Genomic DNA, 144,179 nt, shown 5'->3' with positions numbered 1-144,179 from the left:
AGGAAATTCCAGGATCTTGACCCAGCAACAGTGAAGGAATGGCAATTTAGTTCCAAATCAGGGATGATGCATGGCTTGGAGGGGAACTTGCAGGTGGTGGTATTCCCATGCATCTGCAGCCCTTGTCCTGCTAGCTGGTGAGGTTGTGCGTCTGGAAGGTATTGTTGAAGGAGCTTTGATGGGTTGCTGTAGTGTATTTTGTAGATGATACACACTGATGCCTCTGTGCTTCGGTGGTGGAGGGAATGAACGTTTACATTGGTGGATGGGGTGCCAGTCAAGTGGGCTCTGTTGTCATGGATGGTGTCCAGGATCTAGAGTGTTACTGGAACTGCACACCAGGCAAGTGAAGAGTATTCCATCACATTCCTGCCTTGTGTCTTGTAGATGGTGGACAGCTTTTGGGGAGTAAGGAAGTGAGTTACTCACCTCAGAATTCCAAGCCTCCGACCTGCTCTTGTAGCCACAGTATTTATATGGCTAGTCCAGCTCAGTTTCTAGTCAGTGGTGACCTCCAGGATGTTGATAGTGGGGGGACTCAGCAATCCCTTTTGTTTCTTTAGCAGCCTTTTTAACTGGTTAAGGCACCTTCAAAGGTTTGCACATATGAAACCGCAGGTCATTCTATCCCTGAACTCTCTTTGAAATTTCATTTCTATTGTCTTTCATTATTCTTCTTTGCAAAAATTCAACGTTATTGAGGATTCTATATTAAATGAATAAGATATATACAGAACTTTTCATACTCATTTGTAAAACTTCTGAATGGTTAAAACAATAGTCTAATCAATGGAGAATTGCAAAGGGTCACCACCCTCTGAGTGAAGAAATTCCTCCTCATCTCAGTCTTAGATAGCTCACCCCTTATTCTGAGGTCATGCCCCCTAGTTTTAGACTCACAAGGCAGAAGAAACATCCTGTCCACATCCACCCTGTCACATCCTGTAAGAATTTTGTAACTTTCAATGAGGTCACGCCCCCGTTCTTTGAAACTCTTGAGAATACAGACCCAATCTCCCCAATCTCCTTACAAGACAATCCCACCATCCAAGGGATTAATCTGAGGGGTGAACCTTCATTGCACTACCTCTTTGGCAAGTAGATAAGGGGACCAAAACTGTATACAACACTCCAGGTGAGGTCTCACCAAGGCTCTATACAATTGCAGTAAGACATCTTTACTCCTATAATTAGCGAACAAACTTTGACACAGAGTCACATAAGGAGAGTTTGGATCAGGTAACACAAAAGTTTGGTCAAAGAGGCAGGTTTCAAAGAGCATCTAAAAGAAGGAAAGTGATGTAGAGGGGCAAAGAGGTTTCGGGGGGTCATTCCAAAGCTTCAGGCCTAGGCAATTGAAGGCATGGCTACCAATGGTGGAGGAATTAAAATCGGGGATATTTAAGAGGTCAGAATTGGAGAGGTGCAGAAATCTCAGAGGGCTGTAGGGCTGCAGGAGGTTACGCAGATAGGGAGGAGGATAAGGCTATGGAGAGATTTGAAGACAAGGGTGAGTGTTTTGAAATCGAGATATTGCCAGACCAGGAACCAACATAGGCCAACGAGCACGGGGTGATGGGTGAACAGGACTTGGTGTAATTTACGACATGGGCAGAAAAGTTTTCATTTAGTTCAAGTTTACAACGGGTGCAAGATGGGAAGGCCAGCCAAGACAGCATTGAAATATTTAAGTCCAGAGACAACAAAGTCACGAACGAGTGTTCGAGCAGCAGAGGAACTGAGGCAGGGGCGGAGCTAGATGATGTTACCGAGGTGGAAATAGGCAGTCAGTGAGGGCGAGATCTATCTGTCAGCCTATCCATCTGTCTATTTAACAGGAAATGACTCTTTCAAAGTTCATATATTTTTCCTCAGAATAAGTTATTTGTAGAGCTGACTAATTTCCAGCTTCACATCACTACAGACCTTCTTAACACAGTCATCCACTTCCTGAAATATGCAATAACGTCCATTCCTGTAGATTCCTGTAGCCAAGATTGTGTCAGCTTGGAAAATCCACTGCTGTGTAAAATCTACAGAGACATGACAGCTTTCAGAGAGGGCAATGTGAACAAGCTTGCTATTCACCCCGGAACACGTCAAGCTGCATCATTTGTGTTTCTTTCTCTCTTTCCAATTGTTTCAATCGCTGGCAAATTCCAAACTCACCTCAGACCGATCCTTGGTTCCAGATATAGAATCAACAACAAACACGGGAATCTCTAAATTGTTACAAATAAGTACATCTCAGGAAGAGGCCATTTGGCCCAACAGATCTAACAGATGCTATCTGAGAAAGTGAGAGAGTTCATTCTTGAGGGATTGTTAGGGAAGGTGGAAGATATGGGGAGGGATCACAAATACAGCGAATATGAGTGAAGGACAAAATGCTGGTAATGCAGAGGGTGTGGATCAGTAGATTTGAGGTATGACCCGAACAGTGGGAGCTGAAACTTCATGGAAGGAGGCGGGATAATGGCAGTATTTTCCTGCTCTTCAGCCTGGGTCACCTGATCGGGGCTTTCTCTCAGTTGAGCGCTTCTTCTCCACTTGATTTTCCTATAACCCTTGCACACGGGCGACCCGATGCTCCAGGAAAATCCATTCCAGGCAAGTTTCAAGACACTGATTGTACAGCTCCTGGAAAAAGAGCGTAACGGATGAAATTAAACTGGTAAGTGGCTTGGTTCAGATCGATCATAACTAGGAATGACCCACAACGGAAAGGGAAACAGAGGTGCCCAGTCTCTGTCTGATCCCATATGACTCCGTATGCACTATTGGCCAAATTTAAAATTATCCGCATTATACTTTGCAACATTAAATGTGAACTAGAAAAAAAGGGACTCCGGGGAATTGTGTAATCCAGAACTGTTGGAGGTTTGGTCCTGATGGGATTGGGTGAGCAGATGGTTCTGTCCTCATGGAAATGAAAGAAGTTACACCTGAAGACAAACCCAATCTTCCGTTGGTCCCGCACCGCCTTGCACTGTCTGTAAACCTGAGGTTAATCAGAACTCTGCTGCCTGTAACTCTTTCGAGTACAAACCCATTTCCATCTGTTTTTCAGATGAAGTTACATTGTTTCCTATTGGGAGATTTGAACTCTTGGTCTTGGGGTTATAAGCCCAGTACCATAACCACTTGGCTGTTTAGGCCAAGCACGTTTCCATCTGTTCCTATTCAGATGAAGTTACATTGTTTCATAGTTTGCCATTGTGAGATTTGAACTCTTGATCTTGGGGTTACAAACCCAGTACCATAACCACTTGGCTATTTAGGACAAGCCAAAACTCTGCTGCCTGTACCCTAACTCACACAAATCCTGCTCACTCATCATCGCCCTGCTCGCTGACCTATTGGCTCCTGGTCTGGCCATGTCTTGATTTTAAAACTCCCACCCTTTGTTTTCAAATCTCTGCGTACCTTATCCTCCTCCCCTATCTCTGTAACCTGCTCCAGCCCTACAACCCGCTGAGATCTCTGCACTCCTCCAGCCGTATTGTCTTGCCCATTGACAGTCTGGGGCCTGAGCTCTAGGTTCCCCTTTCTAAACCTCTCCGCCTCTCCACATCACTCCCCCCTTCAGACAGCCCTTCCTCTTTGAACAGGATTTTGGTCTCCTGTCATAACAGCTCCTCTTGTGACTCGGTTTCAAATCTTGTTCGATCGTCGCTCCCCTGAAACACCTTGAGATGTGTTACAGTGTTTATATAGTGTTTGTAAAGGAATAGTGTCGGAGGACTGGTTAACAGCTAATGTGATTCCTATATTTAAAAAGGAAGACAGAGCAAGTCCATAGGAATAGAAATCAATTAGCTTAACATTGGTGGTGGGAAAGATAATAGAATCCTTAATTAAAGATGTAATCGAAATATAGCTAGAACCCGAAAATATGATAAAGGATATTCAGTATGGATCCTAAAAGGGGAGGTCGGGCTTAACTGATCTTCTTGAATTCTTTAAAGAAATAACAGAATTTAACAGATACAGGTAATGTAGTAGATGTAATATATTTAGATTCCCAAATTGTCTTTGATAAGGTGACACAAAATAGATTCCTGGCCAAGGTTTTATTTGGTTAAAAGTGCCAGATAAATGAAAGTTGTTGTTGTTGGTTGCTCTGTTCCAATCCATCATATTCCTTCAACCAAAAAAAACATGCACACAAAAAAAACAAACTTGTTGCTCCTTCAGCACAGTGGCAGTAGGACATGGCTGTCTTTCTGCATTACCAGCATGAGATTGCCACTGTAGGTAGGTTGCCACATATTAACTTACGCTAAAGCATCAACCACTCTCTGAAAGGCAAGTCATTGTGGGAAGTGTTGCAACTGATCAGCTCAATGGGTGTTACCAACATTTTCCCATTTTTATTTCAGGGCTAAAGTGATGCCTATAATCGGCTGGAGTCACATAGCAACAAAGAAAACTAACAGCACAGAAAGAGATTATTTGGCCCATCATGACTGTGCCATCCTGTGACACAGATTGTGCAATTATTTAATTATGTGCAACTAAATTTATTGTTCATTCCCTGTTCTCGTTGGCCTACATTGGCTCCACCCAACACCTCAGTTAAAATTTCTCAACTTTCTTTTCTAATTCCTCCATGGCCTCGTACCTCTATATCTCTCTATACATTCTAGCCCTTCAACCATGTGATATCTGCCCTTTTCCAATTCTGGCCTCTTGCAGTTCCCCCTTTTTAATCATTCCACAATTGGTAGCCATCCTTTCAGCTACTCCAGGCCTAAGCTCTGGAATTCCCTGCCATAACTCTTCTGACTCTGTGCCTTTCTTTAAGGCACTCTTTAAAACCTACCCATCTGATCAAGCTTTTGGTTATTTAGTTTTAATTTGTTCATGGAATGTGACCATTACTGGCTAGGCCCATCCCTAATTGCTCTTGAGGAGGTGGTGGTAAGCCACCTTCCTGAACCGCTGCAGTCCATATGGTGTAGGTACACCTGCAGTGCTGTTATGGAAGGATTTCCAGGATTTTGACCCAGCAACAGTGAAGGAATGGTGATATAGTTCCAAGCCAGGATGGTGAGTGACTTGGAAGGGAACTTGCAGATGATGGTGTTTCCATGTGCCTGCTGCCCTTGTCCTTCTAGATACTAGAAGTCAGGGGACTGGAAGATGCTGTTGAAGGAGTCTTGGCATGTAGCAGCAGTGCATCTTGTAGAGGTCATACAATGCTGCCACTCTGTGCCGGTAGTAACGGGAGTGGATATTGGGAGTGAATTCTTAAGGTGGCGGATGCGATGCTGATCAAGCAGGCTGCTTTGTCCTGGATGGCGCTGAACGTCTTGAGTGTTGTTGGAGCTGCACTCATCCAGGCAAGTGGAGTATATTCCATCACAGTCCTGACTTGTGCCTTGTAGATGGTGAACAGGCTTTGGGAATCAGGAGGTAAATTAGTTGCTGCAAAATTCTCAGCCTCTGACCTGCTCTTATAGCCACAGTGTTTATATGGCTAATCCCTTTCAGTTTCAGATCAATGGTAACCCCCAAGATGTCAATGGGAGATTCAGCATAGGTAACACTTTTGAATAACAGGAAGAGATGGTTAGATTTTAGATATGCTTGTCCTTATGTAGCCCAGTGTCAAACTTTGGCAAATTTTTACGCTTTGAAGCACCCAAGACATTTTACAATGAAAAAGGCACAATGTAAATGTAAGTGGTTGTTGTTTAGGGACAGAATCTTGTAGTTCCATGGCCAGCATGATTGACACTTAATTATTGCCTTAATTGGCGATGTAGGTCAGTCTTGAGTCATGAGAGATGAACAAAAAATGTTGGCCTTTCCAGTGAGATTCACTTTGTGAGAATTAATATTTACTGTACATGGGAACTGGTGACACTTCCTGGTAAGGGTTCAAAAGAAGACTAGAGGGGATGAAAGAAAATTTTGTCCTAGGTTTACATGAAATAAGACTGAGGCTGTAGGTCACAAAGAGTACGAAATTACCCGCAAATGAAGATTCAGAAAAGCCACAGAATGACTGATATGAAAGCCGGAAAAAATGTTAGTTTGAGTTACATAATGTTCGCAACACAGAAGCAGGACAGTGAGTCCAATAGGCTTGTCCTCATAATTTAGCCTTCTACATCTTGTTGGATTGTACCTGTCCCGTGAGTGCATGATGCTACCACTGAAGCCAGAAATGTATGGAATTCCTTTGAGCACTCCTCAACCCAATGAGTCAAAAAAAAATTAGCAAGATTTTTTTTTCACATTTATTGAATGATGGTAAATGACATCAAATCTGTTAAATCGTTCTGGCTAATCGCCTTGATTGATCTCATACTCACAGTGGTTAAAAAGTTTTGGATTCCAAAGAACCAATTTATTGACGTCAGAATAATTTGCATTTTTGAAACTTTACAGCCAAAATGCCAATTCGCTGACAATCTATGGGCTCATGATTCCAAGAATAAACACATGGTACTGTGGCAATTGTGGCAAGATGAGAGAGCTCAATGAATTATTATTGCATATCAAACAGTAAGGCCAAATTGTAATTGCATAATATTATGTAGTCTTTTTACACACAACCAGGTCACTCGGCCCATTTGGTCCAGGCTGGTGTTTCTACTTTGCATGAACTTTCTTCCACCCCCACCCAACTTCTTCTATCATCAGGAACATGTCCTTCTATTCCCTTCTCTCCTATGTGCTTATCTAGCTTCCTCTTAAATTAATTTATGCTTTTTGCCTCTAAAATCCTTGTGATTTGCATTTGAGTATGGTGGCCTTTTGAAGCAAACTATGTCCTTTCCTATGTCTACCCTGTTGATGCCCTGGATAATTTTAAAGGGTCACCCTCAGCTTTCTCTTTTCCAGAGAAAAGAGCTCCAACCTGTTTAATCTTTCCTAATGGGGATAGCCTCTTAGTTCTGGTATCATTCTAGTAAATCATTTTGGACATTTTCCAGTGCCTCTGTACCATTAATTATAATATGGAGACCAGAGCTGTTCACAGCATGCTAAGTATGGTCTAATTAAGGTTCTCTGTAATTTTAACATCAGACCTCTGCTTTCAATTCTGTCCCCCTAGAAATGAAACCAAGCGGTGCTTTCTTTGCTTTTGCTTTTGCTTTTTATGTCTTATTAACCTGTCGCTACTTTTAGTAATTTGCGCATCTGTATCACCAGCTCCCATTGTTCCTCTACCCCATTTGGACACATATTTTCAAGATGGTTATGGCTTCCTCATTCTTCTTACCAGATTGTATCAACTCAGACTTACTTATACTTTGCAAATTACATGCTCATCCTCCAGTTTTATTAATGTCTTCCTATGTTTTGTTTGGTCCTCCTCTGATTTAACTGTACCTTCCAATTTAGTGTCATCCACAAAATATCAAATTGTACTTCCAACTCTCGAGTTCAAATTGTTTATATAAATGGCAAAAATCTGTGGTGATTCTTGTGGCACATCACTTACCTTCTTCTGCCAACCTGATTAACTACCTTTAACTCCAACTCTTTGTTTGCTGCTTTTTAGTCAGCTTGCTATGCATTCTGTTCTAGTCCCCTCACCCCATATATTCTGACCTTAATTATGGGTCTACAATGCAGTACCTTATCAGAGGCCTTTTTGTAAAGCCAAATATATTACATCAACTACATTACCCACATCTGCCCTTTCTGTTACTTTTTCAAATAATTCAAAAATGTTTATCAAGCATCATCCCATTTTGAGTCCATGCTAATTACTCCTTATTTTCTTTTCAAATTCTCAATGACCTTAACCTAATAAGCATTTAGTCAGGAGTCTAGTGTGTGGTACCTTATCAAAGGCCTTTTGGAAATCTAATTATATTACATCTACTACATTACACTTATCTGATTTCTGTGAGTTTTTTAAAAAGAATTCAATGAAGTTGGTGAAGCATGACCTTAGAATCCATGCTGGTTACTTTTTATTATACTTTAACTTCTAGATATTTTTCAATTACATCTTTGAGTGAGCATTCCATTGTCTTTCCTACAAACAACATTAAGTGAATGTATTAGTCTATATTTCTTGGGATTTGTTCTATCTCTCTTTTCAAATATAGGAATCACATAAGCTATCCACCAGTCCTCTGACACTATTTCCTTTTAGAGTGCCGTTGACACAGTAAAATACCACAAGGTGTTTCAGGATGCGATTTTCAAGCAAAATTTAAAACAGAGCCACAGGAGAAAGTATTAGGACAGGTGACCAAAGCTTGGTTACAGTGGCTAGTTTTAAGCAGTGTCTTAAAGGATGAGAGAGATGAATAGAGGTCTGAATTGGAGGAACCCAGATATCTCAGAGGGTTATTGGGGTGGAGGGGAGAGTGAGGCCATGAGGGGCTAGAAAACACAATAATTACAACTGAATCTTCACCCACCAAACTCTCAGGCAGTGCCTTCCGGATCCTAACCACTCGCTGGCTGCATGAGTATCTTCTGCTAAACACTATAAACCTGTGTCCTCTGATTCTTGACCCTTCCACAATGGGAAAGGTAGCCCATTTAATTGGCACTCCACTCACCACTTTCAACATTTACTCTCTCCACCACTGACATACAGTAACAGCAATGTGTACCATCTACTTGATGCACTGCAGCAACTCACCAAAGTTTCTTCGACATCTCCTTCCAAAGCCATGACCTTTGCCATGTAGAAGGACAAGAGCAGCAGACGTGTGGGAACACCACCACCTGAAAGTTCCCCTCAAGCCACTCACCAACCTGACTTGGAACTATATCCCCGTTCCTTCACTGTCGCTGTGTCAAAATCCTGGAACTCCCTTCCTAACAGCACTGTGGGTGTACCTACACCACATGGACTGCAACGGTTCAAGAAGGCAGCTCACCACCATCTTCTCAAGTGCAATTAGGGTTGGACAATAAATGCTGGCATAGCCAGCAACACCCAGATTCAAGGAAAAAAATTAATCTACTCCGCCTAGACCCCTCATAGTTTTAAGCACGTTTATCAAATCTCCCCCTGCCCTGAGAAATTCCTGCAGTGATATTCTGGGGCTGAAATGATTGGTCTGCAATAACAACACTATTTGCCTTTATGTTAGCTATGACTCTAATTGTTGGAGAATTTTCCCCCAATTCCCATTGACTTGAACCTGGCCAAAGTTCCTTGATGTCATACTCAGTCAAATGCTGCTTTGATGTCAAGGGCAGTCATCCTCACCTCACCTCTGCAATTTAATTATTTTGTCTACTTTGGGACCAATGCTATAATAATATCTGGAGCCAAGTGATCCTGGTGGAACCCAAACTGAGCATCAGCAGGTTATTGCCATGTAAGCGCCACTTGAAAGCACTGTCAATGCATCACGTTGCTGATGTTTGAGAGTGGACTGATGAAGCAGTAATCAGTTGGGTTGAATTTGTCCTGCTTTTTGTTAACATGACATACTTGGGCAATTTTCCAAATTGCTGGGTAAATTCCAATTTTGTAGCTGCACTGGAAAAGCTTGGGCCAGGGGCACAGGTAATTCTGAAGCACAAGTCTTTAGTACTGCAGCCAGAATATTGCCAGGACCCATGGTCTTTGCTCTATCCAGCATCTTCAGATGTATCTTGATATTAGTGGAGTGAAACAAACTGTTGAAGACTGCCATTTGTGATGTTCAGGACCTCAGTAGAGGCCAAGATGGATTATCCATCTGCACATTTGGCTGATGGAAGCAAATGCTTCAGCCTTGTCTTTTGCATTGATGTACTGGGCTTCTTCATCATTGAGGATGGATATGACAGGACTAATCCATTGATTGGAGGATTGCTTTGCTCTGTCTATTGCAAACTTTTTTTCGCTGCTTTGCATGCGTGTAGACCTGTGGATGCTCAGTTTTAAGCATCTAGATGTGTTCTGAATCAAACTCATTTAGCATGATAATAGTGTCATACAACATATTTGATGGTGTCCTCAGTGTGAAGATGGGACTTGTCCCCACAAGGACTGTCACTCTTACGTATACTATCAGGTGCATCTGCGCCAGGTAGGTTACAAGGTCAAGTAGGTTTTTCTCTCTTGTTTGTTCCCTCATCACCCTCATCAAGTGCCACAGACTCACTCTAGTTATTGTCCTTCAGGATTTGGCCAGCTCAGTCAGTGGTGGTGCTACGGAACCACTCTCGGCATTGGGCATTGAAGTCCCCAACTCAAGAGCACAATCTGTTTCCTTGTCACTCTTAAGTATTTCTTTTTAATCATGTTCAACTAGGAGGAGTACTGATTCATCAGCTGAGGGGGGAATGAGATTTGATACTCAGCGGGAGGTTTCCCTTGCCTGTGCATAGTCATGACGGAGGCTAGAGTCAATGTTGAGAATGTCCAAGGTCACTCCCTTCTGACTGTATATCACTGTGCCATCACCTCTGATGGGACAAGGACATACCTAGGGATGGTGGGGGTGATGCCTGGGACATTATCTGTAAGGTACTCTGGTGAGTATAACTATGTCAGGCTGTTGCTTGGTGAGTCTGTGCGACAGCTCTTTCAATTTTGGTACAATCCTCCAGGTGTTAGCAAGGAGGACTTTGCAGGGTTGGCTGGGCAATGTGTGCCTTTATCATATCCAGTGCGTAGGTGGATGCTGGATGTCCCATTCAGTTTTATTCTTATTTGGCGTTTTCATAGTGGCTTGATACAACTGAGCGGCAGAGGGAGTGGAGGGAGTGACAGAGAACGAGATGGAGTGAGGGTGCGAGGGACCAGTGAAGGGACCGGGAGAGCGTGGGGGGGAGTGGGAGGGAGCAGCACAAGGAGTTGGGGGGGTGTGTCAGTGGGAGCGGGAAGAATTGGGAGGGAGCAGGGGTGGGATGGAGATAGAGGGAATTGGGAGGTAGTAGAAGAGACTGAGAGGCAGAAGGCAATGATGGAGGGAGCCGATGGGGGGGCAGGGGGGGAATGGTGAAGGGAGTGGGAGAGAGTGGGGTGATGAGAGAGAGCAGTGAATGGGAGGGAGTGGGTGGTGGGAGGGAACGGTGGGTGACAGGGAATGGGAATAGGGTTGTGTGTTCTTTGATCAGTGCCACATTTAATACAGGCAGCTGCCTGGGATCTCGCTGTCAGTAATGTCATAGGCACTGACACTGCATGTGTGCAGGTACAGGGAATATGCTGCCTGGAATTGAGATGTCAGAAAATGCAGCCTTGAAAAAATCCAGGGCATAAGAAATTCCAGGCCATAAACAGATTATTTAAGAAAGGTTTAAAAAACATGAGGGAGGTAAATCAGGTCATTATGGAGCAGTTAGCGTAGTGCCCATCGTTGGGAAATTGTTAGAGTCTATAATTGTTTGAATTGAAATGCAATCATACACTAAAGGTCCTCTCAGACTTGCTGTAGTTAGGTGACCTCTGCCATGAGGCACTGACTGGTAGCAGCCATGTTCCATTCAATCCTAATAAAGATACAGTACAAGAAGCACTGTACTCATTGGGCTCATAACATGGTATCAGAAGTGAAGCTGAGATTGAGTTTGAAGAGCTGTATTAAAGCACGGCTACTAAAAGAGGAACACAGAAATGTTCAAAGTTGCTGAAAGCTGCTAAAAAGGCCACTGCAAAGCAACAGCAAACAAGAGAACCAAGCTGTGTTTGAATCAGAGTGAGTCACAATGGCTGTGAATTTTCCTCTCCTGGCTCCTGTCAACATATAAGGCAATATGTGGTAGAACTGACAGCTTTACCACTTGTAATAGCAAAACTACGAGATTGTGACAAATTTCATTAGCAAGCCAGAGCAAATAGAAGTAGCGCCACTTTTAACACTGTTGGGGAGAGACTGCTACAAATTGTATTCCACCCTAAATTTCTCCAAAGAACAGAAAAAAACAGTGGAAATTTGAAAGCCTTGAAGGCAGGCTTTGAACCCCAGGTGAACCTAACTTATGAATGTTTTGTGTTCAACATTAGGGCTCAAAGGGAAAAAGAGTTGATTGATCAGCATGTGATTGCAGTAACCTAGTTTGCAGATTCCTGTGATGACCTCATTAAAGATTGGATTGTCTTAGTCACAAGAGATCCAGCAGTGAGACCACATCTACTGAGAGAGCAAAAACTTAATCTCATGAAAGCAATCGACACGTAAAGTGCTGAGGTTGTAAATCATCAGCTAGAGCATATGTATGGTAGGACAGACCAGGCTTTGCATTATGCTAATAGACATTCCAGGACAAAAGAGCAGAAAGATCACAAACAAAGGGTAGGTTGCAAATACTGTGGAGGACATTATACATAGGAAATGAAGGCTTGTCCAGTATGGTGAAAGCAATATTGTAACTGCAAGAAGCTGAATAATTTTGCGCACAAGTATTTGGCTAGGAAGAAGCAAAACAAGCCTACATAGATGGTCACTGGAGAGATATCAGCCGATTCTGATGAATCACTATACACCATATAACAAGTTGGCTCCATCTGGTCTATAGGTAATAAATGATTTGTGACTGTTGCAATAAGAGAAAAGTGGAGAGTATCAAATGCACATGAAGTGCCAGAGAGACATTGGTGCATCATGCAACATCATGACCTTCACAGACCTGGGTGAAGTGACTAAACATGACCATCCAAAAATTAAGCCCTCAAAGGTAAGATTGAGGCTTTATGAGGGCACAATACTCATACAGACAGGACAAATTAATCTGAGAGCCCAATGCAATGGTAAGGATGAAGATCTGGAGCTCCAGGTCATAGACGGTAAGCAAACACCATCATCTCAGCCAGTGCGAGTACCAGCTTGGGCTGGTAACCCTGAATGTGCCAACACCGATTTATAGGGTGTCTCAGCAGACAAAACCATTGACCGCTGAACAGATCCCAGCGCAATACAAGGGTGTGTTTACAGGGTTTGGATGTCTACATAGAAAAAAATCATCTCAAAGTAAATGAGAGTGTAAGAACAATTCAGCATCCACTGAGAAGAGTTCCAGCTACCCTCAAGTCAAACTTAAGAAACAAGATAGAAGAGCTGGCAGAGAGAGAGTAATCAAAAAAGTGACAACTCCTACAAACATGATTAGCAGTATGACAGCTGTGAAACAACCTGGAAAGCTGAGACTATGCATAGATCCATAAGATCTAAGTAAAGCTTTGAACAGGTCTCACTACCACTAATGTCCTTTAGTGAAGGAAATCTGCTGTCCTTAACTGGTGCCTTCGTGTGACTCCAGACCCACAGCAATGTGGTTGGCTCTTAAAGGCCCTCTGAAATGGTCCAGCAAGCCACTCAGTTGTCTCAAACCACTACAAGGTCTCAAGAGGAATGAAACTGGATGGATTACCCGGCGTTGACCTAGGCACCAGAAATGACAATGGCAAACTCAGAACAAAAACAGAAATACCTGGAGAAACTCAGCAGGTCTGGCAGCATCAGCGGAGAAGAGCACAGTTGACGTGTCGAGTCCTCATGACCCTTCAACAGAACTAAGTAAAAATAGGAGAGGGTGAAATATAAGCTGGTTTAAGGTGGGGGGGTGGGTGGGAGGGGGAGGGGGCAGAGAAGTGGGTGGGGGGTGGTTGTAGGGACAAGCAAGCAGTGATAGGAGCAGATAACCAAAAGATGTCACAGACAAAAGAACAAAGAGGTGTTTAAGGTGGTGATATTATCTAAGGAATGTGTTAATTAAGAATGGATAGCAGGACAAGCAAGGTACAGATAACTCTAGGTGGGGTGGGGTGAAATAAGACTAAAAGGGCATAAAAGGTATAGATTTAAAAATAATGGAAATAGGTGGGAAAATAAAAATCTAGAAAATTATTGGAAAAAACAAAAGCGAGGGGGAAGAAATGGAAAAGGGTGGTGGGGATGGAGGAGGGAGTTCAAGATCCAAAGTTGTTGAATTCAATATTCAGTCTGGAAGGCTGAAAGTGCCTAGTCGGAAGATGAGGTGCTCTTCCTCCAGTTTGCGTTGAGCTTCACTGGAACAATGCAGCAAGCCAAGGACAGACATGTGGGCAAGAGAGCAGGGTGGAGTGTTAAAATGGCAAGCGACAGGGAGGTCTGGGTCATTCTTGCAGACAGACCGCAGGTGTTCTGCAAAGTGGGTGCCCAGTTTACGTTTGGTCTCTCCAATGTAGAGGAGACCGCATTGGGAGCAACGAATGCAGTAGACTAAGTTGGGGGAAATGCAAGTGAAATGCTGCTTCACTTGAAAGGAGTGTTTGGGCGCTTGGACGTGAGGAGAGAGGAAGTGAAGAGGCAGGTTTTGCATATTTTGTGTATGCATGGGGAAATAAAAATAAGGTGTGGCTATGGGTACCCACATGGGCCCCAGCTATGCCTGTCTCTTTATGGGGTATATGGAACATTCCTTGTTCCAGTCCTACTCCGGCCCCCTCCCACAACTCTTTCTCTGGTACATCGATGATTACTTCGGTGCTGCTTCATGCTCTTGTCGGGACCTGGGAAAATTTATTAATTTTGCTTCCAATCTCCACCCCTCCATCATTTTCACATTGTCCATCTCTGACACTTCCCTTCCCTTCCTTGACCTCTCTGTCTCAATCTCTGGTGATAGACTGTCGACCAATATCCATTACAAGCCTACCGACTCCCACAGCTACCTCGACTACAGCTCCTCACACCCCGCTTCCTGTAAGGACTCCATCCCATTCTCTCAGTTCCTTCACCTCCATCGCATCTGTTCTGATGATGCTACCTTCAAAAACAGTTCCTCTGACATGTCCTCCTTCTTCCTTAACCGAGGTTTTCCACCCACGGTAGTTGACAGGGCCCTCAACCGTGTCCAGCCCATCTCCCGCGCATCCGCCCTCACGCCGTCTCCTCCCTCCCAGAAACATGATAGGGTCCCCCTTGTCCTCACTTATCACCCCACCAGCCTCCGCATTCAAAGGATCATCCTCCACCATTTCAGCCAACTCCAGCATGATGCCACCACCAAACACATCTTCCCTTCACCCCCCCGGCGGCATTCCGTAGGGATCGTTCCCTCCATGACACCCTGGTCCACTCCTTCTACTCCTCAACCCCCATCTACAGCACCTCCCCATGCATACGCAAAATTTGCAACACCTGCCCCTTCACTTCCTCTCTCCTCACCGTCCAAGGGCCCAAATATTCCTTTCAAGTGAAGCAGCATTTCACCCAACTTAGTCTACTGCATTCGTTGCTCCCAGTGCGGTCTCCTCTACATTGGAGAGACCAAACACAGACTGGGCGACCACTTTGCAGAACACCTTCGGTCTGTCCGCAAGAATGACCCAGACCTCCCTGTCACTTGCCTTTTTAACACTCCACCCTGCTCTCTTGCCCACATGTCTGTCCTTGGCTTACTGCATTGTTCCACTGAAGCTCAACGCAAACTGGAGGAAGAGCACCTCATCTTCCGACTAGGCACTTTACAGCCTTCCAGACTGAATATTGAATTCAACAACTTTAGGTCTTGAACTCCCTCCTCCATCCCCACCCCCTTTCCATTTCCTTCCCCTCCCTTTTGTGTTTTCCAATAATTTATATAGATTTTTATTTTCCCACCTATTTCCATTATTTTTAAATCTATACCTTTTATGCCCTTTTAGTCTTATTTCACCCCACCCCCACTAGAGCTCTCTGTACCTTGCTTGTCCTGCTATCCATTCTTAATTAGCACATTCTTTTAGATAATATCACCACCTTCAACACCTCTTTGTTCTTTTGTCTGTGACATCTTTTGGTTATCTGCTCCTATCACTGCTTACTTGTCCCTACAGCCACACCCCCCCCACTTCTCTCCCCTCACCCCCCACCTTAAACCAGCTCATTTTTCACCCCTCTCCTATTTTTACTCAGTTCTGTCGAAGGGTCATGAGGACTCGAAACGTCAACTCTTTTCTCCGCCGATGCTGCCAGACCTGCTGAGTTTCTCCAGGTATTTCTGTTTTTGTTTTGGATCTCCAGCATCCGCAGTTTTTTGTTTTTATATAATGGTAAACTCAGCCTTGTCGACCCTGCAAAGTCTTCCTTACTAACATCTGGTGGAGGCTTGTGTCAAAATTGGGAGAGCTATCTCACAGACTAGTCAAGCAACAGTCTGACATAGTCGTCCTCACGGAATCATAACTTACAGATAATGCCCCAGGCACAACCATCACCATCCCTGGGTGTGTCCAACAGATGTGAATGTAGTGCAATGATTTTTTGAATTTGTGAACTACTTAGCAAAATTTTTGCCTAGTTTGTCATCAGAGTGTGAACCATTACGCAAGCTCACTACCAAATATGCGCAGCACTATTGAGGCAAGAACAAGAAACAGCATTCACTGGAATCAAACAACTAGTGACAACAATGCCTGTGCTGAAGTATCTATGATGCGAATGATGAAGTCAGCTTGCAGTGTGATGCCAGTGAGACAGGACTTGCAGCAACTCTAATGCAGTAAGGACAATCAGTTGCATTTGCATCCAGGGCATTAACACAAACTGAATGACGCTATACTCAGATTGAGACAGGGTGCCTGGCTATCGTCTTTGCTTGTGAGCATTTTCATCAATATCTGCTTAAAAGAGACAAAGGCCAGGATTTCCCAGTCCCACCAGCTGCAGAGCCAGAAATTCCTACTCAACAGAACTTTGGTTGGTCCATCAAAATTTCTGTCCCGCTTGCAATTCCCACTGAGGGCGGGACCAGAAAATCCTGGCCACAATGACAGTGGAGTCCAACTGCAAGCCACTTCAAAGCATTTTTCGCAAACCATTATTATTTGCTCAAAGTGTCTGTTACTCCATTTACAGAGGTATCATCTGAATGTGACATAGTATCAAGGGAAACGGGTATACATCGCTGACGTGCTGAGAGCAGCACTCTCTATGAAGAAAATTGAGGAGGCTAAAACAGAATGTGAAATCTTCCAGATTCAACATGAAGCAAAGCTCGGCACATCCTGGAAGTCATCAACCCTGCAGAGACATTGAATCTGACAGACAAATGCTTTGTCTACCCAGTAAGGTCCAACTTTCTAAGTGCTGTAAGAATTCGTGATGAAAGGATGGCCTGAGGGTATTAAGGACACACCTGTGGTCAAAAGAGCATATTGGGCTTAAAGAGATGAATTCACAGCCCATGATGGCATCCTACACAAAGGAAATGGAGTGATTATCCCTAAGGAGATGAGAGGAGAGATGCTGAAGCACATTCATGCAAGCCATTGAGTCTGAGGAAGGCAAGAGAAGCACTTGACTGACCAAACATGAGCAGTAAAATTAAGTGCTACTACAAGTCAGTGCAGTGCTTGTAATGAGTTCCAGCTAAGCAAGCTAGAGAGCCGTTGATGACACATGACATCCCAGACAGACCATGGATGAAGCTGGGAAGAGTAGACCTCTTCGCTTTAGCAGGAGCTGATTATCTTGTCACTATAGACTACTATTCTGACTACTGGGAGTTAGAGCAGCTGACTTCAGCGAGAGTTTAGAATGCGTGAAAGCACACTTCAGTCACACTTTATTCAGTCCCATGAATGAATAAAGAAAAATGACCATACTCATTGAGCTCATAACAATAATTAAGGATAGGGTGACTGATCAGAGAGATGTCATGAGTAGGTACAGGATAAAAACAAAAATGCTAATGGATTGCTGATTTTTATATCTTGAGGATTAAAATACAAGAAGGTAGAAGTCATGCTTCAGCTATACAAAGTCCTGGTTAGACCACACCGCAGTACTGTGAGAAGTTCTGTACACCACATCTGAGGAAGGATATATTGGCCTTCGAGGGAGTGCACAGTGTAGATTTACGAGAATAATCCCTGGACTCCAAAGGTTAAATTTCAAGGATAGATTACACAAGCTAGGACTATATTCCCTGGAATTTGGGATGTTATGGGATCGTTTGATTGAAGTTTTCTTGATATGAAGTGGAACAGATAGAGAGAAATTATTTCTGCAGGTTGGGGATTAAAGGGCATATTCTAAAAATTAGAGCCAGACCTTACAGGAATGAAATTAAGAAACATTTCTACACACAAAGAGTGGGAGAAGTTGGGAACGCTTAGCCACAAAGGTCAATTGATACTGGATTAATATTACTGAATCTATATTATTAACTTCAAATATAAGATTGATAGACTCTTGTTTACTAAATATTTTAAGATATTAAGGGATATGGGGCAAATGTGGATGCATGGAGTTACATTGCAGATTAGCCATGATTTCATTTAATGGGAAACTATTGGAGAAAATTCTGAAGGACAGAATCTATCTCCACTTGGAGAGGCAAGGTTTGATCAGGGATAGTCAGCAAGGCTTTGTCAGAGGGAAGTCAGGTCTAACAAATTTGATTGGATTTTTTGAGGAGGTGAATGTGTAGATGAGGGTAGTGCAGTTGATGTGGTTTATATGGATTTCAGCAAAGCCTTTGACAATGTCCCACATGGGAGGCTTATAAAGAAGACAAAGGCACATGGGATACAGGGTAATTTGATGAGGTGGATTCAAAATTAGCTTAGTTGTAGGAGACAGAGGGTGATGACAGAAGGATGCTTTAGTGACTGGAAGCCAGTGTCCAGTGGTGTACCACAGGGATCTGTGCTCGGCCCCCTATTATTCGTCATTTATATAAACGACATGGATGACTATGTGGGGGGTAGGGTTATAAGTTTGTGGATGACACAAAGATTGTCCGGGTGATTAACAGAGAGGTTGAGTGTCCTGGGCTACAGGAAGATATAGAAGGGATAGTTAAATGGGCAGAGAAGTGGCAGATGGAATTTAACCTTGAAAAGTGTGAAGTGATAGACTTTGGAAGGAGTAATTTGACAAGGAAATATTCAATGAATGGCATGACACTAGGAAGTTCTGAGGAACAAAGGGACCTTGGTGTGTGTGTCCATAGATCTCTGAAGGCAGAGAGGCATGTTAGTGGGGTGATGAAAAAGGCATATGGCACACTTGCCTTTATCAATTGAGGCATAGATTACCAAAGTAGGGATGTGATATTGGAGTTGTATAGAACCTTGGTGAGGCCACAGCTGGAGTACTGTGTGCAGTTCTGGTCACCACATTATAGGAAGGATGTGATTGCACTGGAGGAGGTGCAGAGGAGATTCACCAGGATGTTGCCTGGAATGAAACATTTAAGTTATGAAGAGAGGTTGGATAGACTTGGGTTGTTTTCGTTGGAGCAGAGAAGACTGAGGGGTGACCTGATCGAAGTGTACAAGATTATGAGGGGCAAGGACAGGGTGGATAGGGAGCAACTGTTCCCCTTAGTTGAAGGATCAGTCATGAGTTATTGTAACTCTTTCGAGTACAAACACGTTTCCATCTGTTCCTATTCAGATGAAGTTACATTGTTTCATAGTTTACCATTGTGAGATTTGAACTCTCAATCTTGGGGTTACAAACCCAGTACCATAACCACTTGGCTAGGTGAGGGGCAGGAGGTTTAGGGGGGATGTGAGGAAAAACATTTTTACCCAGAGGGTAGTGATGGTCTGGAATGCGCTGCCTGGGAGGGTGGTGGAGGCGGGTTGCCTCACATCCTTTAAAAGGTACCTGGATGAGCACTTGGCACATCATAACATTCAAGACTATGGGCCAAGTGCTGGTAAATGGGATTAGATAGGTAGGTCAGGTGCTTCTCATTTGTCGGTGCAGACTCAATGGGCTGAAGGGCCTCTTCTGCATTGTGTGATTCTGTGATTCTGGTGGAACATATTCGACCACCTCCCATTCCTATTTTCTGAGATTTATTAACTCAAGTACTTGCTGTTCAAGTAATACTTAATGTTGATTCTCATAATTAGAGCGTCTTCAACCCAAACGTATTCTTTTGCTGTCACCTAGTGGCTTCAGCGATGAACTACAAGCTGCCTGGCTCACTAATAAAACATACTGAACTTGCATTGAACGTAGAGCTGTCATTAAATAGGTTGGTTATAACTGTCAGTCTGTATCATATCTCCACCTACATATGCAGCTGGTACTGTTAGTAAACATTGAAAGAAAGACCTGCGCTTTTTGTCGTAGTCCTATCAGTCCCTCAAAAAATGGATGGTGTCTACCAAGCTTCATGATTTGTGTGTCCTCAGGCGGCTCAGCAGGCCAATCCTGGAGCCACAGATCTGTGGGCAGAGAGGACAAGAGTTGCCCTGAGGAAGAGGGCATCTCAAATGAGGGTACTGCTCTCTCTTCTGCTTTTGTCGCTTCTCCGCAGCAGAGTTTATGTAGCCAAGCCACACGCCACCCTGACTTGGAACTATATTGCTGTTCTTTCACTGTCGCTGGATTAAAACCCTGGAACTCCCTCCCTACCTAACAGCACTGTGGGTGTTCCTACATCGCATGGCTGGCTCACCACCACCTTCTCAAGGGCAGCTAGGGATGGGCAATAAATGTTGGCCTTGCCAGCGATGCCCATGCCCCATGAACATATATTAAAACAAATTCGTCCATTTTACCATCTCTTATTTTTGCACTTCATCACTTTAATGTCATTATGTTTCTTTTCCCCTGTACGTGTATATCTGGATATGTGTTTTTCTTTCTGTGTTCTTGTGTGGGTTGATGTGCATCTGTTTATGTGTGCATGTGCGTGTGTGTGTGTGGCTGTGTATCTGTGTGCATCTCTGTGTGTGTTTATCAACATGCATATGTGTGTAAGTGTGTCTATGTGTATATACGTGTGTAGCTTTGTGTCCGTATGTGTTGGTGTGTGTGTAAGTGTATCTGTAGACATGTGTATATGTGCATAAATGTGTAGCTCTTTGTGTTTGTGTTTATGTTTATGAGATGTTTGTTTGTTTGTGTGTGTGTGTGTGTGCGTGTGTGTGATTTTTCTATCCCCTTCTCTTCACTCTTCTCTTTGTGAATGTTGTACTGTTATGATCCCCAGCTGAGGTTACCACTGGACAAGCCTGATCCCAGGGTGGAACTCAGCTTGATAGATCCTAACTTTTATTTGTTGGTTAGATGCATAACGAAGGGCTACTGAACAGAGTCACTGGAGTTAGCTAACGAACTTTTAACAAAAGCATAAAACATTTATTAAACAAGAAAAGATTAACTGTGTTACAGTACTCCTTCACCCACAACTATATCTTACAGATACATACAGATTTGTCAGGATAGCACAAGTTATAAAAGCTATCTTCTACTCTCTTGTTCACAGGACATACACAATCCATGTAAGCCAATAAGCAATCTGTGGGCAGACACACCACACTCTGAAGCCAAGTGACAGATGCCACCTCAATCAGATGCTATGGATCTCTCATCAACTTCCCCTCAGACCCTTGTCACACTGTGAGCCAACTAGTCTCACTGAATTCTGTCTTTCACATGAGGGTTTCCAATCTCCACTCTCCAAGAACTCATCTTGGAATCTTCTCCCAAACCAACGCTTTGTCTCAGATACCTTCCACAAGGGTTCACTTCCAGGGTTTCTAACTCTCCTTTTGATGTTCCTCTCTCCGGATCACCATATGCATTCAAGCATTTTTCCACACACTGCCTCTCACCAACTCAGCTGTCAGCAGCACACAACTGCTTCACATGTCCATAGCAAGGAGCTACAGACTTTCAGTTGCTTCTTTAGACCTTCTGACTTCTCACAAGCTATATCACCTTGGCTCTGCTTCCTGCAGCTTGAAGCTTTAAGCTTGAAGCTTGGAGCCTTTCTCTGCTCCTCACTCTTAACTTCACTTAACGGAACTTTTTCAAGGTTCCTGTGCTTCCTTTGACTAGAAGGTCTGCTTGGGACTTTCTCCTGCTCCACTCCCCTAGATTTCTTGGGGACCTTGTTCTTTAGTTTGGAACTGGCTATTTGCCCCTTCTAGGTTGCTTCTGCTTGGCAGCTGTCTTCAAAACCAACTGAACTCATACAGCTTCCAAATCAAACTGCTGTTTCTAGTTTCTCCTGTGTGTGTCTGTGGGAGGGACCTGCCTCTCTGGGCCCCAGTTGTCAGGCAACAGCCCAGTTTTTCCACTCTTGAGTTTGCTTAACTTCTCTTATGGTAGTAAAGTCTAATTTCGTGCAACTAAAACTCAACTTGACCCTTTCTTAACACACAGATACAGAAATTAAAATTAAATTTAAACTCTAAAGCTAAAACTCATTCCTAACACCCACAAAGAACAATGTAACTTACTTAAACTATCTCTATTTCCTAACAGTAGTTAGTAACGTAACTCAGTAACAGAAAATAAAAATGGATGACATGAGTTTATGTACTAAAAAATTATCTTTAAAATGCTGAATGGCCTTTTCCCATCTTGAACTCTCCTTCTGTATTGACAGCTCTTATTAAGGAAATGAGGGATCAAGAGGTTAATCTGATACTAGGAGAACTCACAGGTAGGGTGCTGATTTCCTATAGAAAGGAGAGAGGGGACATGGGAGATTTATTTGGTCAGTCTCTGCTTGTGGGGAGATTACCTGCTCCTATCTGTTACAAGGGAATGGATAATCACTGTTGGACAGCTATTCCCACTGTTGGGTTCCTACAACATAAGAAGAAATCCAACGCTGTATGTTCAAACTTTATTCTTATTGCTACTTCTTTAAATGGATTTTCTGCTAAACCAAAAAGGATGACTGCTACAAGTCACATGACCGCAGGGTTCAACCTTTGTTCTGGGAGCTACCACCAGGAGTTACAACAACAAAATAATTATTTTCTCAGCCTGTGGAATCTCACAGCTCATTGTACAGATTCCTTGCTTTTAAAAAAAAGAGGAAGTGCAGGCAAACTGGCTTCCCAACTGGAACTATCACAAAAGATAGAGATTAAAACTCATTATACCGGAAGAGATGCTGATAACCCCTGTGTCTCTCTCCTAAAGGAGGATCAATGGAATTCTGGCCAGAAAAACAGAAACTGATTTTCAAGCTGCAAATAACCATTAATGCAACATGTCACATGAGCCAAGCCTATGGCCTTTTTGGACAGTTTTAACATTACATCTCTAGTCTCACAGTCAGTCTGCTGTTTAACATCCAACTGGTGAACAACCAAGAAGCAGGCCTCCAGGCAGAACATCAGCCTGCTCCTCAAACCATGTCTCTGCTGGAAGATTTCTTACCATCGCCCGCAAAACTGACCCAGTCTCTGTGTACCTACTTCATCATATGGTATCAGCACCAACTGTAAAGTGAAATCTACAACTCCAATCTTCAGCCAGCTGAACTCAAAGTCCTACACGAAAAAATTCCTCATTGGACTCTGACTCTGGAAATCATGTGAACAAATATTAATTTCTATAGTTCTTATACTGTTGCTATCCATTGTTGTAACACTCCTTTCTCTCTAACTCTGTTATGATATGGCAGATGATGTGTTCCAGGCAGATCACACAGTCACAGCTGTTTCAAAATTTGTATTTTATTTCGAGAAGCATGCCTTGAATTCACAAGTAATAAGACGACCATGAGGTTTTTTTTAGAAAACTAAATTAAACATTTATTAACAAAAGTAAAGATTTCAAGCACATAAATAGGTTTACAAATTACTACTATAATAAATCCTAAAACCCCTAATTAATCTGACTCTCAGTTACACCTCTGTTAAGGCACTTAATTTTAGGGAATGAAGCCAGGCAAGTGGTTGAGGTATCAGTGGGGGATCATTTTGTAGATAGTGATCATAGCTCTGTTAGATTCAAGGTTATTATGGGAAAGGACAATGATGGGCCAGAACTCAGAGTTCTAACGTGGGAAAAGGCTGATTTTAACAAGATCAGATATGATTTGGCCAGAGTGGACTGGGAGCAGCTATTTTTAGGTAAATCTGTGTCAGAGCAGTGAGACTCATTCAAGAAGGAAATAGGGAGAGTACAGGACCATATTCCTGTAAACATATTCCAGCAAAGACAAAGGGTGGGACCAACAAATCCAGGGAACCCTGGATGTTGAGGGGTATACAGGATTGGATAAAGAGAAAAGGGGAGGCTTATGGCAGATACCGAGGGCTCAAAACAGCAGAAGCCCTAGAGGAATATAGAATGTGTAGGGGGGAACTTAAAAGGAAATTAGGAGAGCAAAAAGGAGGCATGAAAAAACCAATGACAGGTAAAATAAAGGAAAATCCAAAGTTATTTTATGAGTACATTAAGAGTAAGAGGATAACGAGGGAAAGAGTAGGGCCCATTAAGGACCTAGTGGTAATTTGTGTGTGGAGCCAGAAGATGTAGGTAGTGCTCTAAATGAATACTTTGTGTTGGTGTTCACAAGTGAGAGGGATGACATGGGTATGGAAATCAGGCAGAAGGACTGTGATATAATTAAAGAAATTAGTATAGAAAGGGAGGAGGTTCTAAGTGGTCTGGCAGGCTTAAAAGTAGATAAATCTCCAGGCCCAGATGAAATATATCCCAGGCTGTTGAGTGAGGCCAGGGAGGAGATAGCAGAGGCGCTGGCGATAATTTTCAATACCTCCCTGGCCACAGGAGAGGTGCCTGAGGACTGGAGAACAGCCAAAGTGTGACCATTATTCAAGAAGGGAGGAAGAGATAAACCAGGGAACTACAGGCCAGTCAGTCTGACCTCAGTGGTGGGGAAACTATTGGAAGCAGTTCTGAGGGACAGAATTAATCTTCACTTGGAGAGGCAGGGATTAATCAAGGACATTCAGCATGGTATTGTTAAGGGGAGATCATGTCTGACCAATTTGATTGAATTTTTTGAAGAGGTGACCAGGCGTGTAGGTGAGGGCAATGCATTTGATGTAGTCTACTTGGACTTCATCAAGGCTTTTGATAAGGTCCCACATGGGAGACTGATAATGAAGTTAAGAGTCCATGGGATCCAAGGCAATTTGGCAAACTGGATCCTGAATTGGCTGAGTGGCAGGAAGCAGAGGGTGATAGTCGAGGAGTGTTTTTGTGACTGGATGCCTGTGTCCAGTGGGGTTCCACATGGATTGGTGTTGGGTACCTTGCTGTTTGTGGTATATATAAACGATTTACACTTGAATGTAGGAGGGTTGATCAGTAAGGTCGGGGATGACACAAAAATTGGTGGGGTGGTAAATAGTGAGGAGGATTGTCTTAGATTATAGGAGGATATAGATGGGCTGGTCAGATGGGCTGTTCAGTGGTAAATGGAATTTAATCTGAATAAGTGTGAGGTGATGCAGGACAAACAAGGCATGGGAATACACAATGAATGGTAGGACCATGGGAAGTATTGAGGATCAGAAGGACCTTGGTGTGCATGTTCACTCAAGGTAGCAGAACAGACAGATAAAATAGTTAAGAAAGCATATGTGATACTTGCCTTTATTAGCTGAGGCATAGAATATAAGAGCAGGGAGGTTATGCTGGAACTGTATAAAACGCTGGTTAGGCCACAGCTAGAGTATTGTGTGCAGTTCTGGAATCTGCATTATAGGAAGGATGTGATTGCACTAGAGAGAGTGCAGAGGAGATTTACCAGGATGTTGCCTGGGCTGGAAAGTTTTAGTTATGAGGAGAGATTGGATAGACTGGGGTTATTTTCCCTGGAGCAGAGGAGATTGAGGGGGGACATGATTGAGGTGTGTAAAATTATGAGAGGCATAGATAGGGTAGACAGGAAGGAACTTTTCCTCTTGGTAGAGGGATCAATAATCGGGGGGAATAGATTTAAGGTAAGGGGCAGGAGGTTTAGAGGGGATGTGAGGAATTTTTTCACCCAGAGGGTGGTGGGAATCTGGAACTCACTGCTCGAAAGGGTGGTAGAGTCAGATACCCTCAAAACACATGAGAAGTATTTGGATGTGAACTTGCAATGCCACGGCATACAAGGCTATGTGTCTAGTGCTGAAAAATGGGATAAGAATAGTTAAGTAATTGTTTGACCGGTGCAGACTTGATGGGCCAAAGGGCCTTTTTCTGTGCTGTAGACCTCTATGACTCTAAGGCAACTGTAAAAGCAAATAGATTTAAACAGACCCACACAAAGCAACACAATACCCTGCAGTCGCATTCAAAATGCATTTTCTCAGCTTCAGTTCCTGTAGACGGCAACTTGATACGGCATCGAGGCTGGGATCTTTTCAAACTTGTGTTAGATCTTAGAATGCCTTCTCCTCTTACACGTAGCCTTCTCTCCTTTATACGTGTTTTCCCTTTTTAATGAAAATTCCATTGTTCCCATCTGTTTTTGCAACTTTACTTTCCTCATAATATAACTCCTCCATAGTACTATTTTTAATCAGTAACCTTTGGGAACTGTTTGACTTAGCTTCTTTTGACTAGGTGTAACATCTTTCCATCTCTTTGAAATTCAAGCTACTCTGGTTTATGTAAAAATGCTAATTTTCCTTACAACCCACATTCTAAAATTTCAGCCATGTTTATGCATGTAGCATTTCAAGCTTAAGTTTCTTTTTGATAACTCAAAACCTCCAGACCAGCTGTCTCCAATTCAATTAAATCTCTCCCTACTCCCCCCCACCCCCCATCCCCACACACAGAAACTAATCCAAACCTCACGTTAACCCACTTTTACAATAAATCACAATAATATTATGAAAATTATTATAGTTTCATGACACCCCCCTCCTTGCAGGAAAATGAACCGTCATAATTTTAAAAAGACAGCTTCATTTTCTTAACTAATCTTACACTACCTCCTATACTTAACTATATACACACACTATTACATTGCCAGATGTGTGCATTAACATAACAATATATATATATATACAAATCCTTAGTATCAACTGAAATTATTCCAGTCCAGTGTCCAGGTTTTAAATATCCAATCTTCCCTTTAGAGCTTCAAACTCTTGACAATGCATCTGCAGTTATATTTTCTCATCTAGCCACATATATAATCTGTAGATTAAATAGTTGCAGTAACAAACTCCATTTGAACAGCCTTGCACTTCTGTCCTGAAATTTCTCCAGGAACTTTAAAGGATTGTGACCTGTTTAAACTATTGTTTCTGATGAAATGTTTGTAACATAAATCTCAAGATGCTGCAATGCTAACACCAGAATCCAGAGTATCCTTTTCAATCATTGAATATCGTCTCTGTTGTACATTTAACTTCCGTGTAAATTACCCCATTGGTTTCTCAATTCCATTTTCATCTACTTGTAACAGTACAGCCCCAATGCCTATATCACTTGCATCAGTCACTTAAATTGCTTGGCATAATTGGGTACTGCCAAAACTGGTGTCATAGTCAATACAGTTTTCAAACTGTCAAATGTCTTCTGACACTTAAATGGACACTTCTGTGTCCATTTAAACTTCTTACTCTTTTTTAATAGTTCAGTCAATGGAGCAACCATACTGCTAAAATTTGGTACACATTTTCAGTCAAACCCACTGATGACCAGAAATCTCAAATTTCTTGCTTTGTTGTAGGTGCAGGGAAATCCATGATAGCTTTGATTTTCACGTTGCTTGGAGCCACCTTACCATGTCCAAAGGTGTGTCCTGGATATGTAACTTGTGCTTTTGCAAATTCACTTTTATCCAAGTGCATCACCACATTAGCTTCTTGCAATTAACAAAACAATTCTTCCAGATGTTGTAAATGCTCCTCCAACATTTGACTGAAAACTATCAAGTCGTCAATATAAACAGCACAATTGCTCAGACCTGCAATTACTTTGTTTGTCAGACATTGAAATGTTGCAGGTGCATTTTTCATACCAAATGGCATGATTGTAAATTGCTATAGCCCACCTGGCATCATAAGAGCCGATATCTCCTTTGCTTTCTCTGATAACAGTGCCTGCCAATGTCCTCTTCGCAAGTAAAACTTTGTGATTAACTTTGATTGTCCCACTTTCTCAATGCAATCTTCCAACCGTGGTATAGGATATGAATCCACTTTTGTCACTGCATTCACCTGTCCACACAGTCTTTGTTCCGACAGGTTTTGGTGTCATCAGAACAAAAAATAAAAAATAAAAAATACCTGGAAAAACTCAGCAGGTCTGGCAGCATCGATGGAGAAGAGCACAGTTGATGTTTCGAGTCCTCATGACCCTTCAACAGAACTAAGTAAAAATAGGAGAGGGGTGAAATATAAGCTGGTTTAAGGGGTTGGGGGGTGGGGGTGGTGGTGGGAGGGAGAAAGGGGGGGTGGGCTTTGTTGGGACAAGCAAGCAGTGATAGAAGGAGATAACCAAAAGATGTCAAACACCAGGAGAGAAATAGAAAGCAATGAAGGTGAACAAGGCAGAAGAGAGATATGAAAATCCTGATGGAGAGTAGAACAAAACTTCTTCAAGGTAGGCATCTCTTGAAGAGAAGTGGCAGTCAATTAAACATAGAGATAAAAACAAAAAAACTGCAGATGCTGGAAATCCAAAACAAAAAATAAAAATGTTTTCATTTTTTATTTTGGATTTCCAGCATCCGCAGTTTTTTTGTTTTTATTTTGGTGTCATCAGAATAGGCAAATTCCAGTTGCTGCAACTAGACTCAGTGATGTCATTTTGAAGCATGAATTCAATTCCTTCCTGTATTTGTGATAATGTTGCCAGATTTAATCTATAAGGATATTGCCTCATCAAAATGAAACTTCTATACACACATCAAGTATAGCTAAATTTGTTCTTCCCAGCTTATTCCCACAAAGAGCTTTGTGTGACTGCAATAGCTTTCCCAAATCACTTTGACAATTGTCTGGGAGGTAACTCAATATCATATTTAAATTTTCAAATACCCCATCATTATCCAATTTGATTAGAGGAAAATCATTTTAGAATCCTTCATTTCTACCTCTTTCTCCTTATCTACCATCACTAATATCTCCTTTCGGCCCTTTTCCCTGTCAAAGTACTTTTTAAGCATGACACTGTACTTTCTATTTCTTTCTTCTATCTGGAGTATTTATTAAATAATTTACTTCATTCAGTTTCTTTTCAACCCGTAAGGCCTACTAAACCTTGCCTTTAATGAGTCACCCTGTACAAAACTAATACTTTTCTTCAACAACAAAACTGTGAGCTGTAGCTTTCCTGTCTGCCTTCCCTTTCATCACTTGCTCTGGTACCTTTAAATCTTCACTAGCTAACTCACATGCTCTGACCAATCTTTCTCTGGAGAGTAGTTTCCAGATATTGACCCACTAATTTCTCCTGAATCAATTTCAGTGGCCCCCTTAGCTCATGATCATAGACTAATTCGGAAGGACTAATTCCAGTCAATGCATTAGGGGCATCACTAATGAAAATAACAAGTCCTGCCTATACACCCTCATCATAGTTTTTAAAGTTTGATGTCATATTTCCAAAGCCCCTTGTGATTCAAGATGGCAAGATGTTTACTTAAATTGTTTTATCCCCAAACTGTTCATTACTTCCTTAAACAACTGTGACAAGAAATTTGAAACCTGATCTAATTGTATTTTGGTAAACCATATATTGTAAAATATTTAGTCAACTCTTCCACAATCTTATTTGTTGTAATATTTCTCAAAGGCATCACTTCAAGAAACCTTATAGATACATCTATTATTGTCAGTAAGTACTTATTTCCACTTTTAGTCTTATGGAGGCGTCCTAGGCAATCAATCATTATCCTAGTAAAAGGTTCTTCAAATGCTGGAATTGGAATTAAAGGCGCTGGCTTAATCACTGCTTGTCGCTTCCCTATCACCTGACATGTGTGACATGTTCTACAGGATTTGACCACATCTCTATGCAATCCAAGCCAATAAAAATGTTTTCGTATTTTCGCCTGTGTCTTTCTAATTCCTAAATGTCCCCCATTTGGAATTTCATGAGCTACTCTCAGGATCTCGTTTCTATATCCAAATGGTATACCAATCTGATGCACTCTCCTCCAGCTTTCATCAGCTGAAACCTGATATGGCTGCCACTTTCGTAATAAGACATTAACTTTAAGGTAATAACATTCTGGAATACATTTTGCCTCTGTTTCTGAGTGAGCTGTTGTTTATAACTGTCTTATTTGCGTATCCTTTTTCTGTAACTTTAGCAACTGCCTTGAGCTAAACACAGACAGTGGGAGATATAGGACACAGACACTGGGAGATGCAGGACATAGTCACTGTCAGATACAGGACACATACATTGCCAGATACAGGACATAGGCACTGGGAGATAAAGGGCACTGACACTATCAAGTACAGGACACATACATTATCAGATAGAGGATACAGATACTGGGAGATACAGGACACAGACACTACCAGATACAGGACACAGACACTATTGGATACAGGACATGGACACTAGGAGATACAGGATACAGACACTAACAGATAAAGGACAAACAAAACTATCAGATCCAGGACACTGGCACTGTCTGCTACAGGAAATAGGCACTGCCAGTTACAGTACTCAACATGGTCAGATACAGGACACACACAATGGGAGAGACAACACACAGACATCGAGAGATACAGGACACAGGCACTGGCAGATACAGGACACAGAAACAGGCAGATGCAGTAATAGACACTGACAAATACAAGATACAGAGACAGCCAAATACAGGACAATGACAGTGAAGATACAGGACACAGACACTGGCAGATACAGGACACAGACACTGCCAGATACAGGTCACAGAAACTGGCAGGTACAGGACACAGACACTGTCAGATACAAGACACAGACACTGGCAGATACAAGACACAGACACTGGCAGATACAGGACACAGGCACTGGGAGATACAAGACACAGAAACTGGCAGATACAGGACACAGACACTGGGAGATACAAGACACAGACACTGGCAGATACAGATGGGTAGAAGAAAAATTAATTAGAAGAACATTTGTGTTTTGAACTTTGGGAACAACCCCATTTGAGGAGAAGGACACATTCTGTGAGGTACGAGTTCGCTTTGGTTTTATTTTTTGCTGCTTAATAGCAAGTGTCGCCAATAGCCGGATGTCTCTGTGATTCAATTTAACAAAAGCGAATGATAGTCACTTCTTTTAAGGAGCTGGAAAACCTTCTGCTACCTCCTGGAAAAATCCACTTCTAGAGCAATAACAAGCAAGACATAAAGTCAAAAACAACAGGTGAAAAACAAAATTGTCCTGTCCGCTGGAATCTGAACACTTCAGGAAGATCAATATTACCTACCAAATATCCAAATTGTGAAACAGCATAGTAATCTCGACTTTAAATTAACTTATACCTCTCTTCTTAACAGGCAAGGGCTAAAGCTTAATATTAATACAAAATGAACAGTTAAGAAATGCCTTGTCAAATAACCAGATTAAAGAAAAAACTAAGTGAGTTTGAATTCATACAGCCTAGCGGGTAATTGGGTTAATTTTTAACCATCGGATTTTAACCCAAAACAATCAGACTTTCCCTCTAGTTGTATACCTGGAACACAACCTAGGTCTCACTGTAGTACAGGAGTGTGGTGATGACAACTGCTTTGTCCACTTGGACTTTTGTTGACTTGTCATCTTTGTCGTCAAACACTTGCAGCTGCCGTTTTTTGAAGGCTGAGCTGGCATAGCTGATCCGGTGTTGGAGCTCCTCATCAATGGTGGCCTTTTGAGAGTGGTGGATGCCAAGCTATGGGAAGCGCTCAACATATTCCAGAGTCTTTCCTTCAATATCTGTATACGGGAGGTAGAATACTTGACTGACCAGGTGTGGGTTGATAGGTGCATTTTGTTTTGGCAACATTCAAGGACATGCAGAATTGAAGAAATCAAGAGAAGCTTACACCCTGATGCAGAGTGGGCAATGGCACTGCAGTCCTCCACAAGCTGTGAATCATGTATGTCTACAGTGGTCAGTTTAGTTTTGGAACAGAGACAACTAAGGTTGAAGAGTTTTCCATCCAGATGGTATTTGCTACTGGCACCAGGGGGCAGTCAATCATTGATGAGGGGCTGGACCCAGTATCCTTCCCAAATGACATCAATACAAAAGAGTATTGGTAACAAGCAATAATCGCTGACCATCGATTAGCCAGTGATTAAAAGGACTAGTTAGCCCTGAAGTTTCAACTGCAATAAGTACAGTTTGATTCTTGACGGTAATTTTATTCTATTCCACTGAATGGGAATCCCACAAGATTGGAGTTGAATGCTTGGTTTACACGCCACCCATTAGTAATCTCCGCTGACTTTAATGGGATGGGGTCTAAGACTGCATTTCACCCAATCCTGTGGGTTTCCCGATGGGCAGGTTAGGTCAAAATTATCCCGGGTGCCACACGAGAAACAGATTGGAGCGATTTTAAAGTTATTGCCTTGCATATGTTTCTAATAGTGATCCCAGAAGCCTCCTAAATTCACTGACAGAGCTTCTTCTTGCAAAGTGCTTTTCTTATTTCAAAAAGTATAAAATATTTTAAACCTCTCTGTGCTGTGCCTACCTGGGGAGTGTTAGATGGACAGTGTAGAGGGAGCTTTACTCTGTACTTATCCTGTGCTATACCTGACCTGGGAGTGTTTGATAGGACAGTGTAGAGGGAGCTTTACTCTGTATCTAACTCTGTGCTGTACCTGTCCTGGGAGTTTTTGATGGGATAGTTTACAAGTGGTTTTACTCTTGTCCAGCATGTTTTACTTCTGTTCTGTATGAAGGGCATTACACTCCAAATATTAAATTGTCATGAGTGTCCACCTTTGACATTTGCACCTCAGCCCTAGTGTATCCTTCCAATGGTATTACACAGACAGAACAGAGGAAGTGCTGGTCAATGGCATTACCACACTGCTACCCTGTGTAGGTGAAAGCTTGGTTGATCAGAATCAATCCTTACTTCATAGATCAGCAAAGCAGGAGTTGTTTGACCAAGCTGCTGACCTGACACCCATGTAAAACCTAAGGCTTTTACCAAACTTTGGTCACCTACACTAACATCATTTTATGCTCTTGTCTGATAACAAGCCTGGTAAACACCTTGGGATATTTCATTTTATAAAAGGCACTATATACATGTGCTGTCTTCGAGTAGAGTGCATGAGACTGGGTCTTGAGTGTGTATTGGGAATCTCAGGGAATCCTGCTATCTCAGTAGGTTTCCAATAAACTGTGACTACTCAATTTTCAGTGCAATTTCAACACTGCCTGACAATACATAGACAGGATGTTCTCTGACTTCCTTCAAGCATACATCTTCTCAGCCTCAAAAGACTAGTAGCTACCCCAAAGACCTTGAGACGATCACACTGGGACTCTGTAATGGATCACACCGTAACTCCAGACTGGATTATATTGGTGCACCACTCGGATACAAATTCATGTGCCAAAACTCAATGGGTTTGGACGTTATCCCTCAATGAAAAAGAGGATCATAGATTAATTGTTACATCAAAGATGAAAGCCATTCAGCCCATTGTGCCCCTGCTGGCTCTTTAAAAGAGCTATCCAATTAGTCTCACTCCCCTGATTGTGAGAAATAAAAGCAGGTGCAGGTCATTTGGCCCATCAAACCTGCTCCATTGTTCAATTTCATCATGCCTGATCTTAGTTTTGCCATTTCTGGCCTTCCCCCATAAGTATTCACTTCCTTGTTGATCAGAAATCTTTCTAACTCAGCCTTGAATATATTCAATGATCCAGCCTCCACTGGTCCCTGGGGAAGAGAATTCCAAAGACGAACAAGCCTCTGAGACAATAAATTCCTCCCTTTCTTCTAAAAGGGAGACTCCTTCATTTTAACTTGTGCCACCTAGTTTTAGATTCCCCCATGAGAGGAAACATTCTCTCAGCATCTACTCTGTCAAGCCCCCTCAGAATCTTATATGCTTCAATAAGATCAACACTTATTCTTCTAAAGTCCAATGAGTATAGGCCTAACCTGCTCAACATTTCCTCATAAGACAACCCCTTCAACCCAGGAAGCAGTTTAGCGAACCTTCTCTGAACTGCTTCTAATGCAAGCATAGACCTCTTTTGGTCTCCTAAGGAGACAAAAACTGTACCAGTATTCTAGATGCAGTCTCACCAATGCCCCGGGCAGTTGTGGCAAGACTTCCCTACTTTTATATGCCACCACCTTGCAATAAAGGACAATTCACTGTTCTTTGCTTTAGCTCTGCATTTTTTCCTGCTAGTATTATCCAACTTCCCTTTGAAAGTTACAAATCAGCTTCCATTGCCCATAACTTTTGCAAACTGATGACATTATGATCACTGTTTCCCAAAAGGCTCACCCACTGAAACAGGCTCCTCTTACTCTGACTTCATTTCCGTGAACCATTTCCCCATATGCCCGTGTAGTTGTCTCACTGCCCTCAGTTAGTTTCCGTTCCCCCTCTCTCTCTATCCATCTGCTGGTGTCCCCATCCCACTGTCCTCAGTTACACCCTGCACCATTCTATCTATCTCTTGTTATAGGACAACGCCACTATCCCTGAAATCCATTCTGGTGAACAGTCATTGCACTCCCTCTATGGTAACTATACCTGTCCTTGGGTAAAGAGATCAAAATTGTACACAATATTCCAGGTGCCATCTCACCAAGGTGCTATACAATTAAAGCAAGACTTATTTACTCCTATACTCAAATTTCTTGCAACAAAGGGCAACAAACTATTTGCCTTCCTAATTGTTTGCTGCATCTGCATGTTAGGTTTCAGTGACTCATGAACAAGGACACCCAGGTCCCTTTTGACATCAACACTTCCCAATCTCCCATCATTTAAGAAATAGTCTGCATTTCTGGGCAGAATTTCCCAGTCAGCGTGCAGGGGCTGGGCCTGCTCGCCAACGTGTAACATGATGCGGGGTGATGTCGGGTATGCATCCCATTGTCACCCCGCGTCATTTAGATTTTCAGTTCGGTGGACGCGCAGCCAAATCGGCTGCACACCCGCTGAACTGTCAAAAGCCCATTAAGGCCTGTTGATTACCTATTTGAGGTCGTTGTCAGGGCTGCCCGTCCAGAGGGAGGGCAGGCCAGGAGCCCAGGTGGTCTTCCAAAAACACGTGAAACCTCATCTATGGGCGGGATGAGGTTTCATGAGGGTTTTAAAAATGTTTATTAAGTTTTAACATTCAAGTAATTGACATGTCCCAGCTCATGTGACAGTATCACATGAGGGGACATGTCAATAATTTTTTTCTTCTCCGCTCAGCACAGTTTTTAAAGTTGAAACAATCAGGGAGATCTGTGGGCTGTTCCGCGCATGCGTGATAGAGCGTACTTCCGGCTCAGGGAATTCCCCTTGCCCACACAGGGAGCGCACAATGCTTCAGGGCGGACCTTAATTGGCCTGCCCGCATAAAATGGCGGATCGGGAATCCACCTGCTTCCACACAATCTCCACCCCCCCCCACCACACCCCCGAGATGGGGGGAAAACACTTTTTCCTATCAAACCTAATAACTTCACATTTTTCCACATTATATTCCATGTGCCATGTTCTTATCCAATCTCTAAATCCCCTTGAAGCCTCTTTGCATCTTCCTCACAACTCACATTCCCACCTAGTTTTGTGTCATCCGCAAACGCAGAAATATTACATCTGGTCCACACATCCAAATCATTGATATAGATTGTGAACAGCTGGGGTCAAAGCACTGATTCCCACTAGTCACATACAGCCAACCTGAGAATGGCCCATTTATTTTAACTCTGTTTTCTTTCCATAACCAATTCTCCATCCATATCAGTATATTAACCCCAAACCCCATGTGCTCCATTTTTGCATACTAGCCTCTTGTGTGGGACCCTATTGAAAGCCTTCTGAAAATCCAAATATACTACATCAACTGGTTCCCCCTTATCTATTCTGCTACTCCAACAGAGAATTTGTCAAACATGATTTCCCTTTCATAAATCCATGTTGACTCGCCCAATCCTGCCATTATTTTCTAAGTGTCCTGCTATCACATCCTTTATAACAGATGCCAGCATTTTCTCTACTGCTGATGTTAGGCTAACAGATCTGTAGTTCCCCATTTTTGCTCTCCCTCCTTTCTTAACTAATGGGGTTACATTCGCTACCTTCCAAACTGCAGGAACCGTTCCAGAATCTATTGAGTTTTGAAAGATTTTGAAAGACCAACACATCCATTATCTCTATATTTACCTCCTTCAACACTCTGGGATGTAGATTATCAGGTCCATGGAATTTATCAACTTTCAGTCACATTAATTTCTCTGGTACTACTTTTTTATTTACGAACACTAATTCCTTTCAGTTCCTCATTCTCACTTGTCCCTTGGTTCTTTAGTACTTCTGGGAATTTTTTGTGTCTTCCTCTGTGAAAACAGACACAAACACCGGGATTTTCCAATCTTGCCTGCCAATGGAATCCTCCGATCCTCCTGAAAGTCAATAGACTTTCGGCTAGGCTGCCGTATCCCCCATGGTGGGTGCTGCCATGACGGAACCATAAAATCCCAGCCACAGTATTGGTTTAGCTTCTATGCTCTTGTTTATGGGTAGTACGCAACAGCCAAAGGCAAATTATTCACTCCCAAAATGTCGATAATAGAGATGAGCTGTGGTGCCTGCAATGCCCCAAGGCCAAGGGTCAGATTTGGATCTGCTACCCTGCTAGGAAGTCCTGGGCAGTGAACAGCATAAATGGTGCTGTGTGACCAGGAAAGCTGCATGTCTCTTCCTGCTTCTTGAAGAAACCTGCTGCAGTCCTGGAGAGAACAGTCAGACATCACATGGCTGATGCTTCAACTAGTTTCTCAAAACTCTGCAGAGGGAGCCCCAATACAGATGCATGGCCCTTTGTTCCATATTTAAATTGAGCATTGAATCTTACAGCAGAGAAGGAGACCATTCCATCCATTATACTGGTGCCAGCCCTTTAATAGAATTGCCCAATTAGCTCCAGTACCCTCTAGCTGGAGTTCAGGCCTGTCGATCAGTCTGAGGAGCTGGGAGAGCCAGATGTCTGGTCCCAGGCAACCTCTGTTCATGAGAAGATTGCATTTTAAAGTGGATATTGGGATGTTCATTGGGGAAGGTTGATGGGCAGTGTGACAGGAAGATTGGTGTAAGTAATGGCAGATTGCCTCAGCTCAACATGGCAGAATGTGCAAAGAGTCCGTCTAGTTGCCATTTCTGGTGTCCTTATTAAAATGCTTTTCATGATTTAAAATTAAAATAAGACTTCTTCCCTGTGGATGTACACCACCTCAAACCCTTCAGAGAAATTCCCCTGCGATATGAGCATCAGGCTTAACTGGAGGCAGAAAAACAATACACAAGACACATTAAAGTTCAAGGTTTATGACAAGGGATATGCTGAAGCAATTGTGTGCTGCAAATCAATCAAACATTTCTTCTATATATGAGCTGTAACTGAATATTATTTTTCAGTTGAACAGGTTATCATGCAGGACATACTCCCTGCAGAGGTGAAGCAGCTTAAAAGGTGAGCAACGGAATGTCCAAATATTCCTATATTTGACATCCTTCTATTGCAAGGTTTTGAATGAATTTGTCAAACTCCTCACAGCTGCTTCTGAATCTTGAGCCTTTGCATCTTTCCTCAGACGGAATCTCTTCAATCCAAGTCTCGGAATCAAGAATATACTGCATACTATTAGGGGCAAAATGAGGGCAGGGTGGGGCAGACAGAAAAGGAAAGAACAGTGAGAATAATTTAATGAGTATTACCCCCTGACTGATACGTTATAAGTATGTCAGGAGGTAGGCAAAGAAGTATAAAAGTAGTTGCAGTTAAACAGCACCTTTCACGACCTCAAGACATCCCATAACAGGTTACAGCCAAACAAAATACCTTTGACATGTAGTCTCAAGTAACATAGGAAATAGAAGTAGGCCATTCAGCCTGTCAAACCTGCCCTGTCATTCAAACAGATCATGGTTGATCATCTACCTCTATGCCATTTTCCACTATCAGCCTATCCCTTGATGTCATTAACATCCAGAAATCTATCAGCTTCTGTCTCTGATCTAATACTGGAAATTGCACTTTGTAAACTCCCAAAAAACGGCAATGTCAATGATAACCAGAGAATCTGTTTTTATGATGTTGATTGAGGGACAAATATTGGCCAGAACCCATGGGTAACACCCTTGCTTGTCTTCCAATTAGGGATCCTTGCATGCCTCTTCCAAAAGATGACACCTCCAACAGTGCGGCGCTCCCTCGGTATTGCACTAGGTTTGCCACACTAGGCTCTGTGCCCAGATTTCTGAAATGGGAGCCTTGAACCTTCACTCTACCAGGGCACACATCAGTAACGTGTAATAATTCGAGCACAGGTAGCCCAAAGGAAGGGGAGATGGGCAGCTGCTATCCTGTCAAAGCAACCTTGCAAACTCCTACCATCTTTCCCATTTATGATCTTACTTACTTTCCGCTTGAATCTTGGGTCTTGCCATCCTTCCCCATTAAGAGGTATGTCTTCTCAGCCAGTTCAATTGGGCAGGACTTCCGTTTCAGCAAAAACCGGACATCGTTCGCCATAATGTTCTCATCCTTTGCTATTTTAAAGATGAGGAGAGAATGTGGGTTATTTTCCACCTTCATTTTATAGCACTACTGTGTGAACATTTAACATTCATTGTCTCAGCTTATTAATCTCTCTGAACAGGCGAGCTGTCATAAACTTTATGATTAGCAACCCAAAATAATAACTGATTTTAAAAAAGACAGATCGTTGGCAAAACAAAATTCCGAAACTTTCTTCGATAGTTTCTGCTTCCCTGGTCTGCAATCTTCCGCTCCCTGAGGAGACAGATTAGGGACTAAATTCATCTCGCCTTTCCGTTATACACAGCACCTGCTAACCAGTTCCACTGCAGTCAATGGGATTAAATATCTGGCGCCGGCATTGAGCAGGCAGTCGATTCCATGGGCAGGATTCAATGCCCTCCCCCATCACTACCCGGCCCCAGAGGTGAGTTCAGAGGATTGGAGGGGGGTTGGCTTGGGGCGGTGATTCTACCGCTTTCCCAATTCCAACATCCCCACCCCCCCCCGATCAAGATCTGGGCAGGAAGGGCGGGGAGTGGCCGTCTCATCCAGAGGTCAATCGAGGCCTTTGACTAGCTACTGAAGGGCCATTTAAGGGCTTCATCCTGCTACCATGATATTCAACTTGCCATCCAGGAAGCCCAGCCAACAAACCCTGTCTGGTATGCTTGCAGCCCTGTAGTGGAAGGTCCCCCGCGCTCGGGCTACATCTAGATAAAGTGTTCTCTTCATGCGAGGGCAGCTATCTCACAGGGAGTTAAGAGATACATAGATACAGTTGAAAGTGTATGGTGAAATAGGACAGATTATTGGGAAAGTTGATGGCATGTGGCAAGAAGCTGAATTGAAATTAAAAGTTTGAATTTGCGAGAGAAAATTGTCAGAAATCGAGGAACCCTTGCAAGGGGCAGTGTGGGAGGATAGGGAGATGTGGAAAGCCGCCCCCCATGTTTCTGACCTTGCTTTCTTCACGTCAGTACCCCCACTCTCTGCTATCCCAATCCTGCCCACACTTCTCTCCAGGGATCCATAATCAATCCCTCCTGAGAGCCAACAGTGACCATCGCTCCTGGTGGCACTGCTAGTATTGGGGAGCTGCAGCCTCTGATTTGCTGGCATCCCCGTTGAGGGCTGAAAATCTGCCCTGCTCGCACCTTAACTCAGTGGGAGGCCTGGTGCTGCCCAAGCCTGGAGTAGCGTTGGGCCTCCCGGAGAATAGCAACAAGGGGTTCCCACCGCTCGTCCAGCCTGTGGGTGGACCACCCATCGCCAACATTACATTCTGCGCTATACTACAGTTTTGCACCACTCAGAGACAAATTCATAGCACAAGATGTCAAACGGGCGAGAGAAAAATAGCACAAAATTCACAGAATCACAGTGCAGAAGAGGCCATTCAGCCCATTGAGTCTGCACCGACACGTGAGAAACACCTGACCTTTCTACCTAATCCCATTTACCAGCACTTGGCCCATAGCCTTGAATGTTATGACGTGCCAAGTGCTCATCCAGGTACTTTTTAAAGGATATGAGGCAACCCGCCTCCACCACCCTCCCAGGCAGTGCATTCCAGACTGTCACCACCCTCTGGGTAAGAAGGTTTTCCCTCACATCCTCCCCCCTCCCCAAACCTCCTGCCCCTCATGACTGACCGTTCAACTAAGGGGAACAGTTGCTCCCTATCCACCCTGTCCATGCCCCTCAAAATCTCGTACACCTTGATCAGGTCGCCCCTCAGTCTTCCCTGCTCCAATGAAAACAACCCAAGTCTATCCAACCTCTCTTCATAACTTAAATGCTTCATCCCAGGCAACATCCTGGTGAATCTCCTCTGCACCCCCTCCAGTGCAACCACATCCTTCCTATAATGTGGTGACCAGAACTGCACACAATACTCCAGCTGTGGCCTCACCAAGGTTCTATACAACTCCAACATGACCTCCCTACTTTTGTAATCTATGTCTCGATTGATAAAGGCAAGTGTGCCATATGCCTTTTTCACTACCTCACTAACATGCCCCTCTGCCTTCAGAGATCTATGGACACACACACCAAGGTCCTTTTATCCCTCAGAACTTCCTAGTGTCATGCCATTCATTGAATACTTCCTTGTAAAATTACTCCTTCCAAAGTGTATCACCTCACACTTTTCAGGGTTAAATTCCATCTGCCACTTCTCTGCCCATCTGACCAGCCTGTCTATATCTTCCTGTAGCCCAAGACACTCAACCTCACCTTTAACCACCCGGCCAACCTTTGTGTCATCCGCAAACTTACTAATCCTACCCCCCCACCTAGCCATCTATGTCATTTATATAAATGACCAATTATAGGGGACCCAGCACAGATCCCTGTTGTACGTCACTGGACACTGGCTTTCAGTCGCTAAAGCATCCTTCTATCATCACCCTCTGTCTCCTACAACTAAACCAATTTTGAATCCACTTTACCCTGTATCCCATGTGCATTTGCCTTCTTTATAAGTCTCCCATGTGGGACCTTGTCAAAGGCTTTGCTGAAATCCATATAAACTCCATCAACTGCACTATCTCCATCCACACAGCTGGGCACCTCCTTAAAAAATTCAATCAAATTTGTTAGGTATGACCTCCCTCTGACAAAGCCATGCTGACTATCCCTGATCAAACCCGGCCTCTCCAAGTGATTGTTGTGATCATTGTTGTGATTGTTCAGACCAATTAGTCAACTGGACCATGAGCAGGAAAGGCTACAGTTTGGGCTGGTCAAAAGACTTTTAATGGGAATATCATTCACCTCTGCGGCCCGAATCAAGAAAACTATAGGGAAGAAATGTCTGTGTTAAATTTACTTACAACGTTTGATGGACTCTATGATGAAGGCAGTGTAGGCCTTGAAGCTTCCTGTTGTATTTACACCAGTTATCCTGACCATATAGGCTGAAAAAAGTGGAACAAATCAATTGTTAGAAAACTAGTTTCAAATTTGATTTTTTTTTTCAAAAAAGGAGAGATTTAATAAAATATCCATTTTATAGAATCTTAAAGAAAACATTACCACACCAAAGGGGCCATTCAGCCCATCATCTGTACAGGCTGGAAAAGATCTATCCAGCCAAATTTCACTTAATCCCACTTTCTAGACCTTCAAGTGCATAGCCAAGAATTTTTTTTTAAATGTTTGAGCCTCCATCATCTTTTCAGACAGTGAATTCCAGACCTCCACAACCCTCTGGTGAAAAATAAATCCTCAACTCCCTCTAATACTTGCATCAACTACTTTAAATCTTGAGTATTGTTGAAAAAAGAGACAAGCTGTCAAAATTTTTGGCTTACACTCATCAGGACAGATTCACAAGAGTACCAAATCCGAATATGTATCTTTTTGTCTTTTCTATGGTTTAACAAGCAATTGCTAATCACCAATATAAATTGGAAAGTTAATTTCTTGTGATATGCCTTGCTTACACTGTGAAATAATTGCTACAGTTGGTCCAAACTCCATTTTCCAGTGAGTAAGGTCAGACTGTGATAGGCAACAGTGTCCTTTATTCAGTCTCCACATCAATGAGCTGATTAAACCCCCCTTCCCCCTCATATGAATCCTGCCAAAGGCTGTGTATCCATTATTAATATGTCTCTACTCCATTCTATTGGCAAATCTAGCATTTTATTGCACAGTGCTGAGCATGAAGATGCAGGCCCACTGGTAAGATACTGCAGCATAATCTGTGCCCAGTCTCAACATTCCCAAATGGAGGAATCGGAAGCATTTACCATATTCTACAATTGGAGCGTAGCATGCAAAACTCATCCGTGCATCTCCAGCTACATCTTGGGAAAATGTTCTCTTCATGCGAGGGCAGCTACCTGAGAGAGAGAGAGAGAGAGAGAGAGAGCAAAGAGATCCATAGATACTGCCCAAGGCGTAATGTGAAATGGGACAGGTTAACTGGGCAAATGGACGGCCTGTGGCAAGAAATCTGAATTGAAATAAATAGGTCAATATTGCAAAAGAGAATTGTCAGTCAGTCTGGCAGTTACTGGCTAGTTCTCTGCAGGGTGAAATATATTCCCTACTTTAATCTGGATTCCACCAGTGTGATGTATCTGGAAAATTAAACCCCAAGGTTGGATCCAGTAAAAGTTAACATCACCCCTGATAATTATTTATATCTAATGCTATGGAATCATAGAATCATACAGATTAGAAAGAGACCATTTGGCTCATTATGCCTGTGCCAGCTCTTTGAAAGAGATGCCAAATCAGTTCCCTGCCTTGCTTTTTCACCATAGCCCTACAGTTTTTCCCTACCAGTATATATCCAATTCCATTTTGAAAGTTACCATTGAATCTGCTGTCACCATCCTTTCAGACGGCACATGCTAGATCGCAACAAATTGCTGCAATAACAGAATTCTCTTCTGTTGCCAGTCATCTCAAATCTGTACCTTCTGGTAACCAAGCCTCCGTGCCACTGGAAACAGTTTCTCCCCATTTACTCTATCAAAACCATGCATGATTTTGAACACCTCTATTAAATGTCCTCTAACCTTCTCTGCTCTGAGGAGAATAATCCTACTTCTCTGGTATCAGATCTCCAACAATGCTGAAGCATAAAAGGCTCAGACAGCACACATCAGGCTGAGGCAGGAAACTAAACACAGCTGTTAGCTATCTTTGAATATATAATGATGGAAACTTACCTTCAGCACATTCACAAACATCATTCTGGCAGAGTTTTGACACAATGGTGCTTTGCTCCGGAGCGTTGTAAAATATGGCGCATTTAGTGTCTGCAACCCAAGCATCAAATCATCAGAATAATATCATTTATACAGCTACAGTTACTGTTAGATGCAGTCATTAGAAATTCTAAATGTAACATCTGCCAGCAGTGTATAGTCACTTGTAATGGTTGTTCAATCAACAAACAGACAAAGAATCACAGATAATCAAATTAAGGTGAAATTATTCTTTACAGTATTTTTGCTGTATGGTCCAAATGTGTCAGGTCCTGTCAACATACAGCCCACATATGTTAATAGGGCATGATTCAGGCCAGTCTAATGCTGTCTGGTCTGTGCGCGCCTCAGTGTTAGCTCCTGTCCTTGTACAGTACACAGCAGGTAATAGGGGATGATTCACTCCAGTCTGCCAATGTACAGCCCATGTGTCTCAGTGCCAACTCCAAAACATGTACAGTACACAGCGAGTAAAAAGTGAGTGATTGCCTCTTCTGTGGTAAGGTACAACTCTTGTGTTTCAGTTTCAAGCCCTTTACATTTACAGTGCCCAGCAGGTAAAATGGAATGATTCTCTCCTGTCTGGCAATATACAGCCAGTGTCAGCTTCAGTGCATGCACAGTATACAGCAGGTAAAAAGAAATTATTCATTCCTGTCCGGTATTGTACGACCTATGTGTGTCCCAGTGTTAGCACATATATATGCATAGCCCACAGGAAATTATTCATTTCTTGAGGTATCAACCTGGGGAAGATCCTGGTTCATTGCATATTTGAATCAGAGCAGTAGCCATGTTGAAGTGGAGTCTCTACTCACTGGGGTTGTAATAGTCATAAAGTGTTGCACTTGCTGGTTGTATTAATCCAATAGGAATAATTTGCTTAGCACCAAATACAAAACATTCTCTGTGTTCAGTGACCTACAGAGGAAACAATCAAAACAAGTTCAGAAACGAACATATAAAATATGATTTTAGCTATTCATTCCAGGAATATAGACACAGGAGGTGACAATTCACCTCTTGAGCCTTCTCCCCCATCCATTCAGATCATAGCTGATTGATATTTTGACCACGTTTGCTCATCTTTGCTCCACATCCACTGATACTGAATAAAAATCAATCCATATCAGTCTTTAAAGCTCCAATTATCTCCAATATCCATCGTCTTTTGGGGGAGATATTCAACCATCACACAGTGTGTGATAAATGTCTTCCTGGTTTCATCCTTGCAAGGTTTAACTCAAGGTAATTAATATGTTACCTGGTTTTTGACTCACTGACCACAGGAAATAGATAGAAAGGGGGAAACTATCTGTAACATGCTAAATACATAGGTATTACTTTTGTTGGAACAATGAACAATGATTCCTTCAACATTTTGCACTCTTCACAGTGGTCCATACAACATTTCATATAAACTGTTTGATAATTCTTACAGCTTTCCCAAAGTGTTGGTTTCTACCATTGGAAATCTTGTTGTAGAATAAAGCTGCATTTGGTTTCAGGAAGCTGCAAACGTCCTTGCCATTCTCAGGTTACTAGGATGCCAAGGGGATTTGTTTTCTGTTTTTGGGTGATTATCCAGTAAACATTCCCAAGAACAGTATGTGAATGGTGGGTTAGGAGTAGTGGGAATGTGGGAGTAGGGCATTGGTGGGGGTTGGGGGGGGGGTGCTGTTTACAGAGCAACAGGCCCCCAAGCTTTAACCTATGATGGCCTTGTCCCAACTTCAAGTGAAATAGTTTGGGCTCATACTGCCTGATTATCCGATTACCCAGAGCTCGTGAAGCTGTATCAGGAGAGAAAGAGGAATGGAAATATACAACATAATTTACAAAGGAAACACGCAATGCAAATGGTGCCATTACCGTCTCAAGGTAGAGGAGCACTCTCCCGTCTTTGAACTCATACGAATCGATGTACCTATCGGCAAGATTTTTTAACTGGAAAATGAACATATTTCCAATTACAATCATTTCAATCACATTCACTCCTTATTGATATTGGCACCTTTCTTGCTGTGCGTGTTAGTGTAGCTATGACGCAATGATACTTTCTAGACCACATAATTGCAACTTTCCTTACATCTGTAATGGGAAACTTCATATGGAGAAGGAACATGTAAACCTACCTGAGAACTACCAGTAACTCTTTCCCGTCAACCCAAATAGGGCAGTGGAAACTTCAACAGAAGGGCCTACAATAGCTGAGACTGACCAGAAGCATTTGGGAAACTGACATGGCCCAAGGATAGATTTGAACATTGTGAAGAACATGGACCATTTCACCCCTGTCCACCAGGATGCCCAAGGAAGATAGGCTGACTCCCTATTATACTTTTTCTGTGCCTGTAGTAATTGAAAGTCAGTTGGGATCTAACAACTAATTAGGGTTTGCAACTTAATCATTTTATTGTGTTTAATCAACTCTTCGACACATGCAGTGCCTCTAGCAGATGTATAGAGAAATCAACATAATTACCCCATTCCCTTCTGCCTTCACCAATCTTTTTAATCCTAACTCTACATATTGTAAAGGAACTTTATAGGCCTCTAGTCATGCACACTGTCCTAGATGATTCTTTATAGGATGACAGGTGTTACTGTGAACAGCACCTGCAGAAATGTGATAGTCCGTACAAACTTTCAGTTTGCCAATCTGTTTATGATCCATGCGTGTAGCTAATCCTCTTAAGCTCATTGTCCCATCATTTTTATCTGAAGTCTCTTTTGGCAATCTCTTTTCACAATGTAGTGGCAAGAAGTCAACAGCATGAATCCTCACCCTCCACTTCTATTTGAAGACGGCTACATCAGACCCTGACACGTTAAACCCTAAGGCATCTTGGAAATAAATAACTTTAATCATTTCATTTTCCTAGCTACAGTAGAAATACGCAAGCCAAATATAAAGAAATAGAAAGCAAAAACACTTTTGTAATGAGGGATTAAATGCTAATTGTCACGACACACACACATACACACAAATACATCCCCACCCCCTCCCCCCTGCCCCCACCCCAGGATACCTTACAATATATAGAGACTTAAAAGATTTATATAGGAGCTCAGAGCATTCAGAGAATTCTGACCACAATCTCAACTTCTTATTTCTACAGACTTTCCTCATCACAGGTTAATAGGTCAGGTCTTGACTCAAAAAACTTTCTAAACCAAACACATCAGCCACTATCTGTGGAGTGTAAATGGAATGTCAAGATAACCCACCCTCAGCCACTACTGTTTTCACCAATCCCATATATTTTTTGTTATTAGAGAAGTTTCTCTGTGTAATAGTCACTTTGATCTGAAACCTTCCCTTTCTAGCCATATCTTTTTGGTAAATGAGTTAACCTCTGAGCACCAATAACCTGTTCGTCGATCCTTAGTTTGGATTTGACCTGAACCGCTCAGCTCCTCACCTCATTACAGCCTCGATTGTAAAGTGGACGGAAGACCTCGCTCCCCACAGTGAGACTGGCTGCTCATGGTATCAATTGTGGGATCAAGGAGCCTGTGAAGTTAGTAAGACTCCGGGGAAAACTTCCTACTAGCTTGAGTCAGGCCTAGCAGAAAAGGAAAGACGGCTGTTGTCCTTAGATATCAATCATCTCAGACCCAGGGCATCGCTGCAGGGGTTAGTCCGGGCAGTGTCATACGCCGAACAACCTTCAACTGCTTCATCAATGGCCTTTCCTCCATCATAAAGTAAGTTGTGGGAATGTTTGCTGATGATTGCACAGTATTGAATTCCATTCAGAACTTTGTAGATCATGAAGCAGTCACAAGACCTGGACCCAATCAGGTTGGTGCTGTTAAGTGGCAAGTAACATTCTCACCACACAAGTGCCAGGCAATGACCAATTAACCACCAACAGGACAAAGTCTAGCCAGTTGCTTAATTTCACTGTCCCTATTATAGGCCCACTTTGGCATTAAGAACTATCTCGGTGTCTGTGCACAGTGATATCAGTGTTTGGGTAGCTTTATCCTATTATTTCTAACTTGTTTCCAAATAAGACACCAAACAAAGATAATTGTCAATGCCCAAATTGATTTCATGACTTTACCATGAACGTAGTTTGTTTTAAAAAAAAACATTAATTCAGACAATTCCCCAGCAAAGTGCGATCAATAACGTCGGGAGGAAGGAAGGTCTGACCTTGTCCAAATCTGCGTGTTCTGGCTCGAATCCACTGAGGAGAGAGATATCCACGATGGCCATCCCAGAGGCTCTATGATCCTTGTCACCATCGGGCTCATGCCTTCGTGAAACAGACAAATGCGTTTCGAATCAATTCATGAGGAAAGTGTATCAATTGATATACAGTCCAGTGACAGTGACTCTGGGTGCCGTAAACACGAAGGAAAGCGTCTGCCACGTTTAATTTTAGACAAGACAGAACGTGTGTATTCTTGACGTATTGACGAGAAATTGCTTGAGCAATTTGAATGGAAACGCTCGTTTCTTACAAACAATAGCGTTGGCAAATCATTTCAACTGAGGATGGAAGCAATTTCTCACCAACGCTTCCAGTCTTATCAATTTGCAAGGATTCAGTCTTTATGTTACAGTTTCCGTGGCTATCCCAATCCAGCACCAGCTTTAAAATCACATGTTTAGAAAGAGAACAGGGTAAGAAATACAATGTCCAATAGTCAATCCAAAACGGTGCCTGCAAAATGCGTTTTTGAAGAAATGCACCACGTTTACGGTAAGGGCCAATTCATGCGCGCATTGTTCGTTTACACACAATATTGGGCTCTATTCTGAGATCAGCGGCGAAGCAACAGCACTCCCTGCTGACCTTGAAGGATACACACACAAAGGTCGAGCGATCACTGTAGCGCAGTTCGACACGCCACACCCCACACGCCACCCCGCCGCCCTCCCCTTTTCTGACAGGAGTATAAATCTGGCACTAAGGGAATGCCTTGACATGCAGCAGTGGTGTCAGGAATAGGTAAGCAGCCAATCACATTGAAGGATGTTCTCATATACACACACACCAACCAAGAAGTTAAAAGCACTTAACATTCTTCAACTTTAAATCGTCAGATCCTGAAATTAACGATGATTGGATTTAGATAGAAGCTATAATATCGGTATACAAAACTTTTAACAGGCCACTTTAAGATATGTGGAATTTATTAATTATAATGGAGACATTTGACATTCAACAACTATAATATTAGCTTTTCAGGCTCCAGTGAGGTTGTTTAACAGTAAGTATGAATTTAGTATCTTATTAATTAATTATCCAGGAGGGCTTGTGGGACAGTGATAACATCTCTACCTCTCAGAGGACTGGAAACTCCTGATTCAAGAACCACTCCAGGACTTAATGATCAAGGAAGGGACAATCGTAATGTGGCTAAACATATTGACAATCAGGTTGTAAATTCTTCTAATACCTAAGATTGGGAGAGTTTTCTTATCAGCCATAGTGTGAAACATAAACAAAATTAGCTGGAAAACCTCAGCAGGTCTGTTAGCATCTGTGGAGAGGACTCGAAACATTAACTCTGTCTTCCTCTCCACAGATGCTGTCAGACCTGCTGAGTTTTTTCAGCTATTTTTGTTTTTGTTTCAGATTTCCAGCATCCGCAGTATTTTGCTTTTATCATAGTGTGGAACATAACAGCTTAGCCAAGAATAATCATGAACAAATCCAAGCCCATAATCCCTGGAGGAGGATTAAAAATCCACTTCATCTCAAATTGCATTTGAGTTGGGCATGCCTCCACAGCCTCTGGGGAAGTGTAAATCACTGATAGCAACTTCTGGATTTCTATATTATTCTGCATAAGTGTGGACTCTGGAAGTTGCTGTCAGTTTCAGTTGAACAATGACAATGCAATAATTGATTTCATGTGGAAGAAGTTATTGGTACTGACCACACGCAGACTTCATAATAAAGGGTCGTGGCTTTATCATCAATTGGAGCATCCCTCCTCCTCCGGGATCGCATATCGAACCAGCCAATCCCAGCCACTGGCTGGTCAGCTGCTAAAGGCTCATCATAATCTTCATAGTCGGAGTAGTCTGGGCGGCCTACAAGAATGGAAAATCTCATTGTCATTTTATTCCTTCAATGTGCATTCAGTAGTGACCAGCTGTATCTGCTCAACACAAAATTTCCAAAGCGGAAAGGACACTTAGTCAATTTATATTATCAGTTTATGAATTCCCTGCCCTCTTTTCTATGGTTTGTAGCTTATGCCAAGTTGATCAACCATTTTGGGCAATTTCTTTATTTTGCAAGATCAAAGACCAACATATTAAATAGTGCTTTCTCACAGACTGATGTAAAAACAAGAGCACTCACCTCTCCGAGAAACAGTGTGACAACATTCATAGGTCCAGTTTTAAATAAAAATTATAATATATCATTAGGTGATTGCTGAGCTTCAAATATGTGTTTGAAACAAACAGGTTTACCACTTCTGCAACTCAAGGGATCTTATCATATCATCACAGAGTTCTGATCCTGAATCTTGTCATCTTAGTAGATGGTGATGAGGACAGTTATAGATTTCACAATGATATGGACAGGGTGGTGAAATGAGCCAGAAGTATGGCAGGCCGGAATTAAATGTGAATAATTACAAAGGGATCTACTTTGGGAGGTCTATTATGGGAAGCTATACGAGAAATGGCATGAACTTGGAAAATTGTTAGATCAATGATACCTTGACATTCATATACACAAATCCCTATTGGTGTTAGGGCAATTTGATAAGGTAGTTAAAAACACACATTGTTTCCTTGACTTTATAAATAAAGGGCCAGAATATAAAAACAAAAGATTATGCTAGAACTTTATAAATCACTGGTTAGGACTCAGCCAGAGTATCGTGGAGAATTCTGGGCATCACAGTTCAAGAAAGACGTAAAGGTCTTAGAAAAGGTACAAAGGAGATTTAGCAAGATGTCGCAGGAATTGTTCTGGACACAGTAAAGGCTGACCCCACTCATGAAAGGATCGAAAGTGAGAGGACACAGGTTTAAAATAATTTGCAAATGAAGCAAAAATGGTTTGAAGGAAAGAATTGCTTTTATGCAGCCAGTGGTTAAGGTCTAGAATGCACTGACAAAGTCTGGTGCAGGCAGGTTCGATTGAGGCATTCAAAAGGGAGTTACACTGTTATTTCAAAAGGAAGAACGTGCAGTGTTATGGGGAGAAGGTGGGAGAATGGCACTAAGATGACCTGCTCATGAGAAGAGCTGGTGCAGTCACGATGGACTGAATGGCCTCCTTCTGCACTGTACGAATTCTATGATTCTGTAATTGCGATGGAAGGTTAAGACATCACCCAATTAAGTCTTAACTATGCTGAAAGCGTTTGATAGAATATGTACTGACAAACCATTCCCTGTGGTGACTGTGTCAACAGCAGAAGATGACAGATTTCAAATCATTGGCAAAAGAGCTCTGTGATTTACCGGAATCTGGAACAGTCTCTACCTGAAAGGATAGTGGAGGCTGATTCAATTAATAATTTATAAAGCCTTTTGAAGGATGAGGAATTTACAGGGTTATAGAAAAAAGAAGGGGTCTGGGCCTATTCCTGCCTGGATTTTTACAGAGCCAGTACAGGCTCCTTGTTGACCTGTTAAGTTTCTATGACTCTGATTTTGAATGACAACGTGGTGACTTCCAATACTCACTTGCAATTTCCACCTTGCCTTTAACCGTAACTTCAAGTTGGAAATAATCACAAGTGTCCTTGGGTTCCGTCAGAAGGTGGTATGTCTTCATAAACTACAATTTTTAGGGGAAAAAAATCTTGGTTAAAATGAAGAGCCAGAAGATCACGAGTTCTACATGGGTTGTGGGCAACAGTGATGTTTGTTGTTACTGTTTTGAGAAACAAGGAGTGTATTTCAAATACAGCAAGAAACAGTTTCACTGGGCACAATATTTTGGGGACATTGTATAAAAAAAAGGATGAAAATTTAATTGTTACTGCAATATCGTGGTCAATGGGTTCTATTAGAACATATGTAGAATTGCTGAGAATATTAGCAAGGTGGGAAATCTCCCTGCAGTGTTTGCCATGTCCCCGATGTATTGTGATCTGATTCCTCAACCCATCACAAGACTAGCAAAGAATGCCTGATACCCGTAAAACTCTGGATTGTAGTGGGGTGATAGAAAGAATAAAATGCTTGATATTTTACAGCTGGAGAAGATCTAAACTTCTGAACGGTGACTTGAGGCTTAATTTCTGCATATGTAATGAAATAGGAGTGACTTCAGGATAGAAATGGAATGTTCCTCTAACAGTTCACAGCAGGGGAAGAGCCATTCAGTCAAAGTGGTCCACAGGAACTTCCACTCCTGCTACTTCATCTTACCCTTGGTGTTTATGCTCCATACAAGGCTCCACCATCTCACCATTCCTGTATTCCTTTCTCCCTCATGTGCTTATCTAGCTTCCTCTTAAATGTTTCTACATTATCCATCTCAACAACTCCCTGTGATAGCAAGTTCTACATTCTCACCACTTTCTAGGTAACGAGGATTCTCTTGAATCCCCTATTGGATCGATTAGTGATTATCTTAGAATTATGTCCCCTAGTTTTGGAGTCCCTCGCTGACAGAAACACCTTCTCCATGACTTTCATGATATTAAAGCCCTCTATCAGGTCACCCCCTCAGTCATCTTTTTTTCAAAACTGAAAGAGCCCCAGCCTGTTCAATCTTTCTTGACAGTTGTAATCTTGCTATTCTGGTACCCTCTTTGCAAATCTATTCCTGCACTTACTCCAGTGCCTCCATATCTCTATAATATGGAAACCAGAATTGTACTCAATGCCGCAAGTGTGGTCTAACCAATGTTTGGTGCAAGTGTATATGTGTGGGCTGGGGGTGGGGATGGAATGGGGTGGGGAGAGGGGCTGTGATTTAGAACCACAGGTACAGTTTAGATAAAAAAGACCTTATCACATAACTGAGTAGGATAATAAGGTTGTCCTTGAATGATGAAAAATTTGGAACCGATTAAAAGCAGCAGAGTTCTACACCTATATCTATACATAGACATCTATATGTCTCTCATATATATATGTTAGTACGGCAATCTCAGAGAAAGCTTATAACCCATTACTTCTTAATGATAATTAGCAACAGGTTTTGTATATTCAGTTAAAGTGCAACAGCGCTAGTTTGGGGGAGATGGTGGTATCATGGTAATATCACTGGGGCCAATAATTCAGACAACCAGCCTAATACTCCAAGGATTAAAAAAACCAGAAAATGCTGGAAAGACACGGCAGGTCTAACAGCATCTGTGGAGAGAGAAACAGAGTTAACGTTTTGAATCTGTATGACTCTTCTTCAGAGCTGAAGAGGTGTAGAAATGTGATGGATTATATAGTTGGAGAGAGGCTGTAGAAGGTGGGGCAGAATAGAAGGTCAGGGATAGATGGGAGCTCAGGAGAGATTTAGCAAAAAAGTTATGGACACAAGACAAAGGGACTGTTAATGGTAGTGCTAAAGACTCAAGAAGGTGCTAATAGTGGCATAAAGATAAGGTAGCAGAATTTGTTAAAAGCAGGACAAGGGTCAGCACTCTGTGAAAGCACAACAAGTTAGCGATGACCCTGTGGGGAAAGGGGGAGGGAGAAAATATATCAAAATGAAGGAGAAAGTTCATGGCCTGAAGTTGTTGAACTCAATGTTAAGTCTGGAACACTGTAAGGTTCCTATCTGGAGGATGAGGTGCTGCTCCTCTAGTTTGCGTTGGACTTCACTGGAATATTACAGCAGGCCAAGGACAGAAATGTGGGCATGAGAGCAAGCTGGCAAGTTGAAATGGCAAGCGACGGGAAGGTTGGGGTCATGCTTGCAGACTGAGTGAAGATGTTCCACAAAGTGGTCACCCAGTCTGCATTTAGTCTCCCCATTGTAGAGGAGACCACACTGTGTGCAGCGAATATGGTAGACTAAATTGAAGGAGGTGCAAATGAAATGCAGCTATTAACACATTCCGCTACCTTACATTTATGCCATTACTAGCACCTTCTTTAGTCTTTAATGCTACCATTAACAGTCCCTTTGTCTTGTGCCCATGACATCTCTTCTGAACTCCCACCTATCCCTGACCTTCTACTCTGCTCCAACCCCCTCTCCAAATATATAATCCATCACATTTCTACCTCTGTTCAGCTCTGCAGAATAGCCATATGGACTTGAAATGTTAATTCTGTTTCTCTCTCCACAGATGCTGCCAGACCTGCCTGAGTCTTTCCGGCATTTTCTGTTTTTATTTCAGATTTCTAGCATCCACAGGATTTTGCTTTATGCTAATAATTCGGGGACATGGGTTCAAATCCCACCACAGCAGCTGGTGGAATTGAAATTCAATTAATAAATCTGGGATATAAAGCTAGCCCCAGTAAAGGTGACCATGAAACTATCATCGATTGCCATAAAAACCCATCTGGTTCACTAATGCCCTTTAGGGCAGGAAATCTGCCGTCCTTCCCTGGCCTGAGCTACATGTGACTCCAGACCCACAGCAATGTGGTTGACTCTTAACTGCCCTCTGAAATGGCCTAGCAAGTCACTCAGTTTAAGGAAAATTATGGATGGGCAACGGATGCTGACTCTGCCAGCGAAGCCCACATCCTGTGAAAGAACAAAGGAAAACACTATTTACTTATTTAGTTCAATAGTTGTGGGGGACAGGGAGGAAAGTGGAGTTAAGGCCACCTCAGATCAACCATGATCTTGTTGACTGGGGAGCAGGGTCGAGGGACCGAATGGCCTACTCCTGCTCCTATTTTTTGTGTCCTTATATTTACTTGTTTAACTAAAAATATTTACTCACGGTGAGAGTTCCATTCCCGTTGCCCGACAGATGGATGTTAATAACTTCTCCCAGGGGGAACTAAAATGAGACAGAAATAAGTTCTGTGTTATGAACCATCATTCTCTTTATAGTTCACATATCAGGTCTTTAAACATTATTCTCTGAAGGGGTTCTGCTCAAGATTTGTGCACCGGTCTGACCTCTGTCCTGCGGGATCTATTCCCATTTGCCATGTAAACCATCCAATGCCTTTAGCGTTCCTGAACCCCAGGTTTAGACCTGCACTGAATTACACTGGCATAAAGAACCATGGGTGTTAAATTGCACACGAGCGGGGAGACAAAACGGGCAATATTGCACCTGTCATATATTATATATGTCCCGCCCAATATTCAGCCCCATTAACTTCAATCACACTGGATTTTGTGTTATATAACGAGGGGCGCGCATGGGGATTCTGTCTACTTTGACCCTCCGCCCACATCCAATTCCACCTACTGTGTTCCTGGACCTCCTGTATGATGGATTCCCAGCTTTCCTGTTTGTTAATTTCCAGATAAGAAACGCACCTACCACCTCCACAAATCTTTCCCCGGTTTTGCAACAGATAAAATAATCCTTTCCTGAAATTCATCTCTGAAGCGGACCAAGTTGTAAACTAATTTTGGAATGCCAATTTCTTTAACTGTTATCAATATAGTCATTTGGCCATACATAACTTGAGTATTGCTGATAAAGAGAAATGTCTAAGCTTTTTTTTGCACTTAGCAGGACACTCGCAAGAATACCAATATAAAGGGGGAAATAACAATTTATACTGTATGTAAAGAGGGTGCTGATTGGTTGGCAAGTGGAGTTGCCATGGAGAATGCACCACTGAGGTGACTGACAGTTAACTGCCAAGCATTGTTTGAAATTTAAACCAGGCAGCTTGACCCTGATTGGTCAAGGCATTGCCCTGAGGAATGAGTCAGCGAATGGCTGTCACTTATTTTGTTTAGTTGAAACTGGATCAATGTATGTACATGTTCTTTCTGTCTGCAAAGAACAGTGCCCTGTGTGTTAATGTATGTACTGGAAGCTACTTACATTAATACACAGGGCCCGGTTCTTTGCAGACAGGAAGAATAATGTCATCCATATATCCCTAGAGTGATTACATTCTGTGGATAAATGTACAGTCCCATTCTCTAAGAAGGCATCGAAATCACATAAAGAATTGACTTTAGATTCAATTCTTACCTTTAACTCATCCTGTATTAAAGCATTCTTCCCTTTTAAACTAAGTTTTTCCTTGTTGCTTCTACTTGGGCTGCTGAATGTAAATAGAATATCGATTTCCTCAGGCTGAAAGGTTGCAATGCTGTATTCTGACAGAGCTTCCAGGGCAACCACTGTGTCCTTATCAACAAAAAGAGGGAACATACTGAAATATACTCACCAGTAATTTATGGATGGATACATGTTGATTGAATGATATGACTGTTCTGGTTCGTACCATGTGCAGAAAATAGGTATACAATCACTTCTCATTACTTGTGGGTGCCCAGCTCGCCTGGTGCTTTCTGGATACAGGGCTCCCATTCAGACAAAACTCTGCCAAGAACTCCCATTAAATGAAATCCTCTATATGCGAGCGCTGTCAATAACATTAATGACCACAGAGTGATAGGCTGTCACAAGAATGCTATTTAGGGGCAATTTTAACCTAATTCTCCAGGTGGGACAAAAGAGTAAAGTTGTGTGGTTTAGGAAACCAGTTGTGGGGGAAACAGTGGTGTAGTGGTAATGTCACTGGCCTAGTAATCCAGCAACCTGGATCAATGCTCTTGGGGCATAGGTTCAAATCCTACCACAACAGCTTATAGAATAGAAACATCAAAAAAAATAGGAGCAGAAGTAGGCCTTTCAGCCTGCTCTACCATTCATTCCAATCATCCAACTCAACAGCCTGCTCCCACTTTCACCCCAAGTGCTATATCTAACTTCTTCTTTAAAACATACAATGTTTTGACCTCAACTACTTTCTGTGGTAGTGAATTCCACAAGCTCACCACTTCCTGGGTGAAGAAATTTCTCCTCATCTCAGTCCTAAATAGTCTACTCAGACTGTCATCCCTGGTTCTGGACTCTCCCACCATCAGGAACATCCTTCTTGCATCTACCCTGTCTAGTCCTTTTTAGAAGTTTATAGGTTTCTATGAGATCCCCCCTCATTCTTCTGAACTCCAGTGAATATAATCCTAAACGACTCAATCTCTCCTCATGCGGCAGTCCCGCCATCCCAGGAATCAGACTGGTAAACCTTCGCTGCACTCCCTCTATAGCAAGGACATCCTTCCTCAGATAATGAGACCAAAATTGCACACAATATTCCAGGTGTGGCCTCACCAAGGCCCTGTATAATTGCAGCAAGACATCCCTATTCCTGTACTCGAATCCTCTCGCTATGAAGGCCAACATACCATTTGCCTTCTTTACCACCTGCTGCATCTGCATGCTTACCTTCAGTGACTGGTGTACGAGGACCCAGGTCTCATTGCACATTCCTGTCTCTCAATTTACAGCCATTCAGATAATAATCTTTCTTCCTGTTTTTACTACCAAAGTGAATAACCTCACATTTATCCACATTATATTGCATCTGCCATGTATTTGCCCACTCACTCAGCTTGTCCAAATTGCACTGAAACATCTCTGCATCCTCTTCACAGCTCACCCTCCCACCCAACTTTGTGTCATCTGCAAATTTGGAGATATTACAGTTAGTTCCCTCATCTAAACTATTAATATATATTGTGAATAGCTGGAGTCCCAGCACTGATCCCTGCAGTACCCCACTAGTCACTGCCTGCCATTTGGAAAAAGACCCGTTTATTTCTACTCTTTGTTTCCTGTCTGCCAACCAGTTTTCTATCCATCTCAATAAACTACCCCCAATCCTATGCACTTTAATTTTACATGCTAATCTCTTATGTGGGACTTTGTTGAAAGCCTTCTGAAAGTACAAATAAATCACATCCATTGGCTCCCCCTCAACAACTCTACTAGTTACATCTTCAAAAAATTCCAGTAGATTTGTCAAGCATGATCTCCCTTCCATAAATCTATGCGGACTCTGTCTGATTCTGCCATTGTTCTCCAAGTGCTCAACTGTTAAATCTTTTATAATGGACTCTAGGATTTTCCCCACTACAGACTTAGGCTGACTGGTCTATAATTCCCTGTTTTCTCTCTACCTCCCTTTTTAAATAGCGGGGTTACATTAGCTAACCTCCAATCTGTAGGAACTGTTCCAGAGCCTAAAGAATCTTGGAAGGTGACCACCAATGCACCCACTATTTCTAGGGCCACTTACTTAAGTACTCTGAGATGTAGATTATCAAGCCCTGGGGTTTATTGGCCTTCAATCCCACCAATTTCCACAACACCATTTCCCGACTAATACTAATTTCTTTCAGTTCCTCCCTCTCACTATACCCTGTGTTCCCTAACATTTCTGGTATGTTATTTGTGTCCTCCTTTGTGAAGACAGGGCCAAAGCATGTATTTAGTTGATCAGCCATTTCTTTGTTCCCCATTATAAATTCCCCTGTTTCTGACTGTAAGGGACCTACCTTTATCTTCATCAATCTTTTTCTCTTCACATACCTGTAGAAACTTTTACAGTCAGTTTTTATGTTCCCCACAAGCTTACTCTCATACTCAATTTTCCCCTTCTTAAATCAATCCCTTGGTCCTCCTTTGCTGAATTCTAAACTGCTTCCAATCCTCAGGTCTGTTGCTTTTTCTGGCCAATTTGTATGTCTTTTCCTTGGATCAAACACTATCTCTAATTTCGCTTGTAAGTCATGGTTTGGCCACCTTTCCCATTTTATTTTTGCACCAGCCAGATATAAACAATTGTTGCAGTTCACCCTTGTGCTCTTTGAATGTTTGCCTTTTCCGATCCACCGTTATCTTTTTAAGAAACATTTCCCAATCCATCATAGCCGACTCGCACCTCATACCATTGTAGTTTCCTTTTAAATTCAATTAGCAAAATCTGGGATTGAGCTAGTTGTTAATCATGACCATGAGATTGTCATTAAAATTCCAATTCCACTTGGCTCAATATTCCCCTTTGGGAAGGAAATCTGCCAGCCTTACCTGGCCTCACATGTGACTCCAGATGCACAATAATGAGGTTGACCAAATGGCTGATCAAACCACTCAGTTCAAGGGGAATTAATGATAGGCCAACAAATGCTGGCCTTGCCAGCAATGCCAATATCCCATGAAAGAACAAAAAAAAACTTGACAGATATTGGGAGACAGAATTACAAAGGGAAAATGTGCATCAACCTGCGCATTCAGTGCATCAAAAGCTCGTGCACATTTTCATTGAACAAAAATGCTAACACCTCAATAAATGGTGAAAACATACCTGGGTTGAGCGGAATCCTCCACCGTAGTTCCTTTGCTCAGTTAACCATTTTGCAATAGCATACGCGTAGGGGAGATCTTTCTTGGTTACAGCCTGAAGCAATGCGTATGAAGTGGCCTCTATTGTTATAGCTGATGCTTGAGGTACTCTCCCTGGCTTGGTTTCTCCAATGAGTAATGATTTTTCATCAGCTTTCCAATAACAGGTATTATTTTCTATTTTATGATTGAAATACAAACAAATTATCAAAATTAACGCTTCAAAATCAGAACGTGGGTTAACTCCAACTGTGTTAGAGTGACAAGGGCAACCTCAAAAGCTGCAATGTTCTGCAAGCAGTAAAGTTTCAGGCAGTTATAATTTCAATCCGGTTCACCACTGTGTGTTCATATGGCAACGGCTTTTTTTATAAAATGCAATACTGCTGGTGTTCTCTGAAGCAAGAAAGAAATGGCCATGCAATGGTAATGCTGAATTCGGACAAATGGATTTAACAATGTCTTGTTTCTATAGTGCCTTGAAACCAGTGCAAGATCTCAAGTCATTTCCCAGGAGAGTTACTAGACAAGAATGGGCACTGAACCACACCATGGGCTTATTAATACAGACCTTTAATATTACTGACAGAGAGACAAGCTACCCAAGCTTTTTGAGGAAAATGAATAAATTAAATGAATATGTTTAAGCCTGTGCCTTTTGTTGAAATACCCGGGAGCTTGGGGAACCTATAGTTACCCACTGCACTCAACACAGCAACACCTCGGCCAATCAGAGTTGACTAGTCAACCAATCAGCACCCTTTCCTCCAGTAGTATAAATCATTGTTATAGTTTGAAAATTGGAATTCTTGTGTTTGTCCTGATGAGTACAAGACAAAAAGATTCAGCAACATGTCTTTTTTTTTCAGCAACACTTAAGGAGTTAATTAGGGCAGGAATTAAAAACTTGAAAAAATAGGTAGATCGAGAACATCTTAAAGCGGGACCAAGAGAGAGATAAACAGATGGAGATGTTTCAGAAGTGAATCCCAGAGCTTAAAGCCTAGGTAGCTGAAGGAGTGGCCACCAATTGTGAGGCAAAGGAGCTGGGAGGTGCGCAAAAGGCTAGAAATACAGAATTCTCAAAGAGTTGATGCTGGTATTTCATGTGAGGAGCTGGAAGACCCTGACCCATTTTCTTATCTGCAAAAATTACAAAGGAGATGCATCTTCTCAATTACAGTTAAATGTAGATGGGATTGTGTCTCTGATCATGACTCCGAGTTTCCCCTGAAAAGATTGCTTTTCAAATGAACAACGCAGGTGTAAGTCCCATTTCAGGATTAGTAATAAATTACAAGATACTCGAATGGTTGACCCTAAATGATAGTGAATGGGATAGACAATAGATGTAAGTAAAACAACTCAACTCATTTAGGAAATAATGGAATCAAATTGCTCCAACTTCACAGAAAGATAACAGGCATAAGCTCAGTTATTAATTTCTCTCCAACTAATCTAAGACAGGGATGCTGTCAAAGAGCCCACAGGTAAGCCCACAGGGCATGAGTATCAATGAGAGAGGTTAAAAACCTCTTAAAGGAATGTCAGCATAAGGGAAAGAGATGATTGGTGGTTAGCTGGTGAGTTTTTTTTCTGCCTACATCAGGGCCAACACTTGAGTTTTATTTCTGGTAATTTAGATAGCACTCTAATAATTAGAGACATGGAAGGTCACCTCAGCCCTGTCAAATGCACACCCTGTTCCATGTTGGAACTTCAGGATACTTCTCAAGTTCTCGACAGCCACATGCGCAAAAAGTCTTGTCAGCTGAAGGATCTCGAGTTCTGGATTACTACCAGTGCCACAAGCCAGTGAGTACAGAAATAGGAGAATAGTGCAAAGGATTTTGTCACTGAGGAGATAAGAAGGGCTTTAGATTTCTGGGGCATTTGAGCTGGTTCTGGGTGAGATGGGACCTTGACAAGCTGGATGGTTTGCACCTCAACAGGGCCGGGATCAATACAATGGCAAGGGGTTTTACTCACACTATTGGGAGGGTTCAAGCCAGCTTGGCAGGGCGATGGGAAACTAAGCATAGGTTCAAAAGGAATACAAGAAAAGCTGGAAATGGAAGGCATAAGATTTGTGACTGATTATGAATGGTCAAGGAAACAAAGACTCGGAAATAAATAAGAAAAGAGCTGTTCAGTGATTAGTGGTATATACTTCAATGTCAGTAGCCTAGTGAATAAGGTAGATGAGCTGAGGCCACAGACACTTGGAAGCATATCACAGATATCACTTAAGCGTTGCATAAAGTAGGCAGCCGCAATACCTCAACATTCACAGGTGAATGATTTTCAGATGGGATAGAGTGGAGGATGAAAATGGAGTGGAGGATGTGGTGGGTGGAGGTCACAATATTTGTTAACAAATGGAAACAATTACGACTGCAAGGATATGTTAGAAGAATCATCAAGTGAGGCCATTTGAGTCAAATGAGGAACGAAAGATGAGAAACCACATTGTTGGGAACATACTATACATCCTCCACACAATCTGAGATAAATAAAAGAGCAAATGTGTCGGTAAATTTCTAGAAAGTTCAAAAACTATCGGGCTATAATAGTAGATTTCAACCACCGTAATATTATCTGGGATAGATTCAGTAAAAGATGTAGAGGGTGCATAATTCTCAAAATGCATTTAGCAGATTGTTTTTAACCAGTATGTGACAATCCCAACAAGAGATGTGACAGTTGAAGACTTAGTTTCAGAGCATGCAACTGAGCAGCTAGCAGTGCCATAGCCTCTAGGGCTATGGGCCAAGTTGCTAGAAAATGGGATTAGTGTAGTCATATCTTTGTTGACCGGCGTGGACATGATGTGCCGAATGGCCTCCTTCTGTGCTATAGATATCGATGAGTCTATAAAGGATATTTGTTGTAGTCCGTTTTTATGGTAGAGATGATCATTCAGTTATATTTATGGTTGCTATGGAAGAAATTAAGGTAGTCCAGGACTAAATGCTTTAAATTAGGGAAAGGCCTATTATACCAAGTTGAGGTGTGATTTGTCAAAATTGGATTGGAAACAGCTATTTAATGGTAAATCAGTGTCAGAGCAGTGAGAGCTAGTGAGGGTACTAAACAATTTGAGGGCTCTGGTATGATAGCCAAGTGGTTATGGTACTGGGTTTGTAACCCCAAGATCAAGAGTTCAAATCTCACAATGGCAAACTATGAAACAATGTAACTTCATCTGAAACAGATGGAAACAGGTTTACTCAAAAGAGTATCAAGAGTTCAAATCTCACAATGGCAAACTATGAAACAATGTAACTTCATCTGAAACAGATGGAAACAGGTTTACTCAAAAGAGTATCAAGAGTTCAAATCTCACAATGGCAAACTATGTAACTTCACCTGAAACAGATGGAAACGGGTTTGTACTTGAAAGAGTTACAAAACAAATATGTTCCCAAAAAAACCAAAGCCTGTCAGTGAACTAGTAATTCAGAGGCCCAGGCTAATGCTCTGGGGGACATGGGTTCAAATCCCACCACAGTAGCTGGTAGAACTTAACTTCTATTAATAAATCTGGAATATAAATCAGGCCTCAGTAATGGTAACTGTGAAACTATAATCGATTGTCATAAAAGTCCATCTGGTTCAGTAATGTGAAGAAAATGCAAGTTCCCCTCCAAGCCACATGCCATCTGACTTGGAAATGTATTGCCGTTCCTTCAATGTCACTGGGTCAAAATCCTGGAACTCCCTCCCAAAGCACACTGTGGGTGTTGTCAATGTATCAGCAATTACGTTGTCAAGGTCCAATATCAATCATCTTGTTGACTGGGAATTAATGTAATCGCTGTACAATGTAAGACAATTGCATTGTTAAAATAGGTGATGGGCATTGTCACATCCATAAATGGTTCCAGCTGTAACATTCCAATGGAGAAAGGAATAGGGAATCTGCCACTCTGTTGAGCTGGCTGAAGAATAAACCTGCTTGAGGTAAAAGACCAGCTTCAGACTCATTCTTCCCTTATATACAATTATTGGAGTTAATAGGTGTATCTACTCCACATTGGCTGCAGCTGTTCAAGAAGGGAGCTCCACCAACTTCTCAGGGGCAATCAGGGATGGACAATAAAAATGCTGGCCTAGCCAGTGACGCCCACATCCTGTGAACGAATTAAAAAAAATTCTTCCATCCTTACCTGGTCTGGCCTACATGTGGCTCCAGATCCACAACAATGTGGCTGACTCTGAACTGCCCAATGAAATGGATGAGCAAACCGCACAGTTCAAAGGGAATTAGGGATGGACAACAAACGCTGGCCCTGCCAGCAACATCCACATCTCATGAAAGAACTACAACAAAACCCTTCAAATCTAAAGTCCCTGGATGCCAAGGAGCTTTCACAGTAGGATAAGACAAAAAATGGAAGACAATGTTGGAAGCTGAGAGCTCAATACCGCTAAAAAGCCAAGAGGAGTATTGAAAGGGCTGAATTAAAAAGGAAATTCGGAAAGTAAAGAGACGGCATGAGAAATATTGACAACTAAAATCCAGAGATATTTTATGAATACATAAAGCATAAGAGGTGAGCTAAGTGAGAGTAGGGCTAATTAGGAACTGGAAAGGTAAACTTGGAGGTGGAAGACATGGGCATCATTCTTAATATTGCATGTGTCTTCACAAAAGATGGGTGCAATGCAAACATTGTATATAAGGAGGATCTGTGTGAAATATTGGGCAGGATATACAAAGAGAGAGAGGGAATGTTAAGGTGTTTAGCATCTTTGAAAGTGATAAATTGTCAGACTAGACGACATGTATCCCAGGCAGCTAAGAGAAGGAGAAAAACTAGTGAATGCTCTCACTGTCACTTTTAAATCCTCTCTGGCTGCAGGTGTGGGCCAGAGGACTGGGCGATTGTTGTATTGTTTAAAAAGGGAAAAAAGGCATATGCCGAGCGGTTACTGCCCAGCCAGCCTAACATTGGTGACGGGATAAGCGCTTAGAAAGACTTTTGAGGAACAATATGAATCATTTAGAATGGGACAATTAACCAAGGACAGTCTGCTGAATTTGTTAAGAAAATGAACTGTTTGATGAACTTGACTGAATTTTTTGAAGCAGTACCAAGGAGCCTCAGTGTCAGTAGTGCATTTGCTGTAGTCGATACTGATTTTAGTAAGGCTTTTGACAAAATCCCTCATGGAAACTTTGTTAGTAAAGGTCCTGGAATCCAGGGGCAATTGGCAAGTTGGATCCAAACTCAGCCCACTGGCAGGAAGGAAAGGCCTATTGCTTGATTTTTTTTATTCATGGGATGAGAGTGTCACTGGCTAGGCCAGCATTTCTTGCCCATCCCTAATTGTCCTTGTTAATTTAGAGTCGACCACATTGCTATCGGTCTGGAGTCATATGTGGGCCAGACCAAGTGAGGATGGCAGATTCCCTTCCTGAAAGTACATGAGTGAAACTGATGGGTTTTTACCACAATCAACAATGGTTTCATGGTCATCTTTACACTTTTAATTCCGGATTTTTTATTGAATACAAATTTCACCATCTGCCTTGGTCCTCAGAGCATTACTCTGGGTCTCTCCATTATTTGTCCAGTGACAATACCACTACGCCACCACTTCCCTGTGGTATGTATGTCTTTGGGACTGGAATGCTGTTTCCAGTGGGGTTCCACAGGACTCAGTACTAGGCCTCATGCTTTTTGTGGTATGTATCAATGATTTAGATATAACTGCAAGGGGCGAGGTTAAGATGTTTGCAGGTGATGAAAAAATAGCTGTGGTTGATAGTGAGGGGAAAATAACTTTAAAGCAGCAAGTGGAATTCAACCTGGAGAAATGTGAGGTGATGCATTTGGCAGGGAACACAAAGTAAAAGCTGCACAATAAGTGATAGGACACAGAGAAGTGTAGATAAGTCGAGGAACCTTGGATTATAAGTCCACAGATCCCTGAAGATATTACAGCAGATAGATAAGGTGGATAAGAAGGCATAACTGAGTATATATAATATATCCACACACATACATTAAATATATAATACACATATAAACTAGTTAAGTCACAATTAGAGTACAGCATATAGTACAGTGACAATACCACTATGCCACCACTTCCATATATGGTCACATTAGAGGGGGTAAAGAGGATATCTAGAAGGCCGGGACTGGGGAATTTTTACCTATGAGGAAAGATCGGAATTCTTTTCTTTTCCCCCCTTTGGAATAGTGATTTAATTGAGGTGTGCAAAATCATGAGTGGCCTAGGGATAAAATAGATAAGAAGGACATACTTTGTTAGCAGAGAGGTTACTAACCAGGTGGCACAGATTAAAAGTATTTGGTAGAAGGATTAGAGGGGAGAAGAAAAGGTTGCACTCAGAGGGCAGTGGGGTTCTGGAACTCACTGCCTGAAATGGTGGTAAATGCAGAAATCCTTATCGCATTTAAAAAGACTTGAATATGCACTTGAAATATCCTAACCTATAGGGCTGTAGAGTAGAAGCTGGAAAGTTGGATCTAATTGCAGAGCTCTTTTTGGCTTTAAATTAAACAAGGTGGTGGGTGAGAGATCAAGCTTGGGCAGATGTTACAAATTATGGAGTAAAGTCAAAGCAGGAAAGCGAAATAGTAACATGAGAAATGAGGGTCAGAGAATGGGAGGAAAGGGAAGAGAGGAAAAAAACCTAAGAACGGAGCAACAGTCAAGACTAGATGTTACAAAGATAATAAAAAGGCAAAACTAAAGGTGCTGTATCTGAATGTGTGTAGCATTCATAACAAAGTAAATTAGTTGATAGCGCACACTGAAGTAAATAAATATGATCTGATAGCCATTATGGAGACATGGTTGCAGGTGAGAAGGATTGGGTGATGAATATTGAGGGGTATATGACATTCAGGAAGGAAAGGAAGCTAGGTAAAGATGGAGGAGTAGCATGTTAATCAAAGATGGCATTGGTGCAATAGTTAAAGATGACATTGGTTCAGAAGATCAAGATGTAGAATCAGTTTGGGTGGGGATGAGGAATAGTAGGTGAAAGAAATCACTAGTGCGAGTGTTCTACAGGCCCCCTAACAGTAACAACAATGTAGAACCAGAAGAAATATTGAGTGCTTGTGATAAAGAGAAGGCAATAATTATGGGTGATTTTAATTTACATATAAACTGGAAAAATCAGGTTGGCAGCAGTAACCTGGATGAGGAGTTCATAGAATGTTTTCGAAACAGTTTCTTAGAACAGCATGTTCTGGAAACAACCAGACAGCAGGTTATATTGGACTTGGTGTTGTGTAATGTGACAGGATTAATTAATGACCCCAGAGTAAAGGCACCCCTAGGTAGCAGTAACCACAATATGATTGAATTTTACATCCAGTTTGAAAGAGAAAAGTGTGGATCTAAGACTTGTATTTTAAACTTAAATAAGGAAAACTCTGTGGGCATGAGAGCTGAGCTAACTGAAGTAAACTGGGATACTAGGCTAGAGAATAGATCAATAGAGGAGCAGTGCGAGATATTTAAGGGGATATTTCAGAGTATTCAGAATAAGTGCATTCCTTCTATAAAGAAATATTCTAAGGGAAGGAGCCACCATTCTTGGTAACTAAAGAAGTTAAGGAAAGCATCAAACGTAAGGAAAAATCATATAATTGTGCAATGATGAGTGGTAGGACAAATGATTGGGCAGAATATAAAGAACTGCATAGAATGACGAAAAGGTTAATCAGGAGAAAGAAATTAGAGTATGAGAAGAAGCTAATTAAAAATCTAAAAATGGATAGCAAAAGCTTCAGGGAGAGAGTAAGTAAAGAGAGTGTTGGTCCTCGAAAGAATGACAATGGGGAGTTAATAGTAATAACAAGGAAATGGCGGATGAAATGAACAAATATTTTGCTCCCGTCTTCATGACAGAGGATACAAAAAACATTCCAGTAATAGCCGTAAATTAAGAGGTGGAAGGGAGAGAAGGCTTAGTGAAATTACCATCACTAAGAAAGTCTTACTGAGCAAACTGATGGAGCTATGAGCTCACAAGTCTCCACATCCTGATGGACTTCATCCTTTGGTCTTAAAAGAGGTGTCTAATGAGGTCATAGATGCATTGATGTTAATTTTCAAAAAATTGCTAGATTCTGGAAAGGTTCCATCAGACTGGAAAGTAGCAAATATAACCCCTCTATTCAAGAAGGGAGGAAGGCAGAAAAGAGGAAACTATAGGCCAGTTAGTCTGACGTCTGTTGTGGGGAAGGTGCTAGAATTGATCATTAAGGAGGTTATAACTAGGTACTTAGAAAAACTCAAGCTAGCTGGGAAGAGTCAGCATGGTTTTGTGAAAGTGAAATCATATTTAACCAATTTATTTGAGTCCTTTGAAGGAGTAACTTGCACCATGGATAAAGGGGAGTATGTAGATGTACCATACTTGGATATCCAGAAGGCATTCGGTAAGGTGCCACATCAAAGGTTATTGCGGAAAATAAAAAACTCATGGTGTAGGGGATAATATATTAGCATAGATAGAAGATTGGTTGGCTGGCAGAAAACAGAGGGCAGGATCTTTCCCCACGTTGGGGGTGAAGTTGAATGGCAGGCGCGCACAGGTGTGCTTTCAGTTGACACCCCCGATCGGGAGTGCGGTGCCATTTTACGTGGGCGGGCCAGTTGTGCGGATGGGGTAGGGGGTGGTGGGGGGGTGGAATCCCAAAATCGAGAGTGCACTCTTTTGCACATCCGCAGGAAAGAGCGCACTCATCTCCCTGAGGCTAAGTGCAGCCTCAGGGAGATTGGCTGTTCTGTGACAAATATTAAAGACAGAAAAATAAAAAATTCCTGACATGTCCCCTCATATGTCCATACGTTTTACAAAAACTTCAATAAATTTTTTTTAAAACCTACATGAAACCTCATCCCGCCCATGGATAAGATTTCATGCTTTTTCTGATTCCTGCTGGGGCTTCTGGCCTGCCTACCAACCTTAAGGTTGGACGGGCAGGTCCATTAATTAGCTAAATGACCTCAATTGGCCATTGACAGGTTGGCGGGTGCACAGCTGATTTTGCTGCACCCTCACCTACCAGAAAATTTAAATGGGGCGGGGTAACGTCAGGAGATCCGCCCGAAGTCACCTTGCATCATTTTACGTGTCGGCGAGTGAGCCCCATCCAGCACCCCCCACTCACTGATGGGAAATCCTGCCCAGAAAGTATGCATAAATGAGTCATTTTCTGAATGGCAGGATGTAACAAACAGAGTCCCACAGGGGTTTGTGCTGGGGCCTCAACTTTTTACAATTTATATCAATGACTTGGTAGCTAAATTTACAAATGACACCAAAGGTAGGTAAGAAATTATGTTGTGAAGAGGACATAAGGAGGCTGCAGACAAATATAGATAGGTTAAGTAAGTGGGAAAAAAATCTGTCAGATGGAGTACAATGTGGGAAAATATGAAATTGTTCACTTTGGCAGGAAAAATTAAAAGGCAGATTATTACTTAAATGGAAAATGAATGCAGAACTCCAATGCAGAGGGATCTAGGTTTTCCCGTGCATGAATCACAAATAGTTAGTATGCAGGTACAAGTAATTAAGAAGGCTAATGGAATGATATCCTTCATTATGAGAGGAATTAAACATATAAGTAAGGATGCTATGCTTCAGTTATACAGGGCATTGCTGAGACCACATATTGCGTGCAATTTTGGTCTCCTTGTTTAATGAAGGAGGTTAATGCATTGGAGGCGGTTCAGAGGAGGTTTACTAATTTGATACCTGGAATGAGTGGGTTGTCTTATGAGGAAATGTTAGACAGAATGGAGTTTAGAAGAATGGTGGGATGGGGGGTGAATTGAAGTTTATAAGATCTTGAACGATGTTGACACAGTAGACATGGAAATGATGTTTCCTCTTGTGGGTGGGTCCAGAACTAGGGGGCACTGTTTTAAAATTAGGGGTACATTTTTAGGGTAGAGATGAGGAGAATTTTTTTCTCTCAGAGGGTTATGCGACTTTGGAATTCTCTGCCTCATAAGGTGGCGGAGGCAGGGTCATTGAATATTTTTAAGGCAAAGTTAGATAGATTCTTGTTAGGCAGGAGATGAAAGATTATCAGCGATAGATGGGAATGTGGAATTAGTAATACAAACAGATCAGCCGTGATCTTATTGAATTGTGGAGTAGGCTCGATGGGCTGAATGGCCTACTTCTGCTCCTATTTTGTATGTTTCTATGTTTGTACATATGTTCGTATGATGCTGAAATGATGAGCCACATAGCTTCATTTTGTGCCATAAATTTCAATGATTTGATGGCTTTTTTTCAGATAGAGATGTTGATTTGTGAATGGGTACTGGACTTGTAAAACATGGAGGGATTGAAACATTGGTTGGCTGCTTTGACAGAATGCTATGACCTTCCTGTGTGTGAATGAACAAAGGAGGAGTGGATACACGTCTACATATACTTGACTACCTTATGATTTCTTTATATGGTTTAATCACCTTAACAACATTATGGCTAATATGGGCTCTCAAATGACTAAATTACAACATCCAATGCAATTAAAACAAAACTTAAAAAAACAAAAGCCTTAATGTGATAGCACCTTACTCAATATGTTCTGCTAGCTCCACTACTAGTTTGGACACTAAATGTTTACCTTTATCATAAGTTGCCATTTTTTTCAGTTTGGCATCAGCCATATGTGCTTCTGAACTATCAGGGTCCACTGAGGCAAGGGCATATGCGGTGATAGCCATTACATAAGGTCGCGAAATATCGGCAAGTTCATTGGAAAGAAACTTAACTGCCCTTGCAATACTTTCTTTCTGAAAGAACAAAAGTTTGAGATAGAAGAATAAAACTGAAGTAGGCAAAAGATAACAGCGCTCATCCTGAGAATGCTTTTCTTTATCAGCAACTTAGCATTCACGTCAACACAAAAACAGAGATACCTGGAAAAACTCAGCAGGTCTGGCAGCATCGGCGGAGAAGAACAAAGTTGACGTTTCGAGTTCTCATGACCTTTCAACAGTTTTTAGCATTCACGTATAGTTTCCTGTAACATATGTGGATGCTTCCTTTGTCTCTCAGATTCTGAACTGCAATCCGTCTGCATTTTCCATTCTGAAAACTTCTTAAATTCTGATTCAGCACAATAGTCTATTGTTACAATGGGCAATGGCACAGGAGATCTATTAATTGAGTTAATCGTTGGGAGAGCATCTGTCACAATTCCCCTGTCACTCTCCGCACGTAACACAGCTGTTTTTGAATTTAAGAGAAGCAGGAAAGATTGTGGAGAGAACAGACTGCTGTCCATCCAGAGGAAATTCCCTGGGCAATCATTGTTTCCACTTTTATCTCAGGGTGTATTCAGAGCACACTGTCTCAGTGGGATCGCCTGAGAAGCATTCTCAAAGACACTGAAAGGTGAATAGGGAAACATTGTAGGCGTCATGCTGGACTCAACCGGATTCAATCATTTACACACATGCCACCCAGAACTGTTCATGAGTGATAAAGTGTGACACAAGGTCACAATTTTTATATACACAGAATGTGCACATTTGTTTATAGCTATTGGGAAAAGTGCAGGTAATGTGATAATTTGGATAATTCTATCCTAGACTTTATAAGAAGAGGTGGTGTGCTAATTGTTAAATAGGGTGCGTTTACTGGACCTAAACTATCTCTGTGACTTCTTTGAGGAGCTTAATCTGATCTCATTTTAATGTGCGCAGAAAATACAATAAAGCTGGGACCTGAGAATTATAGCCTGTTATCACTGGTAATTGACTACAATTTACCTAACTATTTATGGTTTTGGGTAGTTATGTATATAAATATAGACATATATCGACATATATCTAATAGCATTGGTAACACTGGAAAGGTGGTAGAATTCACTTTGTGAAAACATTGGAAATAATCTGTAGCAACTTTCTTAAATAGCAAGACGGTTCACTGGAATCATTTGAAGACCTGAAGTCAAAGTCCTCAAAGGAAAATTGTACACAGTTTAGAAGAGGAAGCAGAGCCACTACCTCCTGTTCTGAATCCCAGTCAGAGTTAAAATTTACCCAAACTCTGTTGGGGGTGGAGGTAATTTTCATTTGCTGGGGCGGAGAACAACTAATGACAGTGCATTACACCTCCCCCCCGACTTTTGTATCTCCATTCGCTCATTGTCACCTCTGCAACAAAGCCACACATAAAACATTAGGATCAACAGGTAGTATTGAGCCTTACCACTTCTAGCTCTTTTGCAGCATCTATGTGAAAGGAAGGCAAGGAATGCACCAGCGCTATGGTAACAAAGGCCGTCATGGAAATTTTGCTCTCTAGTCCACCGATTCCACCCTAAAATAAACAAATTAAAAGACCAATAGAGAGCAAATTAGTTTAGGTGACAATTTTGAATGGAGGATCAGCATTATCAATGTGTGATGGTTGACGTCTTCTCACACTGAGTAGTACCCCAGACTGAGAGCGCACATTGACGTCTGCAGAGAAGTACTTGTTCCTCCTTTTTGTTCATATTTCCTTCCTGGGATGAGAGTTGCCCTTTCAAGAATGATTAAGTAAATTGGGCCTATACCCTCTGGAGTTCAGAAGAATGACAGGTGACCATATTGAAACATATAAATTGCTTAGAAACCATGGTAGAGTAGCTGCTGAGGGGCTGTTTTCCATAGCTAAAGAGAGTAAGTCTATTTTTTCTCTATTCTTTCATAAGTGCTTAATTCCCTTGAACTGAGTGGCTCATTGGGCCATTCCTGTAGGCAATTAAAAGTCAGACACATTGCTGTGAATCTGGAGTCATATGTGAGCAGATGGCAGATTTCCTTTCCTTAAGGCCATTTGTGAAACAGATGGGTTTTTACCAATAGTCGACGACAGTTTCATGGTCACCATTATGGAGGCTAGCTTTTCCCCACCCCCTCCGTATTCCAGATTTTATCAATTGAATTTCAATTCCAGCAGCTGCTGTAGTAGCACTTGAACCATTAGCCTGGGTCTCGGGATTATTAGCTCAGTGACATCACCACTATGCCACCATCTCCCCACTGAGGACTGCGGCCCCTAATCTCAGGATAAGGAGCGAGCTATTTAGAATTCAGATGATGAGAAATTACTTTGCTCAAAAGGTTGTGAATCTTTTGAATCCTCTACCCCAGTAAACTGTGGATGCTCAATCGATGAGTATATTCGAGGCTGACGCTGATAGCTTTCCCATGCTCTAGTGGGATAAAGGGATTTCGTGATAAGGCAGGGAAGCAGAGTTATGGTAGAGACCAGCCAAGATCTTGATGAGCAGGCTGGAAGGAATGGTATAACCCGCGCATTTCCCTCCCCCGCCTCCCAAATTTGTGTGGGGAGAATTTTCTCTGCATCGGTGGGGGCTGAGCGGGGGTGGGCGCACAGCTGATCACCGCCCGCGATCAGCTGCGCACCACCATTTTATGTGGGTGGGCCAATTAATGCCCGCCCAGCATGACACACACCTGGAAGTGCTAAGCGCTCCCTGTGCGGGTGGGGGGAGAAGGCATGTGCGTGTGAAGGAGTGCCAAGATCTCCCTGAGGCATAGACCTGCCTCGGGGAGCTTAATTCCATTGTGAAAAGGAAATGAAAGGTTTTTAAACATTATTCGGACATGTCCCATCATGTGACAGTATCACATGAGCTGGGACGTGTCTGTGACTTTTATTGAAAATTTTTATTGAAGTTTAAAAAAACCTTCATGAAACTGCATCCCACCCGTGGATGAGGTTCCATGAAAAATGCAAAGGCCGCCTGGGCTCTTTGCCTGCCCGCCAACCTTAAGGTTGGATAGGCAGCCCTGTTAATTATTTTAATTGCTATTTAAATGGCCTTAAAAGGCCTTTGACAGTTTGGTGGGTGCACAGACAACTCCTGTGCGTGCCTGCTGAACTGAAGATCTGAATGAAGCGTGGTGACATCATTTAATGCATCAGCGAGCGGGGCCTGCCCCCGCACACCGACCAAAAGATTCAGGCCTATGTTCTTTTATGTCCAATGCAATGTTTTTTTTTAATACTAGCCAACTCTTGCTGTATCTACTTAGTGTTTGGATGATGTCAATTAAATATCTATACCCAACTTTATTGACGTGGTAGAGAAGCAAAGAAGCGATGATGACCTGGAACGCAGAGAGCATTCAAACACAACTGATAAATGTGGCCATAAAGGCCATCATATTACTCCTGGGTTAAATGACTTGAAGTCTCATGGAAACTGGAAGGCAAGGGTGGAATTTACCCCTAACCATCCATCTGGAAACTGACGCAATTGAACCCAACGCTGGTTTTTCACTCCTCACGATTCTATTCTTCGCTGAAGTCAGGGAAGACAAATACCAAGGCTCTAAAGGCAGATAAAGAGGGTTGCAGATGTACATTACTATAAAGATTTACGTAACCTGCATTTCTCTGTGTCTCACTGGATGAGGATCCAAAAAATATCCAGTTGGACTCTGACTTCGAATCAAATACAACACAGATTGTTGAATGTGCTCATCGTTAACATCAATCTGAGTCCGAACTATTGAGAGTATCTTAACAACAAATGCAGTTAACCTGAAATGTAAAACAATATAGACTTTGGAAAGACAAATCGGAAAGGAGTGTATACACTGTATTAATCAATTATTGTTACTTACAAATAAACCCAAACCCAGAATTTTAAACATTCAAAAAAATGCCTACAATTCGAAGCATACAATGAATGATGTAAATGCTTTAGAGGCAGTTTAGAGGAGTTTTAGTACATTGATACCTGGAATGAACACGTTGTCTTATGAGGTTTGGTTGGACAGGTCGGACTTGTTTCTACTGCAGTTCAGAAGAGTGAGTGATGACTTTATGAAGTATGTAAGATTCTGAACATTCTTGGCAAGGTGGACATGAAAATGTTTCCTTTTGTGGGTGAGTCCAGAACTAGGGGGCACTGATTTAAAATTAGGGGTCGCCCTTTCAGCATAGAGATGAAGATAATTTTTTTTCTTTCAGAGGGTTGCACGACTTTGGAACTTTCTGCCTCAGGTGGAGGTGGGGTCATTGAATGTTTTTAAGATGCAGGTAGATAGATTCTTGTTCGGCAAGGGAATTAAAGGTCACTGTGGGGTGGATGGAAATGTGGAATTAGAAATAAAACATGATCTTATTGAATGGCGAAGCAGGCTTGAGGGGCCAAATGGCCTACTTCTGTCCCTATTTTGTATGTTCATAATTCCGCAAAGATTAGGGGCAGGTCAGAAGATTGAACAGTGTTTTAAAAAGGACAAAGGAAGAATTAAAAAAATGAGGGAGAAATTAGAGGCTGAGTGAAAGCTAGCTAAAAATACACAAATAGATAGTAAGAGTTTTTACAGGTATGTTAAAGAGAAAAGAGTAACCAAAGTGTGCATCAGTCCTCCAGAGAATGAGTCTGGGGAATTAATAATGGAAAATAAGGAAATGGTAGATGAATTGAACAGATATTTTGCACCCATTTTTGCTGTAGAAGGGACAAATAACATCCCAGAAATAATTGCAAATCAAGAGGTGAAAGGGGTGGTGGGTGGGGGGCGGGGGACGGGGGGGGGGGGGGGGGGGGGGGGTGCGTGGGGGGGTGGTGCGGGGAGGAACATAAAACAATTACAGTCAGGGAAAGGATACTCAGGAAATTATTATGACTAAAAGCTGACAAGCCCCCAGGTCCCAATAGACTTCATCCTAGGGTCTTAAAATAAATGGCTGCTGAGATAGTAGATGCATTGGTTTTAATTTTCCAAAATTCCTTAGTTTATGGGAAAATCCCATCAGATTGGACAATAGCATATGTAAATCCTCTATTCAAGAAAGGGGGAGTAGAAAGCAGGAAACTACAAGCCAGTTAGTCTAACACCTGTCATATGAAAAATGCTGGAATCTATTATTAAGGAGTTTATAGCAGGGCACTCAGAAAATCTCAATGCAGACAGAGTCAACATGGTTTTGTGAAAGTGAAATCAAGTTTAACTAATTTATTTGAGTTCCTTGGGGAAGGAACATGCATAAAGGATAAAGGGGAACCTGTAGATGTGGTGAACCTGGATTTCCAGAAGGCCTTTGACAAGGTAACACATCAAAGTTTGCCGATGACACAAAGATAGACAGGAGAGTACATTGTGAAGAGGAGATAAGGAGTCCGCAAAGGGATATAGATAGTTTCAGCGAGTGGGCAAAAAATTGGCAGATAAGATTTAATGTGGAAAATAGTGAACTTGCCCACTTTGGCGGGAAGAATAGAGAAATGGCATATTATTTAAATAGAGCGAGATTGCAGAAATATGTGGTACAGGAGGACCTGAATGTCCTGGTACATGAATCACAAAAAGTATGCAGGTATAGCAAGTGATTAGGAAGGCAAATGGAATGTTGTTTTTCATTACAAGGGGAATAGAATATGAAAGTAGGGAAGTTTTGCTACAGCTGTACATGGCATTCAAGAGATTACATCTAGATTACTGTGTACAGGCTTGGGCTCTCTATTTAGGAAAGACATAATTACATTAGAAGCAGTTCAGAGGTTCATTCGACTGATTCCTGGGATGAAGTAGTTATCTTATGAGGGAAAGTTGGACAGGTTGGGCCTGTATCCTTTGGAGTTTAGAAGAATGAGAGGTGATCTTATTGAAACATATAAGATCCTGAAGGGATTGATAAGGTAGATGCTGAAGGGATGTTTCCCCTTGTGGGAGAAACTAGAACTAGGGAACACAGTTTAAAAACAAAGTGTCTCCCATTTAAGACTGAGATGAGGAGAGATTTTTTTCCCTCAAATGGTTGTTAGTCTGTGAAATCCTCTTTTCCCAGAGAGATGTGTAGGCACATCATTGTATCTTTTTAAGGCTGAGTTAGATAGATTCTTTACTGACATGGGAGCAAATGATATAGGGAGTAGACAGGAAAGTAGAGGCCACAATCAGATCAGCCATGTTCTTATCAAATGGCAGAGCAAACTTGAGGGGCTGAGGTACCTACTCCTGCTCCTAATTCGTATGTTCAACTCTACAAAATTGATATATGCAAACAAATTGGCCCTCTGGTTGCTTGTAAGGAAGAAATCTATAGACTCCAGTAGGGATCAATGGACTGGACAGATGGGAGAAAAATAGGACCTGAAATTCAATCTGAAGAAGCGTGAGGTAATGATTTGGAAGGACAAACAAAGCGAGGGAATACACAATGAATAGTAGGATTCTGAGAAGTGTTGAGCAACAGAGGTATCTTGGAGTGCATGAACACAGGTTCCTGAAGGTGAAAGGACAAATAGATAAGACGGTCAGGAAGGCAAAGAGGGACACGTTCCTCTATTGGCTGAGACTTAGTGTACTAGAGGAGGGAGGTTATGCTAGAACTACATAAAATACCACTTAGACCACAGCTAGAGTACTCTGTATACTTGCAGTCACTGCAATACTGGAAGGATATGATCATACCAGGGAGAGTACAGAGGAGATTTACAGAGGATGATACTGGGACTGGGGAATTTTCTCCAATGAGTAAAGATTGGATAGGTTGGATTTGTTTCGTTTGGAACAGAGGGGGCTAAGAAGATATTTGGCTGAGATGTCTAAATTTATGAGGGGCCTAGAAAGAATGGTTAGGAAGGACTGATATACTTTAGCAGAGAGGTTGGCCATTTGTGATTCCGCAGATACTGAAGCAGTCTGTGTCCATAAGCAGCAAAACCTGTTCAGCATTCAAGCTTGGATTGATAAGTGGCAAGTAACATTCACATTGGACCAAGTTCTAGGCAATGACCATCTGCACCAAAAGAGAATCTAACCACCTCCCTTTGACATTCAACGGCATTGCTGAATCCCCCACTAACAACAGTCTGTGGGTAACCACTGACCAGGAACTGTGCAGACCAGACATATAATTGCAGTATCTACAAGAGGCTGTGACTTCTGTTGTGAGTAACTCACCTCCTGACCCTATAAAGCCTCTCCACCATCTACAAAGCACAAGTCAGGCATATGATGGAATTTGAGAACTTGCCTGGGTGAGTGCAGCTCCAACAATTTTTAAGATGCTCGATACCATCCAGGACAAAGCATCCCACTTGATTGACAACCCACCTACCGCCTTAAACATTTACTCCCTCCACCAATGGTGCACAGTGGGTATTATATCCAAGGTGCACTGCAGCAACTCACCAAGCATCCTTCGACAGCACCTTCCAAACCTATGACCTCTACCACCTAGGAGAACAAGGGCAGAAAATGCATAGGAGCACCAGCACCTGCAAGTTCCCCTCCAAGACATACACCATCCTGGCTTGGAAGTATATCACCATTATTTCACTATTGTTGGTTCAAAATCTTGGATCTCCCTTCCTATCAACATTGTGGATGCACCTACAGCACATGGACTGCAGTGGTTCAAAAAGGCAGCTAATTGAAATTGCATCCAATTAATCCATAGACAGTATACCTAGATGGCATATATCACAATAGAAGCTCCTTATAATATACTAGGCTTGAAGACTGATGTGAATTTATTTTAGTTTGAATGTATGCAAGTCAGTCTAAGCCTGCGTTAACACAGTTTCAATCCCAATACAGAGATTTTAAAAAAAAGGTTTTGGATATCAGCACAAAACTAGCACCCATTACCGGACAGCACGTTATTCAAGGTTATTTATGTCAGTCATACTGAATTTAAGGTTGTGGGTATAACGAATAATGGAAACAATTACATTAGTTTAGCTAAATAACTGAGAAAAATGTCAAACCCACCATGTGCTACTGGGGTAATTTATCCATGCTCCGTATGAACCATCATTCTTTTTGAACTCCAGTATCCGCCTGTAGCCTGCAAATAAAATGTCAAATTTGATACATGCACTAAGCTAATAATGGCATTAATTTTTCATTCCTATTTTTTTCTATTTCATATCATTATTTTCAACATATATTTACAGAGCCTATGCATTAAAGTACACTGTTTCTCATTTGTTTGTTATTGTTGTAAAATACCGACGTAGGGTCGGCACTCAGGAGCAGCACACAGTAAGTCTGTAGCCCTTAAATTCCCCTCCTTCATGGCAAGGGCAGAAGCATGAGAGTGGGAGATGGCTATCAAACCCTTTCCTCCATCCAATTAGATCATGGCTGCTCTGTATCTCAACTTTTACGCAAGTAGATCCATAACCGTTAATGTCCTCATTTAACACAAATAAAACTATAAGTAGTCATTTGGTTGTACAGAACTTGAGTAATGCTGAAAAAAGAGACATGTCAAAGCTTTTCGTCTTGCACTTAGTAGGACACTATGCAAACATATCAATATCAAAAACAACAATTTATACTGTGTGTGAAGAGAATGCTGATTGGTTGGCAAGTGGGCTCTTATTGGTAGAGGTGTTGCCATGGGGAATGCACCAATGATGATGACTGACAGTTAACTGCCTAGCATTGTTTGAAAATTAGACCAGGCAGCTTGACCCTTATTGGTCAAGGCATTGCCCTAATGAATAAGTCAGCAGATGGCTGTCACTTATTTTGTTTCAGCATTTCTCCTTTTTCAGTAAAACTGTGTCTCAATTTGGAAACTTTCAATAGGTTTTTGAGGCAAAAGATTACAGATTTTCACTACATTTTGTTGAAAGAAGTTTGTCCACTTAATTAAAATATTGACTTGATATTGGCTCTAACTAAATATTAGCATGCCCACTCAAATAAAAGATTAGGAGGCCCAATCTAACTAAAATGTAAGGTTGTCTATTCTAATTAAACTTCAAAAATGTTCCCAGGCTGTTAATGGAATAAGTCATGTGCAGATTCCACCTGCTTCAATATGCTGGAGGGCTTCATCTTTCCGTTCTGCTTTCAGACTAAGCCATTGCTCGCTTTTGTCCAGATATTTAACAGCAAACACGGTTGGTGACATGTACATTGATGTTTGCTCGGCGCACCCCATTGGCTGCCTAATGAGACGGTCAATTCCTTCTGCTGTCAGGCAGTTTTCAACTGTTTCTCCCATCACTTCACCTAAAAAGAACAGAATACAGAGTCAAAGAATGGAATCAGAAATAAATGGTTTCACACGATTGAACTAAAGCGCACGCATGAGCACCAGGAACCTTTCCAAGAATGACACCATCCAGGACAAAAGGGCCACTTGATTGGCACCAAGTAAACATTCACTCCCTCCAGAACTGGTACACTATGACAACAGAATTGGACATCTACAAGATGCACTGCAGCATCTCGCCAAGTCTCTTTGGTCAGCATATTCCAAACCTGCGACCTCTACCACCTAGAAGGACAAGGACAGCAGACCCTTGGAAATCCTAAAACGCACCCTTAATCAACAACAGAGACACTGGGTAGTCACTGGCACGGGTTCATTGTGTTCAGCTTTGCGTTCTTTTCTTAAAGAGAAAAATTGTATCTGTAAGCGGCAGAAACAGAATGTAGAATCAAAAGAGAAACAGTACTATATTAGTTTTATTATTCTGCCAAGTATGGCCATGCTGCAAGTTCCTCAAGCTTGTTTGCTGCTAACCCCTTGTGGAGCAGACTTTATTTCTAAAAGCTAAAATCTACAAGAATCCTCCCCCACCCCTCCCCCACGGCCCAAGCCCTGATTTGGAACTGCACCAGTGTCCCTTCATGGTCACTGGATCAAAGTCCTGAAACTCCCTCCCTAATAGCACTGTGGACGTACCTACACCACAACAGCTGCAGTGGTTTCAGAAGGCAGCTCACCACCACCTTCCCAAGGGCATTTATGAATTGGCAACAGATACTGGCCTTCCTAGCGATGCCCACATCACATGAAAGAATAATAATGTAAAGGTAAATTAGGAAACTGCTGGAAACCAGTTGCAGCTGTGTATTTCAACAACTGGGACCTGGTGGTGAAATTGGACTGGAGCGAGGTATTATTGGAATCGCATTTTCCGACCACTAAAGAATGTCCAATCAGTCTCATATAGTTCGCTTCTAATACAGAAATAATACGATCAGAAGTATATTTCTCAATGGCAGTGATTTAATAAAGAAAGCAGCATCATTTTCCCCCATGAAATTACAATGGCCTTCATTGACACTAATAAAACTACTTTAGCACGGTAAAAATATTAACATTAATAGAAAGACAAAAGTGATGGAAGCATTTGGAAATGGGGGATTTTCTCCCTGTGCAGGTATATGAAACTCCGCTGCAGGTTGCCGAATCTTCCGGTCTCCAAATTGTCGGAGACCAGATGTGTCCAACTGAAACACACATTGGGATCCTGCGGAAGTCATGGCACACGGCCTTACATGTGAATTGCCCAGGATGTTTAAAGTTCTGATGGGCCATCCCCTTCTGCTGCCCTGGACTCTGCACGAATATTTCTGACTCTGTGCTAGAGTCAGAGACTTAGGACAGTTCAGTGGTTAATACATGAATAGTTACCCAGGAAATGTTAGACATTAGTCACATGGGAACCTCAACAAATGATAACTGATCTCAGATTTCCCCCTTCAGGATGAAAAGGTGGGTTACCTCTTGCACGAATGTAAAGGTAGGCATCAGTGTCTGGAACCATGTTAGAAGGTATTTCTTCAACAATCTGATAGGCGCTCCTCCCTATTAATAATAATAAAATTAATTTTAAAAAAACAATTTAATTGAAGTTTAAAAAAATGCAGCTTTATACACATGATGACTTGATGTTTGCTTTTCCTGGGGTGGGGGTCCAGAATTTTAAAAGATTCTTTCATGGGGTACGGGCGTCACTGGCAAGGCCAGCATTTGTTGCCCATCCCTATTGCTCTTGAACTGAGTGGCTTGCTAGGCCATTTTGGAGAGCAGTTAGGAGTCAACCACATTGCTGCAGTTCTGGAGTCACATATAGGCCAGACAAAGTAAGGAGAGCAGATTTCCTCCCCTAAAGGCCATAAGTGAACCAGATGGATTTTTATGATAATTGATGATAGTTTCATGGTCCCCGTTACTGACTAGCTTTTAATTCCAGAGTTACTAATTGATTTTAAATTCCACCAGCTGCCGTGGTGGGATTTGATCCCTTGTCCTCAAAACATTATCCTGGGCCTCTGGATTACTAGTCCAATAAGATTACCAATAGGCCAATGATGACGGCCTGAAAGCCAGGGATGGCTCACCTCGGAGGTCTGCTGACCTAGAGTTGTATTTTACTGGGGTCAAGTAGCCAATTGGTTGGTGGTCCAGGCACCCGACCCTGTTAAGGACAGTTTCCTACCCGAAGAGCTACCAGTCAATTGGGGCAATGTAGCTGGTGGTGGGGAGCTGGCAGCTCAGCAGCGCCCCAGCAAGCATTGGCCTCTGCTGGAACTGCACCTGGAAGAAGATGGTGCCATGGAAGGATGCCACCTTTCCAATCTGGTAAGTGGAGCCTGTTAGTGCCAAGGTAAATTAGCCAGGTTGGTGACACTCAGGGGGTGACATTGCTCAGGGGATGGTCATTGCTGTTGGGTGGGGTGGAGGGAGGCTCTTCCGTGGGCCAAACCTGTGCAAATATGGGGCCCCCTCCGAGCCCACAGGGGTCAGAGTGTGCAGGAATAGGCCCTTGACTGGTCACTTAAGCGGCTTATTTGACCTCTGGGCAGAAGGGCCACCTGGCACCTTCCCTGACACTGGCAGCATGGCATTGCTGCAGTGAGAAGACAACACTCCACCATTCACTTTTCCTCGCTATTTTATGGGCTTGTCACTCTGAAGCCCGACCCCAGAGGTCTAGTAAAATTCACTTCGATATATTCCTAATTAATTGTGAAATTACAATTATAAATTATATATAATCAATAGCTGAACAGGCAATTTATTAGAATTATATTGCTGCTGTACTATGATGTAAAGTTGATCTCTAAATATATCCTAATACTCACCATGTGGATTAATGATAATGCTTCTTTCTTCTGTCTTCATCACACCTTCTCCCTATGTGGCAAGTGAACAGGCACAAGTAAACAGTGCAGAAATGTTGACGCTATGTCAAGTTTCATCAATTGCCCAGATTTCACAACAACTGGTATTGCAACCTTGGCAAAGACAACTTAAAATAACTCTTTACCCATCACCCCTGTGCTTTCTGGCCTTTGGGTTGAGCAATGCCTCAGTGTTGACATTCTGACAGTTCTTGTCAAATTCCTCCATAGTATTGATCCTACATTTATCTCTGTAATTCCCCCCTCCCCCCCCAACACATTCCCATACTACCTCACCCCATAAACCCACCCCCCCCACCCCATAAACTCCATGCTTACCCAATTCTGACCTCTTGCACATCTCAGATTTTAATTAATTGCTTTACTACTGTGGGGTGGAGGAAAGGGGGGAGGCATGGGGGCAGGGACTGGTGGCGGGGTGTGGGGGTTGGGGGGGGTGTGGGGTGGTGGCGGGGTGAGTGCTGCCTTCAGCTGCAGAGGTCCAAAGTCCTGGAAGCTCCTCTATCAGTCTCTCTGATTCTCTACCTTTTCCGTTAAGATGTTTCCTAAAAACCTACGTTATTGATGAAGAATTTGGTCACTTGTCCTGACACATCCTTACATGGTTCAGTACCATATTTAGTTTGTTTGCCCTCCTGTAGTGAATTTTGCTCTGTCACAGTTGCTACATAAAATCTAATTTTTGATTATTTTTTCATATCTATTGCTTTGATTCATTCTTCAAATATTATTACAGCATGCCATCTTTTAATCAATTATACAGTAATTTGCAAACAGCAGCATTGAGAATGTTAGCTACAATTTTTTTTATTCGTACATGGGATGGGGGTATTGCTGGCATTTATTGCCCCTTCCTAAGTGCCCTTGTTTAGAGGGCATTTTTAAGAGTCAACCACATCATTGTGGGTCAGGAGAGCAGGCCAGTCAGGTAATGACAGTAGATTCTCTTCCCTAAAGGACATTAGTGAACCAGATGGGTTTTCACAACAATTACGTCATGGTTATCACCAGACTTTTAATTCCAGAGTTTTATTAAATTCAAAAATCACTTTCTGCCATGGTGGGATTTGAACCTGGGTCCCCAGACCATTACCCTAGGCCTCTAGAATAGTAGCCCAGTGACAATACCACTATGCCTCCACCTCTCCTACATTAAACATGTGCTTACTTTTTAAATAAGAATTGCAAAATTAAATAAAACCCATTTTGCTGCTGTGCTTTCACTTTGAACTGCAATGAAAAAAATGCCTTTCAGCCACTAGTAAGAAAACATTTTAGGGTAACGGTGTTTAGATGCCATTGCTTTGTGAAGTAAATTAAAGTGAATGCTGCTTCTTAAAGTCATGTGGTACCTGGCAGGTTGCTGATGAACTAACGAAATGAAACGCTTCATTTGTCTAGGTTTCCAATGGATTCTTCAGATGGATGACTGTGTAAGTGCGTAAAAATTCATGGGAATAAGCGCGGGGTAAAACTAGCCCCCGAGAGCTTGAAGACACTCTCTACACTGACACAGATTATGTTCTTAAATCAAATCAGAAAATGCTGGAAATTCTCAACACCTCAGGCAGCATCTTGGACAGAGAACCATTGTTAACATTTAAACTCGAGAACCTTGCATTAGGACCTTTTTCAGTTTATTTCAGATTGCCAGCATCTGCAGAATGTTGCGTGTTGCTTTTGTAGGGGGTGTGTGTGTGTGGGGGGGGGGGGGTGCGGTGGTGGGATGGTGGTGGGGAGGTGGTCGGGGAGAAGAAAGAAAGAAATGTGCCTTTTACGACGCCCCAAATGGTTCACAGTCAATGAAATACGTTTTGAACAAAAACAGAATTACCTGGAAAAACTCAGCAGGTCTGGCAGCATCGGTGGAGAAGAAAAGAGTTGACGTTTCGAGTCCTCATGACCCTTCGACAGAACTTGAGTTCGAGTCCAAGAAAGAGTTGAAATATAAGCTGGTTTAAGGTGTGTGTGTGTGTGTGTGTGTGTGTGTGTGCCGGGGGGGCGAAGAGAGAGAGAGAGATCTCTCTCTCTGCCCCCCCCCCCACACACCTTAAACCAGCTTATATTTCAACTCTTTCTTGGACTCGAACTCAAGTTCTGTCGAAGGGTCATGAGGACTCGAAACGTCAACTCTTTTCTTCTCCGCCGATGCTGCCAGACCTGCTGAGTTTTTCCAGGTAATTCTGTTTTTGTTTTGGATTTCCAGCATCCGCAGTTTTTTTGTTTTTATCTCTATGTTTTGAACTGTGGTCACTAGTGCTGTGCAGGGCAAGGTGCCAGCCAGTTAGTGCACAGCGGACACCGTTACACATAGTGCACCCGTTCGCAGGTACATCAACCCACCTCCGTTGATAAATGTAGGAGAAAAGATGGGGACGAAGTTGAGAGAGCAGTTTCAGAAACTCGCTCCGCAGCATAGCCTGGTGGTGAGAACCTACAGCTATATCATAAGAAAGGAGGGGCAAAATTCCATGAAAAATGACCATACAGTTTAAAGTAGTAAACGTTGCCAGAAAGGTATGACCTAAATAGAGTATAAAATCCATAGGCAGGCATAGTGCATCTTCCGGAGAATTCCTGATGATAAATAAATACACGCCAGAGGGAGGAAATCCATAATTAATAACATCGACTCACCACTACTTTGAGATTTTTTGTAATGGCGTCATTTATCAATTCATTCGTGTTGTACGCAACCACGGCAATTGGGATAGTGCCAACGGCGAGTGGGACAACAGAGAAGTATATGGGATAGGCTGAGTTTGCTCCAACAGTCACAGTTCTTGCGTTCTTCTCGCCTGTGGCAGGGCTGCAAAGGGAAACTACGGGCTTCATGTATATATTCATCTGGTTGCAATTAAAACAAAATGTTTAATATGGAAGATAGTTAAACAAAATCAAATCATACATTTTGTAAATAAACCGAAAAATATGGCAGCATTGACATTGTTGCAAACGAACTGGGAATCAATTGCTCCCCAGGTCAGCTGGAAGTGGACAGTTCATCCAGACTGACAATTCCATGACCGTCCTTCCATTCGCTGCTCAGCGCTTGTTTCTCGCTTAAGCAACGCCTCAACTTTAAAATTTTCATCCTTGGTTTCAAATCCCTTCCCGTTCTCAGCATTCTCTATTCTAGCCCCACAATCCTCTGACACATGTGCTACTTCAATTTTGGTCTCCTGAGCAGACTCAATTTTAACCATTCCACTACTAGCCGCCTGCAGCCGCCAAAGCCCTAAACTTTGGAATTCCTCCACTAAACCTCTCCAACTCTATTTCCTCCTTACAACCAGCTTTTTTGACCAAACATTTGGCCGTATACCTTAATATCTCCTTATTTTGCTTCAGTGTCATATTTTGCTTTATAACACTCCCATGTAGCGTCTTCGGATGTATTATTACGTTGACGCTCCCAAATAGGTAGAAGTTGTTGTTCACTCTGAAATGTATTTGATTTATACATGTATGCCATTACCAATGGATTGACTGTTAATTTATAAGTAAACCTTTAATATTGGCATATGACTTTTTTTCAATTATTGATTAACTCGTCATTCTTAACAGTTTAATTATTGATAATCAGCAGATTTTTAACTAGCTTTCTTACATATATTTGTACTGAAAGACATACATGGGATTTCCATATATGCATTTAATCTACAGAGATTTTTTTTATTCTTTCATGGGATTTGGGCGTCGCAGGCAAGACCAACAGTTGTTGCCCATCCCGAACTGCTGTTGAACTGAGTGGCTTGCTAGGTCATTTAAGAGTCAATGTAGGCCAGACCAGGTAAGGGTGGCAGATTTCATTCCTCAAAGAAACATTTGTGAACTATAAGGGTTTTACAACAATCATAATGGTTACCATCACTGAAACTAGCTTTCAACTGCATACCTATTAATTGAATTTAAATTCCACCAGCTGCCACCGTGGGATTTGAACCAATGCCTTCAGAGAATTAGCTTCTTTTAGATTCCTAGTCCACTTATATTACCAGTGCACCATCGCCTCCCCTTAATTATGGAATATATTTTGGGTTTGCCATCACGATGGAGCAAAATTGTCTCTCCCACCCATTACATTTTATTATGTGGCTATTGCACTAATGCTAATAATTATTTCCTGTTTCACATCTTACCTCAATATCTTTTGAGAGGTAATTGTATAATATTGCTCTCACTTCCAATTGTTCATTTCTTTTGACGGAATATGGTAGCGTCAAAGATAGAAAAAATGGCCTGAAGACTCTCATCTTCTTAGGTTCCGCAACACAAATACCTTAAAGTTAAAACACACATATAAAAACTTATATGTATAGATATAGAAATCATAGCGAATAATGTTGTGTCATGTCATGTGTGTTCTGCCCCAAGGCAGGTCCTTGGCTCATTGTCTGATGATGCTTCACCCTGAGCTATTTTCTGTGGCGGTTTTTTTCTTCTAGTGGTGGTCTGCCATTGCCTTCCATTCGCAGGAACAGGGCAAGGAAGCAAATCTTTATATTGGCTGAAATTGGTGCTTCAGAAACAATCTTTTGATGAAATTAAGTAATATTTCCATTTTGCAACACCATGCCTGAGCTTTACTTGCTAAACTCTTTGTAGATTATGCCAAACTTCAGTGCAGGATTTTCCAAATGTTTCCAAAATTAATCCTTTCAAATCCCTGAGTCTGTGCAAGCACGAACATCAGTTGACTTGCTGTCAAACTCACAGAGAAAGTTCATCTTGGGTAGCGGTAGGGAATGGGTGATAGCAAACTGGCATTCCATTTACATGGTTGACGATTACATTGATTTCAACGGAAGACAAAATGAGCCAGTGTGTAAAGCGAGCTACTGACTCACTGATCAATCTTACCCCCTACCCCAAGAACAATAACAGCCACTAAAATTGTCAGATAGCGAACTAATATAAAGTGTTTCCAGTTAATAAATTGTTTGGAAAGGAATTTAAAACGTTGTTATAGACCAGGCAGAGATGGATTCAGCAGGGCCAACAAATAGAGATCACATTCATTCAATGCTCTCATCATTTCACAAACTGATAATCACACCAAGAAAGTTCTTTACCTTTTTCCTCAAACATGCCAACTGCCTGAATTTCCCAAGTTGTTATGGAATCTGGAATGTTAATCGGAAACCTGGAAATACAAGCAAGTATAAATAAGTATCGATTATCTGAAATGATGGATATGGAAAAAGTCCTTGGCCTAAAAATATTGATTGTTGCTGTTTGTGGTTGAAATCCTTACACTAGATCTGTGTATGCACAGCAGTGCTGGATCCACCGAATTACACCTAGCATGTAGTGAGTAGAATTTACTAAGCCTTTCCTTTGAGTCCTTACTGTATCATAGTGGTTTACTGGAGTGTATGTCCAATTGTTCATCATTTCAAAACTGAATGTTGATCTCCCATTTACAGGAATCACAGAATCGTTATGGTGCAGAAGGAGGCCATTTGGCCCATTGTGTCTGCACCGGCTCTTTGAATGAGCAGTATGACTTAGTGCCACTCCCCTGCCTTTTCCGAAAAACCCTACGCATTGTTTCTATTCAAATAATCATCTAATGACCTCTTGAATGCCTCGATTGGACCTGCCTCCACCACACTTCCAGGCAGTGCATTCCAGAACCAAACCACTCGCTGTGTGAAAAAGGTTTTTCTCACATTGCATTTGCTTCTTTTGCAAATCATTTCTGAATCTGTGCCCTCTCGATCTTGATCCTTTTACGAACAGGAACAATTTCTCCCTATTAACTCTGCCCAGCCCCCTCATGATTTTGAACACCTCTATCAAATCTCCTCTTCACCCTCTCCTCTCCAAGAAGAACAGTCCTAACTTCTCCAAACTCTTTTCATAACTGAAGTTTCTCATCACTGGAACCATTCTTGTAAGCCTCTTCCTCGCCCTCTCTAATGCGTTCATATATTTCCTAAAGCACCAAGAGCTGTACACAACACTCCAGCTGAGGTCTAACTAGTGTCTTATACAAGTTCAGGAAGGTGGAAAGGAACTAAATTTTGGTGCCACCCGAAATTGGTTGTTTCCTAAATTCACAGTTGGAGCAGCTTCAGCAACGAGGGAGTTCATACAATGAAAACAATGGTCTCAATTTAGAAATAAAATTTTGTGACTAGTTGCTCTAAACAAGACTTGGAAGCTATTTTTAAAGTTCCAGTAAAATGGTGGCGTAGGCAGCGGGGGATCAAGGAGGTAAGCTGATTTTCTGTCCCCTTCTGTGGCTAAGTTCACAGCCGGGGGTCCTTGGAGAAGGAGTACACAGTGTCCGTTGGCATGATTGTGGCCTCCCATGACTGATGGCCACCGTGGGGGCTGGGGCGCCTGACTGACACCCATAATCACAGTTTAAGTTGAGCTTTTATAAGTTTCTTTTGTGTTTTTGTTCTTTGGTTGCAGTGCCCCTTTAAGGGCCATCCACTTTTATTAGTTTGTTTGAAGTTTTGTTAATCTGTCCCCTTTATTGTTATTTGATTTTAATCAGAAGAGTATCAATGGTGGTGTATTGGTAATGTCAGTGGGCTTGTAATCCAGTGAGCCAAGTTAATGTTCTGGGGATAAAGGCAAAATACAGCAGATTCTGGAAATCTAAAACAAAAAACAAAAAATGTTGGAAAAACTCAGCAGGTCTGACAGCATCTGCGGAGAGAAAGACAGAGTTAATGTTTCGAGTCTGTATGACTCTTCTTACTCTTTCCGCTCTTAATGTCACCATTAGCACCTCCTTTAGCCAGAGCCACCACTATTAACAACCCTTTGTCCTTTTGTTTATGACATCTTTTGCAATCTCTCCTTTGCCTCCACCTATCGCTGGCCTTCTATCCAGCTTTATCAGTTCCACCCCTCTTAATCGCTATAAATTTCACCACATTTCTACTTCCCTTTAACTTTGAAGAAGAGTTGTGCAAACTCGAAATGTTAACTCTGTCTTTCTCTCCACAGGTGCTGTCAGACCTGCTGAGTTTTCCAGCACTTTTTGTTTTTGTTGTAATGCTCTGGGGACATGGGTTCAAATCCCACCACGGCAGCTGGTGGAATTTAAATGCAATTAACAAACCTTGGAATTGAAAGCTAGTCTCAGTAATAGTGATCATGAAGCTATCGTCAATTGTCATTAAAAGCCCATCTGCTTCACTAACATCCTTTAGGGAAGGAAATCTGCCATCCTTACCTGGTCTAGCCTACATGCAACTCCACAGTAATGTGGTTGACTCTTAACTGCCCTCTGAAATGGTCTGGACAGCTACTCAGTTCAAGGGCAATTAGGGATGGGCAACAAATGCTGCCCCTGCCAACGACACCCACGTCCCATGAAAGAATAAATTAAACCAACTGAGACTGCACTTCAATGAGGCGCTTTGGAATGTCCAGAGATGTAACAGCCAGAATAAACACATGGGGAAGTAGAAATTTGACTCCTACAATAGGGCAAAGTGGATGGTATTGGATTGGCTGTCTGTTTTACCCAACTGATATTCAATTCCGTTACAGTCTACGAAATGAAAAATCAGACACTGGATAGAACAGCGGCTGATTCTACACCGCCCGCTTTGCATCCCTGCCTGGGTGAATTTCTACCCCTCGAGGTGGAATTAGACATGAGTAGGGTCGCAGAATCAGCAAAATTACTTTAGTGGCAGATTATACCATATGCTTAGTATTTGGTCAATGGAATTGAATATCAGCAGGCTGTCTACTGGAGGACCTAGACAATACTCTCTGCTTTGGGTCCCTGCCCACCTCCAATTTCAGCAGTCACTGTGCTTGATATGTAAGGGGATGGATTACATATAGCAGGTTCCTGAGCAATCTGATGCTTTTGGCGCGTGGAGGCTGGAATGTCTCAGGATGTCTAAGAGTGCTTTACAACCAATGAAAGACTGAAGGATAGTCACTGTAGTAATGCCAGATAAACAGGTGAATCACATATAAGGGGAGACAGTGGCATATGGTCTGAGGGCATGGGTTCGAATCCCACCATAGCAGCTGGTGAAATTTGAATCTAATGAATAAATCTGGATTTGAAAGCTAGTCTCAGTGATGGCAACCATAAAACTATCATTGATTGTCGTAAAAACCCACCAGGTTTACAAATGGCTTTTAGGGAAGGAAATATACCATCCTTGCATAGTCTGGTCAATATGTGGCTCCAGACGCACAGCAATGTGATTGACTCTTATCTAGCAGACCACTCAGTTCAAGTTCAAGAGTAATTAGGAATGGGTAACAAATGCTGGCCTTGCCAGTGAGACCCACGTGGTATGAAAGGATTAAAAAAAGACGGGTATCGGAACCAATGTCACTCATTTTATGCTGTCGCAAAAAATGTTAGAATGTGGGTGTGAGATGCCCAGACATGGTGATGTGGAAACGATTAATCTTACTTGTGCCCTCCTTCAGCTAAATTATTATACGTTCTCCATTGCCAGCTCTGTGGAAAGTTGCTCCGAATTCGAACAGAGGATTCATCGAAGTAATCATCAATATCACTGTCCGCCGCTAAAGAATAACAGATTGTTTAGTGCCTCGGATTCAGATTCCTGATAATAGCCCGAGCAGACTTAATTTCACTGAGCTTAAAAAAAAGAGTTGGGCAATTTTACATGCATGTATAACAAATATCTCTTTGGAAAAATGCCGTGATTGGAAGGTTCTTGAGGAAACTAGCAGTACACCATTAGGATCATATTTTGGGGTTAATTTTGACCCTTGTGCAATGTGTAGAACAGGTAATAGTGAATCAGCAGAATAAAAGCAAAATACTTAGGATACTGGAGATCTGAAATAAAAACAGAAAGTGCTGGAAAAACTCATGCCCAGTTTTCTTTGCACCATAGACAACTGCTCCTTCCAGTTTCTAACGCATGCTCCGATCCCTCCGAACCATATCCCCATCACCTTCAGGCTGTCAGCCCTGACAGTGAAGGGGACAAAGGATCGGTCAGCCCAGTTCCCAAAGAACATGACCTCGCTCTTCCCATGATGTAACTTGGCTCCCAAGGCCAGTTCGAACTGGTCGCAGATGTGGATCAGTCTGTGCACCGACAGCAGATCCGAGCAGAAGACGGCGACATTGTCCATGTACAGGGAGGCTTTGATCTGAGTGCCTCCACTGCCTGGGATCGTCACTCCTCCTATGCCTGGATCTTTCCTGATGGACTCAGCAAAAGGTTCTATGCAACACACAAACAGGACAGGGGAGAGAAGGCAGCCCTGCCTGACTCCAGATTTAATAGGAAAGCTATTTGATTCCCACCCATTGATTGAAACTGCGCTACTGATGTTAGAGTAGAGCAGTTAGATCCAATTGCGGATTCCCTCCCCAAACCCCATTTTGGAGAGTCACCATGTAGGTGTGCGATATTGTGTCAAAGGCCTTCTCCTGATCCAGGCTGATGAGGCAGGTATCCACACCCCTGTCCTGCTCATAGGCAATCATATCCCTGTGTAGCGCGAGGCTGTCAGAGATCTTCCTACCGGGTACAGTGCAGGTCTGGTCAGCGTGGATCACCAATTCCAGAGTGGATTTGACCCAACTGGCGATGACCTTGGACAGAATCTTGCAGTCCACATTCAACAGTGAAATGGGTCGCCAATTTCTAATTTCCTCCCTTTCCCCCTTCCGCTTGTAGTTCAGGGCGATGATGCCTTTCCTCATGATTTGAAAGCATTGGTAAATCTGTACTTCAACTGGAAGGAATATTTGGGACCAACACGTCACTTCCCACAACACCCCCCCCGCCCCCCCCCCACCTCCTGCCTTACTGTTTTCCCTGCCTGTCTCCTTGCTTTGAACCTGTTACAACTCTCATGTTTTTGCATTTCTGCTGAAGCATCATCGACCTGATATTTCAACTCTTTTCCACCCTCCATAGATGCGACCCTGACCTGCTGAATGTTTACAGCATTTTCTGTTCTTATTTCAGATTTACAGCGTCCACAGCATTTCGCTGTTGAATGTAATATTGAAATTATAATAGGTCTGTTTCATTAGTATTTCTGAAAGTTACTCTTGCACTGTCACTAATTCACTGAGCTAAGTATGGGCGGGTTGACCCTGTCAGCAAATACTTACTTCTTCCCACTTCAGCGAGCTTCATTGACTGGTTACGCCTCAGTTCCACACCAAACTCGCAGCAGGTGAGAAAAGCCTTTCTACATTCCTCCTCTTTGACTCGCTTTGCCCGATCTTCGCAGGTACTTTTCATTGGAATTACAGTTATTCCATCAGTGCAGCATTTCTTTAGACTGCTGTTGGTATAGTAACTTACTGAAATACAAACAGAGGCAAAGAAGTGCTGAACTAGGTATGGTTAAACAACACGAGCTGTACTTCAAATTGCAGAGAATATTTGACTGCAATCACACTGTTGCTGTATCTTGAGATGAAAGGCATTTCCCGTGTTCATCCATGTAAAGAGAAGTCAAAAGACTTTTGAACAGCTTGCCACATTATACGACCCCATCCGCGCCGTGACAGCGCCGTAAGTCTTGCCCAACGAGGGAGTAAAATTGTCAGATCAGATCCACTGCCTTACCCAATTCAGAACAGAATTATAGAAAATATTGGCAATGCATGACAGGCATTAAATCGATGTGGCTTGCTTGACCTTATCACCTAAAATCAAGATAACACCCTTTGCCCGATATTCATCTGGCTGTTATTTCTGGGCAGTTATTAAGGGTTAAGAAACTATTAAATGTTGGTGTTCAGAGGGATTTGGATGTCCTTCCACAAGAAACACAGAAAGTTAACATGCAGGTAAAACAAACAATTAAGAAGGCCTTAATGCAAGAGGATTGATACAAGGGTAAGGAAGTCTTGCTGCAATTATTGAAACCACTCTTTAAGCACTGTCCACACTTTTGGTCTTCTTTCCTAAGGAAGGATATGCTTGCCTTAGAGGGGTTACAATGAAACATATAAGGTCCTGAGAGGGCTTGAAACAGTTGGCACTGAGAGAATTTCAAAGACTCATAATACTCTGTGTGCACAAATTTCTCCTGATCTCAGCTTCAAATGGCCATCCCTTTATTGCAAGATTATACTTCCTTGGTTCCAGATGAAACATCCTCTCAGTGCCAACTGTGTCAAGCCCTCTCAGAATCTTATATGTTTCAATCAGGTCACCTCTCATTCTTCGAAACACCAGAGAGCATAGGCTCATAGGAGCATAGGCTCTCATCCCAGTAATCGTTCCAATGAATTTCATTGTAACCCCTCTAAGGAAAGAAGACCATTGGTGTTCAGAGGGATTTGGATGTCCTTCCACAAGAAACACAGAAAGTTAACATGCAGGTAAAACAAACAATTAAGAAGGCCTTAATGCAAGAGGATTGATACAAGGGTAAGGAAGTCTTGCTGCAATTATTGAAACCACTCTTTAAGCACTGTCTTTAAGCATCAGCCAGATGAACCCCTCCTTAGGTAAGAAGACCAAAAGCATACACAGAGTTTAAAGAGTGGTTTCAATAGCACTAGCAAATCTCCCTACCAGGATGTTCATCCCAGTCCTGTCCAGGTGTAGACTGTCCAGCTTGTACAGGTCCCACCTACCCCAGGACCAGTCCCAATGCCTCAGAAATCTGATGCCCTCTCTCCTACACCAGCTTTCCAGTGTTTATTCGCTCAATTCTCCTATTTCTATACTCGCGCTTGCACGTGGGACTGGGAGTAATCCTGAGATTACTGCTTTAGAGGTTCTCCTTTTCCATCTCCTTCCTAGCTCCCTAAAGTCTGCTTTCAGGGCATCATGCCCTTTCCTACCTAAGACATTGGCACCAACGTGGACCACAACTTCTGACTGATCACCCTCCCCCAAAAGAAGGTCCTGCGATTTGCAATAATTAATATTATTGGAGTTTTTGTAGAGCATCAGGTAGGTAAGAACATTAACACTGCCCTATTGCATGACTGTAAATGTAACATGGAGAAATTGGGGGAAAAAAGTGAAATGGAAGACTGTATATTAATGGAGATAAATTGGTTTATTCATTGCCATAAGGGCAGTGGCAGCAATTTTACAGCAAAGCAATTCCAGGCACCATAACCAACCGACACAATTTCAAGCCCCGTGACATCTGTATTTCTAAACGAATTGTGCGTTTAGATCAAATATACTGAATACCGACTCCTTTCTTACATTTTCCCACATACTGCGCTTGAATGTCCAAAGATCTTTTCATCCTACCGCCATCCATTTTGCAGGAATATCCTGTAATGAAACATTATTTAATAATAATGAAATTTGACATTGTTTCTAAAAATTGAAAGAATAACAGCTCCCTGACCTTACTAAGCCAAAAAAAAACCCCACAACATTTTACTCTTTATTGATTGTTTACTGGCATCTTTCTTACAAGTCACAGTGTAAATTTGGGGTGAAGGTAAAATACGACTTGTTGTTCCTGAAACCTGTTTATATTTTATAGCCCTGATTCTATTTAGAACTCAAGAGCAGAGCAGATTAATAGGCATTGCTCAGTGAGTGTTTATTAGTTTGCTTGCTGACACTGTGCCTAGAAGAGACATAATTATCAGACATTCAAGCAAATCCTTTTAATCCAATTTTATAAGTGCTTAACATTCGGGTATATTTCCTTCAGCGCAGTGTCTGCCTAAAACATACAGTTGATGTTTGAGCGGGGCAGAAAAAAATAGGCTATTTTTTCTATTGCGGGGGTGGGGGGGTGGGTGGGGAGAAGGTGGGGAGTAAGGTTGATAGACAAGTCATACAGAGTTGGTAACTAGTTCCACACCTCACTCAATTATCACTTCCCTGACCCTTCATTGGAAAGGGTAATCACCCGTGTTGTTCAATGAATGAATCCAATATCACCCATTTCATAAATGAAGCAAACACCATGGGTTGTACATCTTGACGTTCCTTTGGGTTGTTGGCTGCTCCCCTTCCCTTGGTCTCTCTCTCTCTCTTTGTCTGTCCTTCCCTCTCTCTTTCAATTACGCATTGGAATCAGGACTTCGTGATATCACTTCAGCAATTTTTACTTGAACACTAGATAAATTCAAGCATTGTAACAGCAGAACTTTTAAAATAAATAAATAATTCAATTACATATATAAAAAATAACTTAATGGAGCACATGTGCATATGCCACCTGAAGGCAAGTGATTGATTCCAGTAAGCCAAATCATAGAACGACAGCATCTCACCCAATGGAATACAGTCTTTACCTTTAGCAAGACACATTTTTTCCTTCTCTTTGAATGGACATCCTCTAAAATAGTACTATAAATATGAAAAGATTTTCCTCAATCATACACTTATCAATTTAGATAATGGGTGTTGCAAAGCTTGCAGTAGATGTCTATCAAGCTCACTAATTCGTTACTTGCATATGTTACTTCACCTTTATATGTATCCGAACTATTTTCACATGCCAAGCTTACCATTCCGAATTTCTGAGGTGTCCACATTCGAAATGAAAGTCAATCCCGCATCCATGAAAACATGAACGCTATCAGCGCCACCTCCAAACGTGCAGCCAAGGTCGTAGGAATTCATCTCTTCAAAGACCTATTCACAGACAAAAGTCAAATAGGGAAAGTTGCACATTTATATAAAAGCAAGGAAGGAGGGCGTTTGTTTTCTTTATGAGCCACAGCTGCACAAGAGATACTTCAATTTTAACACGGGACTCCAGATTTCCAGGATAAATCCAAACAAAAAATGAATTTATATTTAAAAGAAACCGTCACAAATTGAGGCAATCCTCACGTTTGGCCATTGGGTTGCTACATGCTCTGTTAGTTGACCTCAGTGGGAAACTTATAGGGATAAAATTGCCATTTGCAAGTCCCGTGGCCCGGCCAAGGAGACAATGGCCTGCAGCTTATGGCTGTAACTCTTTCGAATACATGGTACTGGGTTTGTAACCCCAAGATCAAGGGTTCAAATCTCACAATGGCAAACTATGAAACAATGTAACTTCATCTGAAACAGGTTTGTACTCGAAAGAGTTACAAACCCGTTTCCATCTGTTTCAGATGCAGTTACATTGTTTCGTAGTTGGCCATTGTGAGATTTGAACTCTTAATCTTGGGGTTACAAACCCAGAACCATAACCACTTGGCTGTAAGCGTCGCGCGAAACCGTCAGTGTTCACAGCCATTATTGTGTAAAACTGACAAAAAAGTCTGGGGCCCGCACATCTGTGGTCAAACATAAAAACCTTGGAGTTCTGTCAGTGACAACCCGCTCTCCATAGGGCGCACAGTTGCAGTCTTTGCAAATGCAACCAGCGTGGAATCAGTGATCTGACATGAACGTTAACCTTTTGGAGACTATTCTTGCTGCATGAGCCAACGTCAATGTTGAGCCTTGTTTGATCAGGTGTAATTGAGTTTTAATAAGCTAGATGAAAATGTTAGCCATGAAGCTGCAAAGCGATATAAACAGGTTAAGTAATTGGACATCAAGATGGAGGATGAAGTATGATGTGGGGAAGTGTGGTTACACTTGGTCGTAAAAATATTAAAAGAATATTTTTAAAAGAGGTTAAGCTTGTAAATGTTGGAATTCAGTGTGCTAGTACAACGAACCCAGAAAGTTCGCATACAGTTACAACAAGTAGTGAGGAAGGCAAATGGCATGATGGCCTTTATTGCAAGGGAATTTGAGTACAGGAATAGAGGTCTTGCTAGAATTGCACTGGGCTTTGGTGAGACATCAGGAATATTGTGTGCAGTTTTGCTCCCCATACTTGAGGGAGGATATACTTGCATTGGAGATGGTCGAGGTTAGTAACGAGCACCGGTCCCTCACCTCTGACCATAAAATCCTGGCCATTTGAAGCTGTTCTACAGCCCGTGGTGGGTGGGCAAACGGTGTGGGTGACCTACAGAGGCTAAATTATCTGTGATGCACCCCTTAAGTGCAATTTACTGAGCATGAGACACGCAACTTTTGGGATCATGATTTAAAGGTGGTTGTTTTGACCCATTATTTCGGCACTACTTTCTCTGCCGAAACATACCCCTGTATTATAAACCAGTTCTGAAAAAGAAGGGACTACAGCTGGAAGGAAAGTGCCATACAACATATCCCAGAAAAATATGTTTTTTTTTAATTCAGTATGGTATATATTTACTTGACATAATCAGATTTAAGGTTGCTATCCTTAAACTACAGTGCATTCAGAAACAGAAGCTTGAATCCTGTCAAAGCACAAACTGTAAATCGCTTACTTTGCTGGCTGTAAGTTTATTCTTGTTGTTGAGTATATAGACTGCTGTATCGACGATGGCAACAGACAGGCTTCCTTTGTCTTCAGTTTCAATAAACAGATTAGTCCTGCCTCCTGGGCTATAATACTGTTTGGGCATATCTTTAATTGTAATCTGAAGAAAGCAACAAAATGGGAGCAGAACATCAAGCAGTGAATTGCACAATTATCTGGAATATGCTGCGACTACTCACTGACTGGCAATAACCAACTTCTCAACACTAACTTTAAGTAGTAATGATGGTAAATCCCAGTACATCACCTGGTTTTTCATAGGACATAAACTACTTGTCCACCTCCTGGTATCAGGGTGTCTCAGAAACCTCTGGCTATTGTCCCTTTAATCCCAGACGATCATCAGCCGATGGTATCACCAAATTATCATTGGCCGATGGTGTCACCAATTTATCATCAGCCGATGGTGTCACCAATTTATCATCAACCAACGGTATCACCAATTTATCATCATCCGATGGTTCCAACAATCTATCATCAGGTGGTGCTATCACAGTGAATGCACATCAGTTTTTGAAATAGATCCAGCCGAGATTTTAACTCATTCACTCACTCCTTCCTTATGAGCACATAGTTAAAACTGGGCCCCCCTAGAAATGACCGAATTAAGCACATCTATGAAGAACCCCGCCCACCATGCCCTACATCTAATATAGGGGTCGCAGTTTTGTAGAACAACATCACGGCATTATATCCCATTCCGCCTATTTTGTTCCAGCGCCCAAGACAAGCGTCTGCACGTCTGGGACTTGTGTTGAGTGTGAAACAGGAGATATCAGATTGGCCGCTACCCCAATGTCGTTCCCAGCGAGACCAAGGGAGATGAAAACCGGCGGAATCTCTGACGGGTAGCCTCTTTACATTATTTATATACCTCAGGGAGGAAAAATGCCACATTTCTCTTGCAAATATAACAAAAACAAAGGCTTGGGAAACTGATGTAAGGTAAAACAGTTCAGCAGGATTCTTTAGATCTGACCAGTACTTTTGGCGGATAATAGGCGAAGAACTGCAAAAATCCTCAACAGTTGCCTTTCCTCTTCACAAAGGGGAGCTCCACCACAGCTTAATCCCGCTTCAGAATATTATCACATATAGGTTACATCTGGGAAATTAGCTTTCCTTTTTTAAAAGAATGTGTTGTTAGATTATCCTCAGAAACCGCTTTTGACACTTAGTTGTTTAGCAAAAGCTGTGGTGCAAGATGTCATCATTGTTCCCAGGCTTCGCTGTTCCTGCATTTCAGGACAAAATCATAATCACTATGATAGCTCGAAAATAGATCGGGATATTCATACCTTTCCTTCGCAGACATCCTTAACGTCAATCCACGCGGAATTTGCCACCATTTCTGTTTTCCCCCCGACATTTATGTAATAGTAGAGGACTATCCGGAACGCTGGAACCATTGAGATGCTCAGTGGGAGAATAAGTTTTGTGAATTCCGTTTTCAAAATTCTATCCATTGTGAGCACTTTGCCTTTGCTTATAATCTGTCGGAAGAGGAACGGCAAACTCAGAATCTGCATAAGCAACAAATCTTACCAATATATACAAAGGAAGAAAGTTTGGTTCGAGTCTGGAATGCACTGCCTGGAAGTGTGGTGGAGGCAGGTTCAATCAAGGCATTCAAGAGGGCAATAGATGATTATTTGATTGGAAATAATGTGCAGAGTTATGGGTAAAAGGCAGGACAATGGCACTGGGTCACAATGCTCATTTGGAGAGCCAGTGCAGACACGGTGGGCCGAATGGCCTCCTTCTGTGCTGTTAACATTCTGTGATTCTGTGATAATGTACACATATGTTTGTCTGTGCGTGTGTGTGTGCGCGCGCGCACCAGGGTGCATGTGTGCGTGTGACCGTGTGTGCATGAGTATCCAAGTGCATCTGCGTGAGTTTTTGTTTGTGTCCCTGAGCATACGAGTGTGTAGGCGAGCCCAAATGCGTGTTTTGGTGTGTCCATGTATATGCATGTGTGTAGGTGTGTGCACATATCGGAAATATTAGGATGGGCCACGTCATCTAACCGTGCTGATCTAAGTTGGGACATGAATCATGTCGCTTCACCATGAAACATGCTTGTTTGGCACTGGAAAGTGGATGTAGCCTAGTTATATCCCATGGTATTCCCAATAGGATGGGTGGTTTCAGATGGAGTTCGTGCTTCAACTTGGTGTCCTGAGCTAATATTGACAGGCAATTTTGAGTTTTGCCACAACGTAAAACGAGCAAAATCAGATCAGCCACCCATTTTCATTCATCGTTAAGATTTAACTTTTGCCTGTAAAGTACCTTTTACAAAGCAGAAAATGTCAGTTTAATTTACAGTGAAGCTAAAAGTCAGGATAGGGGTATCCGGCTGGTAAGTCTTCAGCTGAGCCAAGAACAGTTCTTTTCTTCCTGAGGTGCTGCATCAGTCTCCAGAAACCTGGCAACAGTGAGACCGTGGGCAAGTTAATAATACCTCCCTTTAGGATGACCAAATCATCCCAGAAAATTGATAAAGGAAATTGATTTAAGGATAACTAAAGTATTGAGCCTTTGCAATTGTCTCCAGTTGAATGTTTGATTGGCAGCACGGTCAAAGTGGAGCCATAATAAAGCATGGGGTTAACTGCCTGTGAAAACTACTACTCGTGAGATAAGTGATCCAGGCTCATGCTGATTTTCATGTGAGTAGGTAGGAAGAAAGGTTTAAAAGATGGGAGCTGGAAGAAATGCTTCAGAATGTGATGAAACCTAATGAGCTGATCACCTCCACCAGCCACACCATTGCGCCCCACCCCACCCCTCCCCCACTTCAGTACCACACCATAATGTTTGAATTATTGGGTAGTCCATATAATCCTGTGTGCTCTTATGCAGATTTGTAATTATTATTAATAATATTTATCACCACATGTTTAACTCCAATGAGAGCCAATAAATGTCACTGAACACACTTATCTTGAGCAGTTACTTACATCTTGTGAGTATCACTTACATCCATTCCCTAACAATCTTTACTGGTTTTTATTTCCATTGAGATAGCAGGCAGCTGGACCCATACCAGTGCCTGATTTTTCAGGTGGAAAATTGAAAGATCTTTTTGCTCAATCTATAACTTGGCGGTGAAGTTGTTTGGTAGCACTGCTAGTCTTCTGGTGCGGAGGTTGCTAGACCCATCTGATATATCAGGACCAGTATGATATTTTTTTCTCCTGGTCAGGGTATTAAGTATTCATTGAACCAGTATCAGCAACACACCACATGGTATGTTTTCCAAGGGACACATTAACCATTTAGCAATGCTTTCCTTTCTGATTTACGTCAAGGATATTTATCATGTACCTTGCCATATAGGTAGTTTATCCACCAGCATAAACAGAATCAAGAATTGCAAGCAAGCATTCATCACTGGCCAATCTGATTCTTTCACTGTTACCAGAGCCAGACATGTTCATTTCCATATGGTTATAGATTTTGTGACCATACTTTCCTTTTCTGAGCCTGCAAGGTGAGTGATTTGCTCATTGTGGAACTGTTTCAATTTGAGTGAAATGGGCTCCATCAGATTACTGCCCAAGCCCTTATGGCATTAGTGCTGAGTTTGGGATGAGGGACCCACTGTTAGTTCAGGTGGACCTAAATACTCCATGGCAGTATTCAAAGAAGAGCTTGGGGATGTTCCTGATGTCCTGGCTAATATAAATCCTACAACCAGAGGTAGCAACACAAATGAACTGGTCATCTATTTCATTGCCATTTGTGCGATACTGCTTTCTGCATTTGCCAACATGAATATACGTCAAATATAAAAAAATGGCAGATGGAATATAATGTGGGAAAATGTGAACTTATCTGCTTTGGCAGTATATCACCTGAATGGAGAGACTGCAGAGATCCACAGTACAGGGAGATCAGGGTGTCCTGTATATGACGCACAAAAAGTTAGTATGCAGGGACATCAAGTGATTAGGAATGCAAATGGAATGTTGTCATTGATTGCAAGGGGAATAGAATATAAAAGTAGGGGAGTTTTGCTACAGCTGTACAGAGCCTTAGTAAGACCACATTTGGAGTACTGTGCACAGTTTTGGTCTTCTTACTTAAGAAAGGATTTAATTTCATTAGAAGCGGTCAGAAGAAGTTCACTCAACTGATTCCTGGGATGAAGGTGATTAGTTTACAAGGAATGGTTGAGCAGGCTGGGCCTATAACCATTAGAATTTAGAAGAATGAGAAGTGATCTCATTGAAATGTATATAATTCAGAAGGGACTTGACAGGGTGGATACTGAGAGGATGTTTCCACTTTTGCGGGAGTCAAGAACTGGGGGACACAGTTTAAAAATTAGGGGTCTCCCTTTTAAGACTGAGATGATGAGATTTTTTTTCTCCCTCAGAGGGTCAGTATTCTGTGGAATTCTTTTCCCAAAAGAGCAATGGAGACTGGGTCATTGTGTATATTCAAGGCTGAATTAGACAGATTTTTGATGGAGAAGGGAGTCAAGGGTCATGAGGTTAGACAGGGAACAGAAGCTGAGGCCACAACCAGACCAGCCATGAACTTATCAAATGGCGGAGCAGTCTCGAATGGCCTTCTCCTGCTTCTAGTTCTTGTGTTCTTGTGAATGTTATTCACATTGGCATGTTCCAGAAATGCCAAAGACGGAACAAAAAATACAAGTTCTTTCTGGCTTCTTGCTATTGCTATGCGTTCACTACATTAAACATGAAAATTGAGTTCCTGTGCAATTGTGATATAATAATGCACTAACCATATAGTAATAGTACTTGATATCTTCATTGCCTGTGGGAGTGACAGCTGTTATATCTGCAAAAAACGAGGTTCCTGGGTCTAAGACGTGGCGTGGTACAGCAAGGTGGAGATAGCTCTTACTCTTAGAATGGTAGATCTGTACAGTTTTCTTTGCTTCACTGATTTCTCTTCCAGGAGTCCCATCCCCAGCTATCACCTGACAGATCAAAACATGCACAGGTTATTCAAGCTGCACTCAACAAGTGGGCATATTTGATCTTTCCACTTGGTTGCTTTTGCCTGATCAGATATATGGGCATCATTCAATGGTACAATTGGCTGAGCAACTTTTCAATTATTTGGTCCGGAATCGAAGTTGTTGTGTGTGATAATAATATGCATTGCTTCGAGGATATTACAGAAAATTCCCAGGAGGTTCAAACTACCACAACAAAAATTGCTGGAAAGACTCAGCAAGTCTGACAGCATCTGTTGGGAGAAAGACAGAGTTAACGTTTCAAACCCGTATTTTTTGTCAGAATAGAATACAGAAGAAGAGTCATACAGACTCGAAACATTAACTCTGTCTTTCTTTCCATAGATGCTGTCAGACCTGCTGAGTTTTTCCAGCAATTTTTGTTCTTGTTTCAGATTTCCAGCATCCGCTGTATTTTGCTTTTAGTTCAAACTACTGCTCGCGCAGCTTTAAAATTTAACCCCAACTAGGTTGAAATATGCCACAGTCTATCAGAAGCTTAAGTACCATGAGGCTATCTGCTGAATGTGGCCTCCAGGAGTCTTGGATGCACAGGGGAAATCAGCTTACTGGCACTTTCCCTGAGTTACTTCGCTTTAGCCTACGCCCAAAATGACATTGATGCAAAACTGGTCGCATAAAACATGCCGAGAATGTATTTCATCAGCAGCATTAATCATGCAATGATCATGGTGCATTATATCTGTCAATGACAGGAACAGCAGATAATCTGGAAAATGTTACTGAGCGGTACATATTTGTCTATTTCTTTCTGCCCAGATGTTATGCCCCTTGAGAAGGTGGTGGCCTTCTTCGTGAACCGCTGCAGTCCATGTGATGTATGGTGCTATAAGGTAGTAAGTTACAGGACTTTGATGCTGCAACGATATAGGGACAGGTGATTATGAATACAGGTTGTGATAGTGAGCCACTTGGAGGAAAACGTGGAGGTGATGGTGTTCAGGTGCATCTTATGTCTTTGTTGTTCCAGATGGTTGAAGTCGTGGGTTTGGGAGTTGTTGCTAAAAGATGCTTTGACGAGTTGTTGTAGTGCATCCTATAGATAATACTTACTGCAGCCGCAGTGAGCCAGTGATGTAAGAGGTGGATGCTGATGGTCATAGATGGGGTGCGGATCAAACGGGCCGTTGTGTTTCGGGTAATGTTGAGATTCATAAGTATTGTTGGGCTGTGTTATACTGGTAAAATACTTAATGTAGTGAGATTCTAATTCCATATTCCTTCATTTTCAAAGTCATTGTTGCTACAAGGGATATGTATAAAAGCTTACAATTATGTGGTTATATAACTGCTTAACATTTCGGTCTAAAATATCGATTGATCACACTTTAAACGGTTTTTGAGTTAAAAAGCGGTGAGGGTTTCAGGCAAACATATTGGTCAGTGTTTTCATACCTTAACATCAATTATACCTCAATGTCATAAGGGAGTTACAGGTTTGTAGAATAACATGTCAACGTACAATTCCAAGGCCTTAATGGTGGCAACATTAAGAATCTGCAGGTATTTTTTACCCTGTTCATAAATTAGAAACAGTTCGAAGGCTAAGTAGCGGAACAAGAGCAAGGAAATAATCGAAGAAACGTGTTCTCGTATGTGATTACTTGGCTTTGTTGGGTGTGTGGTAGTTAAGGGACGGCTGCATGTGGTGTAACTGTAGCTTTCATAGCGCAGAGCGATTTCTCACGTTTGCACCTATTCTAAATTTGACTCGACTTCAATATTTCTGATTTTACTTTGTGGTGTTGTGTATAAATGTTAGCTGATTCTTCGGTGACATGCTCCGTAGTACTTGTCATCATTTTGCACGCTTCCGCTTGCATGGCTTTGACTGCACAGGATTCACGCAGTTATCTTCGTGAGCAAAGAATGCGATTTATTTAGTCAGTGCTTTGGATTTTTTTCTCTCTTTTCATTGCAGCGGTTATTCCTCCAAAGTTGGTTACTTTACCGTTCCTTAATGCGCACTGGGTGACGAGTACATCGTCGCAAGAAAGCTTTGGATAAATAAAAATATTAAAATTTTGAAAACTGTTTCTCCTTGCCTTAAATTCAAGAGTATCAATGTTCGCAGGGGATTGCATTGTTAACAGGACATGGCCATTTTCCTGTGTATTTTGTGGCTGTCCTTCTTCTAACTTCACAGGAACGTCCGAGGCCGGAGATCCGTCAGGGTAAGTTACCTGAACCTACAAAGTGAAATAACTGTTAGTTAGGGAGGAGAAAGGAGGAAATTTAGGAAGTTGCCTTCGCCACACGAACAGACCAGCCTGATTTCCCTTCAATCGGAATGGCGTTGTGCCAGTGTCATACTGTGAGCCCAAACGTCAGGCTAAAATCGCGTGTTTTCTACAAAATATTAGAGTCATTTCTGAACGCTATCATGAAGAGCTATTTTGTGTTACGCACCATGTGATTTACTTCAGGAAACATGCCAACACTTCATGAGTATTGTAGGAAATCCGAAATGGAAACTGACTTGAATCCTATTTTTTCGTTTAGATTGCAAAGTCCTATCAAATATTATATACACAGCTCTTGGGTGCCTGATACAAAGAAGATAGTATTAGAGCGTTGCATCCTTTCTTGCACATCTAGCATGGTAGCACCAGCTAATGCAGGAGTCCCCTCCACTTTCCGAATTTCAAAAGAACCATCCCTTCGGCGATACCCTAATCTACTCCTCCGTCTCCCTCAACACCGACTCCTCTTCCCCGAGCACTTTTCCATGTAAACGGAGGAGATGCAACATCGCCCTTCCACTCTACCCTCCCCCACCCACCCATCCCCGCCACCTTCTCGCTTTTCGGGGTCTCAAACACTTTTGCTTGGCAAAACAACAATTTGCTTGTACTTTTCACAACTAATTGTGTTGCGTTTGCTGCTCACAACCTGGGCGCGTCTACAATGGGGAGGCCAAACGCTGGATCCTCTTTGTAGAACACCTGCGCTCCGTCGCAAGCATAATTCCGAGCCTCCAACCGCATGCCACTTTAATCCTGCATCCCCTTCTGACACATCCGTCGCCCTATACTGTTTCCACGAAGCAGGTTCACTTACCTGCGCATCATATTTCGATCAGGCATTTTGCAACGGTTTGCAAGCGACCGTAAGTTCGACAACTCCAGATCATAAACACTGCTCTATTTTGTCGGGCAGAAGGTGCAGCTAATGGTTCCTCTATAACAGTTTTTACCCGTTCTGACTCATGTTTTGCTGCCACATATCCCCGGTTATTAAAAGGAATGCTTGAGGAAATTGTGGAGGCTTTGACCATAATATTTCAATCCTCTCTGGCTGCAGGAGTGGTGCCAGAGGATTGGAGAACTACCAAAGTTGCAGCGTCGTTTAAAAAACGGGATGCAGGAATAATCCGAGTAATCACAGGCCAGTTAGTTTAACTGCAGCTGTGGGCGCATTATTGGAATCAATTCTATGGCACAGTATAAACCATCATTAAGAAAGGCGCAGGTTAATTCAGGGAAGTCATAATGGATTTGTTGAGGGAGGGCCGTGCCTGACGAATGTGATTTTTTTTTGAGGATGCGACATGCAGTGTTGAAGAGAGCAGTGTAGTGGACCTGGTCTGCATGGATTTTAACAAGGCTTTTGACAAGGCCCACATATTAGACCGCTGGAAAAGAAAAAGCGGCTGGGAACCCAGATAGTGGCAAATTGGATACAAAGTTGTGCTTTGGTGCAAGAAGCGAAGCGCAGTGGCCGTTACCAGTGCGATTCCGCAGGCCTCAATACTCGGGTCCCTTGCTTTTAGTAGCTTATATTAATCATTTCGACTCATATGTAGGGGACAGATATATATAAAAATGGCAGTGTAGTTGACCGCGAGGAGGAAAGCTTTAGGCATAGGACCATAAAAAAATAGGCATAAGGGTAGACCATTCAGCTCCTCAAGCTTGCTCCACCATTCATCGAGACCATGGTTGATCTTTTACCTTTCCCTGCACTATCCCCATATCCCTTGATATCATTAATAGCTAGAAATCTGTCAATATCTGTCTTGAATATACTCAGTGGCTGAACCTCCGCAGGCCTCTGGGGTAGAGAATTCCACAGATTCACTCACTGAATTAATTCCTCCTCATCCCAGTCCAAAATGGCCTATCCCTTATTGTGACATCGTGTCTCCTGGTTCGAGACCCCAAACAAGGGATGCATCCTCCCTGCACCTACCCTGTCGAGCCCTGTAAGAATTTTGTGTGTTTCAAGGAGATCACCTGTCATTCTTCTAAACTCGACAGAACATAAGACCAATCTCCCCAATCCCCCCTCATAAAACAATCCTGCCATGTCTGGGATCAGTCTGGTGAACCTTCCTTGTACTCAAACTATAGCAAGTATATCCTTTCTTAGGTAAGGAGACCAAAATTGTCCACAATACTCCAGATGTGGTTTCACCAAGGTTCTATACAATTGCAGCAATGCATTTTTACTCCTAGACTGCAGGAATATATAGATGGTCTGCTCGTTTGGGCAGTAAAGTGGAAAATGGAATTTTCTGGTGTGTATGAGGTCCTGCATTTTGGGAATGTCAATAAGGCATGGAAATATACAGTGAATAGGAGGATACTAAATAGTGTGGATGAACAGCGGGAACTTGAAGTCTTGTCCATAGATCCTTAACAGTAGTAGGACAGGTTAATTATGTGGTTCAGAAAGCACATGACATCTTTTCCTTCATTAGCTGGGACATAGATAGAAGATTGGGAGGTTATGCTAGGACTCTGTATGACACTCATTAGACCACAGTACTGTGTACAGCTCTGCTTGCTGCATTAAGGAAAAATGTGATTGCAGAGGAAAGCATATGGAGGAAATTTGTGAGGATCTTGCCAGGACTGGAACAGTTTAACCATGAGTTAATATATTATGGGATAAGGGTTTTTTTTTGAATGGAGAAGGGGGTTAAGGGGTGAGGGTGTGATGTAAGCAATGTGTTTAAAATTATGAGTTGCCTAGATAGAATAAATAGGGACGACATATTTACCTTAGCAGATGGATCAAAACCAGGGAGCATAGTCCTAAAGCAAAACAAAAACAGATACCTGGAAAAACTCAGCAGGTCTGGCAGCATCAGCGGAGAAGAGCAAAGTTGACATTTCGAGTCCTCGTGAGGACTCGAAACGGCAACAATGCTCTCCTCCGCCGATGCTGCCAGACCTGCTGAGTTTTTCCAGGTATTTCTGTTTTTGTTTTGGGTTTCCAGCATCCGCAGTTTTTTGTTTTTATAGTCCTAATGCACTTGGCAGAAGGATTAGAGGGAGATTAAGAAAGATTTTTTTCACCCAGAGGGTGGTGGAGACCAGGAACCCACTGCTTGATTGGACAGCAGAGGCAGAAATGCTCAGCACATTTAAAAAAGTCTTGAATGGCTTCTTGAATAGCTGTGACCTGCAGGGCTTCGGACCAAATGCCGGAAGGTGGGATTAAATTGGGTAGCTCTTGGTTGACTGGCTCAACCAGGGTAGGTTGAGTGGCCTTTTTCTGTGTCAAACAGTTTCTGTGATTCTGATACTATATTAACACACAACCACTTCCTTTTGCCCTACACTATTATCCCTCTGTCACTTAATTTTCCCTGCCTCCACCGTTCCATAAATCTTCCATTTTCTTCTGTCCTCCCTAAGTTTCCTTGCTTTCTACATGTTACTCTGTAACTGCTGAATCTCCAACTTCTTCCAGCTTGGATCACAGGTCATCAACTTCAACCTTTCACTCATTTTCCCTGTCTACAACTGCCACCTGGTCTGTTGAGTATCTTCGCTATTTCCTGTTCTTATTTGGCATTGTTCATCAATTGATCTCTTGCCAGTGACATGCTTTACCCATGCCCCTCTGCCATTTCAAGTCCACAAACTAACCACAAGCTATGGACTTTCTCCAGCAAAATATTACTTCCATCAACATCCAATGATGCCCTTTATTTATGTATGGAAGGCAAAAATGGTTGCCTTTTTGCAATAGTGGTATAGCAAAATATAATATCCTTTACTTCTTGATTTAATCTTATTTTGCAGGCATATAGAAATTCGCAACTGGAATTCTTGGTTGTTCTGTAATCCTGGTTATTGGCAGCCAGTAGGAGAATTGGTGGAAAGGCCATGTACATCATTGGGATTTTGGTTGAACTTTCACCAAATTTATTTCATGAAATCAAGAAGTCTTGTGGAAATGTCAGTTCAATGCTTATGATGAGCACTATTGCACAGCTCAAGACTGTTTCCAATTCAGCAGCAATAACTACAGATTGACGATGGTCTGGATTCAGTTCCTGAGGGGTTTCCCATCCGCCTACACTTGCTCCACTCACCCCCTCGGCCACACCACCCACACTGGTTGGAGAACCAGTGGGACTCCCGTGTCACTTCTGTGGTGGAGGCCCGACACAATTTAATTGTCCTCAGGCAAGCGTCAGGCCTTCCGCAGCATTTTGCACCCCAGAGAGCGGGAATACCACCCCTGAGAGCTGCCAGCCAATCAGGTTAGCCATATAAATACTGTGGCTACAAAAGCAGGTCAGAGGCTAAGGATTATAGGATGAGTAACTTACTTCCTGACTCCCCAAAGCCTGTCCACTATCTACAAGGCACAAGTCAGGAGTGTGATGGAATACTCCCCACTTGCCTGGATGAATGCAGCTCCCACAACACTGAAGAAGTTGGGCAACATTCAGGACAAAGCAACCTGCTTGATTGGCACCACATCCACAAACATTCACTCCCTTCACCACCGATGCATAGTAGCAACAGTATGTACCATCTACAAAATGCACTATAGGAATTCACCAAGACTATTAGACAGCACCCTCCAAATCCACAACCACTCCCATCTAAAAAGACAGGGGCAGCAGATGTTTGAGAACACTACCACCTGGAAGTTCCGCTCCAAGTAACTCTCCACCCTGACTTGGAAGTATATTGTGGGTCCTTCGCTGCCACTGGGTCAAAATCCTGGAACTCCCTTCCTAACAGCACTGTGGGTGTACCTACGCCACATGGACTGCAGTGGTTCAAGAAGACAGCTCACCACCACCTTCTCAAGGGCAATTAGGGATGGGCAATAAATGCTAGCCTAGCTAGTGAGGCCCACATCCCGTGATTGAATAAAAAAATAGGATGGCAGCTCTCCATTGCTGACTGCAGCATCTGGAGCGATAGCTGCCGCTGAAAATAGTCCAAGCCAAACCCAAGGATTGCCCCTGGATCTCTGCAGGTGCGTGGGGTGGGATGTGGGTCGCAGGACGGACGTGCTTGGAGAGATGGGGCAGGGGGATTGAAGGCAAGAGCATGTGGATTGCTGTCGGTGGCCCACCTCCCAATGCTGGGTCCTCAATCGGGCTCTGAATGCCTGACAACAAATGAACTGCCCACTTCCCGCCCTTTGGGAGAATGCAAATCCCATTTAATCCATGAGCCATCACTGAATTCTGGTGGGCTCAGGGGGAACTGGTACCAAGTGGCTCATTTATGGGCCTCTGCCAATGGGTGGGATACCTGCGTCGGGCCCTCCCCTCTCCAACTGAATTGGGGCCAGTTTTCCTGATTCTGGAAATTCAGCGCTGGGTACTCCCATTCGATTTTCACCACCCTACCCTCTTGCCTGCCATCATGCCCACTCCTGGGGAGTTCAATGAAAATCTTCCCTATTCTTCAGGGACATTGTGTGATCAGTGGGTGACAAATTGAAATGCCAGGCTAGAACATTTGGGAATCATCTTCTGAAGGACAGTGCTGAAGGGATGTCAATCTCCATTGCTTGCTTGCCCATAATAGTGCTCCATGTCGATAATAATAACTTGCAATTGTGTAGTTTCTTCCTAACAATATCCCTCGCCTTACTGAACACAAAAATATAGAAGCTAATGAAGAGTTAGAAATGGCTGAATAGGTTACACACTGTTTCAACCCGCTGTATTGATACATACCAGTATAGCAAATGGAACTCTGGGTATGAAGTAGCCGCTGGTCTTTGACAAATCAATCACATATGGTGAGGAGACAAACTTTATATTTCTGAGTTCAACTTCCTCCATTTGTCCACCTATGGGAAAATCGAAGGATGCATGTATTTTAATTTATTATTGTATTTTTATGATTTGTTTCATTTCAAAGTTACTGATATTTTTTCTTTAATTTTTGTTAATTATGTTTAATTGCAATCAGTATGTTTATGTTTAGTGGCAATCATTTTATTTCTGTTAAATCAATTCACCCAGTAACTTTGGGGAGAAACTTATAGCTGATGCAGCAATGATGATTGATAAAATTAACCTGATTAGACTCCATCTCCATATGATACATATGCCATTCGATGCCATGCCAATTGAGGTAATCACAATGCACGAGAACCATCATGCCCTTGAGTAGGTGCCCATTTTTTTGCTACAAATATTTTTCTCTTTATTCTTGCACAGGATGTGGGCGTCACTATCAAGGCCAACATTTGTCGCCCGTCCCTAGTTGCCCTTGAACTGAATGGCTTGCTAGGCTATTGCAGAGGGTGGTTCCACATTGCTGTGGGGTCTGGAGTCACATGTAGGCCAGACCAGGTAAGGATGGCAGATTTCCTTTCCTAAAGGACATTAGCGAACCAGGTGTGGTTTTTAATTTAAGACAATTAATGATGGTCACCATTACTGAAACTAGCTTTATATTCTAGATTTTATTACTTGAACTTAAACTCCACGAGGTGCTATCATGGGATTTGCATGACCCCAAAGCATTAGTTGGGCTTCTACATTACCAGTCCAGTGACATTACAACTACATCGTCATTCCTCTGCAAAACATAACAATAAAACAATTTCAGGAACCACTGATCAACTTAATAACACTATGTTAACAATGTTCATTTGGGCCGCCAGCTCCCACTAGTTGGGGCTGAATTTCATGCTCCGAGATCGGGAGCGTTTCCCGCATTGCGGAGTGTGTTATGGGGTGTACGACATCATCATGCCGGTTCCTGATAATGCAGCATGCGGGCAGGTCAAAAAGTCAGGAAGCCGCCCGAGTTAATTAAATATCAATTTAAAAGGCAATTGAGCTAATTAACAACCTACTTCACTGCAATAATAGGGTTAAAAGACAATAATCACCCATTTGGGGCGAGATTAACGACAGGTGGGGAATCCAGTTTTTTTTAAAGGCAAGCTTGTTTGGGCGGGTTTTAAAACTGCAGCTGAAACCAGAGTCTTTCCGCGGCTATGTTTGTGGCCGGGTGTCTTTGGAGAGGGAGCACGCGGTGTCTGCCGGCACCCTCGAGGCCTTCTGTGCCCGGTGGGCACCGTGGGGACTGGGGTGCTTTATTGACCTCCTTAATCTCATTTTGGTTTAAAGTTGTAAGTTTCCTTTAAATTTTGTCTTTAGTTTTACAGCTGACCTGAATTAGGGGCTGTGCTTGATTTGTCCTTCATTTTGTTGATTTGGTTTGATTGGTTTAACTCAAAAGATTTCAAAAGATTCCAGACACTGAGGAGAGAAGGTGGTGTTTGGTGCTTCTCCTTAGTGTTGCTGTTCCTGCTGTTGCTGCAATTGAGGGTTGCTGCTTCTCCTGTTGTTGCTGCTTCTGCTGCTCCAGTGCTGCTGCTGCCCCTGCCTCTGTGGGGCCAAAGGAGAGAGAGGGAGAGAAAAGAACAGCTGCTGCTGCTACAGGACAGGAAGGCCAGGAGGCCAGGACTGACTTTTAAGCAACATCCTAGGTGGGTATCTGAAGATTTTGTTTTGTTAAGGTGGGGGCTTTCAAAGACTGTGTTTTGTAGGGGGAGGCCAGAAGACTGCCCAGGGACTGAGGGAAGACAGAGAGGGTGTGTGTGTGTGTTGGAATATCTTGCTGACACCCCTCCACCACCTCAGCCCTTTCCCAGTATAGGCCAGTATTGGCTGAAGGCATCGCCTCCCCCTGCCGAAAGATCACTGAGCCCTCACCCAACATCCATTTTCCATCGGAGACACCCACCTGGACTTTCCCCTTTCCCTCCTGTGCCTCCCTGTCCTCTACTCCTCTCCCTCCTCTCCTCTCCTGTGTAAAAGGGGGGAGGTTATTTCTACCTCTCTCCCCTCCTCCCCTCCCTAGGGAGGAACTTTATATATTAAAAAAAAAATATATATTTTTTTTAAAAATGAAACCAGAGTCTCAGCGTTGTAGCTCAAAATCTATTGACTGCAGGGGCTGCTCATTTGAGTAGACAGAGGAGTCATTGGGATATTACTCATGAGGAGAACTCTCCATTGCTTCAGAGGGCTCTTTTGATGGATTATTTTCCTGTCCATTGTTTAGGGGTGCCTGGTGAAATGTGCCTGAGACAGATGGGGCTTGTCGTCTCAGTTCCAGACAACTTTCAGTGAGGAAGGGAGAAGGAGGGGAGAGAAGGGTGAGAAGAAGAAGGGAACACAGAAAGATCCAGGATGCTGTGGTTGTATCCTGCAGTGCCAGACCCCAAGGGTCAAGGGGAACCCAGAACCCTCAACAGCACATGAACTCATGCCACCCCAAGGGTATACAGGCAGAGGTACAACTATCTGCAACTGAACTCATGAGGTCATTGAGCCTTTTGTGGCACTGGGACTAGGTCCTCCTCACCAAGTTAACCCTATTGACCTTGTCGGCCACCTCCTCCCATGCAGTACGACTCTGCCTGGGCTTCCTTCTCTCCCCAGCACTTGGCATGAGCTGGTGAAGTTTACTTTCTATGGCAAGGGTGGCCTCACTGAGTCTGGAGGCAGCTTTGCTCTCTCTAGAATACCCCGTCCACCCCTCCCACCAATCAAATGGTGCAGACATCTATGCATGGAATAATGTAATAAATGTACAACTCCTCATTGCCAAAATGTGGCAGACTTGCTGAATTTTAAAACTTCTGCCATCTATGAAATTTGACGTGGTTGGCAGATATTAGCTAAAAATTAAAATTAAAAAAAGAATGCTGGGAAATACTCAGCAGGCCTAGTAGCATCTGTGGAGAGAGAAACAGAGGTAACATTTTGAGCCCATGTGACTCTCCTTTAGAGCCGAGTGGAGGTATAAATATGAGGGGTTTTATACTGTTGAAGAGCTGGGGGGGGTGGGGGGGGGGGGTGTGGGTGCAGGGGGGGAGGGGGATGGGGCGGGGTGGATGTGGTGGTAGTGGAGCAGGTGGAACAAAATAGGTCAGGGATTGGCAGGACCTCAGGAGAGATTTGACAAAGATGTCATGGATGCAAAACATTGGGAGTGCTAATGATAATGTTAAAGACTAAGGCAGATTCTAAAAGTTGCATAAAGGTCAGATAGCAGAATGTGTTAATAACAGAACAAGGGCAATCACTCTCTGAAAGCAAAACATAAAAACAAGTTACAGTCTGGTCTTTTGGAGAAGTGGATTTCAACATGGAGGGTAGAGTTCATGTCTGAATATGTTGAACTCATTGTTAAGTGCAGAAGGTTGTAAAATTTCTAATCGGAAGATGAGGTGCAGTTCTAGTTTGCTTTGGGGACTGGGAACTTTACAGATTTCAGGACTTGACATTGAGTTCAACAACTTCAGACCATGAACTCTATCCTCTGTTTTGATATTCTTTTCCCAATGCCATCCCCCCACAGGGCCAATCTGTACTTTGTTCAAAGTGCATGTTTTACATTCAGAGAGCCCTGACCCTTGTTCTGTTATTAACATATTCTTCTATCTGATCTTTATGCAACATTCAGCAACTGCCTTAGTCTTTAACACTATTATTACCACTCCTTTTGTCTTGTGTCCATGAGATATTTGTCAAATCTCTCCTGAGGTTCTATCTACACCTCACCTATTTCTCTCCACCTATTTCACTCTCTCTTTAACAGTATAAAACCCAACATATTTCAAAACAAAAACAGAAACAGAAATACCTGGAAAAACCCAGCAGGTCTGGCAGCATCAGTGGAGAAGAGCACAGTTGACATTTCGAGTCGTCATGACCCTTCAACAGAACTAAGTAAAAATAGGAAAGGGGTGAAATATAAGCTGGTTTAAGTTGGGGGGGTGGGGTGGGTGGGGAGGGGTAGTTTGTTGGGACAAGAAACCAGTAACAGGTGGAGATAATCAAAAGATGTCACATACAAAAGGACAAAGAGGTGTTGAAGGTGGTGATATTATCTAAAGGAATGTGCTAATTAAGAGTAGAAAGCAGGACAAACAAGGTATAAATAGCTCTAGTGGGGGTGGGGTGGGGTGAAGGAATACTAAAAAGCCTAAAAGGTAGAGATAAAACAATGGGTGGAAATACACTTAAAAATAATTGAACTAGGTGGGAAAAGAAAATTCTATATAAATTATTCAGAAAAACAAAAAGGAAAGGGAAGAAACGGAAAGGGGTTGGGGATGGAGGAGAGAGTTCATGATCTAAAATTGATTCAGTCCGGAAGGCTGTAAAGTGCCTAGTCGGAAGATGAGGTGCTGTTCCTCCAGTTTGCTTTGAGCTTCACTGGAACAATACAGCAGGCCAAGGATGGACATGTGGGCATGAGAGCAGGGTGGAGTGTTGAAATGGCAAGTGACTGGGAGGTTTGGGTAATGCTTGTGGATAGACCGAAGGTGTTCTGCAAAGCGGTCACCCAGTCTGCCTTTGGTCTCTCCAATGTAGAGGAAATATTTCAACCTCTTTTGATTATGAAGAAGAGTCATACAGACTCGATACGTTAACTCTTTGTCTCCCAACAGATTCCGCCAGACCTGCTGAGTTTTTGCATCATTTTCTGGGTTTTCTTTTGCAGCATCCGGAGTATTTACTTTTTATTTTACTAAATATTTAAATTGACTTACCTGACCAGACTGGAAGATGCATAAATCTTCACTCTGTATAGTAGATGCACTCGATTGGTTAGCTGATGGGTCACCTGACACTGTCAAGTGCGAGGGAGCCCTTTAAGATGCTGGCCATTACCTTGTTCCAGGCTCCAGGGCTGGACATCCCGCCCTCCAGCACTCATGGGACGGGATGACGGTCCGTAAACCGCCCTTACCGCTGATTGCGGCAATGGTCCTATTATCGGGCGCGCAACAATGGCAGGCCGGAAGTCGGAATGCCCTAGGTCAGTTGAATGCGAGGGGCTGGATTTACAGCTACATTTTGCACCATTTCCGATAGGAAACACGAGCATGGAGCATCGCAGAACTCGACAGATTAAAATAAAAGATAAAATACTGCGGATACTGGAAATCCGAAACAATAACAGGTCTGACAGCATCTGTGGAGAGAGAAAAACAGAGTTGACGCTTCGAGACCGTATGACCCTATTTCGGAGTTCATTCTTCATTCAAAGTCAAAGTGAAGCGCTTGGCAAAAGAAAAGCTTCAGTAAGAAAAAGAGGCCAAACTATAGGAAGAAAAAATTTGAAAAAATGAAACTTGATGCGAATGATCAATATATGGTTAAAAAAACAGGTGGAGGTTCTGCACGAATCGCGGATGATGATTCCAAGTTGTCAACTTCCCACAGTGACCTTGCACCAATATTAGAAAGTGGGAAATAATTGGCAGATTGAGGGAAAGAAGTAAGCCAAGGCCACAATAGGGTCGAACAATCTAGACACCTAGAGCCTATTTCTTAATTATAATGCTTTGTTGCGAATACTTGCACTGTGTCCATTCTATTCCCCCCTCAGCCCACCCCAATTTCAGTTTAGTCATTATGACCCAGCTATTATTATGCTTGGGATCTATGTGTAATCTGAGTTCTTTCGCATTGCACAATTGCCTGTGTACCCAAACGGATTTTGCGCCATATAAAGATGAAATAATGAAACATTAAATAAACGTGCAGCTAACAATTAAAAAAAAACTATGTTAACAATGTTAATGCTAGTGGTAGTGTCACTGGACCAGAGACCTATGGTAATGCCCTAGGTACACGGGTTCGAATCCTATCACAGCAGTTGGCGACATTGAATTCAATAAAAATGATAACCATTGTCGATTGTCCTAAAATCCATCTGGTTCACTAATGTCCTTTAGGGAAAGAAATCTACCGTCCTTACCTGGTCTAGCCTACACGTGACTCCAGAACCACAGCAATGTGGTTGACTATAAAATGGCCTATCGCAAGCCACTGAGTTAGGGATGGGGCAATAAATTGCTGGACTCAGCCAGCGACGCCTCCCCATCCCATCAACGAAAATTGCTGTAGCCTGAGAATTACAGCCTGTGGCCTGGGCGCATTCGTGCTCAGCTCTGCTGCTGCGGCAGAAAACGTAATCATCTGATCCCCGGTCCAAACAGCAACTTCCACCGTCCTAAGGTGAATACAACATCGTACAGGACTCGGCTCAGGTCCCGCTTTAAACCACACGCCTTCCTGCCACCGATGATTGGTAATTGCCACAAGGGCAGAATGCGACCCACCAACACATTTCAGGGCAAATATGAGAGGGCAATAAACGGGCCCACGGCAACTTCGGCCACTTCATTGAGGCCATCGATTAAACGAGTTATAAAGTTGGAAAGAGCCACTTACTGGATATTTCGAAAACTGTTACTGCCATATAGAGTCGGTGCCCCACAAGATCGTGGACCGTTTGCAGAGGTTTGATTGTTTCTGAGAGCTCTGCTGTCGTTAGGGAGGACTCCGCCACCCCGCCCTTGATCTAGAAAGGATAATCAATGAGCACATTAGCCGATTCTAATTCAGTGGCCTTTACTTTATATCAACGTTCCCTCCTTGGTCCCGATTCCCAATATTTATATTGCTTATGAGGCTGTACCCTCAAAATGTCACCGGTCTTATGATTCAGAATTTAACGGCGAACATCGGCCTAAACTGCTCTTAAAACGAACGGTAATGGGCCTTGTTAAAATAGCTGACCTTGGAATTTCGGAGGAGACTCTTGGTGCCGGACTCTCCTAAGGCCAGAGATTCCATCAGATTCTAGTGCACACATTAATAGATAACTGGGCTAATACCCGGTAACAGCCGGAGCACGAACCTTAAACAAACGTCCATGGAGCGAAAGACGCCCCGGGCAATAAAGTAAAACAAGCAATAAGAACCGGTCGCCTGCTTTACACCCCCACCCCAACCATCGCCCAACTCCCTCCCCAATTTTATGATCCATTGAATTCAATGATTGATAAAATCAGGCCGGGCGTAAAACAGGCGGCCGATTCGCTATTCGCATCAGTACCAAAGACACATTTCATCCCGGCTGCATTATTACCTACGATTTACGGCTACCTCTTCTTTACATTGAAATTATGCTGGAGGATTTCGGATATACCCTAAATCTGAAATTACACACCTTGGATAAAATCAGTGGCTGGAAAGAGATGGGTCTGGGAGGACATAACTTTTGCAGGCCCAAAGGGGGGTTTCTCTGTCTCGGCTACTGGTCCCTGATCCCTGCCACTTGATCGTGTCAGTATATCCCCCCTCTCCTTGTATTCTAACAATGGCGTTTATTTATTAGGGTCACGGTGTCTGCAATTACTGGATGAAGGCAACTTGATGACACTAACTTCTTCGTCAGAATTAAAATAACAAATTGCCATTTCTCGTGCAGTACTTTCAGCTTATTCCCGTCATTTTCTGAAGGTGGCGAGTCCGGATACTTTCACCTGCAGTTGCTTTTCAAGTCCCCGTAGGTACTCCTCCTTGTCTGTTTCATCAATAACCCCGAATCTCACATAGGCCATTCCTTCCACTGGTTTTCCGTATGTGTAGCTTTAACAAACACCAGGAGGCGCATTACTTGAAATATACCAAACATTGACTCAATAAAAATCCCGGCAGAGCAACACAGCCCAACAGTTTACGGTTTAGCTCTTTCGTCTGTGTGGAGTTCCCTAATTTCTTACATAAAATTAAAAAAACAGCTCAGGCCACGTCTATGGTGAGAGAAAAACGACTAACATGTGTTGCCTCTGACCTGATTTCTGACGACAGGTTTGAAACGCTAACTTTGCTCCTCTCGCCACGAATGCTGGCGAGGCCTGCTGAACATTTCTAGAATTTTCTGGGCTTTATTTTTTCATATGTTCAGCATCTGCAGCATTTTTTGCTTCTCGACTAGTTGCTCTCTAATATCTCGTCGGGCCTGGGCAAATTAACTTGTGTTGGTGGTGGGGGCGGGGAGGGAATGGGGGGGGGGGGGGGGGGGGGGGCGGTGGTGGGGGTGTTGGTGGGGTGCGGTGGGAACCCTAATGACTAGATCCCTGTTTTATCAAAGCCCTGAATTTCCCCATCCAACGCAATCATGGTACGGTCGTCAATGGAAGAGATGGGAGTTCTGGAGAAAAGGTCATTCTTGAGGTGAATACTGACATGCGCTAAATGCTGCCTCACCATTAACGCTCATTTCCTGACAAGTTTTGAGCTGAAACTGAATAGGAGCGATTTTCAGGCTTGCGCCTGAGAGCCGGCTGTTAGGCATTGGCCGCCTGTTGCAGGGTCTTCCTGGTTTTCATTTCCGTAACCAATGCAAATAGGGCAAGCAGGCAGCATTGAATCAGAGAACGATATTGTACTCACTCTGCCGAAACTTTGAAATTGAATTTGTCCCTTGTTACCAGATAAAACATTTCTTCTGACTTCACCTCGACCTTGAAGCTAGGGAGAACTTTGAAAGAGGATTGAATCAAATACAGTGCCGAATATATTTGTAGCATTTAACTTAATGGAAAATGCAATTCTTACATTGAACAGGGTTGTTTGTTTCCGCATTAAAGCGCGCAGTGTGTTTATATTCCCTACTTGGAATATTAACCACAAAATGGCTGAACGTAATTTTAACTTTCGGCCATAATCTAAAACGGGCGATAATGGGTCATTCACGGGTTATACAGCTCCCTCGCTTTTCCTTTCTATTCTGGTCAACAGAATGTCGATCGGATATTACATGTCTCACATTACCAAAACCTGAAATTACCCACACGATACATTAAAACATCCACAATAGACATTACATTCTAAGAGCTTGATATGATACTCAAGACTTTCTACATTATGGAATGCGCAAATGCCTTTGAAATAACTTTGCCCCGGCGTTGTAATGGATAGTATAGCTACTTTTTACTGTGGATGATTATGCAACTCCCGTGATGCTCAACTTGCCGACCCTTATACTCATTGCTGGGTACTGATTTCTATTGTAGTTAATGGAATGGGGAAGTAGCCATGTCTACAATGGGCAGGTAGTTCGACATCCCCCTTTAACAGCGTCACCTAGAGTACAATAGCCCTGGCTGTGGTCTGTGCTTCCCGATCACGAAAGAAACAGGAATATCTAATTCTAATGCGTTCATCAAGTCTTTCATGATGTAACGCACTTATACACATACTTCCCTGAAACCAAACGCTGAATGGGTAGGTTAGGTAGATAAGCAGGCGGCCGATCAACAGATAAATAGACAGACGGGTAGTGGCAGACGGGTAGTGGCAGACGGATAGTGGCAGTCTGACAGATGGATAGAGACAGACAGATATTCTTACACAGGATATGGGCATCGTTGGCTCGGTCAGCAAGTGTTGCACTTTTGAAGGTGGTGGTGAGCTGCTGTTTGTGAGGGAGTTCGAGGATTTTAACACGGCGACACTGAGGGAACAGATATATAGTTCCAAGTCAGATGGTGTGTGCCCTGGTGGTGCAGGTGGTGGTGTTTCCATGCGCCTGCTGTCCTTGTTTTTGTTTCTGGGTGGTTTGGAAGGTGCTGTCGAAGGAGACTTGGTGAGTTGCTGCTGTGCTACTTGTGTATGGTACACACTGCCGGCTCCACAGAAATATATAGATAGTTGGGCCGGATGGACCCAGCCTTATTAGGGAGTGGAGCGACTCAATCTGAAGCTTCAAAGCTGCCAATAGAAGTCAAAAATTAGCCGGTCGCATGACTAGCAGGCAATAAACTGCTTGGATTCATATTCGCTTCTGTGGCTAGTTGGAAAAAGGAGTGGTAGTGAATTACAAGCCTATTCACATACCCTGATCTACATTCCCATTTACTTCAATGAAGGTGAAAATACAGGGGAGAGGGGATTATAATCTATTCTGATACCACGCAATTTGCGCCAGTTAGTACAAGTTCAGTTCATGAACTTTATTCCTCAAGGAAACAAAATTGAGCTTAGCCCCAGGCATGGATGTAAGTAGAACAACTGTTTGATTGAAATTATTCTCTCCCTTAACTTTATGGATATAAAATTCTGTATTGAAACAAGTCTCGGACAAGAAACTGAGAAAATATATTTTTCTCCCTCAAAATATGAACGTTAAAAGAATATTACCGAATTCCTTGACCTCAAATTGCACGGATACCATGGACATTGGAGAATCGCTAAACTGCGCCTCAATTCTCCAAATTCCGGGCCTGTTTAGGAAAGGTAAACAGAAAAATCTTCAGTGCTTTTCCCGACTTTATCTTATAACAGTTATACCTGGATGATGGACTAGTGCAGAAATTCGGCTTAGCTGATCACAATAAATCAACGTTTTGCATCGGGCACCAGTTAAACACTCTTCCTGATATCTAATTCTTCCTAAAATTGGTGCAAATTATATTTCCTGTGGTTAGTTCTCTGCTCTTGGCATTCAGGCTCGCCATCTGCATGAACTATCTGTTTTGAAAGCTATAGGTCAGACACTATTCTCTCAATATTCAGCTCAATGTTCTAGGAAGCTCAGGTAATAATCACCCATAATCTTTGTTGTTCAATAAAACTTGCTAGTTTATATTTTAAATTAGTGATTATCCTAATTGCTAACAAGATCATTCCCCGAACAGGAATTTTCTTACTCTGGGGTTTAGTATGGAGTCCAACTCCCAACAAGTCTATCGCGCAAGTGTCAGTTCGCCCAGGGCACTGTCCAATTAGTTTCCCCAGAGCCCTCTAAATCTTCCCTTATATTCCAATGAGCACATTGCTTCACTTGTATAGATTTTGATTTGTAGTCTCAGTAATATCATAATGGGAACATCTAACTGGTGATAATAATTTGATCAGCTGGTAAATGCTGTGTTTGGAGACACGATCCTCCTCTTGCATTGAGATCACACACTCTTTCTGAGCTCATTGGCTGAACGATGACCTCTCGGGAGAATAAACACCGGAATTGAAGTAACTTATCGGTTTCTTTAAAAAAAAAGGAAAAGGCTTTCTGAAAATGCATACGCCGAGGAAAAGGCTCATTCCCAAAATAATTTCATGACTTACTTTGCGATATCCGGAATCCTTAACTGCCGAGTGAACACTTTTCCAGACCGCATGAACAAACTAGGAGACTGAACGTTTGCTGAATTCTGGTAAGAGAATTGAATGCATTCAATTTTTGAATTAACCGAGCTCCACTCATCTGCATTGATCGTATTTGGCAACTCTATTATATTTGATTACAAGTAGTTATAGAAGAATTACTGAAGAATTCTCAATAATTGGCTGTAATTTTGGCGAATAATCAGTTGCCGAGGCATGATTCGAAATTTTAATCATGACGGATTTTGACTTCTTTCGTACATCATTGGAAATTGAAGCCAATGTACTTGCGCCATGTTGTGGAAACGAAATTGGTGGAGAGATGCATTTAGTGACGCATTGCAGGTGACATATAATTCCCAAGGTACTCACGTATATCGTTATTTTAATATTGTCGCTCACTGGTCTCATGTAATGATCCAGAGTAAAGATCCTGTAGCGCACTACACAGTAATAGAAAATAAATGGACACATCGTGAGCCATGGTATTGGTTAAATGGACACATCATGAGCCATGGTATTGGTTAAATGAGCAAGAAACATGGCTTAAATAAATGTCATGTAGCTTTTTCAGTCACCGTGAGTTTTATATTTGCCTGGCTGCAGGATACCTTGACACTCCACAAAGCCAGCAGGGAATCTATAGGGAAGAAATAGGTCTCGAACAGTAACATGAAATGGCGGCATTCAATCTGTCACCAATTATAACCTCGTCGGACATTCAATCTCATTGACTTGAATGCGGCTGAGCCGCAAGCAGGACTAAACGATGAGACTTTAGCGCCCAAGACAATTTTGTACCTCGATGGGTTTAAAATTGGACGCGGGAGGAAACGGTAAACAAGCGGGTTCGTGTTTGGTGCCTGTTACACCACACGCTTCATGTTCCATTCCAAAGAAACCAATAGAACTGAATATTGGGCGTGGCATACAAATAGTCACCAAGGCCACACCGTCCATTTTGCGGCCCCGCCCTTGTCCAATTGACCTATCGATTGAAGACTAAATGGGTTGCAAAAAAAAGCGTTGAAAAAATCTTAGGACCGGCAGCACCAGTTTCCTTTGAAAGTGTGCAAGCCTGGAACCTTAACTTTGTTTTTCTCTCTCCACAGTTGCTGCCAAATCATTTTGTTTTCGTCCCAGCATCACTAGCAAGGCCAGCATTTGTTGCCCATTCCTTGACAAGGTAGTGGTGAGCCTGCTGAGTATTTCCCGCATTTTCTGTTTTTATTTCAGATATTGAATATGTTGCTTTAAAATCGGTTGTAAATTCGTCTGGGGCAGGAAAGCCATAATGAGTGTGTAGTCCATTTTACGCTGAGCCGGATTCTCCTTTCCACTGTCTTTAAATTGGGTGATGTGCACCACGGGGTGCAGTTTCCTTATTGTTAATTTTATTCCGCGCCTCAGGTTGAATCTAGGTCTAGTTGTGTGTGGTAGGTGGCCGTGGTTGTATGTGAACATTTCACTTCAGTAACGCGTAAGAGAATTGACATGAGTAGTGTGTACCTCAATAGATTTTACTTAGCCTTGGTGTCAATGGGTTGCATTTTGACTGTGATTTCGTGTAAACGAGTTGGAACCTCATTTTTGCAATTCGCCCAATTATTCTTGCACTCCAATTTTCCCAAAAGCTGGCCCTGACCCTGTTTCAGTTCATCTTAAGTCCAGTCATATGAATGTATGTTGCGAGGAAAGGCTTAGCTGTAACAAATTCACTAAAATACATGTGGATGTTTAGTTGCAATCAATAACCAATAACCAAGCAGGCATTCGTGGCAAAACCGTACCCATCTGATGATTATTGACATTTTATCACGCGAACTATTGAAGGCAAATGATGTCAGTCTCGGGCGGGTGCGTAAATGATGGCTGCTACCATAATGGCCATCTAGCATTACCATCGAAGACACATTTTTATCAAAGTCCTTTCTCGTGTCCAATCGTGGCAAAACTTTCGCATTTGGGCAGACAGAATATAGCGTGTGCTAACCCATTCAGCATGCACACATTGCTCTTATGCTGAAATCTGTGCAATATTGCACATCAGTACTCACCAATTTCATTCGGGGTGTATATTGGCTTGTCCGTCTGAATAAATATATAGCCCTTTCTTGACGAGAGCAGGATCGGGACCAATTTCCTTTCTGGAAACAGTTGTGGGCATTCAGCAGCTAGAGAGATGTACTTGTCTTTACGTGACCAAATGCGGCTTTGCTTAATACGATTGGGAAGAGCCTGTGGGGTTTCATACGGTGGAGGTCAGCGGTGCTCTAGTTAGTTCGCTTATATCATTAATTGAGCCACAGCAAGTGTGACATTATTCACTTTGTTGGTAAGAATATAAAAAGCAGAATATATCTTAAAAGGCGTGAAACTTGTACATGTTGATGTCCAGAGAGAGAGACTTGGGTGTGCTCGTACAAGAAACACAAAACGTTAGCATACAGGTACAGGAAGTCATTAAGAAAGGAAATGGCTTTTTATTGAAGGTGATTTGAATTCAAGAATAAAGAAATCTTGCTAGAATTGTACGGAGCATTGACGGGGCAACACCTGGAGTACTGTGTGCATCTTTGGTCTCCGTATTTAAGAAAGGATATACTTGCTTTGGAGGCAGTGCAGCGAAGGTTCACTAGATTGGTCCCTGGGGTCAGAGTATTATGATGAGAGGCTGTGCAAATTGGATTATATTCTCTAGAATTTAGAAGAGTCAGCGGTGATCACATTGAAACATTGAGGATTATGAAGGGCCTTGATAGAATAGATTATATTACTAATTATCTGCTGCTATCACTGCTTGCTTGTCCCTACAACCACACCCACCCCTCCACTTCTCTCCCCCCATCCCCGCCCCCCCCCCCACCTTAAACCAGCTTATATTTCATCCGTCTCCTTGGATTCACCTAGTTCTGTTGAAGGGTCATGAGGACTCGAAACGCCAACTCTTTTCTTCTCCGCCGATGCTGCCAGACCTGCTGAGTTTTTCCAGGTAATTCTGTTTTTGTACTGGTTATATCCCCTGGCTAGGGAGTCGAGAGCACGGGTGGGGGAGGGGAGGGGGTTGGGGGGGTGGTGGTGGTGGTGTGGGGGTGGGGGAAAGGCACAATCTCAGGACATAGGGAAAACAGTTTAGTACTGAGACGAGGAGAAATTTCTTCACTCAAAGAGCTGTAGATTTTTGGAATTCTCCATCCCAGAGGGTTGTGGGTGCGCCATCATTGAATATATTTAAGGCTGAAATAGACAGGAAATCAAGGGATATGAAGAGTAGGCGGGAAGGTGGAATTGAAGCTGAAGATGAACCATGATTACATTGAATGGCTGAGCAGGCTTGATCTTCCTCTGCTCCAATTTCTTATGTTCTTTTGTTTTTTTTTAATCATGGCCTAGTTCCGGTGTGACCAGGCCATAAATACTGGGCTGCAAGAATTTTCGGAGACTAATAACGTATTGTTTAGGAATCATTTACTTGTTTTCTGCCTTTCTGTGGCGAAATCTGCTAGGTTTCATGTCGCAGTCTCGAGTGCATATTGACTCTAATCGACGGACCAGTTTCTATTGTATGTGAAATTTCCAGCCCATGCTGCTTCGTTTCTTTACATTGGCCCAGATTTAGCAGTTAGCAGTGAAGTGACGGTGTTTACTGCTGACCTTGAAGAAAGCTGCCCCAACAAATCTTGTGATCTCTCTGAAATGGATTTCCTCTTTACCAATGTCAACTTCAATCTGGTATCAAGTCAAGAGGATCTCAAGGCGTCCAACAGCAGTGATGTCATCAAACATGCTAAGCAACGAATCAGATTGAAGTATTCTCATACACAGTAAACCAGGAACTCAATTTTTCCACATTGAAATTAAGTTTTCCAGACAGCTAAATAAATAATTGCAACATGTACCTGAGATTAAGGTGAGAGTTGAAGCGTCATAAAACAATATTATTAAAACATTAAAACATGCAAAATTTTACTCATAATGGAGGAATGTTGACATTCCACAAAAGTAAAATTATTTTTCTCAGGACCAGCGAAGCTGTTTAGCAGTAATTATGAAGTTAATACAATGTTAGGTGTGATTTTATAAATATTTTATATAGTAAGACCAATAGCATAAAAAGGCAAGTTTTTTGTCAGCTCACTGATTACAGTATAGGGAAATCCAAGAGCGCAACATAGTGAAAAGCATAGAATCAGTGACAGCAACTTCTGGATTTGTGTGTTTAACGTATGTGGACTCCACAAATTGCTGTCAGTTTCTCTGCATAATCAGGGCCATTCAGCATCAACACTAGCTTCCAACTGGGGGCAACTACCGTAATGTTTTGGTCAGTCAAAAATTAGAACAATGACTAAGGATTTAATATGTTAAAACCATTTCTCTGAATTGCGAAATTAATTTGAAATCAACTCCTGCAGAATATGCGTCTATATTCTTTAGAATTTGTTATTTTATCTTTAGGGGCAGATCCAAAAGCGGCATCAATTAATTTGCACGTGTCATGGCTGTACGTTATTTCTTATTCCATTCAGGATAGTACAGTTATGTCGAATCAGTTAGACCATAGTTTAGGGTGCTGCCCAATAGAAGCAACTTTTATCTATATAACGCCTTGAACATTGTAAACCTCTCAAGTGCTTAAATCAAATCAGCATTTTTGCTAAGCCCAGAATCATTTGGACGAAGGTTTTCAATGCATATATGAAAGAAGCTATTCCAACACACTTAACTAATTACCATAGTTTTATTCGCACCAGTGTACTGGTTTATATATAAGATCAAAGTAGCATTGGCATTATATCAAACTCCGCCTTAGCAATGCAGCTAAACTGCACCTCAACCAAGGTTGCACTAAAATAATTAAAGGTTTATTCCCACTTCACTATAAGGCATGAGTCACGGCGGTGGTACTTACAATTATTTCTTTAATTTGATGGTAACCATTCCCCGCCGTTAGTTCAAAATTAATGTCGTGTGAATACTTTGTGTACGTGGTCACATCGAATAAATAAACTTTGACGTTGACAGGATTTGTTGCTCCGTCCAATTGAATGGCGACGCTCTCCTTCACCCCAACGTGAATAATGTTGGGAGCACTGATTAAGTAGCTAGGAAAATAAAAAAGAAACGGCCAAAGAATGTTTTAATCAAAATGTCACACGGAGGTCGTCTTTGAAAAGAACACGGATAACGATGGCGGTCAGATAGCCGGGAGGTGTGTGGGACAATGTCAGCCCCCTCCGCCATTGCTGTGTCAAACCGATGGCAATTTATGGCGGCTGCGCAAGGGCAGTTAAACACGGAGATGCGGAAGTCGCCATGAGTGATACCCTGTTTTCTCACAAGCTTCCCTGTTGCAATCGTTGCAGACACAAACAGCAGAAACATCAGTGATTTAGTGTAAATATGCTGAAAAAATACATATAAATATTTAACAAGTATTGGCTGAGTTTCCGTGCCTCCAAATGTGTTTTTCCTGTGTGAAGCTGAGTTTCAATGAAAAGTGATTTGCAATTAATCCAAATTGTCAATACATTAAGTCAATATTTCATTCTATTCCCTTCTCCCATTGCTTTCTGATTTGGAATCCGCTAGATTTGATTTATTTCTCTTAATCATTTCCTACCTATCACTAAGATTGCCTCTGTGCACTGTTTCCATGGAAACCACCAAGGTAGCCTAAGGTAATATGTTTAGAAGCAGGGAAAGCCCTCATTAAATAAATACTGAAAACACACAGCAGGTCAAGCAACATCCGTAGAGAGAGGAGGAGAGTTAACGTTTTGGGCCAATGATTAGACGTTCTTGTAGCATTTATGGTCTTTGACGTTAGGGCTGAAAACGGGGAACTTCTGTTTGAAATGAGTCCACACCCCCTTGCTCACCTCGTCCTGCTTGAAGGCCCATTCACCACCCGAAAATAGTTCAGGCAAGATGGAATTTTCACATCATAAGCACTCTGCCAAATATCGACCAGAGAGAGGCTACTTGGTCATAATTCTTATATGTAGCAAACGGCAGATATTCAGACTAACGGGTCCAAATGCCTCTTCTCCGTTAGTCGCATTAAACTTTCCAAAACTTCTAAAATTGAGGGGTAAAGTATAACTTGACAGTTGTAAACTTTTCAAACTATTTCTTATGTTTAAAGGTAAACAATGGCACCATGCTGACAAAAAATCTATCTCATCAATTTTTAACCACCTAGTTTACAAATCGTACTAGGTAAAAGCAAAATTGACATCAAAAAACCTAGAGCACTGACTGGGATTTTGTTTCATAGCCGCATTGTGTAATTTCACCGAAGTTTGCATGCTTTTCTGAAGGCCACCACTCAAGACAGATGCAGTCCTGCTGGTTGCGTTTACAGTTGGGGCAATCACTTGGAGGCTATCCTGCTCTTACCTGAAATGTACAGACGCACACACACACACATACACTGAGACCCACATGCACACATAGACCTCACCCAGATGCACATTTACACATTCACACAAACTCAGACACTCTCCTTCATACAAGGCACACACATTCTCTCATGAACTCACACACACTCACAAACATTCACACACACACTCACTCTCTCTCTCTCACACACACACACCACTCGCTCATCTCTCTCACATACACACACCACTCACTCACTTACAAACACACACGAATACTCTCACTTACACAGCACTCACTCTCTCACATAAACACACCACTCACTCACTGACATACTAACACAGACACACACACCACTCACTCACTCTCTCTCTCACATACACATACCACTCACTCACTTACACACACACACACACACACATACCACTCACTCTCTCTCTCTCACACACACCACTCACTCACTAACACATACACACACACCACTCACGCAGAGGAGCAAATGGGTTCATCTGGGAAATCAAGATTCTCAAGGAACAGCCTTTGAGACTGACTGGAGTGCTCACATTTTCTTGCAGCTAGCACCAACTGCATCAACAAAATAAAGGAAGAATTGTAGTACAAGCATCGCAACCTCAGGCCGTCTCAACACATGTAGCTAACTTATGAAGTAACTGATTCACGTACTGTTGTGGTGCAAGAAACGTGGCAGCCAATTTTCACACAATATGTCACAAAGGGAAATGACCTGCTTTTTAGTGCTTTCCCATTGCCTTAGGATTTGGAATAGAGAGGAATACTGGCCGAGGCACCGGAGTGGTCTCGGTCTTCGAAGTGTGCGCCGCAGAGCCTTTTACATTCATTTGAGAGCGAAAACAGGTTTAATATCTCGCCTGAGATGCTAATAATTCACACAGCGAAACAATCAATGTATGTTCTGGGAGCATGCATTCCAATTGCCGTGCAATTCATTCAGCTCCATTCCTAATGGTTTGTAAGGGTGAAAACAATTCACATTAAGGCTATTTTTTGCATCAAGTGCAGAGAACAGCTGTAGACCATTCACATCACACAGCATACTTACGATGGCATTTGTTCAGCAGCAGGTACCAGCACAGAGAACCACAGGAGGAAGACCACCGGCCCCATTGGTAGAAAGATCAAATGGTCCACTACCTACGGGCAGAAACAAGCCAAGAGACAGCCTAGCTGCACTGTGGAACAATCCTTTGGCACGCTTTGTAGATATTTCTAGGCAATAGTATTGATTTTAAAGTTACTAATTTACATTGCTGGATACTTCAGTGGAAGAATGTGCGCAACAATGATTGCACATTTTCCCCTGTAGTTAATGCAGAGTTGTCCGCCAAGCTTGCGCCGAGGTTTCAGTAAGAAAAATAATGAAGACGCATAGCCCTCAGATAATGTCAGTCTTAATGGGGTAGAGGAGCAAAGCGATCCACGGGTAGAGGCATACCAATCATTAAAAGTAGCCGCGCAAGATAACAACGCCATGAAAAGTAAACAAAACACTGAAATTCATTTCTGGAGGGATAAAATTGAAAAGCAGGGAAGGCACGTTAAACTTATATCTAACCTTTGTTAGACCACACTTGAATGATAGATAGATAGATGGAGGGTTGGATAGCTAGATAGATAGATGGATGGTTGGATGGATCGATAGACAGACAGATAGATAGATAGATAGATAGATTGATAGTCGATGGATGGAGGACTGATGGATGAATGGATGGGTGGATGGATAGATAGGTAGATAGCGGCACTGGAGAATATATGATAAGAATCACGAGGATGATACCATAGTTGAGAGGTTATAGGTATAATGAACGATTAGAACATGCTGAAGCCCTTTTCTTTAGAAAAGACAAGACAAAGGGATGATCGATTGAGGCCTTTGAGTTAATGGAAGCATTGATAGGCTTAATGTGAAGGACATGTTTGCACTATGGAGAAAGCAAAGCTAGAGTCACAAATGCAAGACCGTCAGTGTTACACCCGAAAGCGAAGACGGAACAAATGTTTTTACCCAAACAGTGGTGAGAATGTGGAACTTGCCGCCACACCGAGTAGCGTGGCCATTTTTAAGGGGACGTTAGATAAGCAGAAAAGGGAGATAGTAAATGGATGTGCAGATAGCGTTAGATAAAGATGGGTGAGAGGAGGCCCGTGTGGAACATAAACATCACCATGGGCCAGATGGGCCGAATGGCCTTTTCCCCTGCTATACACTCAATGTCACCCAATGGCAAGGTGCCACAGGTGGACAAGAGAGCCCCTCGGCGAAGCTGACATTATTCCAACATGTTTCAATGTGTTCCTCTGCACCCTCCTGTTTAATTATTAATTCCTCAGCAAACACTACCAGATGAGACCATCTGGTGGTTGACCTGATTGCTGCGTCTAGAGTCGTTCTATGCACAAGCTTCCCCTTATCAGAACAGTGACAACATTTCAGAAATACTTAATGGGCTTGGAGATGCACTGAATTTGCAGAAGCCGGTATATGAATGGAATTAAACCAGCCCAACTACTTAAACTGTCTCATTTCCACAGTGAAGGCTCGCCAGTCTCTCCCATCTAAGATACTTGAGGAGAAAATGCTGTTTTGACGAAACCCTTGTGCCTAAATGTTAATAGGTTAACTTTGGAGCGATGCTTCGGTCACATACTGGAATGAGCAGTTGCAGTTATTAGATTTGTTTATCTTAGTCCATGTTTTGATTCAATTTGAAAAGTAAAACACTCAGAACGTAGTACATTATTTAATCACAGGGAGAAGCTACTTGCACTCCTTTTGATGCAGGCAACCGGCTGTTCATGAGTTCGAGGTTGAGTGGCGTTAATAAGTAACTTAGATCCAAGTATCAGGTCCAAGGAAGCAGCAAATAAATTGGCCAGAAAAAAGCAACAGACCTGAGGGTTAGGAACACTTTAGAATTCAAGCAAAGAAGGACCAAGGGATTGATTAAGGGGAAAATGGAGTACTAGAGCTTGTGGGGAACATAAAAACTGATTGTAAAGGTTTCTATAGGTATGTGACGGAAAAAAAGATTGGTGAAGATAAATGTAGGTCCCTTACAGTCAGAAACAGGGGAATTTATAATGGGGAATAAAGAAATGGCTGACCAACTACATATATAAATACATACTTTGGTTCTGTCTTCACATAGGAGGACACAAATAACATACCAGCAATGTTGGTGAACACAGGGTTTAGAGAGAGAGAGGCACTGAAGGAAATAAGTATCAGTAGAGAAATGGTGCTGTTGAAATTGATGGGATAGAAGGCCGATAAATCCCCAGGGCCTGATAATCTACATCCCAGAGTACTTAAAGAGGTGACCCTTGAAATAGTGGATGCATTGGTGGTCACCTTCCGAGATTCTATAGACTGTGGAACAGTTCCTACAGATTGGAGAGTAGCTAATATAACCCCATTATTTAAAAAAGGAGGTAGAGAGAAAGCATGAATTATAGACCAGTCAGCCTGACGTTGGTAGTGGGCAAAATTCTAGAGCCCATTATAAAAGGTTTAATAGCTGAGCACTTGGAAAACAATTGCAGAATCGGACAGATTCAGCATGGATTTATGAAAGGGAAATCATGCTTGACAAATCTACTGGAATTTTTCGAGGATGTAACTAGTAGAGTTGATGAGGGGGAGCCAGTAGATGTGGTTTATTTGGACTTTCAGAAGGCTTTCGACAAAGTCCCACATAAGAGATTAGCGTGTAAAATTAAAGCGTGTGGGATTCGGGGTAATGTATTGCGATGGATAGAAAACTAGTTGGCAGGCAGGAAACAAAGAATAGGAATAAACAGGTCTTTTTCCAAATGGCAGGCACTAACCAGTGGGTACCTCAGGGATCGGTGCTGGGACCCCAGCTATTCACAGTATATATTAATGATTTAGATAAGGGAACTAAATGTAATATCTCCAAATTTGTAGATGACACAAAGCTGGGTGGGTGGGTGAGCTGTGAGGAGGATGCAGAGATGTTTCACTGTGATTTGGACAAGCTGACTGAGTAAGCAAATACATGGCAGATGCAGTATAACGTGGATAAACGTGACGTTATCCACTTTGGTAGCAAAAACAGGAAGACAGATTCTTATCTGAATAACTATAAATTGGGAGAGGGAAACGTGCAACTGGACCTGAGTGTCCTCGTACACCAGTCGCTGAAGGTAGGCATGCAGGTGCAGTCGGCAGTAAAGAAAGCAAATGGTTTGTTGGCCTCCATAGCCAGAGGATTCGAGTACAGGAGCAGGGATGTCTTGTTGCATTTATACAGGGCCTTAGTGAGACCACACCTGGAATATTGTGTGCAGTTTTGGTCTCTTTGGCTGAAGAAGGATGTTCTTGCTATCGAGAGAGTGCAGCGAAGCTATACCAGACTGATTCCTGGGATGGTGGGACTGTCACATGAGGAGAGATTGAGTCGTTTAGGATTATATTCACTGGAGTTCAGAAGAATGAGGGGGGGGGGCGGGGATCTCATAGAAACCTATAAACTTCTAAAAAGGACTAGACAGGGTAGATGCAGGAAGGGTGTTCCCAATGGTGGGGGAGTCCAGAACCGGGGTCTCAGTCTGAGGATAGGACTGAGATGAGGAGAAATTCCTTCACCCAGAGAATGGTGAGCCAGTGGAATTCGCTATCACAGAAAGTAGTTGAGGCCATGTTTTCAAGAAGGAGTTAGATATCGATCTTTGGGCGAAAGGGATCAAAAGATATGGGGAGAAAGTGGGAGTAGGCTATTGAGTTGGATGATCAGCCAAGATCACAATGAATGGCGGAGCAGGTTCGAAGGGCCGAAGAGCCTACTCCTGCTCCTATTTGCTATGTTTCTATGTTTCTGTATAACTTGGTACTTGCAGAACTAACATGAATGGCTGCCGGTGTGTGGCAGGTAAGCAGCAGGCGGCCACCCCATGAATCCTTCTATATAAAGTCAATGGAGAACCAGGTACCAGTCCGATGATAAGCAAGTTTTTTCATACTGTAAATTCGAGTCCGCTCGTTGAATAATGCATGACGCAATGAGCAAAACAAAACTGCCAAAACGAACATGAAATGGCGGACTGAGGCTCACCATGATGGAAATTATGAAATATTTCGCTGAACACTATTGCAGAGAGAGAGAGAGAGAGAGAGAAAACCGCTTGTGTCAGCCTCAGCTCAGTCGGTAGTACTCACGCCTGGGAATCCAGAAGGTCTCTTGAGACCAAAAATTTAGACTGGCTGGAAAGCTGACAGAGTATTGAGTTGTCAGAAGTGCCTTGTTTCGGACGACAAAATTAAACGTGTTAAGTGGGTTTACAAACGCCCCCATGTCGCTGTTGGAACTAAGCGCTAGGGCGAGACCCCTGATTTATTTTGCCAATTTTAAACATTCAATCAGCAAAAAAAAAATCTGTTCATTATCATATCGCTATTCATGGGATCTTGCTGTGCGCGTTTCCTACAGTACACCAGTGACTACAGTCGAGAGTACTTCATTGACTGTGGAACTGGGGCGTCCCGAGCTTGTGAACGACGCGGTATAAATACCAGCCTTTCCCTATTTCACGGAGGCCTCAACTTTATATGCATGTGGGAGAGGTTTGCCACTGTCGGATTATCCAAGCTAAAAGGTTTATTTTTCCTTCTGTACACTCCTAGTCAGTGATTTCTCGTCTATGAACGCGAGTTACTGGAAAACGAAACAGAGCAGTTGCACACTTGTTATTGACCCGTGAGTTAAATCCAGAAGGAGAACATTTATCATGATCAAACAGTAGTTAGAATGCATAACAGGATATGTCTTCATTGTCAGTGAGAAGAGTTGACCGATTAGCCAATCTAGTGTCTCCTGCTGGTCAGCAGCGATCCAGAGCAATGCCTCGGTATGCAAATTACTGATAGGATTATTCACCCGGAATTAGGGTTATTACAACTGCAGTTCACACGACAAGTTCTTACTGACTTCAACTGCTACATTTGAAATTCCAGAGAAAAAAAATCATCCCCTCTAAGAACACAAGAACGAAATTTGAATGAAAGGGGCTGGAGTGGGCCATTTGGCCCTTCGAGACTGTTCTGCTATTCAACAACATCAAGGCTGGCCTACGTCAATTCCACCTTCCCACATTATCCTCCTATCCCCTAGTTCTCAAAAACCTATTCAACACTCTCCTGAATATACTCAATGGCTGGGCGTCCAAAGCCTTTTCTGATCTAAAGATCGTCAGTCCTTTTCAATGAATACATTTCTCCTCTTCTCAGCCCTAAATGACTGACTCCTTATTCTGAAAGATTGGCTCCGTGTTTCCTGGGAAACATTTTTTTTAGCGTTTTTTTTAGCGTTTGCCCTGTTCAGGCCCATGTATCAATTAGACTATCTCTCATTCTTTTCAATTCGCTTTTGGAATGTCCAAGTGCCCTGATGCCGCCCCCACCACAACCACCACGCCCTCCCCCTCCCCCACCCCCACTCCACTTTGCTTCAGGTCAGATCCACTATACACAGAGAGTGCAGAGCTCTGAGGTGCAGAGGAATCCTAGTTCATGAGCCGCAGAAGGTCAGTTTGCAGGTGCAGCAAGTAATTAGGAAAACTAATAAAATGCTACCGTTTAAGTGGGGGGAAATTAATACAAAAGTAGGGAGATTATGCTTCAGTTATACAGGGCATTGGTGAGGCCACATCTGGAGCATTGTATACAGTACTGGTCTCCTTATTTAAGGAAGGATATAAATGCGTTTGAAGCAGTCGAGAGAAGGATTACTAAACTAATACCTGGAATGGGCGGGTTGTTTTATGAAGAAAGGATGGACAGGCTAGGCTTGTATCCGCTGGAGCTTGGAAGAGTGAGAGGCGACTTGATTGAAACATATAAGATCCTGAGGGGTCTTGACAGGGTGGATGTGGAGAGAATCTTTCCCCTTGTGGGAGAATCTAGAATTAGGGGGGTCACAGTTTAAGAATAAAGGGTCACCCATTTAAGACAGAGATGAGGAGAAATTTTTGCTGAGGGCCTTCAAAAGGCAGTGGAAGCAGAGTCTTTGAATATTTTTAGGGCAGAGCTCGATAGGTTCTCGCTAAACAAGGGGGTGAAGGGTTATTGGGGTAGGTGGGAATGTGGAGTTGAGGTTACAATCAGGTCACCCATGAACTTATTGAATAGCAGAACAGGCTCAAGGGGCCGAGTGGCCTCCTCCTACTCCTAATTCGCATGTTTGTATGTTCATCTATCCAGGAAACAAGTTGTTGACCGAAATAAACATGTATAGCCTCGTTCTTTTAATAAATCTTAAACAATTACTCCTTCGAATAAATTAGATTTCTCCTCGATAATCAGTTTAATTTTAATATCCATTAATTGTAATCTGACATTCTGCAACTAGAGGATATAACCTGCAAAAAGTCAGCTGGAGATGTGCAAGTATTTTTTGTTTTAATTCAGCGATTTTGTTGTGACCTGTAATGCTTTGCCTGAAAGGCTGATGGATGAGGATTTAATAACATTTCAACAGCAAAATGGAGATGCACTTACAAAGCGACAATCAGGAAAGTGCGACTCATTGTAGCCGTGACCAAATTCATGGGCCATTTACAGGGAGCAACCAAATCGAGAGACCACATACACTGGGATACCAAATGCAGGGTACTCTTTGGAGGATTGTGTGGTTGGAGGAGATTAAAGAAATGGGGAGGGGCAAGACCATGAGGGATGAAGGCAGTATTGGTCAATGGGCACATGGATAATAGTGGAGTGGGAGTTGGTGCAAATTAAGGCACAGATAGCGGAGTTCTGGGCGGCCTCAGGTTTACACCAAGACCAAACCCGGGACCAATTACATCATAAGACCATTATCCAGCGACCACATTCACTGGAAGACCAATTTCAGGAGCCACTGACACCGAGAGACCAAATCCAGGGATCATTGATGCTATTAGTGGTTGGAGTACAAAGTCATGCAGTGAAAACTGGTTCTCATATATTTTTATCCAAGGCAGGCCTCAGGCCAATCTTTTGTTCCAAATGTTCACGCGATGGTTGAAGCTAAGAGGTGCCATGTATGGAGGCATATGAGGATTAGGAGCAGCTGTTGCTAGATTTCAACTCTAAATATGTATCATCTTCATGCATTCCTACTTTAATAAATTTTGACGTATCTAGCTGACGCCAAGTGACAAATATCGAATGAGGCATACTACACTGGGCCACCACATAACCACATACACTCATGGTTCTCCATATTGTTGTTGGTAGAATTCAGAGTCATCATGCCCCATTGATGCTCCACCAGCTGGCATCTCTTCAAGCCTGCAAGTCAGAATCCACTAGCTCACCAGTTCATAGCTGGCCTCACCAGGTAGGTAGCGGCACCCTTGAGGTGCTTTGAGTTCTCCCGAGCCAACACTGCACCCTGAATTCCCACCCTTCTCTATCAAAAAGCTGGGTACAGACATCGACTTATGTGAGGAAGTCAAGATGAGTCATTGACTCGGCACTTCTGGCTGAAGATTGTAGCAAATGCTTCAGCCTTATCTTCTGCACTGATGTGCTGGGCTCCCCCACCATTGAGGATGGGGATATTTGTGGATCCTCCTCCTCCAGTGCATTGTTTAATTGTCCACCACCATTCACGACTGGATGTGTCAGGGCTGCAGAGCTTAGATCTGATCCATTGGTTGTGAAATTGCTTAGCTGCTTTTGCTGTTTGGTATACAATTAGTCCTGTGTTGTAGCTTCACCAGTTGACACCTCATTTTTAGGTATCCCTCGTTAATGTCCTCCTTCACTGTTCATTGAACCAGGCTTGTTCCACTAGCTTGGTGGTAATGGTGGAGTGGGGGATATGCCAGGTCATGAGGTCACAGATTGTGGTTGAGTACAATTCTGCTGCTCATGGCCCACAGTGCTGCATGGTTGCCTAGTCTTGAGTTGCTAGATCTGCTTAAAATCTATCCCATTTAGCACGGTGATAGTGCCACACAATACAATGGAATGTATTTTCAATAAGAAGACAGGGCTTCATCTCTGCAAGGACTGTACAATGGTTACTGCTACCGACACTGGCATGTTTTCCCCCTTGCTGGTTCCTTCACCACCTGGTCCAATCCCTGTCTAAGCAGCTACTCGGCCAGCTCGGTCTGTAGTGCTGCTACTGAAACACCCTTGGTGATTGACATTGAAGTCCCCCACCCGGGATACATTCTGAGCCCTTGCCACCCTCAGCGCTTCCTCCAAGTAGTGTTCAACATGGAGGAGCACTGATTCATCAACTAAGGGGTTGGGGGGTGGGGTACATGTTAGTGAGCAGAAAGTTTCCTTGCCTATGTTTGACCTGATGCCATGACACTTCATGGGGTCCAGACTCGATGTTCAGGGCTCCCTCCAACTGTATACAACTGCGCAGCCACCTTTGCTGAGTCAGTCCTTTGGCTGGGACAGGACATATCCAGGGATGGCGATGGTGGTGTCTTGGACATTATCTCAGGTATGAATCCATGCGTGTGGCTAGTCAGTCTGCTGCTTGACTAGTCTGTGCGACAGTTCTCCCAATTCTTTCACAAGCAACCATGTGTTAGTAAGGAAGACTTTGCAGGGTCGACAGGGCTGAGTTTGTCATTGTCGTTTCTGGTGCCTAGGTCGATGCTGAGTGGGCAGTCCAACTTCATTCCTTATTGACTTTCGTTTGGTGCTACTGAGCCACTCTTGGTGATGGACATGAATGTCTCCCACCCGAATGGCTTGCTAGGCCATTTCGGCAGGCAGTGAAGGTCTGCAACATTGTTGTGGGTGTGGAGTCGCATGTAGGCTAGGCAAGGACGGCAGATTACATTCCTTAAAGGATATTAGTGAACCAGATGGGTTTTTAAAAGATAATGATTTCATGGTCAGATATTGATTGAACTCAAATTCCACCATCTGTCGGTTCGAAACCAGGTCTCCAGAGCATTACCCTAGGTCTCTGGATTACTAGTCCCATGACAATACCACTGCACCACCTTCTCCCCAAAACGAAATCATTTCCAATGCTGAGTTTAGTCTGAGGGACAATGATGGAATTAGATGCCCAAATTTGGCTACGACACCCAAAGTTTGTTTACAATTCCCTCCGGGGTCTGGCCCCTCCCCATAGCTGTAACTTCCTTCAGCCCTGGAACCCTCGAAGGTCTCGGCATTCTTCTAACTCTGGCCTCTTGCGCATCACCGGCTTTCAGTGCACCGAAATTGGCAGCCATATTGCCACCGCAATTCTGGAATTTCCTTGCCAAACATTAAAACCTCTCTAATTCACTCCACACACTCAAGGCGGTGCTTAAAATCTACATCTTAGATCAAGCTTCCAGGCACCTAACCTAATATCTCTTTAGGTGGCTGGGTGGCAAATTTGTGCTTTCATAACATTTCAGTGAAGGGCCGAGAGGCCTTTTAGGACGCCGAAGGCGCTGTAGACAGGGAAGCTGTAACTGCTGAAGGTCTTTTTTCACCTGAATCTCTGTAGAGCTCTGGCCCCCGGCGGACACCAAATTCCTAACTCCAAATGTATTAATTTTAGTTGGTGTAATGCATCGCATGTCTTTAGAGAAGAGACTGGGCTTCACCAGCTGTCTTTCCAAGGAGGCTGCCTGGTCTTTTAGCCTCTTGTACAGTACCGTGAGCGAATTCTTCTTCCAAGTGAGCCGCAAGCTGACTTTGGGCTTGGCAACAGGTCGCAGCGGCACAGCCAGATTCCAATGTTGGTGTCACAGCGAGAGATATCCGGGCCTCTCCAGACTGGTTTAATGCCTAGAACCAATCTACTCGGATGGTTCACCTATTCTTTCCAAAGATATTCCTCGAGTTTGCGAACAATTGATCAATCCGGGTGAATTCTCCGCATAAAATACGAACATAAATCTCGAAAAGGAGCTGACTTATTTACTTACATCAGATGACGTGTTCCGAGTCAATCAATTCTGTGATTTCTAAAAACACTCGCATTTTTATAGCAGCCTCGTTCGATGACCTGGGCGTCCCAACGCGCTTTACAGACAATAAAATATTGCAGAAGAATGGTTAATGTTGCAATATATAAAATGCAGGAGTGCATTTGCGAGCAGTAAAGTCCCATAAACAGCAATTTGATAATGACCAGATAATCTATGTTTTCCTGTGTTGGTTGAGGATTCCATATTGGCTAGAACAATGCGAACTCTGTTCCTCTTCGAAATAGTCTCTTGGGATGCTTTGGTTTACTTGAAAGGGAAAAGGAAGGGCAACTGTTAAATATCACACCCAAAAGACGTCTCCTCGGACAGTTCAGCGCACCCTTCACACTGCGACGATGTGCCATATGTTACTACATCAGTAGATGACTATGTTTCACCGCATCTCCTTCATTCTAATAGGAACGTTCTTTATTGAGATGTTGAGGCAACTTTGCATCGTCAGAAATAGCACACGCTAATTCGGCTTAAAAGTAAAGATAATGTGTCCACATGCTTTTTCGATGCGCCTGAAATTGCATTAACCTCACACCTCCTGCTTACTTATTCCCGCGCAACTCGAACCACATGTAAGCTTCTATCGAATAGGATGGGAAGATTTTAATAGAACGGTATCACCACCGACTCCTTTGTTTCCAATTTTCTTGTTATGATTGCACAATCCTGTAACAAGCAATTGGTCTCCCACTTTATCTTCCAACGCCTCCCATACAGACTCTTGCATATCTCTATTCAGTCGCTATTACCATGGTGATGGTTCCTCGGAGGTTCTCCCGCTTGTCCCAAAGTTTTGTCAACTCTTCTTTCCGCTCCCTCACGAATGTCAGAAAAGATCATAAAGGGCCCAAGCCAATTATCCAGACCTTAAACCGATCTTCTGCCTTAGCTAGGGCCAGCTGAAATGGGGAGACCCGAATGGAAATTTCCTCGCGGTTATCCGGATAACTTTATTTTTATTTATAAATAATTGAAGCGCACTAAACCCAAAAATCCTAATCAAGTGAAATCAAAAAGGCAAAACATCCAAGAGCCGTTATTTCCGGCCCTCTTTACGTGTCCTACCTTGTGCTCAAGCATGTTGGGACTAACTGATACACGAATTAAGCAAGTAACCGTCAGCGTTGGGACACTGGACGTGGATATCTCCAGTTTGTGCGTGGGGCACTGTGGCCAAGTGGGAAGGCATATACCAAAAGCAGCTGAACTGCACATCGAAAAATATCGTGCAAAATAGCACGCATTTTCTGCCTTATGGTTACTATGGCGTTATCGACAGGAAGTACAACTAAGGTAAACGTAATGAAGAAGCGATTAGTCGGCCGTGCGTGCAGGATTCTAATCGGAATTGAAAGGCTACCAAGGCCAGTGGAAAGACAGACATTTGGATTGGCTTAATTTTACATGGGAATGCGAAATGAGGAAAATCCCAAATTAGTGTCAAGTCCACACGTCCCGCCGGCCCTGCACTATATCGGATCTAATTTGGTCAGCACTTTCCAAACCCGCGACCTCTGTCGTCTAGAAGGACAAGGGCACCAGAAGCAAGGGGGCGGCACCCCTGAAAATCCACCCCCCCATCCCCCCAAGCCAACCACCGTGCTGACTTGTAACAATGCCGCCCTTCCTCCATTCTCGCTGGGTGAAAATCCTGGAACTCCCTCCTGAACCGCACTATGGGTGCACCTACATCAGGTGGACTGGGACAATCCAAGAAGGCGGCTCACCAATACCTACCCAAGGGCACTTGGAGACGGGCAATACATGTGGCCTTGCCGACAACGCTCACATCCCCATTAACCAATTCAAAAAGTCCATCACACTTAGTTTCCCGAGGGAGAGCATAAAGAGCTGAAGAATATTTATCCATCATTATACTATCATGACACACATTTTCCTTCTGAACACACAGCAACATCGGCCCGCACAGAGACCAGAATATATTATTTTATTCTTCCATGGGATGGAGGCATCGCTGGCAGAGCCGACATTTGTTGCCCATCCCTAATTGCCCTCGAACTAATTAATTTGCGAGTTCATTCCAGAAGGCAGCTAAGAGTCAACCACATTGCTGTGGATGTAGGCCAGGCCAGGTAAGGGCTGCAGATTTGCTTCTGTAAGGAGGCATTAATAGTTGTTTGGTAGTACAGAACTTGGGTTTTGCTGAAAACAGAGACATGTCGAAGATTTTTGTCTCACACTCATCAGGACACTTCCCAAGAATACCAATATAAGGAGAAAACAACAATTTATACTGTATGAGAAGGAAGTGTTGGTTGGTTGGCCAGTTTGATTAGTAAAGGCGTTGCCATGGAGAATGCACCTAGTGACTGGCAGTTAACTGCTAAGCATTGTTAGAAATTTAAACCCAGCAGTTTGACCCTCATTGGACAAGGCATTGCCTTGAGGAATGAGTCAGCGAAACCTGCCATCCTTACCTGGTATGGCCTACCTGTGACCTCATACCACAGCAACGTGGTTGACTCTTAACTGCCCTCTGAAATGGTCTAACAAGTCACTGAGTTCAAGGGCAATTAGGGATGGGCAACAAATGCTGGCTCCGCCAGCGACACCTCCATCCCATGGAAGAATAAAAGAAAATACGCTGGTCCCTGTGTGGACCGATGTTGCTGTGTGTTCAGAAAGAAAACGTGTGTTATGATAGTATAATGATGGATAAATATTCTCCAGCATTTTATGCTCTGCCTCTCTTTCGAGCAACTAAGTGTGATGGGTTTTTAAAATTGGTTTATGGGGATGTGATCATCGCTGGCAAGGTCACATGCATTGCCCGTCTCCAAGTGCCCTTGGGTAGGTGTTGGTAAGCCACCTTCTTGGATTGTTCCAGTCCACCTGAGGTAGGTACATGCACAGTGCTGTTCAGGACGGAGTTCCAGGATTTTTGCCCAGCGAAAATGGAGGAAGGGTGACATTGTTAAAAGTCAGCATGGTGGGTGATTAGGGGATGGGGGGCGGGGGGAACTTGCAGGTGTGCTGCCCCCTTGCTACTGGTGGCCTTGTCCTTTTAGTTAACAGATGTCATGGATTTGGAAAGTGCTGAGCAAATTAGATCCGATATAGTGCAGAGCCGGAGGGACCATAAGACCATAAGGCGTGGGAGCAGGAGTATTCCATTCAGCTCATCGAGACTGCTCTGCCATTCAATTAGACCATGGTTGATCTGATAATCCTCAACGACACTTACCTACCTTTTCCCCATAGTCGTTGATTGCCTTACTGATTAGAAACCTGCCTATCTCAACAATGAATATACTTAACAACCCAGCCTCTATAGCCCTCTGCTGTAAAGAATTCCACAGGTTCATTGCCCTCTGAGAGAAGAGATTCCTCTTCATCTCTGCTTAAGTGGGCGCCCCCTTACTCTGAGATTATGCTCTCTGGCCGTAGACTCCACCACAAGAGGAAACAACCTCTCAACATCTGCCTTGTCAGGCCCCCTAAGAATCTTAAATGTTTCAATAAGGTCGCCTCTCATTCCTACAAACTCCAGTGAGTACAGGTCCAACCTACTCAACCTCCCCTCATAAGAAAATCCCTTCATACCTGGGATCAATCTATTGAATCTTCTCTGGGCTGCCTCAAATGCTAGTATATCTTTTCTTAGATAAGGGGACCAAAATTGTTCACAGTATTCTAGGTGTGGTCTAACTAGAGTGTCTAGTATAGTTTTAGAAAGTCTTCCTTATTTTTATAGTCTATTCCCTTTGAAATAAAGGCCAACATTCCATTTGCCTTCTCTATTAACCGTTGAACATGTATGTTAGCTTTTTGGGATTCATGCACAAGGACTCCCAAATCTCTCTGTGCTGCAGCCTTCTGCAGTCTGTCTCCATTTAAATAATATTCAACTTCTCTATTCTTCCTACCAAAGTGATTAGCATCACATTTTCCCACATTATATTCCATCTGCCAATTTTTTTCCTTCACTCCTAACCTGTCTATAACCCTATGTAGACCCTTTGTGTCATCCTCACTGCTTGCCTTCCCACCTTTTTTGTGTCATCCACAAATTTGGTGAGAGGACTTTCACTTCCCTCATCCAAGCCATTAATGTATATTGTAAATAATTGTGGCCCCAGCACTGATCCCTGTGGCTCTCCACTAGTTACAGGTCGCTATCCCAAAAATGCCCCCCTTATCCCAACTCTCTGTCTTCTAATAGTTAGCCAATTCTCTATCCATGCTGATGTACTACCCCCAACACCATGGGCTCTTACCTTATTAAGTAACCTTATGTGCGGCACCGTATCAAATGCCTTTTGGATATCCAAATATCTTACATCCAGTGGCTCCCCTTTATCTATCCTGCTTGTTACCTCCTCAAAGCATTTTGATAAATTTGTTAGGCATGATTTCCCCTTCATAAAGCCATGCTGGCTCTGCTTGATTAGATTATGTATTTCTAAATGGTCTGCTATTACATCCTTTATAATGGACTCCAACATTTTCCTGATGACAGATGTTAAGCTAACTGGCCTACAGTTACCTGTTTTTGTCTCCCTCCCTTGTTGAATAAGAGTATTACATTGGCTGTTCTCCAATCCTCTGGGACTTCTCCAGAATCGAAGGATTCTTGGGAGATTACTACAAGTGCATCCATTATCCCTGCAGCTACTTCCTTTAATACCCTAGGATGCAACCTATCAGGTCCAGGGGACCTATCAGTCTTTAGTCTCTAGTACTTTTTCTCTAGTGATAGTTATTATATTTATTTCCTCACCCCTTTTTCCCCTTGATCATTTAGTATTTTTGAATGCTATTAGCATCTTCTGCCGTGAAGACTGAAGCAAAGTATTTATTCAAATCCTCTGCCATTTCTTGGTTCCCCATTATTATTTCTCCAGCCTCATTCTCTAAGAGGCCTATGTTTACTTTGGCCCCTCTCTTCCTTTTGTACATGATGTTAACCATGCAGGTGCAGCGGGCAGTAAAGGCGGCAAATGGTTTGTTGGCCTCCATAGCCAGAGGATTCGAGTACAGGAACAGGGATGTCTTGCTGCAATTATACAGGGCCTTGGTGAGACTGCACCTGGAATATTGTGGACAATTTTGGTCTCCATATCTGAGGAAGAATGTTCTCGCTATACAGGGAGTGCAGTGAAGGTTATCAGACTGATTCCTGGGATGGCGGGACTGACATATGAGCAGAGATTGAGTCAGTTAGGATTATATTTGCTGGAGTTCAGAAGAATGACGGGGGACCTCATAGAAACCGATATAATTCTAAAAGGACTAGACAGGGTAGATGCAGGAAGGATGATACCTAAGGTGGCGGGAGTCCAGAACCAGGGGTCACAGTCTGAGTATACAGGGTAGACCATTTAGGACTGAGATGAGGAGAAATTTCTTCACCCAGAGTGGTGAGCCTGTGGAATTCACTACCACAGAAAATAGTTGTACGTTTTCAAAAAGGAGTTAGATATACCTCTGGGGCGAAAGGGATCAAAGAATACAGGGAGAAAGCAGGAGCAGACTATCGAGTTGGATGATCAGAACTGCAGCGAATATAATGCTAACCAACTCAATCTCTGCTCATATGTCAGTCCTGCCATCCCAGGAATCAGTCTGATAACCTTTGCTGCACTCCCTGTATAGCAAGAACGTCCTTCCTCAGATGGTGGAGCAGGCTCGAAGGGCCCAATAGCCTCCTTCTGCTCATATTTTCTATGTATGTTTCTATGTATGTTTAAAGGAAATTTTACTGCCTGTTTTATAGTACTTGCCAGTTTACTGTCAAAGTTTATTTTCTCCCTCTTTATTATTTTTTGGTGATCTTTTGTTGGTTTTTAAAACTTTCTCAATCCTCTGGTTTACCACTAATCGTTGCCACATTGTTTGTTTTTTCTTTCAATTTGATACTGTCCTTAACGTCCTTGGTTAACCATGGTTGGTTCTTTGAATTCTTCTTCCTCACTGGGATATATCTTTGCTGAGAGTCATGAACTACTTTCTTAAATATCTGGCATTGTTCATCAAC

The 144,179-nt window shown here is 42.6% G+C and overlaps 1 protein-coding gene across 1 annotated transcript; it reads right to left on the bottom strand.

Annotated features, from left to right (window-relative positions):
• Nucleotides 1-37,102: 37,102 nt before the first annotated feature.
• LOC121291273 (complement C4-like) lies at nucleotides 37,103-141,401 on the bottom strand. Its single transcript, XM_041212343.1, has 42 exons — nucleotides 141,391-141,401; nucleotides 125,712-125,904; nucleotides 122,857-123,037; nucleotides 121,172-121,242; nucleotides 120,761-120,846; nucleotides 119,834-119,916; nucleotides 118,085-118,172; nucleotides 117,172-117,277; nucleotides 116,075-116,204; nucleotides 109,535-109,650; nucleotides 103,638-103,781; nucleotides 101,335-101,532; nucleotides 97,871-98,065; nucleotides 96,520-96,672; nucleotides 94,723-94,849; nucleotides 93,455-93,526; nucleotides 91,387-91,581; nucleotides 89,696-89,810; nucleotides 86,360-86,430; nucleotides 85,427-85,566; nucleotides 83,922-84,131; nucleotides 81,225-81,276; nucleotides 79,861-79,944; nucleotides 78,153-78,356; nucleotides 77,103-77,178; nucleotides 72,756-72,912; nucleotides 70,564-70,674; nucleotides 68,972-69,140; nucleotides 58,291-58,505; nucleotides 55,107-55,265; nucleotides 53,883-53,942; nucleotides 50,716-50,809; nucleotides 48,942-49,098; nucleotides 47,852-47,965; nucleotides 47,206-47,308; nucleotides 44,913-44,987; nucleotides 43,859-43,961; nucleotides 42,998-43,091; nucleotides 42,072-42,160; nucleotides 41,151-41,234; nucleotides 38,195-38,324; nucleotides 37,103-37,413 (listed from the first exon to the last, which is right to left on the bottom strand). The coding sequence occupies exons 1-42, from the start codon at nucleotides 141,399-141,401 to the stop codon at nucleotides 37,272-37,274; spliced, it is 5,157 nt and encodes a 1,718-aa protein (XP_041068277.1). The 3' UTR covers nucleotides 37,103-37,271.
• Between the last annotated feature and the right edge of the window lie 2,778 nt (nucleotides 141,402-144,179).

Source organism: Carcharodon carcharias, chromosome 19, assembly GCF_017639515.1.
Source record: "Carcharodon carcharias isolate sCarCar2 chromosome 19, sCarCar2.pri, whole genome shotgun sequence".
Taxonomy (NCBI): domain Eukaryota; kingdom Metazoa; phylum Chordata; class Chondrichthyes; order Lamniformes; family Lamnidae; genus Carcharodon; species Carcharodon carcharias.
This window is presented reverse-complemented; position numbering and strand designations above follow the sequence as displayed.

Bases quoted from the DNA above. Each gene is read 5' to 3' on its own strand.
- LOC121291273 (XM_041212343.1), bottom strand. The intron at 118,173-119,833 runs GTAATATTCTTT...CCTCTTTCAAAG, and splicing joins ATTTGAGGTCAAGGAATTCG to TTCTCCCTAGCTTCAAGGTC. The intron at 98,066-101,334 runs GTTAGTGCATTA...CTCTTCCGACAG, and splicing joins TCAAGTACTATTACTATATG to ATTATAAGCAAAGGCAAAGT.